The following is a 101,323-nucleotide window of genomic DNA, read 5'->3' on the forward strand; positions in this document are numbered from 1 at the left end:
ATAATATGTATTATATACACTACAATATACAAATGTGTGGTCAGTAAGTATAAGTCAGTAAGTATATATATATATATATATATATATATATATATATATATATATATATATATATATATATATATATAAATATATATACTGTATATAATGCATTTATTCAGCAAAAACCCATTAATTTGCTGAGAAATGAAAATTATTTATTATTACTTCAAATAAATGCTGTTCTTTTGAACTTTCTATTTATCAAAGATTCCTAGAAAAAAATTTCTCAAAAATATGAATCGGAACTTTGTTTTAAACGCTGATAATAATCAGCACCAAATCCATTTCAGAATGATTAGCTCATAATTCAGGATCACAGTAATAAACTGCATGTTAAAACATATTAAACTAGAAAACAGCAATTTAAAATTTTAATATGAAAGTTATTGGACAAAAGCTCCTATTAAATGCATAACTCATTCAATTTCCTTAAGCATGATTTGAGAATGTTCCAAAGAGCACCTTGTGATTTTATGGAAGCAAGAAAACATGAGCTTTTGTGGAGTTTAGGTAAAAAAACAAAAGTACGGTGGCCGAAAGAGCTCAATAAGCTGCAACTTAAGAAAACACATGCAAATTGAAAAACACCAGCAAATGAAGAAAACATCTTCATCAGTTTGACAACACAAGTGTTGCGAATCCTCACAACACATGCATATAACAAAACAACAACTCCACTGACCAGTAGCCACTGCACGATAAGCAAATCCCAGCGCGTTTCATTAATGCATGTGTTATGAGATTTTACAGCGCGTTTCGTTATATGCATGTGTTGTTAGAATTTACAGCCCGTTTCGTTATATGCATGTGTTGTGAGGATTTGCAACATTTGTGTTGTCAAACTGATGAAGATGTTTTTCTTTTTATTTGCTGGTGTTTTTTCAATTTGCATGCATTTCTTAAATTGCAGCGCGTTGAGCTCTCTCGGCCACCGTACAAAAGGGACAAATTTTCTTATTGGATTTGTGACCTTGAAATAGTGCAGAAAGTTAAATATTTGTTATTCATTTTACATTTTAAACTCTATACCTGCAGGTTTTTAAATTATGAATCCCAAATTTCCGATGTGGATCCAGCATTTTAAACTGTTTTTCTCTCTAGATCATTTCTCTTTTAAACAACACAATGCAAGCACTATGAATCCAAACTCTGTGCTGCAGCATCTCTCACTTTCACCTCAAGTTAATTGCATTGTCTTCAAAGCTTGTGATGCTCTATTTTTAGTTGTGGAGTCAGTCCTGGTGCTTTGTGGCTGATCTCCATCACTCACAATCATCCAGACAGTTTAAGATGTTGTGTGGTGCCCAGTCTAAAGAATGCATTATAATCTGAGTCATTTACTAAAATGTCAGCTCTAGGCCTGTCACGATAACAAATTTTGCTGGATGATAAATTGTCCAAGAAATTATCGCGATAAACGATAATATTGTCATTCTAAGACCAGTTTCAACTAATATAATGATAATGGCATAATACAGGGGTACACCTTTTCAAAGATGAATAAACTTTATTTTTTTATTTTATGGCAGATTCAGAGCAAGAAATACCAACATGTTGACTTTGTGTGGCTTAAAATTAATTCATTTTGTATGTTGTATTATGTTTATATGCCAGTTAGGGATATTAGCTCATATTGACCGTTAATCGTTAACCAAAAGTAAACATTTTGACTGATGAAGGGGTCGTTCACATATCACGTCTTTATCACATCAAGGGTTTTTCGGTGGTGGAAATCCATTACTGAAATGTCCTTGTTGTAACGGAGATCGCAGCTGATGGATGCTTAGCAACGAGCAAGCCAAATGAAGCGATCGAAAAGCAGGCCCATTTCGGAAAGGGCAAAGAAGTTACCTGTAAAATATGCTACGCGGTATTAAAATAAAGCAGTTGTGCAAGTACAATGCAATATCACTTGAGACACAAACATCCACAAGCAAAAGAAAGGTCCTTCCCAAAGCTGGCCACTCTAGCGAGACATTATCTCTTTATTCCTGGGACATCTGTGCCATCGGAGAGGGTGTTTTCTGCCGGAAGGCTGTCCACAGGCTGCACTCCAGACTAACCCCACATCATGACATGTTACAGTTTTTAAATAAAAATAAAAAAAATTATAGTGGCTGAAAGTATATCATTATGTTAATTGCTTTATCGATTATCGCGACAGTACTAGTCAGCTCATTTACTACCTTGAAAAATGTATTCTAAAATAAGAGAGATGATTCTCAGAAACTGAGAATCATTGCGGTTTACAACACTGTCGATAAATGACTTATCAGGGGTCAGAGTATAGGTGAACTCACAGACATGTGTATGTGCCATCCATTTTATAAGAAACCAAAAAGTAGATGCACTCCAGCGTAAGAACCAGACAGTGAGTGCAATTGCCTATCTGCACTTGCATATGTGTCCAATCATTTCCCAAGAGGGTATGGGCTTAAGCAAATGTGCTTTTTTTATTTTTATTTTGAGACTTAGATTTTGCAAGTTCAGTTAAAGTTGAATCAGATTTGGTGTGAGATAAAAGATCTCTTAGCACAGACACTGCAATCTTCATTCCCAGAATTTGTTATCTTGTATCTACAGGATCCTGAGAGCTGTACACATTTCTGCAGAAATGATAGATGCTGCATATAACCCTTATCTAATATTTCTCTGGACAGTGGACAAAAGAGCATAATATTTGATTCTCTTTAAAATGAACAGATGTCATTGCTCATTGTTTAGAGTGACAATCATTGCCTCAGTTTCCATGTATTAGTGTGTTCCAATTCAATGACATTCTGACACAAGGCGCATATTACATCAGAGTTGTTTTTTTGTAAAAGTTTGATGTTTTTGTCAAGGTGGAAGTGAAACTAGCTGGGACCATCCTTTCCTGCAAAAGTGCAGGCTTAGTCCCTCTTACATCATTTGAACTCAGTCTGTAAGCAGCAAAATCACAGTCTGTCTTGTACAGTATGTCCAGCAGAAGCTGATCTCCTTGGAGGCTGGCAGACATGATAGAGACAATACGCTTTGGCTTCAGGCCAGCCAAATTGTTAGCCTTGGGCCTTCAATAAAAGGTATGGCACATCACTGTAATGTATTCCAGTGTCTCTTGTCTGACATCTTTCAGAGCAAAAGTTTTGGAGGCAGGGGAAAAGCAAATCTTGCATGTGAAATTAACTTCAAACTTACTGATTTCCGCCTCTATCAGCAAAACGGTGCTAAAGTCTTGGAGGCGTTCCAACATGTCAGCTTCTGGAGTAGATGGCCTATGAAAATGGCAGAGAACTGAACTGCTCAATAATGTAATGCTTATGCATTCATTAGCCTATGTTTTCTCTGCACTCACACCCAAGACCTGCTTCAAATTTTGTTGAGCTTCAGTGAGTTTTAGGATGCAGCATTAAATAAACTCTAAAATAAAATTATTAAATATCTGTAACTGTTGCTTCATTGCTGAAAATGGAAGATAAGAATAGAGATAAGATTATAGCTTGATGGAGCTGCAGTCACAATAACTTGCATTTTAGTAATTCTAAATTAAATCTACATCCTGTAATTCTGAAAATAAAATAAAATAAAATAAAATTTGCATGCCATTGAAAATTCTTTTTAGTCATTTTTAGGGGGAGGGGCTTTTCCCAACTCAATGATACTGTTTTTTATATATTTATTTATTTATTTTTGACAGGTTTGTGTTCTTTCTTTCACTTGGATGTTATAAGTTACTCTGAGTAAATACAGCTGGATAAAACAAAAAACTGTGTCCATCTTCATTTCAGGCTGCAAAGCAACAAAATGTGATTATTTTAAGCAGTGGGGGGTTCTTTTCTATACCCACTGTAAGTCGATATTATATCAGACACATTTATAGCATGCCATAAATGGCACCAGATAATATGTGGACTCTTTTTGACACTTAACTCACAGATGTCTGCTAACAAAATGTCAAACCAAATTGTATCGACAAACAATTACTTTTTTAACAAATCTTTCTTTTAAATAAATTACTTTTATTTAGTTGTAAGTGTGGCTAACAGTCCCAAATGTTGTTGGTGGGGTTTTTGTTGTTGTTGTTGGTTGTTTTGTTTTTGTTTTTTCTCTGGATATCCTGATTAATGTATTATTTTGACTAACAAAATAGATGAACTAAATCATTACTGACATTTATTTTTATTCAAATTTTAAATGACCTGATGTGTTCCAACAATACACCCTCATTAACGACCCCAGTTCAAACATTACTGCTAATTACCTTGAAGCAATTGCAGCGCTTCTCAAAGGGTGCAGACAAACACTTTCCCACATGACATTTCTACATGGCTTCAGGTCAGAATTGCAATGAAACCTGACATCCTTATCTTATCCTTATGCCTTCTTTAGATTAGCTGTCAACATCCAAGAAGCCTCACAGGCATATACAGAAGAAAGAAACTACTTGAAAACTGATATGGCATGAAAACTTGATTAATTTGATAATTTAATTCAATTATTGTTCTTATTAAATTAAAATAATCTGTAAACAGCCATATGCACACATAGCGAACAATTGCATTTCATAAAGATGTACAACATAAGCATCAACAGTTGCATGCAGAAATTCTCTACGTCATCAAGCTGTGAGTGTTTTCAGAATAATACGTTTCAGAAAAAAAGAACATGTCAGCTCAAATTCTCCACTCTTTCTTAGGCTGAATCTATTCCATGAGACACTGCCAATGGCTGCATTGGACTGCAGCATTCAACCCCCCCTCAGCCTCCAACCAGCGTACTATCCACCCCAAGCTCTCTCACACTTGCCTGCATTGTCTTCTAGCATTCGATTTAGGCCCTGATGCTAGATTGTGTTTTATTGTTCTATTTTTTTCCCCCAGTGTTGACATGAAGTTGCTATTCTAGGTGCTGCGGTTGCCAGTTATGACATTTTAATCTCGTACCAATGTTGCATGAATTTCCTGCGGAGGCACAAGAGGACTAGCGACACAAACAATAATAGTCTACTGTATTATCATGATAATGTGAAGCCCATGAAATATCACAGTAATGGTTTTATTAATCTACAAAAATACATACAAACAATTGTGCGGCTTTTGCTTCTTTGCCTCTGGATAATAATTAAACACACTTTTAATTTTCTTGTTGCTGTGCTGGATCATCCTAATTTATATTTTAGAAAATATGCATTACTGTGAATTAAATGCAACAAGTATATGCAACATGCTGCAACATCAGCAGCCATCAGCTACAGCAAAAGATGACATGTTTGCTGGTGACTGACAAGCAAAGGCCTGCAGTGAAGTGACACGGTCCTACATGAGTGAGATCATCAGCTGGAATAAAGAGGGACCATACCTCCACCCCCGGCAGCTGACTTCTTCGGCAGTGAGAGAGAGCTGATGAGTTCATAACTGAATCATTGTTCAGTATGTATAATTGCTGATTCATTCCAGAAACCTTGCTATTTGGAGCGTGAATTTCTGCTGCCAGTTTTTATCTATAAGACTGTTTGAATACGCTTTGAAAAATGCATTACAAAAATGCCACTCTGCTGTCGGGTGCTCCTTGTTAATTTTTAACCGTGGACACCAGAATTAATGTAGGGGGAAAAAATTGGGAAGTTGTTATATCCTATGAGAGCAAAGTCAGTAAGTTGTTGTCCAATGCGATAACATTAACTAGCATTTTTGTGGAAAAGAAAAAGAAAATTACCAGATCGCAATGGTTAATGGTTAAACCAATAGTTACAATGAAAACTCCATACATTTTGTTGCTAATAAAGTGTGACAAAATGCATACTGTAAAAAGGAAAAGACCCCAGACCCATGTAAAATGAACGTTACACAACTGCACATGTCTGCAATGTTGGATATCTAGTCTAGTGCAAAGAGACATGCAATGGTTGACCTTGGCAAGCTGGAAGAGAAGTGTCAACAATATCAACCTCTGTCTTGTGTGAGTATATGCACTCTATACTGAGATGCTGTTCATGGGATAACACAGCTATCACTTCTTCTTTTCCAACATGAAAGACTGGAGAAATTTTTATATTAGCATGTATGAGAGTCTTGAGATCATGTAAGACTGCAACAAATAAGCACAAAGTACTCTTTCTGTCAGTTGTATATAGTTTGGAGACTATTATTTTTCAAATCCTTGGGATTTAACTTCCCATTATAATATAAAGGAGATACAGTTATAACAAGACAAGAAATACCACTTTAAATAATACAATAATTTATTGCTGGATTCATTTGTAAAATACAAATGTAGCAATAATTTTAAAAATTGTAAATTCAACATTTAAATTACACTTTAACTTATAACACTTCCGAATTAGTAACAAAGAAACCTTCGGTTGCTTCATTAAAAGCTTATTGTAATACAAAAAAAAAAAAAGCTCACTGTATTATGTAGTTGAGTATTATGTGAGAGAGATGGATTGAGCGAGTGTGATTACCTGCATCTGATACAGCATTCATTTTTCAGCTCAATCTCATCTTCACAATCTAACATTAGTTTTAATATCCACAGAGGAAAGCGATATCTTTGTCGTATTGTCCTTTCATCTGTTAATGGTGATTTCCGATGACATCATTGCTCAGTTACATGCTGTAATTAAAAGTAAAAATAACTTATGTTTCACTCTCTTTCAATATGAAAGTCTTTACCGCTGACTCACTCATAAAAACTCTTGTCGCCATCTAATGGTGGAACAATGTAACTGAAATTACCATCAGGAAAACACACTTTTTCCCAATACTAAATACTACAATTATTTTTATCAAATATTATTTAATAATATTTAATAAACAAAAACAACAGCAATCATAAAAGTTGATAGGTAATTCAGTCAAAAGTAAAAAGGCAGCACTCTGATATTCAGCACTGAAGTTAAGCTACAGAAAATATAAAGTAATGAGATTTTGCTCTCAGCCAAACTATTTGCTCTGGGACAAATAATAGATTAATGAGACAAAAGACTTAAATTTATCCCAGAACAAATTACATCTCATGTTTAACCACTATACAAACATCAGAACTAGCAGCAAATTCCATCTGGATGATCTGGCCGAGGTGAGGCGACCATATATATGGGTCCATCTTACAAAATAAGTCTTTCAAAGTTTGCCTTTCATTGTCTCATGACATTAAAAACTAGGCAAACCAAAAACATATTTTTGCAGACAAGTTATTGCTACAATACTGACATTGGTGCTTCTTCACTCTTCAAGAGATGTCGAAGAGTCAGTCTAGTAAGGCCTATACAACAGTTTGGTCTTGAATTAAATCAACAGTAGGTCTATATTTATTTGTCAGTGAAAAAAATAAGGAGATCACTTTCTGCACATTTTAATTATTTGCACATATAAAGTCAGAGTTACTCATGTGTGGAGTCGTCATTTTCTATATTTCTCTGCCTAGATCGGATGACAAGCATGCAGTGCTCGTAGCATTCAGATGTTGTTTGCTGTGGACACTCCTGTGGTAAACGTATCTCAGCTAAATCTAGAAACATCCGCCTCATGCTATGCCTCCTTCCTGATCACTCCGAAAAAGGAAGCTAATTAATCAAGGATCTTTGTTTTGGTTGTCAGATATCAGTGGATTTTCTCTACATCTCTAGATGTAACTCATTTTCAGATCATTACGCAGTATTGTATGCTTAGCAAAATTGCATTACCTTGATCAACAAAATGTTAATACTGTGAAATACTATTGCAATTTACAAAATGTTCATCATCATTTTGATGCATTGTAAGGGAAACAGGTCAATTTAGCTCAAAGGGAATCATTTAAGATTTTAAAGGGAATTTGAACAGAATCACTGTTTCACGGCTGTTCACGGAGACGCGCCTGCGGTTCCGTGAACGAGCCGTTTAACATCAAATCTGCGCTGGATATTAATATCCAAACTATAGTGAAAACACTATCAATTAGCACAGTAACAAGATCGGCAGTTTAAGACATTAACTTGTAAGCACAAAACACAAGATACTTCTCTTTTCAATATGAATAAGGCTTTATTAGATAAATCTAAAACATATAAACTAATCTAACACATAAACGCACGCACACACACATTCACACAAGTTGCAGGAAGGTCGAAAGTTAGGGAAAGATGAGTTTAAGAGAATGGAAATATGGAATCCCAAGTTAACAGCAATACGTTAAATTGCATAGACATGAACAACCATCAATCACGTAATTTAGCCCTTGCATTGAGTTCCTCAATGTGACTAAAATTATATTAGATACACCAGCACAACAAATATCTGGGGATACGTTGCCTTCGTTTCCTGTGAAAGGGACTCCCGTTGAAAGGGGTATCCCGGTGTCGCTGATTGGCTGGAAGTTCAGTAGTGAAGTGACGTCTTGGGAAGCCCGTGGTTGTCGGGCGTTGGCTGAAAGTGCAGAGTCGTGTTCGCTGGTTGAAGTTGAACGGGCATCCGAGGTCAGGCGTCGGAGACTCGACGTTACAAAACTTAACTCAGAACACGAAACTCTCAAACGGAAAAGAAAAGAAATAAAGTTTGACGAGACTAGGTTGTGTTCCTTCTCATTGTGGCATAGTAGCAGCAGGCAGGCACGCTGGAACCGCGCTCAAAGAACAATGATGACTAACCGCATGGCTAGATGCTACAAGCTAAAGCTAGGTAGCAAAGCTACAAGCTAAAAGCTAAGAGCAGGCATGACTAATAGCACGAGCAAGGCTGGAACTAAAAGCAGACTAAAAGCCCGCATGACTGATAGCACAAGCAATGCTAGACTAAAAGCAAAAATTTCATGGGGTCCCAACGTATTTAAACTTCCTTGTTGGCCACCCCTCAAATGTTGCCTTGACCAATCAGATATGGTCTTGGGTCTGGGGTCATAAATCATTTGTTTATCTTACCAAGCATGTGGTTCTTGCCTCACAGGGTCTAATTTTGGACATGATTCCTATAACATGATTATGATATATTTTACAAATAAATGATTGTCAGGACAATATCAATCAAGAAAATTCGATTATGTCAATACTAGACATGACTATGTATCCTATAGTTATCAAAAGACATACACAATAAGTGATTATACATGATAGTCAAATGTGTGGGTTACACATAAATAAATATGGAGTTAAGCAATGGAACGATTCATTTATAAGTCTTTTTGAGTTCATTCTGGTCCATATATAATGTACAACAAGCAGTTTCTTTGCCATTCTCTGGCAAAGGGACTTTTCTGTGAAGACAAAGGCTTAAAGCCCTTCCCCCTTAGGAATTTCAGTCTGTTTCTGCCTGATGGGGGAAGTCAGTGCAAGTATTTAACATGATCTCCTGGGTTTACATGTGATGTCCAGCGTTGCATTTCAATCACGAACAATAAATTTGACAATCTCTTCTTCGAATTAAAATTGTTAATAATTGTTCTATTGGTGTTAATGTTGAAAGCTGTTGTGTGAACAAGTTGGTTGGTTGGTTATCTTGCTTGGTTCTTGTGGCACTAGAACTGATTTATGACTTCCTGAGGAGTTCGGCTCTCGTTTCAATGCACACAGCTCTGATAGACTCTTTGATTTGTCTGGTTTGACTCATTTCTGCTACAGCATCAAAAAAAGTACTAAATGTGCTAAAGTACTAATAAAAATACTATATTTATTTATATTCTTAAAAATGTACTAATTACTTAAAAAAAAAAAACAATCTTATTGCCCCAAATCCTACTCCTTTTATGTTTTCTAAACAAGCTCAAAAAAGATGCTGAACAAGGTCTGTATCCATACATGCTTTACAGTTTCAGTACATCTTCTTTCTTTCAATTTACATATTTTATTCACATTTTCTCTGAAAGTGCTGAAGACGGTCCATAAGACAACGTGCTAATGAAATTTGCTCGTTTAGGACAGAGGCACTTCATGAGCGATTTTGCTTACACCTCCACCTGCTGTATCGCATGAGAGAGATGGAGACAAATGTCTTTGGCCCGGTCCCACCAATGCACACTGAACTCTCTCCTTGCAAACTGTGCCACTGGCAAACGGAGACGAGCAATTTCTGCAAATGACTCTTAATGGCAGGGGCAAGCATTGTGTCATTTTTTGGCTGCCAGCTTTCCAGGGCATCACTTGGAGGCAGTTGTCGCATTGGACACTGTAGCTCCTTCATCGGCCGTGGAAAATCGTGTGTGTGGAGTGCTTTATGCCGGGCTCTGCTCCAGAACAATAGAGCAGGGCAGTCTCTCCCTCATCTGTCACCTGAGTCGCAAACACCTGCTGTTGAGCACAGAGGCACAGAAAGTGATGGAGAGCTCTCTCTGAATCACACTACCTTTCATCTTCTCTGCCTGGGTTTTATATGTGGCCTCATTTGTAACATTACGCTATTCGCTCGCTCTAACTGGGGAGCCAGTAGTGATATTAAAAGCAGGGAGATGGCATAAATGCCTGAAGCTATTACAGCCAGCCTGCAATATATAAGCGAGTGTTGCACTATCCATTTGCACGCTAAATGGTATCTATCGGTCACTCCAGCTGTTTAAGGTGATCCATGCAATGGAGAATGTTTGGGATTAGCTTGTCTATTAAAGCAGCAGACAATACTTGGGAATCCCGGGAGAAAAGTTAGGCTATATGCATCATTTTTAACAACATTAGCTTGTTATAGTGCATGCAAGTCTCAAACATTCAAGCTAGTAGTTTTCTGTAAATTAGATTAGATTAGATTTAACTTTATTGTAATTGCACATGTAAAGTACAAGGCAACGAAATGCAGTTAGCATCTAACCAAAAGTGCAATAAGTAGTACGTGATGATATACAGTGTCTACAACATGTTACAGATGTACAATAAATATACAGATAAGGTAGTCCTTTGAACATAATTTACCGATTTTTGGCTGAATGTCACTTCACTCATGATATAAAGGTGTACTATGAACATACTATACAGATGGATTATGTAATAAGTGTATGTACACTATAAGCAGAAACTATGAACATATAAAAAATAGTGCAATAGACAGTAAAAAAAAAGTGCATAGAAAATATTCCAGTGTGCAAACAGATTATTCAGTATTCTGGATCAACAGACAGTAGTGCAAGTAATAACAAGTGAATTGTTTTTCGTTTGTTTGTAAACCAGATGTAGTGTTGAGGAAGGGTAAGAACTATGTTTGTTTGGTGTGTGTGTGGGGGGGGGGGGGGGGGGGGGTTGTCAGAGGGCAGAATTCAATAAGGAGGTAGATTTGGGTAAAAAGCTGTTCCTGAGTCTGCTAGTCCTTGTTTGGGGGCTCCTGAAGCACCTCCCAGAGGGCAGGAGGTTAAACAGTCTATGGTTAGGGTGAGAGGAGTACTTAAAAAATACTGCGAGCTCGATGTAGACAACGTATTCTCTGAATGTCCTCAATAGCAGGAAATGGTGTCCCTGTTATGCATTTGGCAGTTTTCACCACCTTCTACAGTGCTTTGCAGACAGCACCTGAGCAGTTCCCATACTAGACTGTGATGCAACTGGTCAGGATGGTCTCGATTGCACACCGGTAAAAGTTCACCTGGATGGATGAAGACAGCTGGTTCTTCTTCAGTGTCCTGAGGAAGAAGAGGTACTGGTCAGCCTTCTTTGACCAGGCTGGAGGTGTTTGTGGTCCAGTACAGGTTCTCCGAGATTGTGGTTCCCAAGAACTTGAAGCTGGAGACGCATTCAACAACCATCCCATTAATGTGGATGGGGTCATGCATGCTTCCTTTCTCCTTCCTGAAGTCCACAATGAGCTCCTTTGTCTTACTGGTTTTGAGGAGCTAGTTGTTGTCATCGTACCATGCGGCCAGTTGCTGTGCCTCGTTGTCTCTGATGAGGCCAATCAGCATGGTTTCATCTGCAAACTTAATTATGGAGTTGGATCCATGCACAGGCTTGCAATCATGGGTGTAGAGGGAGTAGAGGAATGAGCTCAGCACACAGCCCTGTGGTACGCCGGTGTTGAGTGTGATGGTGGTGGAGCAGGTGTGGCCTGACCTAAAATGCTGAGGTCTGTTGGTCATAAAGTCCATAATCCAGTTGCAGAGGGAGGTGTTAATGTGCAGGTCTCCAAGTTTTGTGGTCAGCTTGGAGGGAATGACAGTGTTAAATGCTGAGTTGAAGTCAACAAACAACATCCGTACATATGTATTGTTATTAAACAAATCTGTGAGTAAAGAATGCAGCATTGTGCATACTGTATCCTCTGTGCTCCTATGCGGTAGGCAAATTGGTGTTGGTCCAGTGTGGGTGGGTGGCAGTCCTTGAGGTGTGCTAGGACTGGTGGCTCAAAGCACTTCATAAAGATAGGTGTGAGTGCTATGGGGCGGTAGTCATTCAGACACATCTGGGAGGAGTGTCTTGGCACTGGCACAATAGATGTGGACATAAAGCATATTGGCACAGTTGCCTGGGTGAGAGAAAGGTTGAAAATGTCTGTGAAGACCCCTGCAAGCTGCTCTGCACAAGACCTAAGCACATGTCCAGGAATGGCATTCGGGCCAGCAGCCTTGCATGCATTGATCCAGCTCAATGCAGTGTAGACATCTGTGGATGTGAGTTTGAGGGGTTGGTGGGGGGGTGATCTTGGTGGCCGTCTCCTTGCTGTCGCTGTTGAAGCAAGCATAAAAGTAATTTAGCTCGTTAAGGAAGGAAACGTCTGTGACCATTGGAGTAGAGTTGCTTGACTTGTAGTCACTGATGACCTGGATGCCCTGCCACATGCGTCAGAGGTCAGAGTTGGAAAAGTGTTCCTCTACCTTAAGCTTGTAGCAGTACTTGGCCTTTTTGATGCTCCTCCTCAGGTTAGTCCTGGATTTGCTGTAGGCCTGAGCATCATCTGATCGGAAGGCAGTGATGCAGATTTTCAGCAAGAGTCGCACCTCCTTGTTCATCCATGGCTTCTGATTAAGGTGCGTTGTGATCTGATTTTCTGTTGTGATACTGTCGATGGTTGTGTTGATGTAATCCAGTACAGAGGAGGTATAGATATCAATGTCCAAATAATGATACATGCTATTTTATTATTTATTATTGCTTTTTGTAAAATTATTGCTTTTCCTCGCCACATTTTCTCACTTTGAACATCCTGTTCAACTCAGAGTGTGTCACATTGTGAAAGTAAAGTTGGTGATTAAAACCTAATTAAATCTTCCATCATCCTATACTGAATGGAACTAACACCAATAATGTCATGACACTATTTGCATACTGAATTGCAATTGGTCTTCTTTCTTGCATACAAAATTGTATTGTAATTCCCATTATTCCTGTTATTCCTTAAACATTTAAAGCTGACTTTACATTGCAAAGACACTATGTGAAGTTTCCTGAGTGAAGTCGTCTGAAAATAAGATGCTGAGTGCCATAACAATGAAAAAACATTTCATTTATGCACAATAGAAGCATAAAGCCTACGTAAACCTTTCCTGAAACTACTCTCTTATTTATGTTTTCCAAGCACTATTTGGCTAATGTAATTTCTTGCAAAGTTTATTTGAATAGGGAAGCTCAAATTTTGAAACACACCAGAGGGCCGTTAACTAATTGGCTGAACAGCCTTCCAAAACACAGTTAGAGAGACTTATCTAAAATAAACTGAATCGCAATGAAGAAAGATGATGAGCTTGGCCCTATAATTTCATTTTCACCTTGCTTTCTTTATTATTAGAGAGTTAATTTTATTAAACAACTTTTTGGTTTGTGTTCTGGTATGTTTATAACACCATTACAATTTTTTTTTTGAGCTGCTTCTAACCAAAATTAACCATATCGTACAATACTCAATAATAATGCTTCACATTGACACTACAATGTAATAAAATAATGCAGTGTGAAGACAAAACTGATTAGAGCATCTTGTTAGTATGTGAGTCATCACACTGTAGCTTCATAAGTTTAGAGTCTCCTCCAAATGTGCTTGGCGTTTGTTTGCTCAGCAGTACTGCTGATTTGCAACAGCATACGTCAGTTTAAATACCCACAATGCTGTAGTCACTGTACAGAATAGAAAAAGAATGGAAGGTGCTGTCAGCTCTGTGTCCTGTTCTGGTGACTAGGAGCCTCTGACACGACCAGATGGCTGTGGACAGGAACAAGCTACGTCCAGTTTGTCTGGCCCACACTTGTCCAGTGCTTTGTTTTTGAAAAAATAAGTGACCTGTCTGTCAGAGAGACAAAAAGTAAACAACATCCAGAGCAGAGGATATGCAAAGTTTGTGACCTGATAGTGAACTGTGTTATTGAACAGTTGGACTTTAAATTCTCAATAGTTTCGACTCTTAATTCTGATGAGTCACATTTGAATATGACAAGGAAATACTGCAAATGCTATAAACCAAGTTGCCACATTGATTGGCAACCACCAATAGCCTTCAAAGATTTTTTTAGAAATGTTTTTCAAAGGCTGAATTTATTTGATACAGTAAAAATAGTAATATTGTGAAATATTAGTGTAATTTAAGATAACTTTCTGTTTTAATATTCTTTTTTTTTTTTGTATTGTAATTTATTTAACTTATTTGTGGCTTCAGCGTTTAAGAAACATTTCTAGTTATCATCATGTTGTAAATAGCTAATTGATAATTAGAAGGTTAGAAATAACATAATTTATTTTGAAATATAATTTTTTGTAACATTATACATATCTTTTGATACTTTTTGAAAAAAGTATAAAATTGTAAAACTTAAATTTATATATATAAATGTAACTCTTATTGAACATTTGTGTCTTATCATAGAGGTGTTTGCTGTTACCCTGACTGACTGACTTTGTAGAGGCAATGGCATACAGTGTTCACAGAAAACTCAGTTTCTCATGCCCTGGAGTCAAACTACAACCACCTCATGTATTTTTGCAACAGAAAGTTGTGCATTTCACAAGGTGACAGGGAGGTTTTGATGCAGCAGTGTCCATGGATTTATACCTGTTTATTTTAGACCTGTGAGGTCATAGTGACCTAAAATACCAGCCTCTCTCTTTTTTGGGGTTGGGACAGACTGATAAAAATAGTCCCTCTGTACAGCATGAATTTCTTCTGAAACGAGGCACTAACCATGGCATGACCTAGTTGATTGGAAGCTAGTTTACACATGCAGAGATACCAAAATAGTTGGGTTGATGTATAGAAACATTGTTTTCTTAACTTCTCTAATAATATTGGGATACTGTTAAGCAGGTAAGCCAGCAGAGGCATTCAGAACAAAAAGACCTCAAAGAATAAAACAGGACCCCACAACCCCAAGTAATCATAGAGATAAAAGTCTTGTGTGTAAGTTCAGAGCGCACAGTCATTATAGTGCTTTTCATCTAGTGCTGGCATAACATTTGTTAAAGCCCGGGCACTCATTATAGCCTTCATCCATGTCTGTAATGTACTGGCACCCATCCACATGGACCTGTCAAAGTATAAGTGTACAAGTTAATGATCATTCCATTAATAAAGTCATAAAATCAGGGCAGTTTTGAAAAGTCCCTATTGTGATCTTTAAATGATTTCATGGGCTCAGGAACAAGATATTGTTTTGGCACACTTGAATACTTAATTTAAGCAAAATTAACCTCCTTTTAACTATTTAACTATTTAACTACATTTAACTATTTTGCACATTTGTGACTGTGGTTGCATTATGTGAGATTTTCTCAAAATCAATCCAAAGCACTGATGTCATACACAATGATACAATTTCATTTCTTTTAAATTGATATCAAACTGTTTCCCTGTCTGCATCTAATTCAATACACCCTTGAGCTTTCCATCAATATTTGGAAGAAAAAGGACGCAGCAAACCGCTCTTGATTTGAATGATCTATAGCACATTTTTGCAGTCAAATGCTGAAAAGCTTGAGCTATCTTTCAATGCTTAGAAAAAAAAAACGATATAGCAAACTGCTTCTGACTTTAACCTACAGTAATTTTTGTTCAGTCATATACTGAGACGTTTTATTTGAAGAGCTCTGCTGAATGCAAAGGAGATGCTCTGCCTCCTCATAGAAACTCCCAAAACAACAGGAACATCTAGTGTTCAGATGATGAAACTGCAATCTGAGCGAAAGAGATGGGAAAAATTCAGCAACACTGCAGATGGAGAAAATTGCTCTGTAAATTTATTTGATGATAAAAGCAGTTCATTTTACAATTTGTTATCATTTCGGCCATAATTTAAACTTTCCTTTATCAGATGGTTTATATATTATTGAAGAAAAAGATTCATGTGAACAAAAATAAACTTGATCTCCATTATACAAAAAAAAAAAAAAAAAAAAAAAAAAAAATCAGCATAGGTAACGCAAAATAGCATCCATTTAACCAACAACAAAAACTATTAATTACCATCAACAGCTCTACGTAATTAAATATTCATGAGCAACAATGTGGTCATGACAATCAAAAAACGTTACAGGAGCACAGACAGGTCTTCTCATTATTATCAATACATTTCAAAAACTTTGAATTTTGAAATTAATTTAATGAACAAAAACTAAAAGTTATTAGTAACGTTTTAAAGTCAAGTCAAGTCACCATTATTTATACAGTATAGCGCTTTAAACAAAATACATTGCGTCAAAGCAGCTGAACAACATTCATTAGAAAAACAGTGTGTCAATAATGCAAAATGACAGTATGTTATGTGTAAGCCAGGTTAAAGAGATTGGTCTTTAATCTAGATTTAAACTGCAAGAGTGTGTCTGCCTCCCGAACAATGTTAGGTAGGTTATTCCAGAGTTTAGGCGCCAAATAGGAAAAGGATCTGCCACCCGCAGTTGATTTTGATATTCTAGGTATTATCAAATTGCCTGACTTTTGAGAACGTAGTGGACGTAGAGGATTATAATGTAAAAGGAGCTCATTCAAATACTGAGGTGCTAAACCATTCAGGGCTTTATAAGTAATAAGCAATACTTTAAAATCTATACAACATTTGATAGGGAGCCAGTGCACTGATGACAGGACCGGGCTAATATGGTCATACTTCCTGGTTCTAGTAAGATCTCTTGCTGCTGCATCTTGGACTAGCTGTAGTTTGTTTACTAAGCGTGCAGAACAACCACCCAATAAAGCATTACAATAATCTAACCTTGAGGTCATAAATGCATGGATTAGCATTTCTGCATTTGACATTGAGAGCATAGGCCGTAATTTAGATATATATTTGAGATGGAAAATGCAGTTTTACAAATGCTAGAAACGTGGCTTTCTATGGTAAGATTGCGATCAAATAGCACACCTACGTTCCTAACTGATGACAAAGAATTGAAAGAGCAGCCATCAAGTCTTAGACAATGTTCTAGGTTATTACATGCAGAGTTTTTAGGTCCTATAATTAACACCTTATTGTTTGAAATCAGTGCCTGACCTCACAAATTACTCGTCATCCAGTTTTTTATATCGACTATGTATTCCATTAGTTTTTCAAATTGGTGTGTTTCACCGGGCCGCAAAGAAATATAGAGCTGAGTATCATCAGCATTACAGTGAAAGCTAACACCATGTTTCCTGATGATATCTCCCAAGGGTAACATATAAAGCGTGAAGAGCAGCGGCCCTAGTACTGAGCCTTGAGGTACTCCATACTGCACTTGTGATCGATATGATACATCTTCATTCACTGCTACGAACTGATGGCGGTCATATAAGTATGATTTAAACCATGCTAATGCACTTCCATTAATGCCAACAAAGTGTTCAAGTTTATGCAAAAGAATATTCCAATAAAACTAATACAGAGATACAACCACGATCAGATGATAAGAGCAGGTCATTTGTAACTCTAAGGAGAGCAGTCTCATTACTATGATACGGTCTAAATCCTGACTGGAAATCCTCACATAAAGCTACGTTTTTTTGTTTGTTTGTTTATTTGTTTTTTATAATTCTGAAGAAAATGAAATTAGCAAAACTGACCATGCTGATTCAATGACCAATAAGTTACCTTTACATTTCCATCATCTGATAGCAGCAAAAGTGGAATATCAAGTGAAGAGGTGGAGCTGCCATCAGTTGGTGGTTTGATTTGGAGAGGGAAGGAAGCCACTGGCACCACATTGTGGCCTTCAAGGACAGACTCCTCCTGTTCCACAGACCAGCCTAACACTGACGGATAATCTGCATATGTCCTTCATGCTGCCAAACCCATTGCATCCAACATACCCCATCTCACTTACGATCAGCTCTTCATACCAAAGCATGTTCTCCTTCTGAGCTTTCACAACACCTATAATCAGAGAGCAGGACTGTGCTGCATATCACGGCCACCGAGCAGCTATCATTCAATTGGAAATAATGGATGGCATGAGATATGTTGGCTGAACCCTTTTTGGAGTCATGTCACTGGACATCTATGAGATTTCTACAAACAGAATGAACCACAAGAGATCTTTGATGCCCTTTAAAAATAAGGGCTCTTTATTGGATTCCATGGATCAGTTGCATTGTGCAAAAGGGTTTTTAAAGTGGAAAAAGGTTCTTTAGATTAAAACGTCCTTCATACTGAGACAAAAAAAGTGGTTCTATTGAAAAAAAAAAGGTGAAAAGGTTTAACTGAAAGGTTTTAGTGAACCCAAGATGGTTCTTTAATATCATCACTGTGAAAACATTCTTTAGGAAACCTAAAGTGAACAAGAGTGAACAAGCAATTTTCCTAACAAGTTGGAATCAAATTATACTCAATGTCTTTTGTGAGGATTTTAAAGCCTTAAAGTTCTTTTACAAATATGGTTAAGCAAGGCAAATCTAACTTGGATTACTCCTCTTTGTTACCAATGACTAAGAATAGTTCAGTATTCTGAAATATTAAAATCATCATGTGGGCAACGTGCGTTGGGCTTATAATACACCTGATGAGAAACTGGGCCAGCAAATCTTCAATAGTTTGTTTTCATCATCAATAATGAAAGTGAATTGCCAAGTCTGGATGAATGTTTTGTTTTGTTTTCTAGTTTGCATGTGGACTGTTTGTTGGGGAATTGTAAAAGCTGTACCTTCTGTAGCTTCATGAATAATTGTATTTTAATGTATGTAATTTATTAAATTTATTTATTTGAAGAAGTAGAAGAGCCAGCAGATCCAAATTTCACTCATGAATTGATGTTTGCTTTGAAGGCCTGCTGGGATGCATTCAAGATCAAAATCTGATACAAACATCGAAAGCCTGCTTTTTAGAGATTTAAAATCATGTCAAATTCAGTTTTGTGCACCTTCTGACACTGTCAACAGATGATAGGAGATTTCTGAATATTTTTTACTGACTTAATTTATTCAAAAAGAAAGAAAGAAAATACCGCTATAAAGTCTATACTAAAAAACAAAATCTTGAACACAACTTGATTCCCATGTGCCTGGTGCAAGATGCATAAAATGGTTATTGAAGTATGTCCTAAAAATAGGTTAAAGTTGTGTTAACAAATATTTCATGAGACAGTCAGTCAGCCTAAATAAATAGACTCAAAGCCACTGACATCCATTTCTCCAGGTTTCTTATGGAAATTGACTGCAATCTTTTTTCTATATCAGCAAATCTTTTTGTGTTCTTCAAGATTCTGTTTTGCATGTTGAATTAACACTTTTTGTCTTGGGGGCTCTCATCTAATTCAAAGTTTGCACTAATTCTTGTCATAGTACCTCCAACAGTCTGTCAGCGCACAAGCTGAGTTCTTGCTAACTAAGGAGAGCACACCATCAGAGCATGCTGGTCCACTGCCAGGAAGCAAGAGGCCTTTGATCGCAAAATCTAAAGGCGATTGTCATTGCTGAAGGTGATGGAAATATGTAAAAACACAACTCACACCACCAGTGTTCTATAATACTGTTAGCCAGTGACTTCACTCTCTTAATTTTTCTCTCTATGAAATACCAAATAAAGTAGATAAGCCACGGGTTTCCATGGCTGAGCAGCTGCATGCAAGCTTCACATCACCAGTGCCAAGATTCAGATGGAGAGCTGCAAACCACATTCCCACTGGGTTCTGGAGCAGTGCAAATATGTTCTGTGGAGTGACAAATCTTTTTGCCTCTCTGTTTGGCAGTCTGGATTTGGTAGATGCCAGGTGAACGTTACCCACCTGACTACATTGTGCCAACTGTGAAGTTGGGTGGAGGAGGGATAATGGTATGGGGCTGTTTTAGGATTTGGGATAGGCTTCTTACATCCAGTGCAAGACAATCTTAATGTAATGTTTCAGCATACCAAGACATGCTTCCAGCTTTGAGTAAACAGTTTGGGGAAGGCCCTTTTTTATTCCAGCATGACTGTTCCCCATTGCAGAAAGCAAAATCCATAAAGACATGGTTGGATGAGTTTGGTCTGTAAGAACTTGACTGATCTCAACCCCATCAAACACCTTTGGGATGAACTGGAACGGAGATTGCAACCCAGACCTTATTGTTTGAAATCAGTGCCTGACCTCACAAATTCTCTTCTCGAGTAATGGCCAAACACTCCCACAGAAACACTCCAAATTTTTGTGGAAAGCCTTCCCAGAATAGTGTATGCTGTTTTAGCTGCAAAGGGGGACTAACTCCATATTAATGTCTATGTATTTAGAATGCAATGTCATTAAAGTCCTTGTTGGTGTGATGGACAGGGTGTCTCAACACTTCTGTCCATATAAATGATGCCAAATTCTGAGTTTGTTCTAATCCACCAATTCTGATAAAAATTAAAAGAAAAGAAAATCTCCAGAAATGTTTTAGAAATCTATGTTTCATCCTCACAAATAGCATGTTTTAGTCCTTATGATCTCAATCTGAATAAACATAAAAAAAACTGTTGAAGTGTTGTCTCCAAACATTTACTTGTAAATAGTTATTTCAGAAAATACATTGACCTGGTGCTAAATGTGAGAAATGCATTTGTTTGCCTTCAGAAACTTTAATATTGCAGATGTGGCTCAAGCTGGGCCTGTGGGCTAAATTCTGCAGCCAAGTTTTGCTTCCCCGTAGAGGCCTACAGTAAATGTCCCACCCCTTTGCTTCTCTAAAGCAATAACATCAACGAGCACATCTACGGGATTCAGAGAGTGCAGCAATTTAAACAGCAGGCTCTCTGAGGTGGCATTACTCTGTGCCTCGGTAAAGAAAAAAGTGCCTCTTTTCTGGGGCATGAAAATGCTTCTACAGCTATTTTGAAAGAGGCTTACTCGAATAGTTTACCAGGAGTCAATCACATTGGCCTTCCCTTCCGTTTATGAGTCCTAAAATGGGAAAACAGTATAATAATAGTAACCAAGCATAGCAAAAGTTCAGCCCTACCCTGTCTGAACCAGTAATGAAGAGCAGAGACAAGATGTGTTAATTAGAGTGGAAGTAATTGAAATGAGGGTGAACCAGAAACAGTGCTTTAAAAAGCTACGTTTACACTTTTAAAAGAAGAGGTTGCTCTTTTATAATTGCACTGTTTGTCTGAGATTATTAATGTGAATATACCACAGAAGCAGAAGGGACCTGTATTAATGGCCCACAAATATCTGCACTCACTTGTACATTCAAGGGGGAATGTCTGAGGGTGCTAGGCCCTGGTGCCTGTGGGTTACAGAGTCTGTAATATTTGTCATCCATTCAATGAATGCTTTGATTGTCTGTGTACACAGGTAACAGCTGAGGCTGAATGGAAATTCAGGCCTGTTTCTACGTACAAGGCCTGGGTCATAATCGAACCACAGTTGGGACAGAGACACTTGACTTTCACACTGTTTGGGACAAAAGGGTCCACATCTGGGAAAGCAAACTTTCAAACTTTTCAAACTTTCTTTAGGAAAGGTTTGTTAGTTATGATACTCTTTAAAAAGAAAGGATACACTAATAACTAACTTTGGAACTACTACATTTGTTTATTATGTCCAGGAATTTTATTTCTATACTTTTTTGCACAGTTAAAAATGCACCAGACTAGCATGATAACGTTTTCTGATGGCATACATGTCATTTTCTGATTCACTGTGGTTCTCTGGGATATAAGTACACATTTTTAAACATGTTTTACATCAGCACACTCTTCTCATAAGCATATAAGCATGTCAAGGAAATGGGTTACAGCAGCATGCATATGTGAGAGGCTAAAATGTGTGCTGTTGATTGTAATGGTGAGAGTCAAGTGAGGTTTGTGCTAATGCAAACTCTTGCGTTGCTCTTTGCTACACTTTAGGTTCTGATCAAGAATCATTTTCTGTATAGGGTTCTTTTGTTGACTATATGGTTCTTAAAGGTAATATATATATATATCTTAATTTACATTGTAGCCTCTTCAGATGCTTTAAAGCACCAAAATAATTTTTGGTATAGATGGTTGTATAAAAACAACAACAATAACAACAGAGATTAAAAGTTACTTGGTGAAAAGTTCTTAAACATCTCTACTACTAATACTTATACTGATGCTTCAATGTTACACTAAACAGGTGTACATTTGGGATTTGACCTGGTGAAGTACTGGCTGTCATTTACTAAGGAATAGCTGTGAGCTCATTCTGATCATTCTGGCAACAATTTAAAACCCTCAATTAACAAGCTTAACTTGTGACAAAAGGACACAAAGCCTGCCTCTGAGCGTCCACATGTGGTATTACCATTTCACAGTAAGCAATTAGCACATGTCCTAAGCTAATTTATAATAAGGAAGAGGTTAGACCAAGTACATCTTACTGCTAAAGTACCTTACATCTGCCTTGGTGTCAGTTTCAAACAGCCTGAAAATCTATTATGTCCTTGATCTTATTTCTAGGTTATTACAATGGCTTTTTTGCTACATGAAACAGGAAAAAAGATTACACATAAAAGAAAATAGAAATTAAAATTAAAATTAAAAGAGATCAAGTGTAAATGAAACCAAACCCACCATCTATAGTTATTAATATTATTGATATATTTAATTAGGCAAAGCATGTTAATTTACAGGTGCATCTCAATAAATTAGAATGTTGTGGAAAAGTTCATTTACTTCAGTAATTCAACTCAAATTGTGAAACTTGTGTATTAAATAAATGCAATGCACACATACTGAAGTAGTTTAAGTCTTTGGTTCTTTTAATTGTGATGATTTTGGCTCACATTTAACAAAAACCCACAAATTCATAACAAATCTCAATAAATTAGAATACTTCATAAGACCAATAAAAAAAAAAAAAAAATAAAAAAAAAAAATAAATAAAAAATAACAACTTTTTGGTGAATAGTTGGCCTTCTGGAAAGTATGTTCATTTACTGTACTCAAAACTTGGTAGGGGCTGATTTTGCTTTAATTATTGCCTCATGTGTGGCATGGAGGTGATCAGTTTGTGGCACTGCTGAGGTGGTCTGGAAGCCCAGGTTTCTTTGACAGTGGCCTTCAGCTCATCTGCATTTTTTGATCTCTTGTTTATCGTTTTCCTCTTGACAATACACCATAGATTCTCTCTGGGGTTCAGGTCTGGTGAGTTTGCTGGCCAGTCAGGCACACCAACACCATGGTCATTTAACCAACTTTTGGTGCTTTTGGCAGTGTGGGCAGGTGCCAGATCCTGCTGGAAAATGAAATCAGCATCTACAAATGCTGGTCAGTAGAAGGAATGAAGCATGAAGTACTTCAAAATTTCTTGATAAACAGGTGCAGTGACTTTGGTATTCAAAAAACACAATGGATCAACACCAGCAGATGACATTTTACCCCAAATCATCACAGACTGTGGAAACTTAACACTGGACTTCAAGCAACTTGGGCTATGAGCTTCTCCAGCCTTCCTCCAGACTCTTACGACCTTGGTTTCCAAATAAAATACAAAACTTGCTCTCATTTTAAAAGAGGACTTTGGACCACTGGGAAACAGTCCAGTTCTTCTTCTCCTTAGCCCAGATAAGATGCCTCTGACTTTGTATGTGGTTCAGCAAATTCCTTGACACGTCTGTGTGTGGTGGCTCTTGATGCTTTGAGCCCAACCTCAGTCCATTCCTTCTGAAGTTCACTCAAATTCTTGAATCGATTTTGCTTGACAATCCTCATAATGCTACGGTTCTCTTGGTTGGTTGTGCTTCTTGTTCTTCCACACTTTTTCCTTCCACTCAACTTTCTGTTAACATGCTTGGATACAGCACTCTGTGAACAGCCAGCTTATTTGGCAATGAATGTTTGTGGTTACCCTCCTTGTGAAGGATGTCAATGATTATCTTCTGGACAACTGTCAGATCAGCAGTGTTCCCCCATGATTGTGTAGCCTAGTGAACCAAACTGTGAGACCATTCTGATGGCTCAGGAAACCTTTGCAGGTGTTTTGAGTTGATTAGCTGCATGTCACCATATTCTAATTTGTTGAGATAGTGAATTGATGGGTTTTTGTTAAATGTGAGCCAAAATCATCACAATTTAAAGAACCAAAGCTTAAACTACTTCAGTCTGTTGGCACTAAATTTATTTAATACACAAGTTTCACAATTTGAGATGAATTACTGAAATGAATTAACTTTTCCACGACAATCTAATTTATTGAGATGCATCTGTATATTGCACAATCCTAGATAATGGTTAATCAAAGTGCTGTTAATGATCACATTCAGTTCAGTACAAAATGTAAATTTTTGTATTGTTCAAAAATGGTTTTACAATCACAACATAATTAATTAGAAAAGATAAACAAACACAAGTTTAAACATCAATTTAAAAATTGCTTAAATTGTGTAATGGCTTAAATCTATAGTATAAATAACAAAATAAATTAGTGGGGGGGGGGCATCTGTGCAATAAAAGGTAGTGGAAAGGTAAATATATATAATGGATGAGCTCTCATTTGCTGTTTCTATCTCTGTATTGTATATTACTCAGCAAAGATCCAGCAGTCTGCACCTTTCAATTCAATGTATATCTGAGACTGTCTGTGCTGATAAAGTGTGACAGACTGTTGCCTCCACACCTGAATCAAACCTGACAGTGTGCCCAGACTCAAGCAGCTCTATATTTCATTGTGAAGAATATTGGATGGTCTCCTATGCACCAATACAGTAGCCAGTATGTTGACTCATATTTCAGTGACACTCATTTGTGTCTTTTCATAACTAAAGACTCAAATTCACTAAACATTTGCACCACTTTTTCCCAGAGTAAGCATCTTATTTAAATATAATACTTTAAATTGCAATTTCAAGAATGTCCCTACTAGGAGCAATAAACCAAATCTCTTTTTCTAGTAAAAATCATAAATTATAATCACGTCATGGCTGACAAATGTAATACAAGTAATATTATGTCCCCTTGAATCTCATTCTTTTAATGGACATTAACTTCACAGCCACCATTATTCACATTACAGTCACCAGTCACATTCAATATATCCCAAAAGTCCCATTGCAAGCATTTATCTCCCACGTCCTATTCAGTGTTCTGACTTTGCCCGACACACTACAGCGAACCCAGCTGTGCGCGGTCACTTTGCTCTTCAAAAGACTATTCACTTGTTTAGCTACCATTCTGAAATCTGTGGTTCGGGTAAAAAAAAAAAACGCTGAAATAAAGGTAGACATCACCTTGAGCCAACAGCCTGGTGTTGTTACCTCAAAATACTCTTACTCTGTTCAGTGTAAATAAATAGGCTGAGGAGGAATAACAAATCACAGCAGCAGTGTTGTTCAAAGGCTTCAGAATTTAAAAAGAGGGCTACATCAGTGATGCTGAATGCTACGCCTATAAATGTTAGCATTATAGCGTGCTACATCTCTGCTTTCCTGTTGAGATGCACTGTGTTTGTTTAAGCAAATGGTTAATTTCATGTATTTGTTTATTTGTAAAGATACACTTCTCAGTGCATACTTTAACAAACTGGAAGTTTCAGCTGCTGTCTGCAGTATTGTTATCATTAACTAAACTATTAGAATTTAGTTTTTAGTAACTCAAAGAGAAACTTAATAAAAAATAAATATAAATATTATATGAAAACTTACATTTAAATGCAAATTTTAAAAGTTGCCTTGGCCACGAACTGAAATAAAATAAGTTTAAATTATAAATTTGAATTAAATATCAAAATAAATACAACAGATTATAATACAAATAAAGCTACATAGAAAATTACTAAAAATGACAAAATCCCATAATAAAATGACTGAAACATAATCTAAAATGAAAATGAAAAGTGAAAATATAAAAATAAAAGCTGAATCAAAATATTAATAAATACTACAATAGTATATAAAAATGATAGTAAAATAACATCAATCTACATTTTGTAACATTAATTTGCTTACCTGAAAACTTACAACATGTGCTTGTGTCATGCAATGAATCTTCCTTTGTTTTTCTCCTTTTTTCTCCTTTTTTTTTTTTTTTTGCTACAGTTATTATGCTCAGTTTGCTTATTTCACCTGTTATTTCCCTCTCACATCTCAGTCTAATTTTCATTGGGAGAAATTTCTAAATGGTGGATTGTATGACAAAAGTGAATATAATATTTGCAGGAAATTAAATGGAGAAGGACAGCTAACATTAATATATTTTGCTTGGTATCTGACAAGCAGCAAGATTATTTTTAACAAAATGCATCTTGGATAAACAACATCCATGGCCATGACATGCTGCAAAAAGATGGATATGGTTGTTTTTGTGATCCTGCATGGCCTGAAGGAACAACAGCTGGGCTGGAATTTGGGTCTTCAAACTCTTATGACGCATGCACTATCGGCATGAATTATGCATTATATTTCAATGTTATGTCCAACACAAGGACAGACATTGTCCCAAGTGCAAACTGCACCTCTGCATAGAAGCTCATGTCCATCTCAATCTGCTCACATATCACGCCTCAAATGGATCCATTAAATAGCAATGAGCCATTTGTATATCACTATCCTCCAGCAATATCAATGTTAAAATGTACTTTATGACTAAAGGGAGGGTGATTGTGGATTCAGCTTGCATGCTGAAGCTAAATGTGTTCAAATTTGAACATTCATAGTCCTAATATAATTATTACACTATAGTACTTCATGCTTCAATAGCATGAGAGCGCATCAGACCAACTGGTAAAGCAAACTGATCAGTTGTTTTCTATGCCAGAATTTGATGTTGTTGTCTTGCTACTGGCCTTTCATATCTCTCATATAGATCATGCAACACACATGTAATAATAGCACATAAGTGATACAGATATTAGGTGAGATGGTGTCAGTTTTTAACGGTGCTGTGACTCCAGGCTTTGAATTAAACCTGGCAGATGCTGTAATTAGCATTGTACTGTGCTTCAAAACGTTTCGCTCAGCTCAGCATATTTCATTGTGTTTTCCCTGTACTCACTCCCCTCATACACAGAACCCATGCTGCTGTTCTCTCACAGCTGTGATCCCATTTCTAAAGCATTCTGCTGCTTAAACCCTGAAGAATAAGGCTGAATTCAAGCTAATCTGATTTGCTATTCCTGAAGCTGGGCTCATATCAGTCCAACAGCTGTTTCATTATTTGGCAGTGCACTGGGATAGAACGGCTGCCAGCTGAAGGATTCTGGCGCTCATGAGTGTGTCTTGCACGTCATTCAACTTTCACATCGTTTCGTGTCAGATGAGGCTTCAGAGCCTTTGATTAATTTTATGTGTCTGGTCTCTTTGTTTACCTACAGAGGCTTGATTTCTAGAAGCAGCAACTGAATGTGTAACATAAAATAATGTATGAAAGACTTTACTTTCATTATTCTGTGCGTTGAGAAACACATTACGGTGAGTAATCAAACAGATGGCATTAAATGTATTCAGAAATACATTCAAAAATCAATCCAAACATTCAATGATTTCAATATACCTCTTCAATAATGAACATGTTCTTAATTTCTCTTATTCCTCTTTTTTAGGGGGTCATTATAAGCCAAAAAGTAACTGGGATAAAGCTGCTCTGATATCTCCCTGAAAAAAAAAAAAAAAAAAAAAAAAAAAAAAACCTCATTAAAAGAACGATGTTCTTGTACAGTAGTAGTTTAGTATAATATTTTAAAAGTATAAAAACATTTAGGAGAGAAAAAAATTAGCAAAAATATGTCATGGCTTATTAATATATTATTATTATTTTTTTTTTAATGAAAATAAAAAATATGATGTAAAAATGATAGTAAAATAACATCAATCTACATTTTGTAACATTAATTTGCTTACCTGAAAACTTACAACATGTGCTTGTGTCATGCAATTAATCTTCCTTTGTTTTTCTCCTTGTTTTTTTTTTTGTTGTTGTTTTTTTTGCTACAGTTATTATGCTCAGTTTGCTTATTTCACCTGTTATTTCCCTCTCACATCAGAAATTTCTAAATGGTGGATTGTATGACAAAAGTAATTATAGTATTTGCAGGAAATTAAATGGAGAAGGACAGCTAACATTAATATATTTTGCTTGGTATCTGACATACCAAAAATATGTCATGGCTTATTAATATATTATTATTATTTTTATTTTTTTTAATGCAGAATACAACATTTGTGCAACCAATATGTGAACTTATACCTTGAAAAAAAAATTTAGACACTACTGTTGAAACTATTTTACTGTATTTATCTTTGTTTGTTTATTTGTTTGTTTGTTTTTAAGAAATGAATACTATTCAAACAAGCATTAAATTTCTTAAAGCAAGACTTTTAATATTTCAAATAAATACTGTTCTTTTGAACCTTATACATCGAAGTATCCTGCAAAAATGTAACAATGATTCCACAAAAATGATGTGAGCAATGTTCAGTAATCAATGATGTGGAAAAAAAAAACGGTTATAGTTTCTTGATGGTTACATCAAATGAGCCATTAAATTGAAAGTTTTCCTGAAAATGGCTTAAAAGTTTGAAACCAACAATATGAAACCAACCTGAATACAAAGAGTATGTTTCTAAGAACTTTGTACATGTAACTTACAAACACATTAAGAGTTGGAGTCAGGGACTCGGCTGATCTCTGCAATACAAAATCATGTTCCTGCCTGTGTGTTCTCCCCTGACATTTCTATCGGAGCGCTGAAGTGCTTTTGAAGGCAGAGAGCGTGAGTTGAATTCTGAAACAGCTGTCTAAAAAGTTGTTCAACACAAAAAGAAACATGAGCAAAATGAATTTCTGTGAAAATCGCTTACAAAACTGCTCTTGTTCTTACATTCGAAAAATGGCTTTTGAATGATTTAGGCAAGAGTCCATTCTGCTCATGTTACATGAATGAGGCCCATTGTCACACAACAAAGTTGAGCATCAGTCATCTGAGATTATTCTGAATGGACAAAATAACAGTTCAGCAGAAAAATAAAAAGCCATCATGACTCATGTGGACCTCTTTTATGATAATGGCATTTGTTCATTGCAATTGCATGAAAAAGTAACCAGTTCATTTAACAAAATGTGTCCTTTTGTGTTCCACAGAAGAAGAAATAATTCATACAGATTTGAAACTACATGAAAATGAGGAAATCACACAATTTGTATTTATTTCTTTATTTATTTTGTGAACTTTTTTTGCAATTTTGCCTTCATGATTGCGTCAGAATGAAAGGTATGAGAGTTTTATAGATTTTCTGGGTTAACTCACTGTCCTTCGCTAAAAATAGAAATACTACATGGATTTGCATCACAGATTCTGTAACTGTGTGCCTGTAAAGTAGGTTACCTCATTAAGAACATTTGTTTTTTATTACTTGATTAGAATACAGGTTGGTAGTCTCACATCAGATCTACTCTACAACCCTTAAAATAGTAAGATATTTTGAAAAGTTTAACCTTCAGGTAACGGTGTTCCTGCTACATGTGATAGTTGGTAAAACTTCCAGTGAATTATATGTTAAGTCTTGTATATCATCTACGCATCATTGTATCAATTTCCCTGTCAGTTTTCTGTTAAATCAACACCTGCTTTTTTAATTGTGAACTTCAGAGCCATATTCACCACTATTACAGCTAATAACTCAAGAAAACACATAATACAGAAGACACTACAGCCAACAGAGACTTATTTGTGCAAAAAAAGAGGATACAGCAGCCCCTCCATTGTGTTCTTGTGTACATAAAAGTCATATACAATTTTAAGATCACATTTTGAAGTGAATAATTAAAGGCCCTTTAACAGGGGAATTCTCCCAGTGTGATTCTCTGAACTTTGTGAGTTTTTACAGTAATTGGATGGGCCAAAAAAAAAAAAAAACACACATATATATATATAAGGAAATAAATCCATTGCCACACTGGAGATAATGAGAAGTGCAAAAACAAACATCACATGTGAAGCCTTATCAGCAAGTCTTCTAGTTCTCCTGAAAAATATTTTGGAGAAAATTGCTGTTTGCATGCAAGCAATTCATTCAATTCATTTTTTCCATGCTGTTAACAGATATGTAAGTTTGGCTTCTTTTATATGCTTTATTATTATGGACAATTCAAGAGACCAAAACACCAAGTATAATCAAACCTGTGAAAATTATTCGATTTCTTTTTTGTGCTTCTTTTCATGTTACATGTAGCAGCATAGAAATTAGTGAAAGATGAACTGAAAAAATTACATTAATGAAATTAATAAAAAAATATAAAAAAATGAATGGTGCATGTGACACTGAAGATAGAACATATATATATTAAAATATATTAAAACAATTTTTTTTATACTGTAATCATTTTTCACAGCATTACTGATTGTAATGCATTAGGTATTAAATACATAGAGACATGAACTTCTTTGTAACATATTTGCTAGTGAGAAACTTTCATCAGTATGGCTACTAATACACTGACTTTTTCTTCCAATGGAGTGAGAAAAAAAAATCACGATTAGAAAGAATTGATGAGATTTCTAATGAAGGCTGATTGCACCTTTATTGAAACACAGCAGGTACCTTAAACAGAGGCCATGAATGTGCTCCTTGTCTTCTCCACCAGCCGCCCTGATTTAACTTCAGCTCAGCATCAGTCTGAATCATTTTAGGACACTGTCCACACTGGTGGACTAAATTCGTAAAAACACTGCAGTGTGCATCACAGCTGCAAGCCTGCAACCTTAATAAGCCTCGAGTCAACTCAAGCGAAAGGTCTTTTAATCTTATATTTTCTTTTTGACTAAATACAAAGTAAACTGGAAGGTGTAATCCTAATGCATTTCTCATCAGTTCCACCATTTACTGAAGTGGAAAATTAACAACACAACAAAAATCAGTCAGAACAAGAATAACCTCATTCATATGCATTTCATATTAATACGAATTCGACTATGTCGCAAATCCTCTCCTTCCAACTGTACTGCTCTGTTTATCTTCATTATTCTCAGGAGGTTTAGATCAGCAGAATAAAGCTTATACTTCCAGAGCACACTGAGCTTAGCTTACAAGGTTTTCCATGCAAGACACAAAAATGTAACCAAATACTTCTTCTGTAAACCATAATTCTGTTCTTGTTCACTTGTTCACAATGTGTGAATGGGTGCCATCTAAATGAGAGACCAAACAGTAGATTTAAATAAATAAATAAATAGAATGCTTTTAGTATGGTTTTGGAAATATTTCTCTCCAGATTCAGATGAAACTACTCATTGGAGAAAGCTATATTATGGATAGAGGACTCATATTTTAGTCAGAAGCAACAGTTTGAAGTTAAAAATGACTTAAGGCTGGAATACACTACATGACTTTTGCCCAGATTTACAGTCAGGAGAAGTGAGGTGAAGTGACATGTGGCCAGGTTTGGTGTTCCATTACTCGGAATTTGTGCTCTGCATTTAACCCATCCAAGTGCACACACACACACACACACACTGTAGTAAACACTCACACCGTGAACAGTTGGGGATACAATGGTATCCAGATGTCGGAGAAAGTAAAAAGGCAGCTCATGATGCTTAGTTGTTTGGTGATGCCCAGTTCCTCTGTGACAGAGTTGGTATGATGCCTAGCGTTTTAAAATCTTTTCAGATTTGTAATGTTGTGTTGTGTATTCCAGCCTTTATTAACACCGCGGGGTGAGGGGTGGGGGGGGGGGGTTACTTAAGTGCTTTTTTGATTAACCTCCCACATGTATTTTAAAATCTGCTGGATGGTAAATGGACTAGGAGTTAGCTTTCCCAAAAAGAAACATCACATGTCTGTCAGCTTCAAATATAAAAAAATCTGTTGACGTCTATTTCAAAAGATATATTGAAATACAAATGTATTTCTCTTTTAAATGCATCTTTTATATATACTGTGTATTCATGTTAGACATGCATTGAAGTAAAATCGTAAACTAAGGAGTTGCTTAGAGTTTCGTTCTGCCACAGCCCAGCCCAGCCCTTGTGAATGTGGTTAATGCCTGCAAATTACAGAGGAGTAGGCAGTAGTTATCTGTCAGCCATTCCACACATGAAAAATAAACCCAATACATTTCAGACAGATGGGTGTTAAGGTTGTGCCATACTTCTACATTGTGTTGCTGATGTAAATACAGGCAATAGTAACATGTGGACAGCACAGGGTAATTACAGCTTCACCTCACAGAATATGGGGTGATTACAGCTGTCACCTTGCAAGCTGTGAATGGTTCATTAACAAATACAAATTTGACAATGGAATTTGTGAGCTGCAACCATTAATTGCAATGTTACTTTTCCAGTAGTTGAACTTTAATGCTTGTACCTACACTGAGATTAAAAGAAGGTTGAAGTGGAGCATTTGTGTTTACTAAAAGTCCAATGAAGGCTGCTGATGATTCATTCTCACTGCATCTTCAGTACTAAAAATAACAGCCTGCAAAACTGACAAAGTTAATGGATTAGGGAACTATTTTGGATTAATCTGTTCATCATGCTTCAATGTGATAACCATGTGTGGGTGCAAACTCCTGGTTCTTCCATTTTACATTTACACACAGAAATGGTGTTTTAACAAGAATAAAAAGAAAAATCAATTGCAATAATGCACCAAATGTATTAAATATAGACACGTCTACCATTCACTTAAAGAATAAATGAACTGAAAGATGGTTTCAAAATTGTGTAAAATATTAAATGCAGCAGATTTGGAATTTTTCTGATATTGTTATCTACTTATAGTGCTTACAAATAAAGGGAATGTTAAAATCCCAACATTTTCCGTACTTGTGTGATGGAGCAGACATACCATGGTGCTTATGGAACAAATTTAAGCATAAATTTAGCTGCAAGCAGCATTTAAGTGGCCAAGCATAAGAGAGGCAACATGAGGAGCTAAGCATGACATGGAGCATCAGACCAGCTGCAACAATGATTAATTAAAGCCATTTTAGAATGATTTTAGTCAAAATGGCTGAAAAATCATAAATATAATCACTGGTAATAAGATTTACTCATTTATCACTTTTGACTAATACCATTGTGGCTCCATTATCAAATTGGTATGGTGTAGTCAGTGTGAGGTAACAGTGACACATAAAATGTTTGGTGTAAATATACCAAAGTTCTGTGGAGTCCCAACTTCAGCACCAGCTTGGCATCATGCCAACAATTTCAGTCTTGCATTATTTGAAAACAGTGTCTTTTGATAGATTTTTGTTGGCATGGTCTGAAGATGATATGAGTCACATTTGGTGAAAATCGGATAAAAGATCTAGGAGGACTTCGAAAAAACAGGTTTTCAAATCATATCAAAATGGCGGATGGGATGTTCGGCCAATTATAGCATAACTGGTATCGGTGTTCTCAGAATGATCCAAGGAATCTAGGAATATGAGTGCAAATTTGAACTATTGGTGGCATTAGAGGGATTGAGTTAGAGACACCAAATTTGCTGTGGTTAATGTTGATTAATGTCCTCTATCGGTGTGCAAAATTTTATAACTTTCCTGCAAGTGTTTCTATAGGCAGCCATAGACTCAAGAAGAAGAAGAATCCCAGTTCTGTTCTGTTCTTTTCCTTACTTTCCTTTGGTATTTTTCCACTTACTACTCCAACACCACACTGCAAATTAAAAAAAGAGAGCAGGTGGCAAATCACTTACAGCCAGCAAGCCGCCCTAAACTTTGTTTCAATCAGCATCCCTGGTTTTAAGTCTTAAAGAGTGCCGGTCCCTTTCGTGTCTCTGAATTATTGAACCGCATCTTCAAGTGAAGCATTTCCCCCTGGAGGATGTGGGGTTTGAAGATGAAAGGCATGTAAATGACAGCAGCTCCGAAACCAGGACAGACGCGTTCCTCCACAAGCTTCAACAAGCTGCTGGAGCCGCTCAGTAAACCACCGTGTTTTCTGTATCTTGTGTCCATGTCTAATGTCTCTCATGTTTTCGCTGACTGTGACAGGAAATCATAGTTAGTCAACATCTTATCAGATTCAGGCTGGAAAATGATCTGTGAAACCTGTGCCATGTTTTTCTCCCTGATAGGGGGGTTCGCTTCAGCAGGCAGGATCTCTTGTCCTTTGAAGCAGCACACATGCTCACGATAAAGGAAAAATTAACTATTCTACAGCTGAGAGCTCAGACTATCTAACTTATTATACACAGTTATCAACATCAGCCCAGTCCTTTACTAGCTCTTCTGAGAAGGACAGGAAAAACTAAACTGCCATCAGACATCAAATTAGTTAAATCAATGCATGCAGAGAATGTTTAAGTCAAGAAGTTAGTTTCTATGATCTATTGAGATGGACTTATGTGCATCTACAAATATAGATGTTATGTACATCTTAAGCTAATAGGGATGCACACATAAAAATATTATGCCAATACCAATAAATTACCTATATCTTAATCCTATAGTATTAAATAAATGCAGACAATAAAATAAATAATAATAAAACAAAAAACAAATAAAAAAATTATACAAATGAATAAAATCACTCATTTTAAAAAACTCATTTTATATTTGAATTTTGTCGTTACAAGATTATAAATGTACAGTATAAAAGATTTAACAATATTAAATTTGATAGATGGTGGAAAAGGTGATCCAAAAAGTGCAAAAATAGAGAAAATGAGCATACACAATTACATATACAATGTCATCCAAAACTGATCAATTAAAAAATAACCATAAATGTATTTTACATTTATTTTAAATGAATTATTTTAATGTATTGGTCAATAAACAACATTGTACCAATGTATTTTAAATTCCTAAAAAAATATTTATCTTGAATTGCACTCCTACTCTCCAGTGTTATTGAGGCTCTTTTATTTAATTTATTATTTTCCCCCAGTATATTCTCACCCTTGAACCCAATCCACTATACAACTTACTACCTTAAAACCAACATATAAATCAAGTATGGAAGCGTAAAGAAAACTGAAAACAGGGAGAGCAAATGTCAACTAAATGTCAACAAAAACACTGGACTATACAACACTTTCATCTTATAGCAGAGATATGGGTAAATGTGTCATAAGCACAGCAAAAGAATGTTAGATAATCTAGAGATTCAATTTTATATTCATGGAAAATTTTAACACTTCAAAGCTTGGCTTTTTGGTGGCTGGCTGAAATAATAAAAAAAACAGATGTCTGATAGAGTGGTTAAAAGAAAAACCATTACAACTGATTCATTTTCTGACAAGAAATATTTTAGCCAGCAAGTATTCATTTGCTTATCTCTAAAGCTCATTTGATTTGGTTTTGGATCATTAGGCATCACATTATGGTGCCATGGAAGGCAATCTGACACTAGTATCCTTAGAAGGTCCCTTCATACAAAACACCACCTGTTAGTGATTGAGGCAACATTTTGAATGGCCATCAATGGAAAAAGATATTTGTTGTTTTTTGTTTTTTTTAAGCTGTACATGTGGAAAGTGCAGCTTGATGACAACATCGCATGTTGTTTACTTGATGTGCTTACGCTCTGATAGCTAAGTTAACAATACAGAGATATTTGAAGCAGTTTTACTCACCGCATGCGGTTCCAACACACGATCGTGACCCTTTTTCGTTGGGACTGCATTATCCTTAAGAAATAAACGATGTGCAAACCCGGCGTCAAACTGGGCCTTGTTTGTAAAACAAGCATCTTCGAAATGCAGGGAACAAACAAAAACACTTGCACAACTCCGTTGATGCTCTGTAAAAATAAACTCCATCCACTGGTCCCTTAATGCTGTTTCTCTTTTGGTAATCTGTGCAGGGTTGTCTTGCCCTGGCAACCAAAAAAAACTTCTGTGACATTTCGCGACGCTCTCGCTCTGATCAGTGAATGTCTCTGCTCTCAGTGCGCTGCTCTACGGGAGCGCGCGCTCTTCCGGCAGACGTGCCCTTAGGACCCATATAAGGAAATTCCACTCCATCTAACGTCACACAGAGCCATACTCGAAAAAAAACTTTCCGAAACTTGTGACAAACCGGAAGGAATATTTTTGTTCCAAAAATACTCCTTCAAACGTACAAATTAATTTTTGAAACTTTGTCCATGTTTAGCATGGGAATCCAACTCTTTAACAGTGTAAAAAACTCAGTATGCATGAAATAGCATTTCACCCCCCCTTTAAACCAATATTGGTTAACAAAGCCTGAAAGAACCACGTGGTTAGCTAACCTTTAAGCCCATGTATGTTTATGCTAAAGTATTACCTGTCATAATTTCTCTGTTAAATTAAAATGTAGCTGGACATGTATGATTACACACATGATAAATGAGCAGCGCAAATGTGCAGAGCTCTCTCCCCTCCAAACCCCAGCCAGAGGATCTTCACATGACTAATTCTGTTTGACATTAATGGAATGTTTAAGTAATCAGAGAACGTAGAGCGTGGGTAAGTAAAGGTTGCCATTTGTCTAAAATGCTGTTGACAGGATCTCCCACTCCCCTAGAAACCTCTGGTGACATCTAACCTCCGCCCCCATTACCTAAGGCTTTAGGGTTGCATCAACCGTCAGGGCCAAACACAGTCAAACACGTGGCACAGAGAGGACAGAGATGATCATCCTGACACATATGTGAGTTCTAATGGCAGATATTATACACAAGGGGTCTTACACTTACAGCCTGTAGGCTCTTATTGCTCACAAACAGCACTTTTGATTCACTAAATCTGAAAGAATACTGAAGAATTTAAGCAGTTTATGTTCTAGACTTCAGGTTACGTTCCACAAAAAAAGATGCTTTATTGCAAAATTTTCTGGTGATAAATAGCTTTATAATGCATGTTTATAAGTTTAGTATGCTATGCCGTTCATTTGCTTTGCTTTACATTTACATTGTGCCATAAAGTCTACACTGAGTGAATGTTGATTGACAGATGCATTACTCAATTATTCCAGCCACTTTATTTTGTCTGAATGGCTTAAATAAAAAGGTTTAATTTACAAATATCATATGGTAATTGATTGATGGAAACATTTAGCCATTTGATTACATTTCTGACCATTGTATCATAACCAGATCACTTCTAGTAATTTAATAAAACTATCTGAAAAAAAAAAAAATACATATATATGTATATATATATTAGGGTCGCTGAACTCCAAAAAGATCCGTTCATCCATTAATAATAAAAATCTAAATAATAATGGCTGCTCAAATAACTTTACAGATTATTTACAGTGTCACAAAGCTGATAATATAAAAAAAAAAAAAAAAAAAAAGTTCAAACACTGTTCTTAGATACTCAATACAGAATTAATCATTTAGGCCTCCTTGATGCTTTACACTATTACCATAACAAACAAGCCCATCAACAAGATTTTAGTTACATCATTTAAGTATTTAAACCTGTAGGGCTCAAAATATGACACTCCAAATAAAAAGAAAAGAAAAAACAAAACAGTAATTTATCTTACAAGTCATTTTTTATCTTGTCTTGTACCTAAATAATCCATTAAAAAAAAATGATAAATCCCATGAGACAAATGAAATTATGTTCCCATATTTGTCCATTTAGTGGGGAAAACACATCCAACACAAGCTGCCCTACAGGACACAGACAGAAGTCAAGCCCTGTTTCCTCCTGTTATGTATTCCTAATTAAACTTAAATTTGAAAACAACATGGAACACATACTAGAATTGCAACTTAAATCTTAAGAATTGTGTATATCTTGATATCTATATGTACCCCACACACATTAAAGTAGGCTGTGGAGATAACACTTCAGTATAGGGACCCATTCTCATTAACTAGTTGCTTTTAGCTTGCATATTAGCATATTGGCTGTTTATTAATATTTATAAAGCACATATCCTGAATGACCTTGTTCTACATCCCAATACCTAAACTTATCAACTACCTTACTAACTATTGATAAACAGTAATTAGGAGTATACTGAGGCTAAAGTCATAGTTTATTGTTTGGTAACTGTAAGAAATGGACCTTAAAATAAAGTGTTACCATTGTGGCTTGAAGGGATACATACAGCTATGGCCAGAAGCGATGCGAAATTTCGCCGGATGGAGAGGAAGAAAGTGAAATAAATAATCACATTTAAATCAATTAAATGGACAGTAAAGAAGACAACTAGTAGTGAACCAACCAGCTTACATTGTGGCAAAGTCCTTTAAAACCAAAATCTCGGAAGGACAGCCTCACAGTATGGCAGTGCCAGAATTGTTGTAAAACACTTTGTTTTTGTTTGTTTCATTTTTTAACCTCCGGTGGTGAACAACACCTGTCTACTGAACCCCAGGAAACTGAAGTTAGAGACCCCTTGTTAACAACTTCTCACTTTTAGTCCAAAGAATAAGGGAGAGTACTGGCAGGATATTTCATGAATAGGCCTTTCTTTAAAATATGGCATATATTATTTGAGGTTTAAAGGATCAGGACGTTAAAATTCATTCTACGTTCTCACGGAAGCTTTTTTTGCATCTTCAGCGTTTTTGAATTGATAGACTGGGCCAATCTTAATAGCTGCACTCTTTCTTCAGTCACATAATAAGTGGAAAGTAAAGGTAGAGGCTATATTAGCTCTGAGAGGTCCGTTAGCCACAGCGCCACAGCAAATAGCAAACTTTCCTGCATCATCATTTATAGCCATTCACCACACACAAAAGATTGCATTGTAAACTTCCACTGAATTTCATAAACCATAGGTCATTCAGTGTTAAAAAGTTTAGTTTTAGTTTAGTTTTAGGGGTAAGGTAAGGGGATAGAAAATACAGTTTGTCAGTATAAAAACCATTGTGCCTATAAAATGGAAACCCAATGTGTGTGTGTGTGTGTGTGTGTGTGTGTGTGTGTGTGTGTGTGTGTGTGTGTTTGCTTGAAATTAATGTTGAATAATAAAGAAAAAAAAAATTCTTCCATAATTTACTATATTCATTTAGATGCATTGTTAAAAAAAAAAAAATAAATGAAGCCGACAATACAAGCAGTGAAGTTCTTTTTTTTAATCTTGAAAATAATAAAATTGTTAAATAAAACTACTTTTTTAAATTGTATTGATATATATTATATATAACATCGGAAACACTGACTATTAGAAAACCTCTCTCTGTTGCTTCAGAGGCCATAACATACTAAGTCCAACTCTCAATAACCTTGGCCAAAACAATAAAGAGTTCAACATAAACTGTTGCACCAACAAAATAACACATAGTTCAACATAAAGTGTAAAGTCCACGCTAGCTGCTATATGTTTTGCGTTGAGGTGATGCTTGAGACTCGGATGTGCTGCGGTGATATACGAACGCTAGTTGGTGCTCCAGTATAATCGGTCCACCGAAACTCATTCAGTGAGAAACGTTCCGCGGTGCAAAAAATAAGTTATTAAAAATGCGGGAATTTTTTTTCTGTAATTAATTAATCTTAGTTAACGCGTTATTTTTTGTGTAATTAATTAATCTCAATTAACGCGTTAAAGTCCCGGCCCTAATATTAAACAATTGATCTTAATGGAGAAACACTGAATTCCCTTTTTGTAAAGTAGCAAAACTGCTAAACATTTAAATAAATAAAATAATTAAGAAAGTAAATAAATTACACATTTAAATAGAAATAGAAATGTAATTTTACAAATAAAAAAAAAAAAGCTTTTAATAGGAGAGTAATCCATCATCTCTCTCAATCTCTTGTGATGCTTGAAAATGAGCTGTAGGCTTTGTTTTCCATGTGATTCCTGCTTCTAGAAGACCACAATCCATTGACTGTTCATGTGAGCCCATCTTTAGAATGAGGATACTTGACAAACAGAAGCAAGCTGGGCTCACTGAAATGGAAGTAATGGGCATTTCTCTTACACCATCCAATCTTTGATATGTGTCGTCCCCTCCATGTCTGAATCCTCTCAGGGAGATGTGGAGCGCTCTCTCACCCTCAAACTGCCTTTCCTGCAGAGTACAGATAAGGCCACCCAAATAAACAGCAAAGCATTGAAGTGTGTGGGTGCTTAATTTATTCATTTTGAAACACAATTCATATTTGCAGTTCCACCATCTCTTTATAGACTGTTTTTGCTCCGATCAAAGTATTAGGTGCTTATGAAATATCATTTGTTTTTTACAACAACTAGGAATTTGACTGACTCACATGACTCATGACTCACATATCTTCATGAATGAGTCATGAATCATTCCCTCTACCAGTTCATTCAAAAACTGATTCATTCAGGAAAAAACTAGTGACTGCTGTCTACATGAGTAAGCCACTACGTCCCAATTCACTTGGATACTTATATATGTATAGCAGAAAAGTAGGCAAGATTTTGTACATACTACTGTGTTGTAAATTTGCACTCTGAGTTACATGCATTATGCCTAAATGAGAAAAAACTGCTTACTCTTAAGCATGATTTACTGATTACCAATGTTTTTGCCAAACCTTGCCGTAAACCAGCCTTTCAGTCATTCTGTCAAAGGTTTCATGTCCACTTAAACACTTTGGCAAAATGCAGAATATATGTCATGTAAGTAGATACTGTAAGTGGTCAAGTGGAATGACAGCAAGTGTGGGTGTTTGGAAAGCCACTATAAGTGAGTCACTGAATCATTCACTCAACTGATAGAATAAAGAAAGAAACACCATTGCTGTATTTTCCTCAGAGACACATGGTGTTTGATGTTTCTGCCTTGACTTTGTTTGAAACCTTTTTTATTGGTGGTGCAAAAATAGACAACATGACTGGTGATACCTTGTGTAAAATGGAATTCACACAAGATTAACTTGTTATTTTTGAGCTGTTGTGTAAAAGAAAAATCATAATCGAATATCAGCACGGCTGTGATTGATGGTTAAGAGAAGCTTAAATTTGTCTGAGCCCAGGCTTTTATTTCCATAGGGTTTGATCTCGTATTTGCCTTGATGAGATTATCTGATTCTCCTTCAGGAGCTGCTGCATGGATCAATACCCTGATTGACATGTCCACACTTGGGACAGAGAACCATACCTCTGGCACTGCTGCCTGTGTTTACCCCACCTGCAAGCCTGCAAGAGATAAAGAAGGGGAGTTCTGGTACCCCCTATAAGGAAAAGGCCAGAAGAAATAATGAGAAGACTGTATGTCAGCGGTGCATCAGAATTCCAATCAACTGATTCAAATCATTCCATGAGATAACAAATGAGGTCTTAACCCCTGCTGCAGTATTTTTTGGGGTTTTTTTATTTCTTTTTTTTTTTTATGGCAAAGCAAATATGTTGTTGTTTCGCCAGCAGTTCTAAATGTTGTTTGATGCACAGAGGGTTTAAAGTTTGCTGTGAATACAAAGAGAGGGAAAACAACACCAGTCAACATGTCAACTGGCACCAGATCAGCATTTATTACGTTAATGGGATTTGAGTGATTATATTTTGTATTTGAATTAATATAATATTACATATTTACATACACAGTGCTTTGCTTTGTCAAATATTTTGAATATTAACATCTCTGCTTAGCAATGTAAATGAATTTGTAATGGATTTGTTTTCATTTTGGATTTATTTTATTATGATCCCATGGTAGTTCAACAAGGTTTGAATGATTCCATGTGGATCACATTCATGTGAGAGTCTTAAACATTTTAAGGCTCTCCAGATTTTAAGGAGAGACAGACCTGAGGATTCTTGAAGCTGTACAAATGAGAAACTAAAGGGATTATGAATATTGTTGCTGTTATAGCCTACTGCTGATGTTGCTTCCTGGTCACTGAGAGGACTAATACAAATGTTTCTAGAGACAAATTGGATTTTTTTTTTTTTTTTTCACTCTGTGCATTTATGACAAATTTGTGAGTCACTGCAAAATTGATAAAAGCAAAAGAGCTGATTCAAATGTAAGAGCATGTGGCCTAATATACCTGAAAACAACAGAGCCGGTGCTACACATCAAAGAGCGGTATGACATAATGATTCCTAATGGACCCTGGACTAATGAATAGTTTTATGCACATTGTATATTCTACAAATCTCTGTTTCTTCTCTTGCACTCTTCAGTAAACTCCTCAACAGTTCAGTCGGTGCATTGTTTCTTGCATCATTCCTACTCTGCGGTACATTTTCATGTCTTCACCATAAACTGCTGTTTAAAGCTTTTTGAAAGAAGTCTCTTATGCTCACCAAGGCTGTATTTACTGATCAAAAACACACTATATTAAATAGTAAATACAATGTAAAATAAAAAACTATTTGTAATTTATGTAAATGTAATTTATTCCTGTGATGGTAAAGCTAAATTTACTCCGGTCTTCAGTGTCACATGGTCCTCCAGAAGTCATTCTTATATACTGATTTGCTGCTTAAAACACTGTCATTATCAACGTTGAAAACCATTGTGCTAAGCAGATAGGCAGAAAGTTCAAACACTGTCACATTGAAATGTATTTGCTGTCATTTTTTGATTATTTCATGCAAACTTGCTGAATAAAAGTATTGTTTCTTCACAGCATTAATTGAACATGGGTGTAATTTAAATAATTTCACTCCTTTGGTTTGAGTAGATATTGAGACTTTTGTTGTGCTCACCTAAATTAAAAGCAGATTTCCAAATATATATATATAATTTTACAGAAATACACCATATGAAACATTTATTTGTAAGAGTTACAAACTTCAAAAGCTTCTGCATGACAGGAATGACCCTCTTGTGTAGTCTATTGAGGAGCAGCAGGCCTGCGGCAGACCAGCAGACCTCTACAGTCACTGGCATGAGGTTTGCCCTTGGCAGATGGCACTCTGTTTGCTCTCATCCTGAGCTCTGGCAGCCGACTCTTTCCCTGAGGTTGTTGTGAAATGGCATGACATGTCCTATCTCTTCACTCTTCACTATCCCAAATGCCCATCATCAGCATCGGGTCTCACAGGTCAGTCACTCTCTAATCACAGTACTGCTCTCAGGCCAGAGAGTACAGGTTGTTTGCTCACTAATCTGTCCAGATAATGATATATTAGTGATCAGAAGACAGCCGTCTCTGACAGTCCCTAGAGACCGGGTTTGTTTAGGACATGTAGAGGACAGTCTGTTTCCTCTCTGCTACATTCATGGTAATTCTAAATTGGCAGCACAGCTGATATGCATTTCTAATTTGATATTAAACAAACAATTATGCATAGGAGGAAGAGGGTGCACTTTGACTTTCAGAATACTCTCAAGCCTCAAGCTAATCAAGAGGAAAAACTAAACCAAAAGTACAAAAGGGGCACACTGGTTTGTCTGCTTTTAACAGGGTCATTTTATCCACCACTTAGTTTTGAAACATTACAATTCACACTCTTCACAAATAATTAATGTATCTAGATAATGATGCTAGCAAAAAGCTAATTAAAATATTTTTTTGTTTGTTTAAAAATGTGTGCACTTCATAATGAAACCATCTATGTGTGTGAAGCTAAAACTGATTGTCTCTAAAACGTTTTCTCTTGACATAGTGATATTCAAATAGCTTTGCCTGTTTCTTTATTTTAAGCACAGTAGTGACTATTATGAGCTCCGCATCTGAAATCATTCAAGTTTACTTCTGTGAAGTTGTTAAAAAAAAAAATGATTTGACATCACTTATTTTCGATTGCCTACTGCCCTTGTAAAATTATTCTCAATTATTACACGGCTCTGTGGAATACTTGATTCTGATTGGTCATTCGCGACATTCTGAGGTATGTTATCCCTGGATAACAACCTGTAAAACCTAATAATTAAGTAACAGCAGCTGGCACTGTAATCTTGCTTGAACCATTGTTTCTTGGTGGAAGCTTGGTGTTTAACTAATAAAATGTTAAAAACTTGATTCAAAATGGTGTACTGTTATTTAATTATATCATCCTGGTATCGCGGACTCTCTCTCCTTTCATACAAATGCAGCTGCTGCCATTTTGCTACGATTGCTTTGTACGCTGTAATGGACTAGAAGATAACTAACAAACTGTACGTTTATACAATATTTTTGTCTTAATTCTTTTATTGCCTTAATTATTTATGTGGTAAAATGTTGTGTAATAAGTGATTTGACTGCGCCATTTCCCTTAAATATCCATCTAGTTTGAATTTGCAGCTTGTGCAAACCTCGCATCGAGGTTCTGATCACACTGTCGGGTTTTGTTCTGGGATAACAGCCGGCTGGAGGTACATTATCTCTTACTTATTCTCTAACTTTGTTTCTAAGGTGCTATTTCACAAAAGTATAAGCCAAATTAGTAACCTTTAATCTAAAGGGATAAAAGATATACAATTAGTAACACAAGCTAGAATCTGAAGAAAATTAGTATTTTCTTAAAGGTCCGTTCTTCGTGATCCCATGTTTTAAACTTTAGTTAGTGTGTAAAGTTGTTGTTAGAGTATAAATAATATCTGTAAAATTCTAAAGCTGTGACGATCGTGCGCCAGAAAAACACGAGGAGAGGGGGAGATCCAATTGCTGGTATATTTATTAACAAAAAGGTAATTCAAAACAAACAGTCCAAGTAGACAAACAAAACAAAAGAGGGAACCGGATGGAATGGACAGGGAACTCAGAGGACGAGATAGCAAGGGGAAGTCTAATGACAATAGATGCCTGCACCTGTGCAATTAACTGGAGTGCAATTACTGTGAAGACAGGACCAGACTAGAGGAATTATAGTGCCTATGGTGAAGTGTTTAAGGAGAAGTGAGCTCACTAGTGGACACCCAGGAAAACAGAGACTGACAGCGTGACAAAAGCTCAAAGTTCAATGCCAAGTGAGATATTTTATTTAACAGAATTCGTCTACAAGGAACGACCCGTTTGGACTACATCCCTCTACATCCTGCAGTAATGACGTCACTAGAACCGTTTTTTGACTAACTTCCGCCCACATGAATACACAAAAAAGGGGGCGTGGTCTAGTTGCGCTCCGATGGAGAAGAGGAGGAGCTGCGTTTGTGTTTGTCTCAATGTCATCGAAACGCTGTTATTTTCATCTGGGAGTCCAATCACCTTTGTTTGGGCTTCCCAGGGACGCTGTACTTAGAGATCAGTGGTTAAAAATTATGTTTAACTCGGTTCCCGAAAATTATAATCCACATGTAAAACTATGTGCAGCTCATTTTGCTGAGGACAGCTTGCTGTAAGTGTATTTTATTATTTAAGTTGGTGCGTTTAACAGTTTCTGTAACTTATTACACAAAGGGCAACCCTGTTTAGCTTTGTTAACTAGATGTTAGGACTGTGCAAAAAAATATCGAAATGCGATTTTCATGTGCATCTCGTCAGTAAAAACGCTCCTTGTGATTATAAGTACATCTCCAGCACGTGCATTCAGTTCAGGATTGTCAGGTTTTCAAAACAAAACCTGCCCACTTGCTTCTCAAAACTAGTCCAATCGCGTTACCAGGAGGGCAGCGCGCACTCAGCTGCTGTCGAATCACAACACAGGAACCGCTGACACTATCAGAACTCATTATGTGTTTCTGAAGGAGGGACTTTATAGAATAAGGAAGTCATCAGCCCAGTTTTTATGGCAGTGAAAACAGCGGTATACAGATAGGTGAACTGTGTGAAAAATACGTTTTTTTACATGCGAAACATTAACACATGTTATATTGCACACTGTAAACACAATCAAAGCTTCAAAAAAGCAAGAAAAACGGGATCTTCAAAAATAGTTGTATTATTGAATGATTCTTTTAAGTGAACGAATCTGTGTGCTCACTTATATGTTTCAAATTAAGTATACTTAGTTTTGTAATGAAAATCTGTTCCAATGCTTATATACATTCTTTCTATATATTAGAATGACTTTACTTCACCTAAACTCTTGAGCAAGGTATAAAAATGTGAATATAGTGCTTTACATAGTCCCTGGAGGTCTTTCTCTTTCTTATGTCTCTGTCTTTCTCATGTTTAGTCTTGGCTGGGAGAGGTGTGTTTATAAGCTTGTGTGTGAGTGTGTGAACATGAAAGTGCACTACTGCCACCTACAGAACACATGGCTCTTCCAGCAGCTGGCAAGACAGGCTCACACTCCCTTTGGGCCTTATTAAAGCCCTATTCCCACCCATGAGAGGCAGATAAGCCCCAGTTCACTTCTCCCCGTAATTATACTTTTGCTTATTTCTTCAAAAAGATAAAGACGGAGGCCGGAAAAAGGGCAGGAAACTTTTTTTAGTGGTTTGCTTTATTGATTGAGATGCTGAAGGTCATTGGGCCATTTCACTGGTTTGGGAGGTTAAAACGAGGGTATTAAGTCATGCCTGTTAAATCTTTCTAATATAATATTAATTAAAAGAGCAGGCTCACAAGGTATTATTCAGCAATGCTTCCACTGCGAGGTTGAACGAACGAGTGTGTGGGAATGATTCGTCTCATTACCTGTTGTAGATTGTCTATGACAGCAGTGATAAAGAGTTCACTTCACAACATAATTAGAGGCACAGAAGCTGGAGCAAGACTGCACTGATTTTAAGAAGATGTAAGACATTGTGCTGGCGAATCACTTTTATGAAACATGCAGAAAAGTGATTTTTTTTAAATGCCAGTTACCTGGTTCATCCTCACTGTTATTTCCATCCTTTCTGGTAAAACCATATAATACAGCCTATCTCTGTGTTACTATAATATCCTGCACAGGACTCCAGGCCAAAGCTATGAATCCTCATTAAAGCAGTAAAACTGCTGCTCAATTAAATGTACCTTCCAGTTACCTAATTTCATGACTCAGTGTACCTCAGAGTAAACTTCAGCTGCTTGTTAGCCCATGGTATAAGCCAACACTTCACTTGCTATATAACTTCTGTCCCTCTTCAACTTTATGGACTTGTTGAGTGAATAACTTTAATTGACTTTTATATAATAGTTTGGTCGACTCTTCCACTCATGCTTCTAATATTTTCTGCTAGAGTGGATCGATATAATGCTATCAGTGTGTATTGGAAACATGTGGATTTATGGCTACAGATGAATGGCTAAAGCCAGGGGCATCAAGAATCTCATTTCTGAAGTTGCACCGATTGCAGTCGTTGCTCATTTCTTTCCCCCAGGCTACATAAGATGTGACCACAAGAAGAAAAACCTTTATTAGAAACTTAGTAATGTATCTCTTGAGTGTAACATGTAATTCTGTTGGAATTATATTGGAAATGTTTTTGTTTAGCATTCAAAATCCAACCTGACAAATTTATTTTAATAAACCAAGCAAATTTTACCTGAACATCACAGCTAAAATAGTATACATTTGCATTATATGGCAAATAGCAGCTCTGATTAAAAATAAATAAATTATATATATATATATATATATATATATATATATATATATATATATATGTGTGTGTGTGTGTGTGTGTGTGTGTGTGTGTGTGTGTGTGTGTGTGTGCGTGTGTGTGATTGTGTAAAATGTGAATATATATTTTTAATAATTACAATAGTTATTTTTTTATCATTTCATTTATATATATATATATATATATATATATATATATATATATATATTTTTTTTTTTTTTTTTTTTTTTTTTTTTTTTTTTTTTCATAAATTGAATTAGAAATAAATTATGCTCATAAATCTGTGGGGACTAGATACTAGCCAGCTAAATAAGGCTCAGCTCTAACAAAACATATCACACGCCGCAGGGGTGTAAAAAGACTTGAGCAAAAAATAATAAACTTCCAAAATATATACATTAAAAGGCCGGGAATTGCTGAAACCAAACATACCAGTGTTCATACTCCATCCCCTCTTTCTAAAAAAAGAATGATCCAAATGTTTGTTTGTTTCTGTCCTTGTCTCTGTTCTGATACAGCTGCAATTGGCATCATTCATCAAAGTCTTTGTCATCAGTGTAAGAAGGCAGGTCAGATTTAGGACGAATGGAGAGTGATCAGTTCCTTTATTACCTTCTAGATACACCCTGCTATGATACTGGTAGTCATAATGTTAATAATCTAAAACAGATGATTTAGAGATGATTAAACAAATATTAAAAAGCATAGTTAACCCCAAGAATGAAAATTTGCTTTCACACAACGTTAATTGATGGATTATGCGTGTTACTTGTGTATTATTATGATGTTATTATATAAGATATTTGGACTCTCATTCTGACGGCACCCATTCACTGCAGAGAGTCCACTGGTTAGCAAGTGAGGTAATGCCAAATTTCTCTAAAACTGTTCTGATAAACAAACAAACTCATCTACATCTTGGATAGCCTGAAGGTGGGTAAATATTCAGCAAATTTTCTTTTTTTTTTCTATTTTTTTAATAATTATAAGCCTTTTAAAGGTCACAGTGCTTATTTTTCAGGTTGTAACGCAATCCTAATTTGAGTGAATGCATTAATAATCCTCAGTAAGTTTTATATATAAAGACATTAAGAATATTTTTTATGAATTACTTTATAAATTTACATTTTCAATGATTCCGTCAGATGCCTAAATAATTCATTCCAGTGCCGAACCGCACGTACAGGAATCTTGCCATTCCAAGATAAAAATAATGTTATATACAGTATATTATTACAATGAATACAAAGAAATATAGGGACTCACATGCCTTATACTGTTTATCTGCATAATCATCCACCAGTAATATTTTCTTAAATGCTCTTAGAATGAATAAACAACTAAACAGACAAAAAGTAGAGTAAATAAGCTAGAGGGTTTTTTAAAAAGAGTTTTGTTCTAAATATGTCTGTGAAATTGAGCTGTTAACCCCCTTGTGAAGAATAAAATTGTTTAGGTTTAGCACTCATGCTAAGATAGTTCAGCAAGGGAGCGTTGCACAAAGCTCACCCAACCAAACATGATAAACAGAGCATGGCTAAATGCAATCACCTTCCCCGTTCTGATCCCTTTGTCAGACGAGTGACTATACATGCATGTTTTCACCTGAATGTGATGTCACTTCTCTTCTCTTTCAGTCTCTACATGCGATCACAAGATCCCTGGCAACTTTCAAGGGCTCTCTGTGAGAGTGGCCAGCAAAGAGGCACAGCAACACCAGCACATAAAATACCGTACCCATTAAATTTTCATGAGATACAAATGTTTTCCTCCATGCGTGCTAAGCTTGCTGTACTGCCTCCTGCAGAAACAGACAAAATTGTGCAGTCTGCCAGACAGGGCATCCATTCCACAACCTCTCTTGTGTGGGAATGTTTTTGTTTGTTCGTGCAGAAAAGAAGACGGGAAGGTCTGAACTGCTGTAGTATGTGTACCTGAGCAAGAAAAAACCTTTTGTGAAAGTGACATGACATACAGCCAAGTATGGTGACCCATACTCAGAATTCGTGCTCTGCATTTAACCCATCCAAAGTGCACAAAGAGCAGTGGGCAGCCATTTATGCTGCAGTGCCCAAGGAGCAGTTGGGGGTTTGGTGCCTTGCTCAAGGGCACCTAAGTCATGGTATTGCCAGCCCGAGGCTCAAACCCACAGCCCTAGGGTTAGGAGTCAAACTCTCTAACCACTAGGCCACAACTTCCCCATGACTTTTGTTATTAATATTATTATTAGCAGTGTTGGGGGTAACGCATTACAAACAATGGGAGTTACGTAATCAGATTACTTTTTTCAAGTAACTAGTAAAGAAACGCATTACTTTTTAATTTACAAGAAAATATTTGAGTTACTTTTTCAAATAAGTAATGGCAGTAACTTTTTTTTCCCATTTATTGATTGAAAGATCTCCTGTCCCCTTGTTGAGAGAAATTGGGAGTAAGATGTTACTTTAGTTCTAGACTAAATGTGAATATGCATTAATTAATCTCACGCACTCAAAAAATTAATACAAAAAAGTTAAAAGCAACTCAGAATATGATTCAAAGCTGCAATAATTAAATATGTTAAATAACACAAATATCCTTTATGTATTTAATCCCATTTTATTAACCAATCTGCTGCTGACCTTTGATGATCCAATTCAACCATAATAATAAGAAAAAATTACGCAAGATAAACTAACATTTATTCTTCCTTTTTATTGCTTTTGATTTGAATTTGGCTTCTGATGTGGAAGGGCTTTTATATTTGCCAAAAATATAACTTTTATATGCAAAAGCAAACAACCAAGCCCAGCCCTGATTTAAAAAGTAACGCAAAAGTAATGTAACGCATTACTTTCAATAAAAAGTAACTATAATAAACATAATTAGTTATTTTTTTAGAAAGTAACGCAATATTGTAATGCATTACTTTTAAAAGTAACTTTCCCCAACACTGATTATTAGTATAATTAAGAATAGCAATAAAAATATGAATAATAAATACATTAATAATAAAAATGCAATTCAAATTAATTATAAAAATGCAATTCAAATGCATGATGCCCTCTGTTGTCTCATTTGTCGTATAGATATCATGTTGTATTTACAAATACAGAGTCCTGGCATGAAACTCTAGATGGCGCAGTCCAACAGGTCTAACGCAATCTGACGTTATTATCACATGGCATAGCTGATTGGTTCTCTCCTGTATTGGTATCTAATGAGCTCCAAGCTCAACATTCAAATATATGACTTGAGCTTGCCTTAGCAGTGCAGTTTGCTTCAGAAACCCTCCACCTTCCGCAGCTCCAGCTGTATAGATCTGCTACAAGGTGATTCATGTATGCTCTAAGTGGGTTATTTCATGTATGTTATATTTGCAGCAGCAATCTTCTTACATGCTCACAGGAGCATGTTGTGGATGTATTGGTAGTAGCAAGTCTCTGTACTTGCTCTGCCGCAGGAGGAGCATATAGGAGATCTTTTCTGCCAAGACCAAATACATTAACATTATCAAGCACTTTACCATGCCAATCCCTCCGAGAGTTGTCATGACATACATATATAGTCAGAATATAACCATGAATGAGATCTGACCCTGCATGCATAGGACAAGTTGTTTTGAGTGATATAACAGTGAATTGATCTGTGACCAGTCAGGGTTCTGGGAAACACAAATGAAAGACACTGATGTGACTTGACTTTGAAGGCAGAAAGCTGCAGTGCCGCTGGGCTCTATAATATAATTTACATGAAAAATATATATATATTATAATATAATTGCTTTAGTAGATAATATAATTGTTTTGCTTGGCCAGCAGTTAAGAAATGGGATGTTAGCCAGACCATATGTTTACAATGTAACAAATAAAACCAGACAATGCTCCGAGGATCTATGCGGACACAATCAAAATGTCAGCTGGGGAAAGCATCAAAAAATCAAAGTCAGCTTCCTACGCACTTCATGTTCTCATATACCCTCCTCTGTTCTTACTAACATTTGCTTAATACCAGACCACCCCTGTCATTACAAACAAGCAATTGCTATTTGTTTGACTTCAGAAACGCCTCTTCTTTGACAATAACAGCTCTCTTTGGGTCTATGGTAATGATAATCAACATCTTAGGGGACAATTTCTGTGCTTTCATTTTACACCGATGGACCCTCTAGTATTGTAATCATACATAATGATAGAAGAAACGCTGAGACAGAGGAAGAGCAGCATATGAAAATTGCTTTGAGAAGATCTCCCATTCACTTAACAACCTACGAGAACAAATATATTTGTGCTTTTCTCCTCTCTAGGGAAATAAGAGGGATTTAATGTATCATGTAATGTCTGATGTGGGATGGATGCATGCTGCTAATAATGTCTTAATCCTTATAAAGTCCTAAGCCATTTCCCATAAACATGAACAGTACAATGTGTCTTTTAGTGGTCTCTTATGTTATCTTAATAAATAACTGTTGGTAATGAAATGTTTGATTTATCATCGTGTGAAAAAAGCAGACTGTCAAACGTGCCAGCTAAACATAAAAATGGTTTGACAAAAGTCAGTCAAAAATCTCATGTTACCAGTGTGTATGTACAGTAATAAAGCAGCACAAAGGTTTGCTTTCAAAAGAGTGTCACAAAGTATGGTTCCCTCGGACTGTTTTGATATATTATTATATTAGCAAAATACAGAAAGGAATATGCATGTTTATTTTATTGGACAGCCATTTTAACCTCTTAGATGTGACTAATGCTTTTCTTTTCATTTTATTAAATATAAGGAGTAGGAGTACATTTCAAGGTCAAGATGGAAATTATTATTATTATTGTATTAAATATTGTAAAAATGTTTAAAATGCATTAATAGTTTTATTTAGCAAGGACGCTGGTGCAAAAAATAACAGTAAGACATTTAGAATGTTACAGAAGTTTTAAAATGATTATTTGAATAATTTCTGAAGGATCATGTGACACTGAAGTCTGGAGTAATGATGCTGAAAATATAGCTTCACCATTATAGGAATACATTAGATTTTAAGAAACATTAAAATAGGAAACAGTCATTTTAAATTGTATAATATTTTAAAATATCACTGTCTTTGACCAACATCTATTTAAAAATAAATAAATAAATAAATAAATTGCCTGACACAAATACATGATGATGAGCTGTATTTGCCCTCAGGGGAGCAAGAATTGAATACAAACACAAGGTCAAAACTTTAAGCTTTTATATTTTGCATCAAAGTATGGCTCAAGAAGAACTGAGTGTTCTTTGATCCACTTTCCTTTTGTTTAAATCGCATTACATTAGTACTGGAATCACCGAGGGAAAACATCCCTTCACTCACAAAGTGCACTCAAGACACGATTCCTGCATCTTAATAACCTTCTGCCGGCCTTGTTATCCAACCAAAATTGCTGTTGTGAATATGAAAGTTCCTCAGCAAGGCAATGTGTCTCACACTGTGTAGTTATCAGAGCGCTCTTCTGAGTCTTTAGACTCTGCAGGTCTTCCAGCAAGTGATGGCCTCTAGTCCATTAATTACCTCCACAAATAATTGCTGCTTCCAACCCTCTCGCTGGCATGCAAAAATGTTGTCTCGCTTGGGTAATTTCTGCTGACTAATGGATACATACATTATTAACAATTCACTCGGGCTGACCGATCCAGTGCTCTCTGCTTGGCCCTTGAGATGGACTCACTTTAGATATCATTCATTTTAAATGAAAGCAACTCTGTCCAATTAAAAACATGTCTCGTTATATTTAAGCCACTCTTTGGGATTAAGCGGTGAAAACTTGAGCGAGACATCTGAGGAGCGCAATGGCATCCTACTGAAAAACGGGAACAAAGTTCACATATTGTTTTAAAGGGACAGTACACATACAAATTTAAGTTCTGCCATCATTTACTCTGAATGTTGTACCAAACTGGTATCATTTTATTTCTACCGTGCATGAAACAAATGGTTTGATTGTCCTTTCTATGCAATTACTATTAATAGGTATTGAAAGGACACAAAATCAACAACAACAAAAGCATATAGGCCACATACTATGCCTTTTAGTTTAAAAGACATATATTACATATTATATAGAAATCTTTTTTATCAAATCCTAGTAATTAGATGTTTATGTTAAGGTTATGTTTATAGCATAACTTGTTTTTGTTTGTTTTTTGATACTTGCTTGTCATTATAAGGATTCAAAGCGTTTATTGTCATATACCCAGTGAGGAAAACAAGTTTCCCTGAGCATTGAAATTCTTACTTTGCTGTCTACAATGTATGCCAAGACAGTGCAAAAAACTACACACACATACACAAACCATACTCACATACATACATACAATGTAAGAAACATAATAATAAAAACGTATGTGCAAAAAACAATACTGCAGTAACGTGCAAATTCAGTGCACCTACATGATAACAATAGCAGCAGTATAACAGATGTGCAAATAGAGATGAAGCTACATGAGTAATATTAACAAATATACAATGGTAGTAATAACAGCAATAACATTACTAATGTTCAATGAGATGAAACTATTTGAACCGATTGTTCTCTGAGATACTAGCTAGCTACCTGTTTATGAGTCTAATAGCTGAGGGGAAGAAGGAGCTCCTTAATCTGGAAGTCCTGCAATTTATACTCCTATACCTATGAACAGTCTGTGTTGGGGTGAGTGGGGTCTGACGTGGACCCCCAGGTATTTAAAGCTGCTCACCCTCTCCACTTCAAGCTCTCGAGTAAACAGTGGCTGGTGAGTACTCCTCTTTTTCCTCAAGTTCACTATCATGTCCTTAGTCTTGTCAGTGTTGAGGTTAAGATTGTTGTCCTCACACCTTGTCACAAGACCTGGCCGCCTCCCTCCCGTAGGCCACTTCATCCCCGCCAGTGATCCGTTCATTCACTGCATTGTTTCTTGTGTTTTTGGAGGTGTTTGTTATATTGAGTAACAGTAGCATAACATTAAATTCTGCAGCCCTGTTGTTTTTGGTGGGAAATTTTTCTTATTTTCTAATTTTATTCTTCTTTATATGATTATAAAGCTATAACTTTGTCATTTTATTCTGAAAAGTCACCAGTTTTTGCATGCATATAATAATAATATCAAATTGACATGCAAATTTTAAATAAAAAGTAGCCTAATTGGCTTCTGAACAAAAATGTGCTATATGAAGAATATTTCCATTTGTCCATTTTCATTACATCTTGAGGTGGATATGGGATATTTTGACAGTTAAATATGAGCTGATATCACTGTACAGATGCAGTTATCGATTTTGATTGTACTTGCTTAGCTTAAACATAGTACATAATAATGATCATATGAGCAGCCATCCAACCACTAATTCACATGCGTAACACTGCAAAAATACAGTTTCTTGAACATCTCGTATATATCTTGTGCACAGGACTTGATATATCTGAACTCATAACTTGAGCTCAGGTCATTGTCACAATCTGGATCTATAGGATCCGTGGAATGAGTAAGTTAAATGCGTTTGTTGCCTGCTATTACATTCGTGTCAAGCTCAGTTTATGGGCTTCATAAATTGTTTGTGGTCTGTGTCTGATACATACAGGAGTCGCTCCTTCATCAATGCTATAGAATAGAAGGAAACCGTTGTAATTGAGTACAGAATGTGAGATCTAGTTTACACCCGCTGAGATGGAGAGGAGAAACAGAAAATAAAAGAGGTCAAAAGGCCACCAAGTGTGGGAAGTTCTGTAATTTCAGATTTCCTTTACTGTGGTCCAGGTTATTGTACATAAATTCACAGACATTCTTAAGCAATCATATAAACGGCATAATACTGCAATGTGGAATCTATAACAAATATTTGCCTATATTTCACAAGACCACATAATTACAGAATTTACACAAATCTTCCTCTTCAAAAGTTTACATAACTTTAAATATATGCATATATGTTAATATCTGTCATTATTTTTCACTAGAAAAATAGAAAACTAGAAAAAAACTTTTTTTTTTACTTTAAACTATCTTTAAACAGTTAAATTAGTTGCAAAATAGCTGTAGACCTTGAACACATTTAGTCAGTTCAATTATATATATATATATATATATATATATATATATATATATATATATATATATATATATTCTGCAAGAATTATGTTGATGTTATCTTGATGGAGTGACCAGGGGTGCAAAAATGGCCTTTGCATAATACACACAGGGTATATGGGCTGATGACCAATCGCATAAAATTAAATTAAATCATGCATATCCCCATCAAATTAGCTTTTTTTTACCCCTAGGGTTGACCCAGGAAGTGGAGAATTAGGCTTCTGATAACAATCACCATTGTTCCCATGCTAATGTTTTTAACCCCAGGCAGCAGAAACTGCTATTAGTGAGACACACTGGATGAAAAGCATCTGCTAAATGACAATTGGCATCCACTAACATCTGCCTTTTGTCCACAGAGCTACTGACTACCCTTGAATCAGACCAACTGTTGAGCAGACAGTCATAATGGTGCTAAATAACTTTACTTAAAGTTACATGATAATAAAGTTACATAATATAGTGTCACCATTGGTGGGTGATTTATTTATTTATTTCTATCCAAATTAAATTTCACTATAAAATTCATATATGCTTAAAATGAAAGTGTGTTGTGATGTTTAGAGAAAATGAATCGGCAGCACATGGTCATGCCCATCCGTTATTGCTTTTTCAGGGATGTTCCCCACAAGGTCAGATACTTCATTTCATATCCTAGTGGCACTGTCAAATAATTCATCCATGTGTAATACGTAGGCTATGTGATGCATTTGGATTGCATGTACTGTTGTGTTCAAAGCTTGATGTTGCTCCTATTTGCTATTAGTTTCCCCTCGATTGCCATTTAAATATCATGAACATATGTTATGTCAGACTTAAAGATTACATGTATTACCTTCCCAATTATGAGATACTTCAGCCTGGAACCTGGATGCTGGAGCCTGCTAAATTAATCATATTAGATAACTTTGATGATCGATGAGTATTTCGTCTTCTGGACACAAAGCTGTGGTAACAGCGCCACCCAGTGTTGTGTTTTCTAGCTGCCGTCGCAGTCTGAATTCACGTGCAAAGGCACAGTAGAGAACAGCAGATAGCCTCCCCTTCAGCCAAAACACTTGAGACAAGTTTTCGTGGTTTTATCAGGTCACTCAGATATCTAAGGAAGAAAATGACTTGTGCACTGACATTCATAACGACCGGATATTATTTCAATATATTTTTGATATAATGAACCTCCTATCTTCATGTACATTTTTAAAACGTCTTGCACTGTAAACCTTAGAGACAGAGGTGAGCATGAGCATAATCCTGTCAAACAGCACTGACTGTAATTGTATACTGAAGCATTGATGAAGCTGCTGCTTCCTCTTCAGTTTCATACAGTATGTGTGTGCATACTTGTCTTAGCTTTCATCTGAATTCATAAAGTTGTAAAATGTCAAGTAAAGTAAATGGAACTTGACTGAAAAAGAAGAAAAAAAATAAAGAAAAAAATAAATAAACTGGAGGCTGTATTCAGTTTCCTCAAATTTGCACGTGGCAAGAGATACTAAGAGAGCACCAGCAGTGCTGTGTCTCACTTCGTTTGCCTTTAATTCAGATTGTACAGTTTTCTTCTTCGTTTCATATTGAAATGTCAGGCATGAGTGCATAAATCATTGTTTCCTATGTTCAAGTGCTGTACAGGAAAACAGTGTTGCAGAACCATGCCAGATGAAGTTTAACACGGAGAACATTTAGCATGAATTAGAGGTTAGCCTACCTTAAAGGATTAAAATATTGTAGCAAAATGAGGATCATTTTAATGAAATCTGAGTGCTTTCTTTCCTTCCATTGATGCAACTACCACTTTCAAGGTCCAGAAAGGTATAAAGACATCATTAAAGTATCTCAATCCATCGGCTTAACATCAACATTGAATGCACTTCTAAGAATGTTTGAATAAGGTCAATCTGCCTGTCAAGAATCCTTGAAAATGCACCACGACAAAACATATGGTATAAAAAGGGTAAACTTGTATTCGTAATTCTTCTTTTTTAAAGAAATTATCAGTTAAAAGAGATTAGATTTTTGGTTTTTGTTTTGTGCAACTTTATAAGGCATGGTTCAGTTCAGTTTTATAAAGCTTATAAATAAAATGCTATTTGCAAATAAATTAAAATAAATTAAATAATTGTACAAATATCAATAAGAGAAATGCAATTTTTAAAGCTTTGGTTCTGCATGGGCTAGATAATTTAGAACTACTTTAAATTAATGTTCTATAAAAATAAAATAATAGGCTCAGTTGTTGAGCTTTTGAATGCAATCAACACTACAATTTCTGTAAAAATTGAATAGGATTAAGAATGGACTTTTTTTAAATATATTATTTTTATAATTTAAATTATTTAATTTTCTAATAAAAGTTAATTTAATAATAAATTTTTGTTTAGCGCATATTTTCATTTACTTCACAAGTAAATAAATAAGTAAATAGATCAATAACTTTTTGTTGTTGTTGTTGTTAGTATATTAATTCCCACAAGAGGGCAGCTGAGCATCAGTTATTGAAGCACTTCACAGTTAATACGGTCCACACCTATGGCAAAAGTCACAAGAATCGCGGTGATAAATCCACGATAGATGTGCTTCCAGTAAAGATTTAGTTTGTCAGGAGTAAGGTTTTGCAATCACTGACTTGTGCCTCTGCTTTTTTGCAGAATTCCTAATACATTTCATACATGTGCAGTTATGTGCAAATTGTACTGCTCTGACACAATTGATGTATTAAGATGCATTTAATTACTGAACAAGTACCCCTGCTTTAATCAGTAGAGGTGCAAGTGGCTGTTTTCAGGCTCAAGTGGATATGACGAATTCTAATTCCGTTAAAATATCATAAACAAAACATACCCAATTCATGTGAATATACAAATGTAACTTTAATAACTTAGCCTGTTAAAGTTTGTCAAAAATGGCAACTGTGGTTTCATTGATGTTTTGGATAAAAGTCTAATATTCCCAACACGACATTAACAAAATGTTAGCTCTACATCCTGACCTTTAAATTAACAAAATGCATCGCGTGACAATTCAATCAGTGATAAACATTTCTTTTTCAGAGCAATCAATATTAGATCCATGTTAATTTATGGAAAAAAAATGTTTATGGAATTAGTAATGAAATCAATAACCAAAAAGCCAATATTCATATTACAGAAATAAATCAAACTGGCTCATTTGAAACATTTGTAATTAAATATGTATGCATGAAGCAGTTTGACTGGGATATGACAGAAAATACACTCCACGTCATGATTCCCACCACCAGAGTCACCTGACATGCCAAACACTACGTCAGCGTGAGGACTGATTGGCCTTTCGATCTAAAGTATCGTATATATAAGAAATAATGACAAGCCATCATGTTAAATCAAGAGTGGTATATTAGTGCATCAGCCAAAAGAGCACACACTTTCATTACCCAGGAGCTCTTATTAACTTATATTTCTACTTTTAAGGGAGTCATAGCACAGCTTGACTTCTATAGATCAGCACAAAGCTGGACTGTACATGTGCAGCTCCCCAAATCCTCTGACCTGGGATCGCAAAGCACTTAAAGGACCCTTCGATTTTCTCTACTTCCATACTTCTCCTGAGAGAAAGCTCAGTCGAACATCATTCTTTCAGCACAAAGATTCACCTAACCCCTAAACCAAATCGCAACAGCCTTGAAATGTAAAATATCAACAATTGCACCATTGTATCATAAGCCTCACTTCCTTTGCCTTTTTTTCTTTTTTGATGTCTATATGGTTCACTTAAAAAAAGTATTAGTGCAAAATCATTATTGCAACTTTCTCAACATAACACAAACATATAGATCAGCAGCAGTTTCAAGTACGTCTAATAATGTAGCACATTTCTAAGCTGATCACAACAGAACTGCATGTGCAAAGGAGAACTGAAAACATACTGATGGGAAATGAGCTACACTCTTTAAAAATAAAGGTTCTTCACAGCAATGCCATAGAAGAACAATTTTTGGTTCCACAAAGAACCATCTCTTTCTTACCTTTTTGTGATCTGAAGAACCTTCTTTCGCCACAAAGAACCTTTTGTGAAACAGAAAGGTCCATCAGATGTCAAAGGTTCTTTTTGGGACCATTTAGACAAAAGGGTTCTTCTATGGCATCGTGAAGCAGCTTTATTTTTACGGGTGTAATGCAGACACCTTTATCTGAAAACAAACATTGAGTTATTAGCTTGACAATACTAGGAAGCGCAACTAGGAGATATTGTAAACTAAAAATAGCCTATTAGATATTGTAATGTTTTAGTTAATGTTTTCAATAAAATGGGGACTGATAGCATACAACTCAAAAACATAATGCAGTCACTTGACTGTGGTGTGGTGACTGCAAAAAAAATCTAATAAAAATCAACATGCATGGAGCGGTATGAACTAGCCTCCACTGTATGGCATCCTGTGTTGAATATGCATGTGTACTGCACCCCTAGTTTCCTTTATGAGGAAACGCAAGTGTTGAGGATCAAGTGGCTTTTATTTTGAGCAGCACAAAGCATAGAGAACAACAACTGAGTTCAGAGCATTCTGTTGCGTTTATGGGTCGGGGAGTCTGTGATGACATCGGCGCACTGGACCGAGGTCCGCTTCCTGGTGCCTGCGCTGCCAAGGTGGAGGGCCATCTCCTCAGATATAAAAGTGTTCAAGTCCACATCGTGCAGTCCGTTCCTTCTGCGCCCTGCATTTGAGCTGCCACTGACATGAGTCGGAGAGCCGGGAGTGCTGGAGCGGACGCTGATGCCGGCCATTGCACCACTAAGTCCTGGAACCAAAGATGAGATTTAATGCACATGCTTTCATGTTTCATCACGTGCAGCTCTTCACACTTTAAAAACACTGAGCAACTGTCAACACCACATTCGCTACCCATGAATAATAATACACCTTAAAGATGTGGTGAGTTTAACTGAACGCAACTTCATGTTTCCAGTGTATTACAGTGATGCTATGTTTGTAGAGTTATGAAAAGAGTTATAGGTGTAGGTATACTGTCCTTGAACCTGAACCATGTCTGCCAGCCCTTTACAAATAATTCTCATAATGATTGGCAAAAACAAGAATGTTAAATCAACACATACATTTTTTTACATTTTCTGTGAGATGAATACATATATCCGCTTGTTAAGTCGTGCAGCAAGAAATGTCATTTCCGGGTCTAAGCCTCCACTCGTTTCAATTGAGAATACCATCTCGATTATGAGCACTATTTACTCTTATTACACATACAAGCAAAACTTATGAAAAAAAAAAAAAACAGCGTACACTAAAGTCTACAGATGCGATTATTTTAACGATTTACAAAAGATGAAACACTGTCTGGCCATCTGGGATTTTGGAATGGCGATAAAGGTTATGATTTGAATTTCATTGTGTGTGTAAATTAGCACCATTTGTTGTTTTCTTGTGGTACAACATACGTAGAGCGCCTGGACCCGGAAGTGGTGATGACCCTGTCAGACTTAACAAGCAGATAACATTATATAGTAGTCAATAATATCAAAATATTAATCGCCATGTGTCAACTACAAAGTGCAATCACTAAATGTTAAGACAAATAGGCACACTGCATTGGACGATCATGCTCAGTCGGCTATATCTTAACTGTGAGCGGGCAGTGATATTTACCATGTAGTGCTATGGCCTCACAGAATGGCTGTAAATCAGTCTCTACAGATGATACTGTGTCTGATGATGGTGGTCGGTTGGTAGACATGACAGTCAGTTTGGGGGCTGCTCTAGAAGTCCTTGGTGGTGGCGTTTTACCACAGAGGAAACTTATCAAATCCTCCCTTCGTATTGTTCTCCTTCGCTTTTTGACCCAGGCCAAAACATCTTTATTACGTCGCTGATGACCAATCTGGATTCCTAAGTCAAAGCTCCTCTTGTGTGCATCTACACTTTCTATTGAACAGATCACAGTCGGAAGCAATTACATATGCAATGTATTCAACAGTGTTGGGCTCTAGATATGTGTAAACTCGTATATGCAATGAGTTACCTTTGTAAAGATTAGTCACTGCTGTTGCAGCGTTCTGAAATGGAGACCACAATGACAGTCCCTGCTGATGACAGACTCGGTCTGCAATACAGGAATAAAGTCGTGGATGCTCATGTGATATTAAAGAAAGACAACAGAGATAACTAAAATATTGCCAGGAAAGCATTCAGATAGGATTTCTATTGTTAACCTTTACACTAAAGGAAACTGATAGAAAATACTTTTTCCATCTGTGTAGACAATACACAATGAATTCTGCTGTTTTTGCAATGGGTTAAATCATGTCTATGCCATTTAGATGGAGTTATTAAATTAAATGTATGCATTTAGCAGGCACTTTTATCCAAAGCGACTTACGATGCATTCAGGCTAAAAATGTTTACCTAACATGTGTTCCCTGGGAATCGAACCAACAACCTTGCGCTGCTATGGTTATAAAGTCCCTAACCATACTTACCATTCTACGCATTCGTTGAGCACATCATAATTAACTTAAAAGCTATATATAAATATATAATAACACTAAATATCTATTTATATAAGGTTTATACTATTGCAGATTAAACAAAAAATAACCCCCATATTACTTAATGTTGACAAAAATATCCGCAATGATTTTGGGGTAAAAGAACTCTCTCCGAGTTCAGATATCCCTTGTGCTAACTAAACAATGGCTGTGTCTCAAACCCTATTGAGAAACGACATATTAGTGTGACATAGGTGCTCGAACGTGCCTCTTTTGCACAATGGTTAGGCATTTAAGTACACTTGGTTTTGAAACAACTACAATAGAACATATGCTAGCTCACTAACCGGCAGGGCTTTGTGTCAAAATTGGTCATTTCTTACGCCTGTAAAACGTAAATGTTCAATACAGAACAGTTTAGCCGAGTGGAGTGAAAAAAAACCTCATGTTTTCGGCTAGCCGGTTAGCAAGGCCAATATAACAACAACGAACAAACTGTCAAACACAGCCAGACCGGCGCGGCTAATGCTAACGTTAGTTATCATTCACACGGTGAAAAAACAAGAATAAAACGCTGCTTTTGGCACTTTAGTGGCCAAATGACACCGATATGGGATTTTTAAGTCGAAAGGCGTGGTTCAGTCTAGAAACAACGCGTTTACGCGATATTTTTCTAGAAGCGGACGGCTTTTGTAGCCGAGCCACTAAAGTCCGAGGGCCGCGGATGGGGTCTCTTTCTCTGCGTACAGACCTTTATAAAGTTGCGCCACCGCAGTAGCGGAATTCTGGAAGAGATGCCAGAGTTTCTCCTGGTTCTGATCCACCTCCTCCTCGGTCGGTTCTTCCGTCTCGGCCTCCGCGAGGCACTGGCGCTCCCATTTGGAGAACCAGTGCTCGGGTCCGTGTTCGTGGATCTCCGCTTCGCTCTCCTCCTTCTTCTCCTCCATGATGAATTCTGAGAAACTTCGGTCAACTTCTGCTCGGTTTTTGAGTGATTTCTTGCTCTCGTGGGTCAGCTGGCGTTCTTGAAATCAAACACCACCGGATAAATGTCGTTTAATGTCCTTAGTTCTGGAAGTACGGGTTTGTGTTAAAACGAAATTACGTGAAATGTTTTGTCTTTTGTGACGCCGAAATCTAATTACCCAGGACTGTTGCGGTCCAGCCCGGTTAGAGGGTCGCTTTTGCCCTGCGCAGTTTCAGGCATCCCTTAATGTGGGCGGATCAGATTTAAAACACGCCTGCTTAGTTTTGCGCATGCCTCCAAATACCTACATGCGAACGTTAGATTTTTTTAATGCACACGTTTAATTATTTTTGTAACATTTGCATTTTTCCCTTCAAAGAGTTTAAAAAGGCATGTTTAAAAAATAAAATAAAAAATATATTTGTAGAATAAATATGGGCCTATCACAAAATATTAAGATTTATTTTTTTCTTTTGCTTTTCTTTTGTTCATTTTAGATCGGATAGATAGTAACAATAATTAAAATATAGAATCAGAAAGAGCTTTATTGCGAAGTTGCTTACACACGCAAGGAATTTGTCATGATGACAGTCGCTTCCGGAACACAGGCAGGTTGAGAAATGACAAGACACAGATAACAAAATAAAAATAACTGAGTAAAAATAAATATGTAAAAACAATACACAATAGACAAAAAAACAGAGATCAGGCCAAAGGCACAAGCGAACTATGCGCTGTTCCCACCAGGGGGCCCCCAAGAGTGCAAGAAATTTCAGCGTGATTTATTTTATTTATTTATTTATTTATTGTGTCAATGGACAATGGTAATTATAAAAACGCAATATTAAATAATTAATCTAATAGTATGTATCATCCATAGCGAGTGTAAAATAAATTAAAAAAAATACGCGAGTGAATCAGCTGAACTGTTCCGCGAGTCATTGTCATGACACTTTTGACAGTGATAAATATTGTAGCAATGGACCATAGACTGCATAAAAACAGCGAAATAAACGATCTGAAAAGAAGATGTCAAAATAGATCTGTGCAGGTGATGCAGAGTTAATTCAGAGTAACAAACCTACAACAGCGACAAGTCTGCTGGCTAAATATATTTAGGAGCTCCCGCATACCATTAATAATTAACATATTTATTCATACTTTAGTACACTAAAAGTAAATATATATATATATTTATATATTGGTATAATAGTCATTTTATAATAAATCCATAAGCAAGACATGACTTTTTCATCTTAAAAGTCTTTTTTACTATGAATAAAAAGTTAATCTTAAAAAAAAAAAAAAAAAACTCACAACTGTAGTGTTAAATATGATATAGACTTTTTTGTGTAAATGTGCACTATGGACGAACAGTGGGTACAGGACAGTGTGTATTTCTTTTTTATTTTGTTATATTTATGTATCTTACTCCAGCCAGGCAACCAATGTTGGCAACCCCAATACAATATAATATAAAGTTTTACTAAGTTTTGTCTTCTGTGTAAAAAACCTTTCCTGGGTATATATTTTTTATAATAAAGCAATTATGTTTCATAAAATTGGTACTAATAACAGCTTTACATTATTTACCTTAGTCTACCTTTGGGGTTTTTGCTGTTATATTCCAATATCATTATGCCTCAGTTAGCTAACTATAGATAAAGAGTTGTTGTTGTCTGCTGGTTTATTTAGCTACTACACCACTTTAAGTGCAAAGTGCAAATTAACACCTGACCACTCTTGTGAGTTTGCTACTGTTACAATTAAAAATCATAGAAGGGTAAAAGCATTGGTATGATGTAAGCAAAATGGCTACAACAAGTAAAATTGATAATAGATGTGTTATATTTATAGTGTGGATAATCACGGAGGGGCCCCCAAATAAAATTCTGCTTAGGGCCCCATGAAGGCTTGGGCTGGCCCTGACATACAGTATATATAATATAGATACATACACATATCTACATATATACAACCATACATTAATTCTGATTTTGAAAAAAGAAAACACAAGGCAAGCATATTATAATTTGAAAATATATATATATTCATAATAGGAGGAAGGGGGGGGGGGAACAGAAATATTAATCTATTATTAAAAAAATTATAATTCAGATGCAGTGGTCTCCTTAAACAAGTCACTAATGCAGCAGCAATAAGTTCTGTATCTAAGGGAAATTATCTCAAACTATTTATTTTAGATATTTATATAACTATTTATACAACTTGATGGAGAACTAAAACACATCACATGAAAGCTTGGGGCCACAGTGATGTAGAATATAAAACGAATGTATTCAAGTATAATATAAAACAGCACACAAGTGGTGGTGACAAGTGGAACTTTTTGGACAAGTAATTTTGATAAAATAATGAGAAAATCAAATTCAATATGGACCATCTAGCTTTCAAAGCGGAAATGTTGGGGGTTTTTCCATGAAGAAAATAAAGGGGGGATATGTTCGTCGCATGTCTGAAGAAGAATCAATAAGCTATTATTTTTTTATTTTTTTATAATTGCTGAATAAAATAATAAATTACAATTCCGTAATTTTATAGGCCTACAACACACATACTGCATAGGCAATGGGGGTGCTGCTGTCAGTAAAATAAATAAACCAGTAAAATGTTTAAAAAACAACAACAAAAATATAGGATAAACGCTTTAAGGTTGAATAAACTCTTGCGCGAGGCGCTCGTGCTGTGCGCCACAGTTTGCACCTCCATGCGGATGTGACATTACAGAGAAGAGCGCGACCGCCATTTTGAGTTTTACCTCAAACTGAACTGATCATAAACCGGGGAGCGGGTGAGAGAGGCTCTGGCCGTGACCGGGCAAAATTACCTTGCTCTTTTGAATAGATTTTTGGGATGCCGCTTCAGGGTGAAACTGAGCGTTAGATGTTCAGGTTTGTTTCACTTGTGATAACGGTTTGGAGAAACGTGGGCATCTTTGTGAATTTGAACTTCTAAATGAGTGCGATTTTAGAGACATTAGAGTCTGGTTTGAATGGATAGGTTTTTCTCTCGCTCCCCCCCAGAAGAGGGACAATCGGAGGAGCACACGGACTGGAAATATTGCAGGGAAAGTTGTATTTAAAAGAATCTATCGGAGGCGTAGTCTTTCTTATTTTCTCACTTTTACTAGCTTCAGCTGGGCCATCTGTGTTTTCCCCGGCTGCAGGCTGGTGTGAGTGGCATTCGCTCCGCACTTCTACGAGGGGAAAGCCGGGGCTTCATTCATCGGGCCTTCGTTAAACAGAAGCCCGAGGCCACCGACTATCCTTAACGTTAAACCCCTTCACCCAGGCGCCGAGATTGGGCGAATAGCGAGCAAATACGTCCGCGTTTCTCTGCCTGCTCCACCACCGGCCTCCCTTCCTCCTTCTCCGGCGCTGACAGCAGACAAGGCCGAGGTCGTCTTGGTGCAGGCCCAGCTGCAAAGGCTCGACCTGTTTACTCCACCTCCGCGTCCTCCGACTCCCCAGCAGCCACTGCCCGCGGAACAACCACCAGACCAGCACGAGGGAGACAAAGAGCCCAGGCATCACCCCATCCTAACAGCCGCCGACATGAACCACCATCACACCCAGCAGCAGCAGCAGAAAGCCGGCGAGCAGCAGCTCAGCGAGCCCGAGGACATGGAGATGGAGGGTACGTCAAGGCCTCGAGCGAAAACCAAACGCTCACAGCCATTCATTTAACACTTCAGCCAACATTAACTCATCCAGCCAGATATTTAACTACTTCACTTTTCAAATGCGAGCCACTGTGTCGCATGTTTTGACCCCGATAGCTTGTTAGCCAGCAGCTAGCCGTTAACTTGCCTCGCAGCATGCGGAGTTTAACCAGTCAGCAAAAAGTCCATCATATTTGATTTTCCTCATCATCTGACTTGCATTACACTGCAACGTTGTTATTAAAACCCGCGTATCGTTTGTTTTACTTAAATTATGCTGTTTATGTGACCGTTATTTAAGATGAAATGTCTTCTTTTAGCGTTTGCCTAGTTAGGTTATATGATGCCTGCATTAACGTGGCGCAGACCAATCTTTACGTTCTTCTGTTTACTAAACTGTAAATTGTAACGTGTAAGGAGCCCATCGGTTACACCTGTAGATCCTGTGGACAACTTTTAAAAAGCATCAATGCTCACAGATAAGCTAGTTATTTTCCCGAACGAAATCGTATTTGGCGTGCAGAATGTATACATGTAACGTTAAGTCAATATTACGTTAACGTTACACAGTTCGTGCTGTGAGTTGTGATTGAATGGCTTTCTGCAATAGTCAGCAAATCCATGTGTCCCGCCAACGTGTTTTTTTATTTATTTATTTTTACTGTTGAGTGCTGGTGGAGTCAAGTAAACAGCATCAGAGGATGATTGCTGGACAACAGCACCATTTTGAACTGATTCGCTCCTGAGCTGCATACACGATGACATGCTTTCTGTGCGATACCTGATCAGTTAAGTTGAATTTAGCGGTTTCATTGTCTTATTAATGTGTTTCTGTTGTTATTGCCTTTGGATGCATTTCGCATAGGAAGTGTTGTGGCTCGATGGGGGAGTGGATGGCCGTTTTATTCCAAGATGGTGGACTGTATTTTGCACAGGTCGGTTTCTGTGAGGCCTGCTTGCGTCGGTGTTTGTTTATATCTGGGTGACGGCGTGGCCTGCGGCGCGTGATGGCTCACCAAATGATCCGCGAACCAAGTAATTGATTTGCTCATCGGATAGTGTAGGATGACACGGTTTGCCGAGAATAAGAGCTCTGTTTGCGGAGGGAGACGTTAGCAGCGCGGCTATATGTGTGTGGAGGGGGAGGGGGGTAAACGATCGGATCAACTCAAACCAGTCATTAACGTAGCCTCTTTTCCTCATTGACAGCTTTATTATTAATAATATGGGGGGAGTACCCATGCTGTCGGTTGTAAATAAGATTTGATGCGTTTTAGGCAGACTGTGTGTCAGGACTAGCGCGTGGGGATCCGCCGACGGCGCGCGGGGATTTTCTGCTGCTTCATTGTATAACGAGTCATGCTGTGATGCCGCTCGCCATTTTTAATGATTACGGCTCCCTTGGCTGTTTTTATTTTTATGTTTTGGGGGTCGTGCAAACACGCGATCGCGATGGAAGCATTTTAAAATGCAATGGAAGATGGCTGTGTTTTTTTTAATCGTTGCATTTAGGACATTAATCTTTGTGCTGCGTTTCATCAAAGTTCTGCAGTGCACGTGTGGGGGCGTTTCAGCTGCTGCTGCTGCTGTCCAGAGATCCGCACTAGACCTTTCAATACAATGCACATAATTACACAACTTACCACAGGCCTAGGATTGAGCAAAGGAAACTCTAAATGGTGCTGTGAAGCCTGTTTTTTAACAGCAAAATGTCGGGTTCACATTGCATCTTTATTTTTTTCTAGCCAAGAACCACCCACTTAGACGGGTCGGGAACAGAACCAGTTTTTGTTTTTACATGCGTTTTTTGCTGTCTTCACATTCACTTATTGGAAATGTCCTTCTTTCCGCTTCTAAAGTGACCGTGTTCAAGTGCTTTGTTGCCTGAAAGAATCAGAATCATGCAGGACGTAACACCATTGAATCTTATCAAAAGGCAAAATGTATTGAAGATGTGTAGTTAATATCCAATAGAATAAAATGGCTATTTATTTGTAGACGTATACATGATAGTAATGGCTAGAGAAAGCCAGACATGTAGGTATTGTGGGCAAAAATGAATAAAATGGTCACTACAGCTGTAGTTTTCTCCCGTGCAATGTTTAAAGTTTATGTTCTGTCCAATTTCTCAAACTCTGGTATCAGAAATATGAGTGTCCCAATCGTAAATGGGACTTTAGAGACATATATGCATATGTATTAAATACATAGTATGAGGAATGCATCATCTTTGCATCATGGGCTTTTGTGAACATAATTTCAGATGCCTTGGGTAGTGCTTCAGAATCTTTAGTTACAGATGCAAATTTTGCTTTGTCACTGTTAGTTTTCAGTGGTTTTTAACTGTGGTCTTTTTTTTTTTTTATAAAACATATATATATGAGGTAGTGTACATGAAGTAAGTAATTGTTATATGTAGAGCAACACTTGCTTAATTCTGAACGGTCATGATTAGTATTTTGCTGAAAGATGTTCCTGGGTGAATTTATTTACCTGTTAATCAGAGTGAGTTTGCAAGAAATTTTATGGGAATAAACCTCATGCATTATAGCACTACAATTGATAAGGGTCGGTCTTGTTTTGTTTTCATAGCTGGGGACCCAGATGATCCTCCAAGAATTCCCCAGAATCCAGTCATCAATGGGAACGTGGCTATGGCGGACGGACACAACAACACAGAGGAGGACATGGAGGACGGTAAGCACCATGCATGCATCAGCACCATGCATGTTTATTTATATATGTATATACACTTCTTTTGTGTGTTTTTATAGTTTTTCGAGTTTTGAATGAAAGTGCATCTGCAGATCTAACAATTATTATTTATTTTTTTATACAACACTTCATAACAGACACAAGCTGGCGCTCAGAAGCCACTTTCCGCTTTGTGGTGGAGCGCTTTAGCAGGCTGAGTGAGTCTGTTCTCAGCCCACCCTGTTTCGTGAGAAATCTGCCCTGGAAGATCATGGTGATGCCTCGCTTTTACCCAGACAGACCTCACCAGAAGAGCGTTGGATTCTTCCTGCAGTGCAATGCGGAGTCAGACTCTACGTAAGCAATCGCTGCCATTACATTTTCTAGTTTAGAGATCTCAGTGATGACCTTGAATTACTGACTCCTTTTCTTTGTGCTAATAGTAAATACTCTTTGGCTTTTTTTTTTTTTTTTTATACATATTTAGCATTCTACCTCCCTTTAAGGAACCAAACCTTATTTGTTCCTCATTTGTAGGTCCTGGTCATGTCATGCTCAGGCCATGCTCAAAATAATCAACTACAAAGACGATGAGAAATCCTTTAGCCGCCGCATTAGTCACCTGTTCTTCCACAAGGAAAACGACTGGGGCTTTTCCAACTTCATGTCGTGGAGTGTAAGTTGACGTGTTTTGTATGAATGTGTCTGCTGAGCTGGTGTTATCAGAAGTGAACATCTAATTAGCTTATATGGGTTGATTTCAGGATGTGACTGATCCAGAGCGGGGCTTTGTGGAGGATGATAAGGTCACTTTTGAGGTCTATGTTCAAGCTGATGCACCTCACGGTGTGGCGTAAGTCCTTTCTTATATTTTTACTGATGTCTCAATGTTTCTGAGCTTTTGCAACAGTAGCTGACGTCACCATTTTACTTGCAGCTGGGATTCAAAGAAACACACTGGTTACGTGGGGCTGAAGAATCAAGGAGCCACGTGTTACATGAACAGCTTGTTACAGACTCTCTTCTTCACAAACCAGCTTCGGCGGGTGAGAAATCTGCCTTGCATTATCAGAATCAGAAGATACATTTTTTTTTGTTATTCCTGCAGAATGCACTTTGTACCAGTTGACATTTGCTTTGGATTTGAGAACGGTCTGGCTGCAGACTTGCACTCTTAGACACTTGTGCATCCGCTAGCGATGTCACTTGCAGCCTTTATTTATTTATTTATTTTTTGTTCTATTTATTGATAACTTTTTGTTTGAATCTCTCAACATTTTACAACAGTAGCCAGGTGGTGAAGACAAGAAAAAAGAAACTAAATTACAATGTCACTTGCAATCGCCACTTGCACGTCCCTTGCAATCAACACAAATCGTGCGTGTAGCCAATGGAGACAAGACGCTTTGGTGGTGATTAAACGATTACAAATAATTTAGTACTATAACGTACAGGGTCCTGCAAGAAAAAGACAAGACCGGCAAATCCAATAGCGGAAGTGCAAGTGTCTGAGAGTGCAAGTCTGCAGCCAGACCCTCTTGATTTGCTCAAGTAAATAACTATTAAAAATACAATTACTACTTGTAAATTGTTTTCGATAGCCTTTTGTAATTCCAATTAAATATAACCTACTCTCCAACTGCATCCCTTACCTAACCGAAGTGGATGCATTACTGCAGTGATGAGAGAAGATGCAGTGTGCGATCAGGTGCAGCAAAGTGTGGCAGTATTTTGGTTCTTATTAGAGTCATACATCTCTCTGGATGGGGATACACTTTATGGTGGAAAGAAAATGTGGAAAAAAACTATCCTGCTTATCGTAGCTGGTGTCAGTGTGTCCCTGTGCTTTTCTCCACAGCAAACCCTGTTATTAACAGGCTAAACTTTTCACCACTTGTTTAATTGCCATGATTTTATCGTCTTATTCTTATTACGATTTTATACACTGCTATTTAAAAGTTTGGGGTCAGTAAGATTGTTGTAAAAATGGTTCTGAATGAAGTCTCCTTTGCTTATCAAGTCTGCAGTTATTTGATCAATCAGTAAAAAGACTTCAGTGTCATTTGATCGGAAGTCATTGTAATATGCTGATTTGATGTGTATGTGAATACATTTCTTCAGGTTCTTTAATCAATATGAAGTCATAAGAACAGCATTTATTTGAAAACATGCATGCATTATTTGAATATTGATGTTTTATTGCATGTTCGTTATATAATATGTAATAGTTTTCAGAAGAAAAGTACAGGTTGATGCTGTGCATGTGACGGAGAACTTTATTTGTTTTTGCTTTGTAGGCAGTTTACATGATGCCTACTGAGGGAGATGATTCCTCTAAAAGCGTTCCCCTTGCCCTGCAGAGGGTGTTCTATGAGCTCCAACACAGTGATAAGCCTGTTGGGACAAAGAAGCTGACTAAGTCTTTTGGGTAGGTTCTTTTTTGAATGTTCAGTTTACAAGCACTGAATCGGGCACTGATATACGAAACGTCTGCCAGTTGACATTCTTGAGCGAGACGTGAAGTGCGAGCTTCATGTTTTTCCTCGTCGTTGTCTTTTAAATGTCTTAGTCTTTAATGCTCAGTAGTGGATGTTCTTGCTAATTTTTCTGGATTCCAAATCCATTTAATCCCCGATTTTCTTTCCAGTTAAGTGTGCTATTTATACATGCTTCTAATTATTCTAGCCATGATGCAATAAAGGCTTTTTATGATTTTGGGTCAACTTTGAGTGCCCTGGCCATGAACCTTTAAGTGAACATATTCATTTTATTTCTTGTAAAAATCCAAAACTACATGCGTTTTTTTCTTGATTCCACTTCTTACTGGTGGGAATCTATAGAGAACAGCCTTTTAACAAGAACTCCTAAAACATTGCAAGCAATAAATAAATGTGTGTCTGTTTCCTCAGATGGGAGACTCTAGACAGCTTCATGCAGCATGATGTGCAGGAACTGTGCCGAGTGGTGAGCAGCCTGATCTCCATGGGTCCCTTTGGATCTTTCTCTTTTAACTTCTTGATCATCTGAGGGATTTGTCATGTCAGATTGAATGAGTGTGATTTGGGTCCAACCGTTGTGTGATTTTTGCCAATTTTAGCTGTTGGATAATGTGGAGAACAAGATGAAAGGAACTTGTGTGGAGGGCACAATCCCAAAGCTCTTCCGGGGGAAGATGGTGGTAAGTCACCGGGACTCTCTCTGTGGTTTCGCTCTGTATCAGATTCATTTATTCAGCCTCAGCACATTTGGGTGTTTTCTCCATTTCAGTCCTACATCCAGTGTAAGCATGTGGACTACCGGTCAGAAAGAATAGAGGATTACTACGACATCCAACTCAGCATTAAAGGAAAGAAAAACAGTAAGTGTGGCTTTCTCTGATTTATTGTCTTGCTGTCCTCCCTTCTGTTCCTGAAAGGCCTTCCTTGTATTGTGGTCTATAAATGTATGAGTTTTCTGTCATCTTGGAACTTAATTCCAAGACCAGATTGGCTAATTCTGCTCAGACTGTTTCAGATGCCATTTAATAATGTTGTGTAGGACTGCATTGTCTCCGGATGTACTTGTGTTGGGGTGTGTTACTAACACTCCTCCTCTGCCCTGCAGTCTTTGAGTCATTCAAGGATTATGTGGCAGTGGAACAGCTGGATGGGGATAACAAATACGATGCAGGGGAGCATGGTCTACAGGTGAGGGGTTTGCATACATCACCCTCCAATGCTAACCACCCTAAAAGTGTGGTCACATTTACCTTTGTACGGTGAGATGCAGTCATCTCAAAATAATCTGGAATTGCATGTGAGGGACATGAGGCAAAAAAAATTGCCCACTTGGATTGCACAACTTTTAACATGGAAGTTTATAGTGTTTACCAATATAAAGCAGCAGTATCAATTGACATCTAAGTGGTGCATTGATACCCCATTGACAGTCTCCAACGGGCCTACTTAAATTTGCTGAGGTCTTGCTGATGTGACCATGGCTTAACTCTCTATAAAATAATTGATATCTTATTGTGGCTGATCTGTATATTAGTTTTGACTTATTTGAGTTTTGACTGGTTCATTTGTCTTCCAGGAAGCAGAGAAGGGTGTAAAGTTCCTGACCTTCCCTCCTATCCTGCACCTACAGCTCATGAGGTTCATGTACGACCCTCAGACAGACCAAAATATTAAGATAAACGACAGGTAACTATTTTAACCACCACTAAATATGGAATCATTTCTGTGAAATAAACATTGTGATTTATGGGTGGTCTGAATAAATGCATGTCCTGCATAGAGGGCAGATTAAGCTCTTAAAATATCTTTGTGAGAGTGACTCATCGAAATGATAACTTACTTGAATATGGACTGGAGGCTGCTTTTAAGATGCACTCTCTCCTATTATCTTTCTGGCATAATCTCTTGCTCTTTCACTCATGATGTTGGCTGAGCCTGATACTTGATGTTGTGCCCTGCAGGTTTGAATTCCCAGAGCAGTTACCTCTGGACGAGTTTCTGCAGAAGCCAGATGTGAAAGACCCGGCCAACTACATTCTCCACGCTGTGCTGGTGCACAGTGGAGACAACCACGGGGGTCACTACGTCGTCTACCTTAATCCTAAAGGAGACGGCAAAGTGAGTGTCACCGCACCAATAGTGAGAACCTTTTACTTCCGGGGTCCCTAATTTTTCTGTTCGTGGTTAAGGGGTTGGGATTACATGGAATGTTTTGTCAGTATTTGTAAAGTATAACCTTAAAGCATTGGAGGGCTCCAGACTGAAAATGAATTTTGGTGTTTTATGGACATCAACAATAAAAATATCAAGAAGTGACTGTTTTCATTGGTAATAATAAGAAATGTATTTTGAGCATCAAATAATTTATTACTTGACATTGAAGACGGGAGTAATGGCTGCTGAAAATTCAGCTTTGCCATCACGGGAATACATTACATTTTATTACATATTAAAAAAAAAAAAACATAAATTCTAATGATGATAATCAACATATTAATTTTCTTTAAACTGTATTTTTGAATAAATGCAGCCTTGGGGGAGTATAAGAGATATCAAAAAAAAAAAAAACTGTCGGTCCAAATTCAATTGTTGTTCATATCTGTAGCAAGTGTGAACGTAAAAAAAAACAAAAACAAATGAAGTATGGTTTTTACTAGTACTTTTCAAGATACATTCGTATGTGGTTTGAATTCCTGTTCAAATCGTATTCCTGGAAATCCGTTTCAGTCTGACCAAAGATTTGTTTAGCCCTATGTCACTTTCTGACGGCAGGTAAAATATAAAGACATAAACCAAAAAAGCATGCTGAATGTCTTTACAGAAACAAGGTTGTCTTGTGTGAAGTGCACGTCAAGCAGAAAATGACATTATACAGCTGGTCTGTCACACCTCTTTGAGTTTTGAGATCGGCGGAGACGGCATCATGTAATAAATCCACACATTCCAGCTTCCTACCTTTCTGCCGCTGCTTTATAAGATGGCAACATGTTATGTTCTGAGACAACATCTGCATTGCAAACTGTATTGCTGTTATTGTTGTTTTTAGCATAGGCATAATTTGTTGCCATAGAAACCAATGCAGATATTCAGCAAAAGAGAGCGTGCCACGGGACACAAAAATCAGATCTGAACAGATGCATAATGTGGACAGTCAGTCATTTAAATCAGATTCCAAAAGGAAACCCAAATATTCAGATTTGTACTGACAGTCTGAAGAAGGCTTTGTTGACACCAAATATTTGACTGGTAGTGTATTTCTCGAATATATGAAAATTGTTTTTAAAATATACTTCAAACTTTGTCATTTTGATGCTATAGACTGTTTCTTGCATTGTAAGAAAAGAAAAGTGATGTGACGTGGTCAAGTATGGTGACCCATATTGGCGCCCGGGGAGCATTTAGAGATTCATTCAGGGTATTGCCGGCCCGAGACTCAAACCCACAAACTTAGGGTTAGGAGTCAAACTTTCTAACCATCAGGCCATGAGTTTGCATGCAGAGTTCTGGCTTGTGGTCCATTCCTCATTCTCTTTTCTAGTTGTTTCCTATTTCTCCTGACTTCCTTGTCAAATGAAAGCTCAGAGGCCAATAATAAGTTTAAAACGTTTACGTGGACCAAAATGTACAAAATTCAAATATTTGCAATGTTATGTAACACTAACAAAAATGTGATTTTTTTTTTTTTAAATGTTACCAACTCAGGTGCTGGTGCCACCTGTTTTCATGTTAGTCTGGAGCCCTGCATTGTATTTATATTTACTTCTAGTGTTTAGTCTGGTGGCAAACATTGTGACTTTTGTTTGATCTCTTGTGGTTTATGAAATTCACTCCCACATGCCTTCATAATGTTTGTTTGTTCCCTGCTGCAGTGGTGTAAATTTGATGATGACGTCGTTTCACGGTGCACTAAAGAAGAGGCCACTGAACACAATTACGGCGGTCACGATGACGACTTGTCAGTGCGTCACTGCACCAACGCTTACATGTTGGTGTACATCAGAGAGTCCAAGCTTAGTGAGTGCCATTATATATACACATACAAACCTATTTACACCTCCTGTGAGGTTAATTCACTTTTTATTTTTGTTTTTTAGCTTGAGGTAAATTCACTTTGTGACTGAATAAGTGGCTGGCACCTGTAGACACCACCCTGTTTTCCCTGTGCTCATAAGTGCTGTTGTCATGTCCAGGTGAGGTCTTGCAGCCGGTCACAGACGTGGATATTCCTCAGCAGCTGGTGGAGAGGCTGCAGGAGGAGAAGAGGGTGGAAGCTCAGAAGAGAAAGGAGAGGCAGGAGGCACACCTTTACATGCAAGTACAGGTAAGGTGTCATAATGCCCGATTAAATCAGTCACTCTTAAATATTCAAACCTCCTTCTAAATGGAAGATGTTTTGGTCCACTTGGTGTGGCAGGTAAAATGGGTCACTTTAGGTCTTGTTTGCATAGACTTTTCAGTTTAGATCTTCAGAGTGGGCGTTGTTGAATAATTCTATGCTACTTTGTGTTTCTGTTTAGCAAATACTAACTCTTTGTTCTTGTAGATGGTGACAGAAGACCAGTTCTGCGGGCATCAGGGCAACGACATGTATGATGAAGAAAAAGTCAAATACACAGTGTTCAAAGTTCTGAAGAGCTCCACTCTGGCTGAGTTTGTTCAGAACCTTTCACAGACCATGGTGAGACTCCACTTGGCACAATTTATTTATAAATGTATTCATTCCCAATACAAAATGCCCTGCCAAAATATCACCCATTAATACTTGAAAAGCAACTATAGATTTCTCGTTCAGCAAATTGTCAGTTGGCAACAACCACGTTTTTTGATTTTTTTTGTTTACGGTTTTATATGACTGATAATGAAGTGAACTCTCCTACCTTACCTTTTTCAAAATCTGCCCTTCAATGCAGTTATTAATATTTTGATTTGTTTCATAGTGACAATCATCCAGCTGTGTAAAAATGAGCTTTTAACATCACACAGCAAATGTGTGAGCAAACAGCTAAAAGATAATCCTGCTACAGTAATCACATTATTAATTATTGCTTCATCAGTGCATTCTGGGAGCTTACAAATCCCTAAAGCAGCAGTATTGTCTATTATGAAAAATCTGTTAGGCTAGTTGGAACAATCTCAATGTCAAGGTGTCTTTATTAGTACCCAAGGGTAACACGCACACACACAAAAATATATTTAATTTATATGTATGTCTAAAATATTTGGAACTCGTTCTAGCTTTTTAGGTTGCTTGTAAATTGACATTTGTTGGTATTTGCATTTATTTAATATCAGATTAGTTGCATTTGTTTTCTGGTCTGTCCATGAAGGTGGTCTCAATGCACTGTTTTTCCCCCAGGGTTTCCCACAGGACCAGATGAGACTGTGGCCAATGCAGGCCAGAAGCAACGGCACTAAACGGCCGGCTATGTTGGATTATGAAGCAGATTGCAACAAGTCTGTAAGTCTGTGTGCTCATGTTTTTAAACACTCATATGTTTTTTTTTTAAAGTCATTCTTGTTTCTTGTGTTGCTCTGTATGGGAGAATAAAGCTGTTCATTTCAATGTCACAAACAGATGATCGACTTGAGCGATAACGAGAACCCATGGACAATATTTCTGGAAACCGTAGATCCAGAAATGGCCGCCAGCGGTGCAACGTTACCCAAGTTTGACAAAGACCGTGAGTTTCGACATGTACATACATTCAGAACCATTTTATCTTTTGTTTATTCTTACTTAAGAGTAAAATGGCCTACAAAACCTTTCCAGTTCTGATAGCATCAAACTTTTAACCCGGTTTCCATTTTCAGATGATGTTATGTTGTTCTTGAAGATGTATGATCCAAAAACCAGAAGCTTAAATTATTGTGGACATATCTACACACCTATATCCTGTAAAATACGTGAGTAATCAAAGCTATGTATAATAGGGTTGTTCTCATTAAACAGTAATGATAGTCAGTCCTTTCTGATTCTTAATCCGTTCTAACCTTGACCCAAACAGGAGGCTTGCTGCCCGTTATGTGTGAAAGAGCAGGGTTTCAGCAGGGAACTAGCCTTATCCTCTATGAGGTAAGACTGTTGGTTTACACTGTATTCCCAATCATGCATTTATTCATTTGTAGTCTTGTACAGAAAGTGGGTAAAGGACTCCTGTAATGCTAGATTAAAAAAAATTAGTTAAGTCAATTTAGTCATCCTAGTCAATGTAGTTTGATTTTTATTTCACAATATTACTGTTTATGGTCAAATAAACGTGGCCTTGGTATGCATAAGAGACCTCAAGCTGTTGAGTCTTGGTTTATTACATGCATTCTTAATGTAAATGTGTGCCATGAGCTTGATATTAGGAATATATATCGCTAAAACATGGTGCATTCTGTGTTACAGGAAGTTAAACCGAATTTAACAGAGCGAATACAAGACTACGATGTCTCCCTGGACAAGGCTCTGGATGAGCTGATGGATGGAGACATAATTGTGTTCCAGAAGTAAGTATTCGTTGTCTTATTTTCTAAATTCATTTCGCAGCACTTAACGGGGCCGTGATATTGATTGTTCTTCTGATGAATGGCCACTAGGGACGATCCTGAAAATGAAACCAGTGAGCTGCCTACTGCAAAAGACTACTTCAGAGACCTGTACCACCGTGTGGATGTCATCTTCTGTGACAAGACCATTCACAATGACCCAGGCTTTGTTGTGACACTGTCAAACCGAATGAACTACTTCCAGGTTAGGTTTTTAAAAAAAGTAGATAAGAATGCTGATCTACCGCCAGAAACCTCTGGAATATCATGTCATCATAATTCATTTATTTTCAGGTGGCAAAGACTGTTGCGCAGAGGTTAAACACTGACCCTATGCTCCTGCAGTTCTTCAAGTCACAGGGGTACGTCTTTTAATTTTCAGTTTGGTGTGACGTCTTTCCCCTATGTTTTTATCCATAAATGTAAATTTTTCTTCTCCTTCCTCTCAGGTACAGAGACGGCCCTGGCAATCCACTCAGGCACAACTATGAAGGCACTCTCAGAGACCTGCTGCAGTTTTTCAAGCCCCGGCAGCCGAAGAAGCTCTACTACCAGCAGGTAAAGGAGAGCTCTTATCTTCCTCTAAGGGAATATGAGATCTTCCAAGCCGTCACGTTCCGGGCATCTGATTTATTCATCGTTTTGCCTCCCCACAGCTCAAGATGAAGATTACAGACTTTGAGAACAGGAGGAGTTTCAAAGCCATCTGGCTCAACAGTATGTTTCGAGAGGAGGTAAGAAAGTCCTACTCATTTGCATAATGTATGTTTCCATAATGTTCTGCACACTTATCAGTGGGAGTGTTTTCTCTCCCTCACATTAGGAGATCACACTATACCCCGACAAGCATGGCTGTGTTCGGGACCTTCTGGAGGAATGCAAAAAGGCAGTGGAACTCTCCGACAAAGGCTCAGAGAAGCTGAGGTCTGTCTGTTCTTAATTCAGTGCACTTTTCATTAATCAAGCATTTCCATATGCTAATAGTCTATATTGTTATTCAGCATCTGCTTTGAGAGGTCTTTAAGGTACTTGTGTGCAGTAAAAAATTGGTGTTTAGTGGTGTTTTTTTTTTTTTTTTATCTATATGCTCCATTTATTTTGTGAGGTTTAGATCATTTAAAAGCCTGGTTAGTGTTGGAATTTTCTAGTAATCCGTTACTAGTTTTAAAAGTGTATGGAATTTTGGTAAAACATGTTTTTGAAAAGCCTCAACAAGGCTGTATTTATTTAGTCTTCACTTGTCACATCCTTCAGAAATCAGTTTAATATGCTGATTTGGTGCTCAAGAACCATTGGTGTGTTTTACCAATGTTGAGTGTTCTTTGAATAGACGGTTGAATATTTTGCTCCATTTAAAAACACTTTAACTGAGCCCAAACTGCACATGTACATAGCACTTTAAAGGCCAGGCATTGTGATATTGTAACATTTCTTACAGTTAAACTGACAGGTTTAAAAGTTCTCACAAACGAACCGTGTGACAATGCTTTTAAAATGTATTGTTTTTATGACTTGTTGGATGAGAAAAGATAACAGACTGATATATCTGATATATCAGCCAATCATGCATTAGTAACTCAATGACTCTGCTGCGGATCTATTATATGAGTTGCTCTGACCAATTTTCTAACCCCTTTCACTGGTCACTGCTATTATTAACGGTGTCTTTTTTTGCCCTCTCTGTAGGCTGTTAGAAATTGTCAGCTACAAAATTATTGGGGTTCACCAGGAAGATGAATTGCTAGAATGTTTATCTCCAGCAGCCAGTCGAACGTTCAGAATAGAGGTAAGAAAGAGCTCATACACGTACACGCCAACCCTCAAAGCGCATCATTCGCTGATGTCCACAACAAAAGATCTGTTCCCTAGTGAAAACCTCTTAAAATGATTTGGCATCGGAGTTGCCATTTTTATTTGAGGATGCTGTTCCCCCTTAAAACAAGTTCGATCTCTTTTGTGGCAGGAAATCCCTCCTGACCAAGTGGACCTGGACAAGGAGAATGAAATGCTGATTCCAGTTGCACATTTCCACAAGGAAGTCTTTGGGACATTCGGAATTCCCTTTTTGCTCAAGATCCGTCAGGTGTGTTAGCTGAGAGCTTTGTGTAGGCGGGCAGCTGTCGTTTGTTTGCCGTGTAGGTGGACGGCTGTCATTTGTTCGGTTTGGATGTCGTGTCCGTTTTAATGCATGCATTTATTGTGGCAGGGGGAACCCTTCAGAGAAGTGATGAAGAGAATTCAGAGCATGCTTGACATTCAGGAGAAGGAGTTTGAGAAGGTAAGAGAAGCTTTACAAATGAGTCAGATGTAATCACAATGTGTCGGTGAATTGTCCAACCTGGAAATATTTTGCACATTAACCCTTAAATGCATTCCTTTTGTCACTATTGCTATGTTGTGTTTTATTATGTTTTCCTGCAAGGCTATTGAATTTTATTGAATTTGCATTGTCTTTATAAACTGATGGGAAAGCATTATTCATAATACTACCTTGGACTTAAAACAAAAGATTGAATTAAGTAATATCCTTGAGACTTGAAATGGTTTAATGGCTCAGCAAGTGCATAATTCAACTATTATTGTCACTTGATGGTGGACCTAAAATATTGATCTAAACAATGGTAAAAAAAAAAGATTTTTAGTTATGTAGTTTTTTTTATTTTAGCTGCATAGGATATGCTCGCATGATTTAAACTTTTTCGAGTTGTTTGTTAAAGAAATTGTTTATCTATAAATGCTTTTTTATAATTACTTGACAAAAATATTGTATTATATATTGAGTCAAATTATTTCATGGAAAAGTACAGTTTTTTTCACTGTTTAGCACCTGAATTATCAAAGCATACTTTCCATACAGTTTTAATAATCTACAGGTGCACCTAAAAAAATGTGAAATATCATGGAAAAGTTTTTTTTTTTTTTTTATTCAAAAAGCAAATGTTCTTACATTCTAGACTAATTGCACACAAACTAAAATATTTCAAGAATTATTATTATTTTTATTTTTTTAAATCTGATGATTACGACTTGCAGCTTAGGAAAATAAAAACATTCTGTATCTCAAGTCAGTCAAGTAATTAAATTTTTTAATTAAATTACAAAAAATAAATAACTTTTCCATGATATTCAAATTTTGAGATGAACCTGTAATAAAAAAAAAAGTTGTGCTTTATTTTTTTTGTACTTATACTCCGTCAACTTAAAACAGTTGACATGAAAACAAGTTTAAACCTGTATTTCATTTTCTTTTAGTTCAAGTTTGCAATAGTGATGATGGGCCGGCACCAGTATATCAACGAGGAAGACTACGAGGTGAATCTGAAAGACTTTGAGCCACAGCCAGGTATGTTACGATCTTCTGACCTCTGACATCTCAATAAGTACACACTATGTTTATGTATGTGCCAACTTTACTATGTTCGGTCCTTTCTCAGGGAACATGTCCCACCCGAGGCCATGGTTAGGGCTCGACCACTTCAACAAAGCTCCAAAGAGAGGTCGCTACACGTATCTGGAAAAAGCGATCAAGATCCACAACTGACAAGTCCCCGCTCTAACCGACCATACTAAAGACTTTAACCAAACCTCTTGTGTGCACCACTTTTAACACCTGCTGTCTGGGTACACAAGCACCATGTATGAAGTCTTCAGTGAATGGAGTGACTGCTGATGCTCCTGTTTTCCTTTTTGAGGCTGTTCGATTTGGCTTCTCTAACTGTTGACTGCCTATTGGTCTGGAAGAATGAATTGGATTTTAACAAGGGGGAACAGTATGTCCTAGACTTTTGTTTTGATTTTTATTTTGTTGTTGTTTTTTTTTGTTTTTCTTTTTAAGTTAGGGTTTTTTTTTTAAAAATGTGTTATGGCAAGAAAGCTGCTGCATTGTGAGGTGGAAGCGATGGAGGAGTTTGTCATTTTACAGAAGAATTAAAGGATTCCTCCATCCTTCAGCAAAAAAAAAAAAAAATCACTGCAAATGGCTGAGGCTTTTGCTAGTTGCCCTGACATGGTTGTCTATTTTCTGGTCCCTTAGCGCAACTAGTCAATTTCCATGTTTACACGATTCTTCTTTCTCACTTCGTTTGGTTGGAGAAATTCAGTTAGTCTTCTCTGGAAATCCTGTGTAATAAAGTAAAGAGCCACAGCATCCGTTTAAAATAAATAGAAATGAAATAAATCGTCTGTTCTTCATCTTGCACGTTGGCACTTAATAGCCAAGGTTTTACATTTCTCAGCTTTGTTAAATGTAATCTTTGGTCGGAGTTTGATTTGCATATCCCTTTGGGTTTTTTTCTTCTTTTTCTCTCCCCATAAAGGTTTGTTTTCCCCGTTTGTTAGCTCCTCTGTCACTGGCTGTGGGTTTATTCTAATGGTAAGGGAGGGGTCGCCTGCTGACGGCTCCAGGTTCGTTGTACTGTTTGTTGGCACGAGGTTGCAGACGTATAGAAGACTGGTTTGTGATTTAGAGAAACCAGCATTAAAGAACCAATACCATTGGTTTATTTTTTTGTTTTGTTTTTGTTTTTCTTTAAGCACAGAAGGAACGCTCCCTAGTGCATAGTCGGCTTTGTAAAAACAATTCAAAATGTATATTTAAAGAATGAACATGTAAACTTTAAAAACACTGATTTGTTTGGTACAGATCAATTCAGATGTTCATATTCATTGTGTGTAGTTTTATTTTGGATCCTGACAGTTTCATTTGGGTTTTTTTTTTTCTTAACTAATTGCAACCGTTTGTCTCGTTTAAGTGCAGTACAAAGAAGACCTGCAGATCACATCTATCTTTGTTTGATTTTTTTTTTCCTTCTCTCCAGTCTAATTCCTCTGTGTAGCAGCAGTGTATGAAAACTCTTCCTGTATATTGCCTTTTTGCTGGAAAATGTATGTTGAATAAAATTTTCTATAAAAGCTACAACCATGGCCCTTGAAAAATTGTGATTAGACAGTGTTTTGTAATGTGAAGATTTCAGTGTGTAAAAACAGTATGCAGAGTTCTCATTAAGGTATTGCACAGACACATTTCAGTTTTATTATGACGGTTCCATTTAGATGCACATTATGACATTTTTGACTTTCTAAAAATTCAGACTACTTACAGAAGTGAAAAAATGCTAATCAGTAAGTCCGCTTTAGTAATGTGGTAATTAAAAAAGTGAGTTTTGAAAGTACGATTTCCATTATTTTAATTAAAAGATCTTGTTAGTCCTAAGTTAAGTGTTCTCAACCTTTAGACTCCAAAGCCTCCCAGTGCCCACAGTAATATTCAAAGACCCCATGACTTTTTCCCAGGAGATATATATATATATATATATATATATATATATATATATATATATATATATATATATATATATATATATATATATATATATTTTTTTTTTTTTTTTTTTACAGGTTTTTCCCAATAGAATTTATTAGGTATTGACACAACTACAAAAATGTCTATCGTTTATTTTAAAAAAGAAATTAAGTTCTAGAAATCATACTTTCAAATGAAGACACCTCGTATATCCAGGTTTTCTACACCGTGTTTAAAAAAAAAAACATATCTAAATGTACAACCATGCACAAAAAAACCTTCATTTTAACACTTTCATTTTCTAATTTTAATAATCTAAACAAATTTTTTTCCCTTTGTCCAACTGGAAAGTTTCCATGCATGTTAAAGGTTCTTTGTGAAACCAGTTAATGCCAGAATCACTGATATTTACATCGTGATATAAAAATCTAATCTTTGGTTCCACAAACTCCTCAACACTCCGAAGCTTTAACCCTGAGTCCTTTATAGATATACAATCAAAACAATGAGTATTCATGTTCATTTGAGAGTGTAATGTATTTGTATACGTAATATAATGTAATAATAAAGAAAAAGATTGCAAAGCTTTAGTTTATACAAGCAAGTTTGTATTAGATGACATCTGTGTTGGCCCGAAAGTGTCCTCCAGTCCTTCATATGGTGTAAGGTGCCACACAAATACATGAGTGGTGTTAAAGTTTGGGAAGGGTTAGCAACATTGCTTCTTTTCAATGTGCAGGATCTTATTGCATTTAGGGCATGTGTGATAGACGTCTTTGAAAAACTTCATGAAGAATGGAATCAGACAGCAGCACAAAACAAACCTGGAAAAGAGGCAGACGGTTTGGCTTTGATAATCCGCACAAGATTTGATTTTTGATTTTTATTTTTTAGCTGCAAATTTAAATGGACTCTTACCCGCACAGGATGAAGAGTAAGCACATCAACCAGGCGTAAACTCCCACTTTGTAGGTGACATTGGTTAAGACCTGCTGTTGGCAGCTTGTGCAGGTGGCCATTCCTGGATTGCGACCCAGCTCATATGATTCGTAGCTGACAAATTTATTTTTGGCTTCTGTTGACTGAACTACAGGAGAAGAATGTGTTTTAGTAAGTGTTTTTGTTTTTAATCTCTGATCTTTGTTAACCATTATAAAAAAAATTATCCAATAGTGTGTCATCTATCTTATATTTAGTAGCTACATCACTAGAGGGTCATTGTAGACAGGAAGCCTTGATTGACACAAAGTTTCACAAGTAGCCTAATGTCTTGTATATGTGTTTGCTCAACCACGGAATGAAGGTAAATACGACTTTTTATCTAATAATTCTGACTTAATTTCTCACAATTCCAAATTGCCATCTTGCAAATCTTACTTTTTTCCCCTCATAATTGTCAGTTGTCTCAGACAGATCCTTCCTTTCGCAAGATTAAGCACCCATTTAAAGCGATTTAACATCTAGGTTATGTATGTAACCATGGTTCCCTAAAAAAGGGAACGAGATGCTGCGGTGATGTCACCGGTATGGGAACACCCCTCGGTGTGACGAATGTCTGAAGCCCTCTAACATCCCGCCAATCCTATTGGCCAAATAGCGCTTGGCACCACCCCTACGCATACGCACGCATCGTATAACTGGGTGCCACGCGCTATTTCACTGAGATTTAATGAACTGAAGATGAAGAATGCTATCAAGGTATGGAACGGCCAGGACCGCAGCATCTCGTTCCCTATTCAGTGAACCATGGTTACATACATAACCGAGATTTTCCCTTTCATAGGTCACTTCGATGCTGCGTTGACGTCACCGGTATGGGAACGCTACACCATAACGCCTGACGTACCTGACAGCTGGGATCCAAGGAAGCATCTGCTCAAGCGGAGAGAACCCGGGAGCCAGGAGCCATCCTCACATTCAGACTGTAGGACTTGATAAATGTGTTAGGAGAGGACCATCCTGCCGCAGCACAGATATCATCCATAGAAGATCCACTGAGAAAAGCTTGTGAAAAAGCCACTGCTCTCGTGGAATGAGCTCTAATTCCTAAGGGCGAAGCAAGTCCGTGGGCCTCATAGGCTAAAGATATTGCTTCCACCAGCCAATGGGACATGCGTTGTTTTGTGACAGCATGGCCTTTTTTCTTATGTCCATAACAGACAAACAGTTGGTCAGACTCACGCCATGGGGCTGTTCGATCAACATAAGTCTTGAGCGCTCTGACAGGGCAAAGACTTAGATCCCCTGACCCCATCTCAGCAGGGGGTAAAGCCTCCAAGACCACTTGTTGAAAACGAAAGGGGTTAGAAGTGACCTTAGGGACATAATTAGGCCTCGGTCGCAACAATACCTTCACAGAGCCCGGTGCAAATTCCATGCACGAGGGTGAGACGGAAAGAGCCTGTAAATCCCCAACTCTCTTGAGGGAGGATAAAGCCATAAGAAGAACTGTCTCTAGAGTCAAGATTTTATCCGGTATAGTTTCCAGGGGCTCAAACAGATGCCCTGATAAACCTTGTAACACAAAAGATAAATCCCATGAAGGAACTCGCACAGGGCGGCCTCAGCCCTCGTGCATCCTGTATAAAACGAGAAACCAGCGTATGACGGCCAACTGAGGCACCGTCTATATATTTGTGTTTAGCTGAAATGGCTGCCACGTAATCTTTCAGAGTCACCAGCAGCAGCTGTTCCACTCTGTCCAGCCGTATCCTGGATAATACCGCTGGAATTAAACGAATCAGGGGAAAAGCACACAAGCTGGTCTTGGGCCAATTGTGAGCTAACGCATCCAAGCCCAGGGGCGATGGAAGGTATAGGGAGAACCATAGCGGGCAATGCGTTATCATGTGTGACGCGAATAAATCCACTCTTGCTTTTCCAAAAATCTGCCATAAGAGGTTCACTGTTTGGGGGTGCAATCTCCATTCCCCTTGCTCCAGAATCTGTCTGGATAGCAAATCCACTTCGAAGTTCAAACGTCCGGGGACATGAACCGCTCGGATCGACAGGAATTTGTTCTGAGACCAAAGAAGAATATTTCTTGCCAGCCTGCACAGGGGGCAAGAGCGTAATCCTCCCTGATAATTCAAAAAGGGCGCATGTGAAGTAATCTCAGACTGATTTTGGGGGATGCCGCTGCCATTAGACCTAAAAGTCTGAGGCACAAGCTCACCCTCACTGTGCGACCCGCTTTGAAGCGACGCACGCATGAAGCAATCGACTGAGCCCTTGGGAGGGCACAGTCCCTGGCAAGCAGCTAGAACATCAGGAGCTGCTATTCGGGGCCCGAGAACGAGAGGCATTAGCCGTCGAGCTCAGGTTTAACCTCTTCCGTTGTCGCTGGTGAGCTGGTGGAAAAACCTTAGGACCCCAATCCTTACAAGGGGGCGCCATATGTGAAGGCTCTTCCCGAGAGGCAACTCACTGGCGCTGAGAGGAGGTTGAGCGAGAACGCGGCCCTGCCGGCATTCAACCTCCCTGGGCCTGCGAGGAATCAGCTGGCGGAAGGTGGCTGATTGCTGTTTCGCTGCTCAAAATTTTTCCACCACCGAAGTGACAGCCTCTCTGAACAAACCGTCCTTAGAAACGGGGGCGTCCATAAGAAAAGACTTGTCCTTTTCTTTGATATCGGTGAGATTAAGCCAAAGGTGGCGCTCGACTGTAATCAAACCAGCCATGGAACGGCCTACCGCTCGAGCAGTGTGTTTGGTAGCACCTTTAAGATCTCCGCTTGGTAGGCCTGAAGGACCGCCATAGAGTGGAGCGAAGCAGCCGCCTGGCCAGCGGCCATGTAGGATTTTCCAATGAAGCTTGACGAGAGTCTCTTCCACTGGAGGCATCGCTGCATAGCCATGGTTCGCCATATCATAAATGGTGGCGAAATCCGCAGCGTTAGTGATACGCGCCGAGTACGGCTGTTTCCAGGACCTCAAAACTTCTTGGTGGAGGACCGGGAAAAAAGGCAAGGGCCTTTGGGGCTGCACAGGTGTACGACTGGTTAAGAAATGGTCGTCCAGCTTAGATGAAGGTCCTCTCAACCTCCCAGTCCAGTCCCAGTTTACCCACCGCGCGAGAAACCACATCTAACAGCTCACTGTAGGAGGGGGAAACGTGCTTCTCCTGTCCACTAGGAGGGAGAGAGCTGGCGTCGGCCGCAGTGGATAAAATGTTTTCGTCATAACGTCCACAACCGAAGGAGATGTCATTGCATGCCTCCGGTGTAGGCTGAAAATCCTTGTTAGAGAAGACGACTGGTTCAATAAAGCTCTTTTCCTGCACCAGGGTAGGGGAGAGCGAGCGACGTGGAGAAAATTCCAGCGCTGCGCTGTCCTCAAAATCCATGTCGCATGTGTCACCCCAAGCTATCGCCTCGTGCGGTGCCTCGGCAGTCGCAGAAGTGACATGACGGGGGTTAGACACGGGGGCGACATTAGAAAATACTTCCACCCTTGAGCGCAGTACTCTGAGCCGCAGGCCATCACAGTGGGGACAAGAAGAAAGGCCGCTAAGCGCCGCCTGTGCGTGATGTAAGCCTAAACATACTATGCACCTGTCATGTGCATGTGCTGAGTCTCCCTTTGTGATGAACCTGGTACACGGTTCCTTACATTTTCGAAAATTCATTGCGTCCACGAAGAGGAGTTAGCACTGCTCATAGAAACCGCTGAGAACGCGAGATGATTCCTAGGGCACAGATGATTCACTTCCCTGAAGGAATGAAATCTGAGCGAAATAGCGCGCGGCACCCAGGTATACACTGAGGGGTGTTCCTATACCTGTGACGTCACCGGAGCATCGAAGTGACCTATGAAAGGGAAACCAAGAATAGGGCTTGGGCGCCGCGTTGCATTCTGGGACATGGCAGCCATGTTGATAGCCTCGCGAATGTAAACATACAGCAAGTTGAACGAGAAGAAGCAAAGTTGGGAGAAAGAAAAAAGATGTTAAAATCGCTAAAAGGTTGTGGGATTTATAGGGATATGCTAAATAGGTATGCCAGAGACCGATATGTGGACAAAATCGGCACAATTAACGGTTTGGATTGATATGAAATTCCCAACAAATAGTGGAGTACCAATGACGATTTGCTGCCGCACTTTTGCATTACAGATATCTTTGGCTACCTTGTTTGTTTTGTGAGCGCCTACACTTCAGAATAGCTCCAAAGCTATAAGTCATTGGAGTCTCATGTACAGTTCACAAATGGATGGGTTCAGGAGCTGCAGATCATAAAGCCGACAAACACTAAGGTTATACAGTAATCCGGACAAAGGTAAGCTGTGCTCTACCTAGCTGCTAGTTTAGTAACTGTTAGTGCTAACCATTCACACATGGACTTTTAACTGTTTCAAAAGTGTAGTTAGTAGCTGTCAACCCTCTCGTTTTTTCCGGGGTTCTCATGTATTTGAGCTCTTTTCCTGCTGTCTTTCCGTTTTAGTATTTTCCTGTAAAATATCCTGTTAGCCCCTCCATCAGCCCTGTCAAGTCTCTGTGCTGTTGTCCTGTTGCTACTTCTTGCCATTCCAGCGAACAGATGTTTTCAAAGCATCCTTTTGCTTACTTGAAAGCAACCTTAGCGTGATGTTGGGCTTTTTAAGATAGCGTGGTTGTTGTGAGAGCACGATTTCACGCCAATCTGTAAGCAGTCATGTCAGACCTAGCATCACAAATCGCTTAACGTTAGTTAATGCAGCAGTCTTGTATTACGAATTTTTTCATGTCAGCAGGGGGAGGGCAACAGAAAGATTAATGTTGAAATTACCCGTATTTTGGATGAGTAACCCAGGAAATTTCGCTTATTTTCAATGTTGACTTAAGCTATATAAATTAATATTCAGATGTTATGGTCTCCGTGGTCGCCCCTTCAAGCAGGAAAGCGGTGGAAAGTTAATCCATTCTCATTTTATTTTCCCCATGGCGATTATATGTTGCGCTGTTACACCCCACAATACAGCAACGGTTTACCATGGTTGAAATATATTTTTAATTAATCAAATTAAGACACAATGATGAGAGGGAGTAAGTCTAAACTTTGGTGAGGACCATCAAAGTGTGGCCAACTGGAGCTGACTCTTTACTTCAAGACAGGTTTCAACACACTGACTGGAGTATGTTTGCTTCACAGGCTGCCTGTGGCTCTCACACGGACATTGATATCTACACCTCCTCTGTACTGGATCACATCAACTCCACCATTGACAGTGTAACAACAGAAAAACAGATAACAACATACCCTAATCAGAAGCCATGGATGAACAAGGAGGTGCGAGTTCTGCTGAAAGCCCGCAACACCGCTTTCAGGTCAGACGACGCTCAGGCCTACAGTAAATCCAGGGCTAACCTGAAAAGGGGCATCAAAAAGGCGAAGTACTGCTACAAGCTGAAGGTAGAGGAACACTTTTCCAACTCTGACCCCCGACGCATGTGGCAGGGCATCCAGATCATCAGTGACTACAAGTCAAGCAACTCCACACCAACAGTCACGGACGTCTCCTTCCTTAACGAGCTAAATGACTTTTATGCTCGCTTCAACAGCGACAGCAAGGAGACGGCCACCAAAATCTCAGCCTCTTCAGACCACCAACCTCTCAAACTCACCTCCACAGATGTCCACACTGCACTGAGCCGGATCAACTCACGCAAGGCTGCTGGCCCTGATGGCATTCCTGGACGTGTGCTTAGGGCATGTGCAGAGCAGCTTGCAGGGGTCTTCACAGACATTTTCAACATGTCCCTCATCCAAGCAACTGTGCCTACATGTTTTAAGTCCACATCCATTGTGCCAGTACCAAAACACTCCTCCCCAACGTGCCTCAATGACTATCGCCCCGTAGCACTCACACCCATCATTATGAAGTGCTTCGAGCGACTGGTCCTAGCACATCTCAAAGACTGCCTCCCACCCACACTGGACCCACACCAATTTGCCTATCGCAGAAATAGGAGCACAGAGGATGCAGTATGCACAGTGCTGCACTCTGCACTCACACACCTGGACCATAACAACACGTATGTTAGGATGTTGTTTGTTGACTTCAGTTCAGCATTTAACACCGTCATTCCCTCCAGGCTGATCACAAAACTTGGAGACCTGGACATTAACACCTCCCTCTGCAACTGGATTATGGACTTTCTGACCAACAGGCCTCAGCATGTTCAGTCAGGCCACAACCACTCCACCACCATCACACCTAACACTGGCGTACCACAGGGCTGTGTGCTGAGCCCATTCCTCTACTCCCTTTACACCCACGACTGCAAGCCTGTGCATGGATCCAACTCCATCATTAAGTTTGCAGATGACACCACGGTGATTGGCCTCATCAGTGACAACGATGAGACTGCCTACAGGGAAGAGGTACAGCACCTGGCCACATGGTGCGCTGACAATAACCTGCTCCTTAACACCAATAAGACCAAGGAGCTCATTGTGGACTTCAGGAAGAAGAAAGGAAGCACGCATGACCCCATCCACATTAACGGGATGGTTGTTGAACGTGTCTCCAGCTTCAAGTTCCTGGGAACCACCATCTCGGAGGACCTGTCCTGGACTACAAACACCTCCAGCCTCATCAAAAAGGCTCACCAGAGCCTTTTCTTCCTCAGGACACTGAAGAAGAACCAGCTTTCTTCAGCCATCCTAGTGAACTTCTACCGGTGTGCGATTGAGAGCATCCTGACCAGTTGCATCACAGTCTGGTATGGGAACTGCTCAGTGGCTGACCGCAAGGCACTGCAGAGGGTGGTGAAAACTGCCCAACGAATCACAGGGACACCAGGGCTTTTTCCCTAAAGCTGTCTCCTTGCTGAACTCTGCCCTCTGACACCCCTCAACACCCCCCACACCACACACATAGACTCCTCCCCCTCTTCAACACTCTGATTTATTTATTTTACTCACAACAAGCAAAAAGTAACTTGTTATTACTTGCACTACTGTCTGTTCATCCAGGAACACTGTATAATCCATTTGCACATTGAAATATTTTTTTTTCTATGCACTTTACTGTCCATTGCAATACTGTAAATTATGTTCATAGTTCTGCCTATAGTGTACATACACTTTTACATAGCCCATCTGTATAGTATGTTCATAGTACACCTATCTGTATATTGTGCTTATAGTATTTGATATCTGTAAATTATGTCCATAATACTTACCTGTATAGTTATTGTACATATTATAGACCTTTATTCTGTACTTACTGCGTATTGCACTTCTGGTTAGATGCTAACTGCATTTCGTTGCCTTGTACCTACATGTGCAGTGACAATAAAGTTGAATCTAATCTAATCTAATCTAATCTAAACACTGCGCAGTAGTCCGAGTAGCAGTAAAGGAGGCCATCAACACGGCGGCCACGCCAAGTAATGACGTCACGACGCCCAAGCCCTGAGGAGGGGGGAAAGTCAAAACTGCGAGATACAAACTCAGAATTATGAGATTTAAACTCCGATATCTGAGGGGAAATCACAATAGCGAGACATCAACGTACAAGATAAACTCAGAACTGTGAGAAATAAAGTCTGAATAGTGTTATAAACTTGAGATTCTATTATTGTTTTTAACTGTGAAAGAAAAAGGCTTCCATAAACCCTACACACTTTAGTTTTATTTAAATGTTGCATAAAAGCAATATAATCGACCGATATAGTGTACAGTAGGCTACAATCCTAATATTCTCAAGCAAAACATGGGCAATTCTTTCCGCGTGGTCTTTACAACTGATAGTTTTCCAAAGATAAATGACAGGTGACAGACTCACCAGGTCTGGCTGATTGCATCTGGGTTCGAGAATCGTCGATAGTCGAGCTTTGTGGGCTGAATGGAGTGTGCACATGGTAGACCTTGACGTTGGAGCCATTGGCACCCTCTACTGTTGATGCCAAGCAAAAAGATACAGAGAACATTTATATTTCTGAAATATAGCTAACTATTTAAGAATTCCAGATTTACGTCACTCACACACTGGCTTGATTGTTTTTCCATTATTATGAGCCATTCAAAACAATGATAATTGACTTACCTGGTATGACATACGGAGGTGGGTCTCCAGTTCCGTCAGCACTCATTCTGTCTTTGGTGGGTGTAAACTGCTGGGACAAAATAAAAGTCTGTATATGTGATGTTTTACTATATATTTTCATATGCTAAAAGTGCTAAAATGACTTCTGTTCAGCATATTGTTTACAAATGTGATTACGCACTGGTAACTTGAATTATCTGTTACTGGTAAGTAAATACATAAGAAAATTCTCAGTAAAGATGCTGAAATGGGCAGAACACCTTCAAAGGGCAATGCCTTGTCAGCCCTCACTTTTTCAGTGAAGTAAACTGAACACTCGTTTTCTCTTTTTCCGGCTCAGTAATCATCAGTACATGTGTAGCTGCCAACTTCCTGGAGCTCAGACTTGTTTTGTATAAAAGACTTTGTTTTGAATAAAACAGTCATATGGCATTTATTTCTATGATTATATGGTAGGGTAAACGCCTTAGTTAACAAAAAGGTGATAGTGTTACAAGCCCTGATTGATATAGATGTCCACCCAAAGATAGAAATGGAATGTTGCTCTGCCGCATTTTCGGCTGCGGTACTAATACTTGATTAATAGACCCTAATGCTCATGGAAGATAGGAGCTGGTTAAACTGACAATTTCTACAACAATATGATTTTTATGTAGTATAGACCAAACACACACAAGCTCCAGCAACTGTGTTAGGAATTACGACATTAAACAGCCTGAGTTTGTCATTTAATTAATGCAGACACTTTTATCCAAAGCAACTTATAGTGCATTCAAGCGATACATTTTTTTACCAGTATGTGTTCTCCCTGGGAACTGAACCCGCAACCTTTTGTGCTGCTAACACAATGCTCTACCACTGAGCGACAGGGACATTTGTTATTGACAAACATTTGTTTGTCATTTGTTATTTTTCTTAAATGAGCTCATTTACACTCCTAGACAAGATTTCTGGAGTAAAAATATCAGATCAACACTAGAACACAAAATATTTCCACCAAATGTATATTTCATATGTTAGTGTAAAGTTATTTTGATTATGTTTAGGTGTGGATCAATAGGAGGTGACCTGGAAACGTAAAATACGTCAGCTGTTCTACTAAAGCAAAAGCACACAAAGTCAAAAAGCACCATTCATTGGTCGGCTTTGATCATCGCATTCACTGCACTTTCTTTTTTTCTTAAATAATGCATTTTATCTCCTGCTATTCAGCATAACAAAGCTTAACAGTCGAATCAAAACAAGGCCTCAAAATTTGTAATTTACATTTAATAAAAAAAATGTAAGTCTTATTTTAAGCTTCATCTGTTTCTTAAATCCTTCTTTGTTCTGTCTTGTACTATCCCAGAAAATATGTTTTTAACTGTATTATTAGCACTTCTGTTATTGCCTCCTTATGATGATTTGTAAACATCATTTCTAAATCATTTTGGATAAAAGTTTCTGCTAAATTAATAAAAGTAAATGATATTTAATTTAATAAATTGCTCAAGAAAATTAGCTTTTTCTTTTTCTTTAAAGATATAAGATTTCTTATTATATTTTTCTTATATTACAGCAATACCGTAATCTATAACAAGGACATTTTCTGAACAATGCATAACATTTTTTAAACTTATATGGTCTTCTGATTGGAAACAAATCAGCCTTTAAATCATAATAAATAATCTTAATCAGCAGTTCCTGAACGTTTGTCATTCAGAGTTCTAATTAAATTCAACAAACAATTCAAGATTAAAACCATGAAAGTAATACAAACAGCAGTGCCAAACTGTTTAATTGTTTTGAGCTCATTTTTACATCCTTATCTTAAACCTAATTCCATAAGCACTCCAGAAACTTCAGACAGTCTAGTTAGTAAAGTTTTGTGTACAGCGAGCTTTCTTACCTGTCTTGTTGAGGCTGTGGCCGATGGTTAGACTGAAACCAGTTTCTATTGCGTTTACAAGCTTTTCAGAATCACTCGACTACTCCACCCACCTACATTAAAATATGCTGTCACCTTTTATGAATGCTGTTGTGACAGAAACAGGAAGAAGGTTGTATTCATTCCACATCTGTCATTGAAAACGTCTCTGAATAACCAGTTTTGCTGATAGCAGTCAATGGCAGCTTATATGAATATAAACATACTACATTTGGACTGAAGTGTACTGTGCTAGCAGGTGTCTGGTTTTCACTTTTCACACCTTAAAGAGTTTTCTGCTATAATGTGAAGTTGGCCAGAAAATATGGTAGCCGAATCAGAACTAAACTGAAGTTGTGTGACTCCGTTACTCTAGTGTTTTGCTGAGATTGATTTGACTGTCTTTGGCCTTGTGTATTAAATTGAGAATAGCTTCAAAACTTCAAAATTTAAGGATGGATGGATGGATATAAGTGTGTGATGTGTAAAAGCCTTTTGACAGCTGTCCCCTAGTATATTTGAATGTTGATAAAGTAATGTTAGTGTCATTGTGACCCCCTTAAATCTTAAGACTTAAACCTGGTGTCTCTCGACAACATAAACATACAATAAAAGTTTGACTCTTACAATAAGAGTCTGTTAAGGTGATGTTAACTTATACATATACTAATGCAAGTTGTATAAATGAAAATTAACAATGAACAATGGTATCTTTATAAATGACCATTTACCTAGATGATTAAATGCTGGTTTGTTCATTGCTTTAATGAATGTTAACAAGTTGAAGCTTATTGTTGCCAAAATGTTTAATAGAAGATGTGTGATTACTGGCAAGGTGAGTTCTTGTAGCTTATAATGAGTGATTATAAAACATGTGAAAATCACCAAAATATGTCTTCACTGTGAATCATGTTTGAGTTGAATTGTGTTTGTAAGTCTTCGGTGTGAATTATGAGAAGTGTTCACGTTTAACATCCCGTTACGGTGGTCTGAAACGTTGAAATCGGAAATCCTTTCTTGAAACTAACTAGATATAGTAAGGATGTTTCACATTTTTCAGACTCCAACTTTTTTAAAGTTTAAGATATTCGTCTAGTCTGAGGTTGAATCTTTGTAACAAGTAGCATGCCATCATCACATCAGCAATTAAAATTAGACATAGATTTCTTAAGCGATAAACGTCCCTACAAGTGCTAGTGGCAAAGAAGTAATTAAGATTAAGATGAGCTGCCGGGGAGGTTTTGACTTCATGTGCTGTCCAGGTGTGGCAGGGAGTGGAAGAGTGCATGCTGCTGATATCATGAGAGTGGGCTCGGCTTCTCAGCTGCGTCTCTTTGTGTGACACTCCTTCGACTGCGGTTTAGCTCGTCCGGCAGCATTCCACCAAACATTCTCTGTTCCACATTCCAGGAAAGGTTGCAAACTTCTGCTGATGATGTACAGAAAAATAAATATAGTGAGATGTCTGGTTTCTCGGGCCTGTAATATTTTCTTATGCTGTCTTGGTCTGCCCATTTCCTATGGATGTGCGCTGGAAGAGTGTGCCCTATGGTTATCTGCACATGTCATCATCATGTAACTAAACTCTTTTTAAGTATGTGCAATATATACACTACCAAGGTTTTGTAAAAAGAAATGAATACTTTTAGGCAGCAACAATGCAATACATTGATCAAAAGCAACAGTAAAGACATTCATAACTTCACAAGGAATGGACTGAGGTTGGGCTCAAGGCATACAGACGTGTCAAAGAATTTTGCTACAGTTGTTGTATTCCTCTAGTTGAGCAACTCCGGAACCACAGACAACATCAGAGGTGTCTTGGGCTAAAGAGTCCACCGATTAAACTGAAGTCCAGTGTTTAGTTTCCACAGTCTGTGATGATTTGGGGTGCAATGTCATCTGCTGGTGTTGCTCCATTGTGTTTTTGAAAACCAAATTCACTGCACCTGTTTATCAAGAAATTTTGGAGCACTTCATGTTTCCTTCTGCTGACCTGCTTTTTGGAGCTGCTGATTTCATTTTCCAGCAGGATCTGGCACCAGCCCACACTGCCAAAAGCACCAAAAGTTGGTTAAATGACCATGGTGTTGGTGTGCCTGACTGGCCAGCAAAAGAACCAGTGACTTAAACTACTTCAGTCTGTGTGCACTGGTTTTATCTAATACACGAGTTTCACAATTTGAGTTGAATTACTGAAATAAATGAACTTTTCCACGAAATTCTAATTTATTGAGATGCACCTGTATATATTTGGAACAGATTCCAAAAACCTTTGGAAAATTTTAGAAATTATTATTCACAAGAAATTATTATTGAACATTTATGTCTCTATTGCTGTTGATGCAGGGTTTTGAAAACAAAAATCCAAGAAATAAAAGAGACTTCCTTCCTCAGATGATTGCTATATTTTGCAGAAGCGAGACAAGACAGCATGCAATAGCATACCAAACTGGATTTTCAAGGTGTTCAGTGCTTCATAAAAATATAATAAGAAACTAGAGTGGATAAAGTCAAGTAAATGCAGTGGAAACACAAAAAGTTGGCATCTGTTAGTCACTTTCCTTACTGAGCAGATTCAGATCTTCTGAAGTGCTTGAGAAAGTCATCATGCATCAAGATGTGGTCCTGCAGGGTTTGGTTGCTAATAGAAAACCAAGAAGAAGAGATTAGTGTGTGCAGTTTCCATGAACCATGGAATGACAGCCAGGGTATTAACACAATAATACATTCCAACAAGAGAGGTGTACCAAGAAGACCTGCACGCTAAGAAAAATCAGTAAAAAATAAGGCCCAGTGTTTTCCCTGTATTTTGAATTATGCACTGCATTGTGTTGTGTTTTAGGGTTAAAGGAAATGTCTAGAAATTTGGAAAATTACCAGTACCTTTTTTTTTTTTTTTCTGCAGATTGTTTTCTTATAGTGTGATGAGGAGGACACTGATGCCTGTAAAGCATGGTGGTAGACCTTTTGTGGTCTAAGTATGTACAGTTGTAATGGAATTTGTTTAAAAGGGATGCAGAGATAATGCAGGGAATATAAAAATATCAACAAATCAATTTGAATTAAGGATTAAGAATGAACTGTTAATTGTACCAAAGATAATTATTTTAGTTTTGCATTTTAAAACTTATTTTGCATTTGTAGAATGCAAACTATGTTATTAATGTTATTATACTATATTCTCATATTCTCACAGTGCAAGTAAATATTGTAAAAATAAAATCTGAATAGAGTAAGATCCTGACAGTAATTCACAGTGCAAACCAAAACTGCTTGTGAGCAAAACAACAGAAATATCTGGAAATTAACTAGCTTAACCTAACTTGATCATATCCGTTCATGGCACATTGATTTTATTCAGGAACAGACCGATGCGTGCATTGTTCTCATATCAACATTGCCTCAGTTCTAGTGCTCTTTCAAACCCCCATGTTTTCTGTTTCTGTTTCTACTGTGTCTTTAACAAAAACACAACAACAGAACAACCACTTTCAAATACCACCAAAAACTTTAAAGAGACAATAGTTCTTGCCAATGTGTGTTATACAGACAGTGAGCTTTTTGTTTCAAGGTAAGATATTTTACTTTTGTATTTTACATGAGTATCAGGCCTTCCACATAGCATTACATGTGTTTCAACCTTGAACAATTTTTTCTTTAGCCATTTTTCAATCATTTATTTGATTTACTTCATTTAGTTAGGATTGGTAATCTATCATTTGTTGTGGGCGCTGGCCGCACAAAGAATGCATCAACAAATTCTGAAAAATGATCCATGACTGCATATCTGAGTGCAGTTTGCCAGATCCTCAGTAACTTTACCACCTCTTGACTGCAGAGGGAGCTGCACCTATACATTTGGCTCAAACTTGTCCGTGCTGTTTTTTTTTTCTCCACATTATGTACTCACAGATTATATGTTATATACAGACAGATTTAATGTGTACAGAATACAATTTAATGATTGAGAATTGATATATGACAAGTTCAAATCATATTTTTAAAAACTATTTTACAAAGGTTTAAGATCGCCTGTCCATCCATGTTTTTGTGTATGTGAGTTTTTGCTTGGAGATTTCTGTTTGGGGTCTGTGAAATCCATTTAGTCATGTTTTAATTTCCCTATCGGCCGCTGCAGCAAAGAAAAATAAATCTTATTCAGGACATCCAGGGATAGGAGGTGTACACCTACACAAACTGTTTTAGGTTTGAATTTTTCAAAAATATTACATCAAGTTATTTAAACTATCACCATTGCACCATCATAAAAAATACAATTTATTAACCTTTGATAGTTTTCTCTGTTTTGCAGACATGTGCCTGATGTATAAATTGATCCATGATCTTGCACCACCCCCACTCAAGCAATGTGTGTCATTTTGCAGAGAAAATAAGGGTCACCAGGGCTTCTGTAAGAGGTGACTGTTACACCCAGTTTAGAAAAACAAAATTTGGACAATCAGCTTTTTCTTTTTCTGTGGTAGAAAGGTGGAATTAAGTTCCACCTTTCTACTACAGATATAATAGAGACTGTGAAAGCTTTCACAGTTTTAAAATATCCTTAAAAACTTGGCTGAAAGCTAATCAATTATGTGGTCATTTATCCATGGAATGTGTATTATCTGGTTTTGGTTTATATGTGAGTACTGTTTGTCACATGTTGTTTGTTTTTATCTGTTTTAAAAGTATTGTCTACATTGTTCTTCTTTTTTTTATCTTCCTTGCCCAGGGACCACAGATGTAAATTAGCTTTACAGCTAACTCTAGTACAGGGCTTGAACTGTGCACGGTCCCTGTCAAATAAACTAAAAAAAAAAAAAAACCCTGTAAAGGACGTGAAGAGACCATGACCAGAAAGGCCAGCAGAAGGTTGTTTTTTTCCTTGTGATAATCTTCCTGCTAATGCCTGTGACCTGGACCTGGAGAGGAGCACCGACTGAGACATATAAACCCTTAAACCAAAGACTGAGGAGCCTAAATCAGCAGGTTTGTGTTTAAGCATACTGTCTCAAAAATATCACATTGCCTGAATTCCCTCAAATCCTGGACTAAGAGTCTACAGAAAGAGACCAAGAGGCTTGTCTCGAGCCTGGCGAACATGATGAGAGCTCTGAGGGAGAACAACCATCTCAACCTTAGACAAATCCAAAAGCAGAGAACAGGGTTGTCTGACTTGTCCCACAGGATCTGGAAGCAGCAAAGTCATATTGGCTCTTTGGAGTCCTTCAAGAATCAGGTTCAACATGGAATGTGGGACCTTTAGGCCTCGCTCAAAAGGCATCAGACCCAGATAATGAAGTTGGAGAGTCAGATGCAAGGGTTGTTCAAGATCATTTCAACTTCTAAGGAAGAAGGATTAGATCCTCTCAATTCTATCAGGAAGCAATAAGGTGTAGTCTTGAGGCATGTCCAGCCTAAACCGAAGTCTAAGTAATACAGAATGAGAGATAGATTGTATTCTGGGCCCACCGAACAACCACAGACATACACAATAAGACACAGAAAACAGCAACTCTGGCAGAGCACCATACAACCAACAGTTCAGAATGAAGAGAAACTTTTTCAGCTTTCACTTCGACACAAAATCCCAAATATTTAAACCCCAAAGAGTGAAGCCAAAAGTAAGTATTTAGAGAACTCTAGTGGTGTTGCGTGTGAAAATGAAATCGAAATGAATTTGTATCCACAGTTTAGACTGAAAACCTTAATGACACTGTTTACCAAGTGTAATTTTCAGTCATTGAAAAAAATATTTGCTCAGAATCCCCAAGAATCCAAACAGGCAAGTACAACACCAGGCGGGGACAGCCAACGCATGTGACACGAGTCCAGAGAGAGAGAGAGAGCGAGAGAGACAGAGACAGACAGAGAGAGAGAGAGAGAGAGAGAGAGAGAGACATGCAGCAGCAGCACTGGAAACCCTTGCTTGTTCTCTATGTCCGGTTTTCTAGAATGCTGGGCATTATGCTTTTGTGATCGGAGATCCAGCGTATCATGAATTATCTTTACAAAATATCCTGGTTGGCCACTGCCACCAATTATGCATCATCTGGTCCTCCACTGAAGGCAGTTTTTGGTATTATTTAGACCGTCATCTCATATCTACTGAATCCAAGTTCCAGAAAGGCTATGAGATCCCTCCTGGGAGCTCTATGGTCCTGGGACAGGAGCAGGATTCGATTGTAGGGAATTTTGATGAAGCTGTAGCATTTGTGGGTGGACTGGCTGGCTTTGTACTGTGGACTAGTAGCCTGAGCCCTGGGGAAGTAGTCTCTGGTAAAGGTGTGCCGAGAGGAGCAGTGCTCAGCCTGGATGATGTAGACCAGATGCATGTGGGGCCAAAGCCATCATTTCAGAAGTATATATATGTATATTTATAAACATTACCGTATAACAATTGTATACCAGTGAACGGTTTTTGAACAGTAAGATATTTTATATTTTATAAAGAAGTCTCTTCTTCTCACCAAGCCTGCTTTTATTTGATCCAAAGTACAGCAAAAGAAGTAATGTTGTGAAAATTTTACAATTCAAAATAACTGCTTTCTATTTGAATATATTTTAAAATGTAATTGATTGCTGTGAACAAAGCTGCATTTTCAGCATCATCAATGCAGACTGCAGTGTCACATGATCTCTCAGAAATCATTATAATGTGCTGAT

The 101,323-nt window shown here is 37.6% G+C and overlaps 3 protein-coding genes and 1 pseudogene across 7 annotated transcripts; 2 read left to right on the top strand and 2 right to left on the bottom strand.

The window, feature by feature from the left end:
• Positions 1–58,417: 58,417 nt before the first annotated feature.
• LOC127948769 (HUWE1-associated protein modifying stress responses) lies at positions 58,418–63,268 on the bottom strand. Its single transcript, XM_052545463.1, has 4 exons — positions 62,800–63,268; positions 61,583–61,663; positions 61,210–61,485; positions 58,418–60,346 (listed from the first exon to the last, which is right to left on the bottom strand). Exons 1-4 carry the CDS (start codon positions 62,993–62,995, stop codon positions 60,102–60,104), a joined length of 798 nt encoding a protein of 265 aa, XP_052401423.1. The 5' UTR covers positions 62,996–63,268; the 3' UTR covers positions 58,418–60,101.
• Positions 63,269–65,725: 2,457 nt separating this feature from the next.
• LOC127948648 (ubiquitin carboxyl-terminal hydrolase 7) lies at positions 65,726–83,338 on the top strand. 4 transcript variants are annotated; one of them, XM_052545236.1, is made up of 31 exons: positions 65,726–66,672; positions 69,290–69,394; positions 69,550–69,748; positions 69,929–70,067; positions 70,156–70,244; positions 70,329–70,437; positions 71,689–71,819; positions 72,301–72,355; positions 72,489–72,569; positions 72,659–72,749; positions 72,995–73,077; positions 73,466–73,575; positions 73,851–74,028; positions 75,759–75,903; positions 76,080–76,210; positions 76,433–76,567; positions 77,246–77,347; positions 77,465–77,570; positions 77,701–77,793; positions 77,895–77,962; positions 78,281–78,381; positions 78,472–78,625; positions 78,715–78,782; positions 78,870–78,978; positions 79,077–79,154; positions 79,244–79,344; positions 80,107–80,206; positions 80,384–80,503; positions 80,627–80,698; positions 81,673–81,763; positions 81,855–83,338. In XM_052545236.1, the coding sequence occupies exons 1-31, from the start codon at positions 66,591–66,593 to the stop codon at positions 81,959–81,961; spliced, it is 3,333 nt and encodes a 1,110-aa protein (XP_052401196.1). In that variant the 5' UTR covers positions 65,726–66,590; the 3' UTR covers positions 81,962–83,338. The 4 variants fall into 4 exon arrangements, with proteins under 4 accessions (XP_052401196.1, XP_052401204.1, XP_052401222.1 ...); XM_052545244.1 differs by having other exon boundaries at positions 65,730–66,672; positions 73,851–74,007; XM_052545262.1 differs by lacking the exon at positions 65,726–66,672 and adding an exon at positions 67,358–67,485.
• A 778-nt stretch (positions 83,339–84,116) lies between these two features.
• LOC127948817 (lipopolysaccharide-induced tumor necrosis factor-alpha factor homolog) lies at positions 84,117–94,737 on the bottom strand. Of its 2 annotated transcripts, none has more exons than XM_052545580.1 (5): positions 94,640–94,737; positions 92,752–92,821; positions 92,491–92,601; positions 84,641–84,809; positions 84,117–84,546 (listed from the first exon to the last, which is right to left on the bottom strand). In XM_052545580.1, exons 2-5 carry the CDS (start codon positions 92,795–92,797, stop codon positions 84,432–84,434), a joined length of 441 nt encoding a protein of 146 aa, XP_052401540.1. In that variant the 5' UTR covers positions 92,798–92,821; positions 94,640–94,737; the 3' UTR covers positions 84,117–84,431. The 2 variants fall into 2 exon arrangements, with proteins under 2 accessions (XP_052401540.1, XP_052401549.1); XM_052545589.1 differs by having other exon boundaries at positions 92,752–92,818; positions 94,640–94,729.
• Positions 94,738–95,473: 736 nt separating this feature from the next.
• Positions 95,474–101,040, top strand: LOC127957091 (pentraxin-4-like; annotated as a pseudogene).
• The last annotated feature ends 283 nt before the right edge of the window (positions 101,041–101,323 follow it).

Source organism: Carassius gibelio, chromosome A3 (genome assembly GCF_023724105.1).
Source record: "Carassius gibelio isolate Cgi1373 ecotype wild population from Czech Republic chromosome A3, carGib1.2-hapl.c, whole genome shotgun sequence".
Classification (NCBI taxonomy): domain Eukaryota; kingdom Metazoa; phylum Chordata; class Actinopteri; order Cypriniformes; family Cyprinidae; genus Carassius; species Carassius gibelio.

What these genes read in the sequence shown, in the direction of transcription:
- LOC127948769 (XM_052545463.1), bottom strand. Translation starts at nt 62,995, where the DNA reads ATGGAGGAGAAGAAGGAGGAGAGCGAAGCGGAGATCCACGAACACGGA. An exon ending in GGTGGCGCAACTTTATAAAG is followed by an intron (nt 61,664 to 62,799) that starts GTCTGTACGCAG and finishes CCTGTATTGCAG; the next exon opens with ACCGAGTCTGTCATCAGCAG. An exon ending in TGAGGCCATAGCACTACATG is followed by an intron (nt 60,347 to 61,209) that starts GTAAATATCACT and finishes CTTTGGTTCCAG; the next exon opens with GACTTAGTGGTGCAATGGCC.
- LOC127948817 (XM_052545580.1), bottom strand. Translation starts at nt 92,797, where the DNA reads ATGAGTGCTGACGGAACTGGAGACCCACCTCCGTATGTCATACCAG. An exon ending in GATGCAATCAGCCAGACCTG is followed by an intron (nt 84,810 to 92,490) that starts GTGAGTCTGTCA and finishes CTTCTCCTGTAG; the next exon opens with TTCAGTCAACAGAAGCCAAA. An exon ending in TTACTCTTCATCCTGTGCGG is followed by an intron (nt 84,547 to 84,640) that starts GTAAGAGTCCAT and finishes CCTCTTTTCCAG; the next exon opens with GTTTGTTTTGTGCTGCTGTC.
- LOC127948648 (XM_052545236.1), top strand. Translation starts at nt 66,591, where the DNA reads ATGAACCACCATCACACCCAGCAGCAGCAGCAGAAAGCCGGCGAGCAG. An exon ending in TGAGTGTCACCGCACCAATA is followed by an intron (nt 74,029 to 75,758) that starts GTGAGAACCTTT and finishes TCCCTGCTGCAG; the next exon opens with TGGTGTAAATTTGATGATGA. An exon ending in AGAAGCTCTACTACCAGCAG is followed by an intron (nt 78,979 to 79,076) that starts GTAAAGGAGAGC and finishes GCCTCCCCACAG; the next exon opens with CTCAAGATGAAGATTACAGA.